Genomic DNA, 144,179 nt, shown 5'->3' on the forward strand with positions numbered 1-144,179 from the left:
TCACTTAAGCCCATAATTCCAGCCATTGCGCAGAACTTGTTGTAACTTTGGAATCCATTAAATATATGACGATAAGACTAATAAACTAAAAACTAACTCTAGGACTAGGCCTGACCATCCCCAACTAGAACTGGGATTTTGTCAAACACTTGGAATCAATGCAATCTACAAGTCTAGGCTGTAATACAGAGCATGAACGACTGAAAACTATTATGAAACATGACAAGAAGGATCACTACCTTCTCCCTTGAACGTTTATAACATCAGTTAGTTCTTGCATCCATCATATTAACAATTAAAAGAAAATACACTAAGTAACCCTTAAATGAACCACTCAATTAACCATGCTTATAACCAACATAAAACCATGGAAATAACAACGGGATAACAACCACTAAATCCATATACAAACAAGTACAGAAGAAAGAGGAATTAACTTTCATTAATCATAGGAAAATATAAATAGGTTCGAGACTTCCATGCACCACCCAACTATAGACATGGCCAGACCAATTCCTTTAGCCAGGCACCACTGTGCCATATTCGAAGCATGAATGTGGGATATCATGGATAAACCAATCTAAAAATATAAATGCAATTGACCCAAAAAGTCACAAAGGTGTTTATTTGATTCCCTGTTCGTGCGGTAAAGTTTATATAGGGGAAACAGGGAGATCCTTTGGAGTAAGATTAAAAGAGCACATTAGTGATATTACTAGAAATAGGTCTGATAAATCAGGTCTTGCAGAGCATGCTTGTTCCTCCTCTCACTATATATGCATGGAACAAGCTAAATTAATCCACAAGGAAGACCACTATTTAAAAAGAAGAATTAAAGAGGCAATAGAAATTGAAAAATCTTCTAATAATATGAATAGGGATGATGGTCTTAAACTAAGTAATACCTAGAAACCCTTGCTAAACAAAATAAAGTAACTTTAATTTATACAAATTCTCCCTTAAGACAACATTTACAGCTCAAAAATTAAATAAATTAAAATTAACATATATATATATATATATAGATATATATGCATAAATTAATAACTAAATTCTATTAATTAATTAATTAAAATTTAAACTAAATTTAAAATTAATTTAATTAATTAATTGATTTTATTTTTAGTTTAAATTAATTTTATTTTTAATTTAGGCCAAATTAATTTAGATGAATTAATTTTATTTTTAAAATAGTTTTAAATTTATTAATTAAACTAAATTTAAAAATTAATTAATTAATTAATATAGTTTTAAATTTATTAATTAAACTAAATTTAAGATTAATTTAATTAATTAATTAATTAAATTGATTTTATTTTAAATTTAGTTTAAATTAATTTTAATTTAGGTCAAATTAATTTAGGTAAAAAAAATTATTTTTAATATAGTTTTAAATTTATTAATTAAATTAAAATAAAAAAAAAAAATTAAATTTATTTAATCCATTTATTAATAAATTGATGAAAATCAAGCCGACCTCTCCAAACCAAATTTATCTATCCATCCTTCTATTAATAGGTTCTCATTTTCTTGACTCTCTCTTCTCAAAACGCAGATCTCATTACCATGATGATGGACTCACCTAGCTAGTCCGAAACGTCGGTTTCAAAATTTCTCACAGGTCTTTCCATTAATTAAATACAATCCAAAAATAACCAAGGGAATCCATATGTTAAACTACCTCCACCCTCACCGAATCATTATCACACCAAAACTAGTGCTTTTATCACAAAACTGAACCAAACTTGGAATTCCATCTAGAATCCATCACTATCTTTGAGGAATTTTCCATCTCCCTATTTCTCAAGCTTTACTACAATCCAATCCTATATCACTAGGACCTCAATCAAGACACTAGTCTCAAGCTTTACTACAATCCAATCCTAGATCACTAGGCCCTCAACCGAGACACGAGTGTCAACCTTTACCGCCATCCACACCAGATCACTAGTGTGAGGCATTACCATTTATCCCACCAAAATTGGTCAAGGGATTCCTAGGCCTTTGGGAATGAACCTTCACACCACCTCCACCCCAGATTCTGAAATCCATCCCGCAATTCCAAATTTTATAACTGAGATCAACAACCCAACATGCCATGGCATCCAAAAAAATTTGAGGCTAGGTTGAAAACAATTGCCATAACCCGACAAAACCATGCCACCCATAGCAAGAGGACTATACAAAAACATGCAAAGCCATGCATGTCAAAACCAATTAGGAAATCACACATGAAATATGTTACCTGCAATATTCCCATTGAAGTTGCTTGATCTTTCTCTTCCTTCCTTAATCCTTGTTTTCCTTCCTTTACTTGATTTTCCTTTCCTTCCTCCGAAGTAAAATCTGAGGAAAAACTTGAGCCAAGAGGTTGCTAACTGATCCTTAGAAGCCTTTTCTATCAATGAGGCCTATATGTCCTTCATTTTCCATTATTTTGCTTCATTTTACTCCTCACATGCAACTTGTGATCTTTCACCTAGCTTTTCTCCTAATTTGCTTTGTTTTCATAAATAAATGTGGCAAAAATGATTTTTTCCTTTTAATGCCATTCTTTTTTCCTTTTCCAATTTCCTATAGCCATAAAAATAGCTAGTTATGTCCACTAGGATATATTTTCCCAACATTCAACCTGGAATCCATGTCTCTTACCCGTGGTACTATTTTTCCGTTATTAACTTTAATTAGATGAACTTTTAACCAGGGGTTGTTACAGAACCCTCCCACCTTCTTTGGTGTTAAACCACACCATGACCTCAAAAAAATAGCTGAAAAGCGAACATTCTATCCACGAAGCTTTATATCATAGCTCATTGTTGTATTTATAATGAAAGGCCTTCTTAAGAGAAAAACATCATGACAACATGACAAGATAACAACCATACCACTTATTAGATATTTATAACATAACTCATTACGGTGTTTACAATAAGCACATATAGACATATGCACATTTGTTGAGCTAGAAAATAAAAGGATATGATTCTTGTATCAATAAACAAGGGAATATAGAGGCTCACACCTCCACCCTCAAAGTAATACCAAGATTCACCTCCTTTCTAGGAAATACATAATCCACTATCACAGACAAAGTTGCATCCAATGTCCATTACTAAAATCCTACACAACTTGTCCTCTAAGTGAATAGTTACCAAGTCATTATTCAACAACGCACTCCTGATGTCTATCTAATTCCATCTGGAAATGTATTGACAATGCTAGGCCGATCTCCCCGATGTGATGTCCCAACTAGACCTCCCACCTTTTGATGTAGGGGTCCCATCCGGTATGAAGGCACAGTTTCCATATACATAGAGATTTTCCTTGGCTCTAGTTGTGAGCACATGAGTGTGTTACATTGGTATATTCAAACAACAGGGTATGTGCTCCTGATTAGTGCATAATATAACTATGTCCAGGTAATCTTACTACAAAGGGGGGTAGTAAAATGAGCCTCGAAATGAGAGGTAGTAGTACCACCCAGGAAGAGACACATGTGGACTAATAAGGGTTTGTCTTGCATTTAGAGGAATAGTCCACAACAGATGCAACAGTCATTAAAATTGATGTGAAGGGGACAACACATACACCACCCATCAGAGTAGTCCACATGGATGTGACAGTCATCATAACTAGAAAATAAAGACTTATATGTCGAGTATCCCATGGACTAGTCCACGTGGATCATACAATGGTGATAAACAATACAACACATTTTCAACAATGTAATTACTAAAATAACAAAAGTAGTTCAACTATCTTAGGATAGGTTAAGCAAGCATGCATTACAAATTTTTAAACATTAGTCTTGCAAACATCTACAAAACATGTGTGAAAACGTGGTGGCCTTAATAGGCTTGTGAATTAAGATAAATTATTAAGACACATATGTACACCATATATCACTAGTCCTAGTAGTGGGACATTGGAGACACTCCTCGCCCCTCAAATAATAGACTGTAAACTCTCAAGGCTATGTGGAAGGAGCCAAAGTGAAAATTTTCTTGATCATACAATGGCAGTGGTATATATAGTGAATGATGATGCTTGACAATTGTGACCCTAGGACTACCATCTTGAATATTCATCTTCCAATGACATTTTAACTAACATTACTCTTTGACTTCTATGTGCATCCATTGGACTTCACCTTAAATTACATTTATTTACAACAGACATGGCCTATAATGGTGATGTGGCCAAGACAACTCATGAAACAAATTGACATGATAATGTCGACATGTATTGTGTGACTATGGTGTCCTTTCCAATATGCGACAAGACTGAGTGATGAATGTACTCTTGGTGTGCTTTGTCTTCTCCTCCTCATGGCATAGTGATCGAGGGTCTTTGATGGTCTTGGTCTTGCATGATGGCTCAACGAATGTGTTCCTTTCACTTGTTTCTTGATATGTTTGGCATATCCATCTAACTGCAAGCATGTCTTATAGCATGTGCACTCCTTATTCATCTTGTTCGTCGTCTCACCATGATCTATCAATGTACATGTTCTTCCAATCCACTCACGATGGGATAATATCAAATCCAAAAAATCCTAGTCTATCATGATGCATTGTTCTCGTGTTCTGGGTAACATGGAGGGAGGAAAGCTCACTGAGATAGTGGACAGCGTGGATCAGGATTAAATGATGAACTCAGAGAGCATAGCCTTCATTGTTTAGAAAAAATGCATAGTGACCAGTGGGAGGAAGAATTGCTCATTGAAGGTCACCAGTGGAAGTTACATGGTGGGACCTTGAGGGGGGCACTTCTACATAGTTATTATAGGGAAGAAAAGAGAGGGCTACATAGAGCCTATTGAGAATTTCTATGAAATTTCTAAGAGAAAAGAATGATTGGGCTGTAAGGGACCTGCTAGGTAGTTCTATGCAATTTCTAAGAACAATGCTGATCCGAATCTTAGTAGGAGAGACCCCCAAGATCTAAAAGACTGAAATGGATCTTGGGGGGAGAGACCCTCAAGATCTAAAAGATTGAAATGGATCTTGGGGTAGAGACCCCCAAGATATGAAAACTTGCATTGCTAGAAGAAAAATAAGGAGAATGCCCAATAACCAATAACCACAAAGAAACTTTTATTTAAAATAGTAATGGAAATAAACCAGCTAGGGCGATGGTAGCTTATCTCTGAGAAGAGATGTGGTGGCCACATGCCTCTGAACTGTAAAGGCTACATTGTGGTGGACAATCTGTCCTTTTACAAAATGTGACTTGTTACTTATAACTTTTTTCAGTTACAATACCATAGGTCAATTCCATGGGTGAATGAATACCATGGGTGGATTTTACAATACCACGGGCAGATGACATTTACAATGCCATGGGTAAATTCCATGGGTTAATGAATAATATGGGTGGATGAATACCATGGGTTTATGCCATTTTAAATGCGAGACAAACATCAAACGGTCAGCTAGGCATGTCTTCATAGTCTTGGAGAACACTATAGAGGAGCGAAGAAAAAGGACAGTTGGGCATGTCTATGATGTTTTGGAGAACATTACAGAGTAAGGCAGTAGAGGACTAGCTAGGCATGTCTATGTAGTTTTGGAGGAAAGTGTAGACAAAAGTCTTAGAGCAGTTCAGGCTTCTAGCAGTCAAGAAGGAGGCCCAATGACTGTGTTTGAGAAAATCATAGTTCAGTTTGCACATGGAAGGAGTCTTCTCCGTAGTTCTAAGAGACAGACAAGCTACTCACCTTTGGGATTGAAAACTGTAGCTGACCTAGAGGAAAACCTCAAGCATTACGTAATTTCAGGTAGCAGAGTAGGGTCACTAAGTTTTGAGTCTATGCAACATAGCTCATTCGGGGTCCAATGGAAGAGGGTTGTCCGGTTGGACAGATTTTCAGGAAAATGTTAAAGTGTTGAAATGAAGTGAAATTCTTCATACTTGACATTGTGATCATACACTTAGCATACTTTGATGACGATATAACACATACCACCAGTAAAACAAGAAGAAACATGCCCTTGGTGAGACTCTCTCAGATTTGAAAGTGACAAGCGCGACACTTGAGTTAGACCTTTAGACGACCGCGATGACACTTGCGCGATAATGCTTACAACTTTGTGTGTTAGTACAATAGATGCTTACAAAGAGAAGACAACTCAAAAACACAAACAAAAACCTTCAAACTCACCAAAACAAGATTGCAAGCATGACTAAGCAATCAATATGTTAAAAGATGATTGTTGGTCAAACTAGAAAAAGGGTGAAAAGACTTCAAAAGAGCTCATCAGGTGAGCTCAAGTGTTTACAACCATCAAAGAAAAAACCAAGGAAGGCTCTGGAATTTCGATGTAAGACAAAACTTTGGAGCTTGTTGCAGCCACTACAACACAATGATAATAACAAAAATAAATATATCCCCATCCTTCTCTTCTCTACTGCCAAGTCCCTTGGGAGATCCAGTCACCCCCTTCCATGCAACCAGTCACCTTCCAATTTCCACATTATCCCTTATCCAGGGTGATCCATCCCTTGGGAAGGCTTTGTCGCATCAGAAGATACAAAAAACAAGGCATATACTTGCCTCAAAACCATCATACTAGTCATAGCATGCTCATGGAAATCAATAGACACTATTGGGTACCAGTATCCCACAATGGCCCTACTCCTGAAGTGCTTTACCAACATATTACTACATCTTCCAATTTATTTCACTGTTACTGCTAATTCTTGTAGTTAGTTTCAACTACCCAACTAATAATCTCATGCTTTCTTGTCCCAAGCACATAACTTCCATTAGATTAAAAAAAAAAAAGAATAAATTCAAATCATATCTGCCTTGTTAATAAGGTACACTTGCAGTTTTGTTCACTTTCTGTCACAACAAGTCAACCTAGCATATTTCACCAAATATTTATGCATCAACATATCACATTACGTTAGCTCAAAACACAACTATCATAGATCAAAATCATAAATCACATGTAACCATCATAAACTAGAATCATAAATCACATGTAATCATCATAGACTAGAATCTTAAATCACATCCATAGTAAAACTAAAATAAAATATTGAGAGTTATCCTTTAATCAATCCTTAGCTTCTACCTTTGTCCTTATTCCATATGCACTCTCGATAGTTTGTGTTGGCTTAGTGGGCCCTGACACAGGTTCAAGATTAATTTAGTAAAACAAACTCCTACACTGTTGGACCTTTCGACACCAATCCGTGGAGCCTTGTCATAAGTTCCATGAAATTTCTGAGAGAAAATAATGGTTCGGCTGCAAGGAGCCTACTAGGCAGCTGTATGCAATTTCTAAGAAAAGTGTGAGAGGGACATGAAAGGGTCAGGTGGCCATGTCTGCATAGTTTTGGAGAACAGTGTAGAGGACAGAATTAAAGGGCGAGCTGGGCATGTTTGTGCAGTTTCAGAGAGAATTGCAGGGCAAGGCAGCAAAGGACTAGCCCGACATGTCTGCATAGTTCTGGAGGAGATTCTAGACCCATGTCTCAGAGAAATCTAGGCTTCTACCAGTCAAGAAGGAGGATTGATGACTGTGTTCAAGAAATGCATAGTTTAGTTTGGACAGGGAAGGCGTTTTATGTGTAGTTCTAGGAGACAGACATGCTACTCACCTCTTGGATTACACAATGTGGCTGACATGGAGGACAAACTCAAGCACTACACAGTTTTATGCAACAGAGTAAGGTCACTGAGGTTTGAGACTATGCAGTGTAGCTCAGTCGAGGTCAAATGGAAGGGGGTTGTTTGGTCAGACAAATTTTTAGGAAAATGGCTAAGTGTTTGAAGCAAGTGAACTTCTTCAGACTTGACATTGTGATTATACACTTAGCATACTTTGATGATGAGAAAAAATAGACCACCATTACAAAAATACAAAACATGCCCTTGGGGAGACTATCTTACATTTGAAAGAGAGAAATGTGACACTTGATTTTGACTTTCAGACAACTGTGAGGACACTTGTGTGACAATGTTTACAACTTTGTGCGTGAGTACGTTGTATATTTACAAAGATAAGACAAGTCAACACACACAGATACAAACCTTCCAATTCACCAAAAGAAGATCACAAGCATGACAAAGAAATTAATATGCCAAAATATGTTCGTTGTTCAAACAGGAAAAAGGGTGAAATGACTTCACAAGAACTCATCGGGTGAGCTCGAGTGTTTGCAAACATCAAAGGAAAAACCATGGAAGGCTCTGAAATTTGGATGTAAGAAAAAATCTTGGAGGGTGTTATAATCGCTACAACACCATGATAATGACCAAAACAAATATATCCCTAGCCTTCTCTTCTCTACTACGTAGTCCCTTGGCAAATATCGTCACCCCCTTCCATGTAGCCACTCACATTCCAATTTGCTCGTCATCCCCTATCCAGATTGATCCATCACTTGGCAAAGGCTTCGTCACATCAGAAGATAAAAAAACCAATGTGTATGCTTGCCTCAAAATCATCACACTAGTCATAGCATGCTCATGGAAATGAATGGACACTATTAGGTATCAGTATCCCACAATGGTGCTACTCCTCAAGTGGTTTACCAACATATTACTACATCTTCCAATTTATTTTACTATTACTACTAATTCTTGCAGTTGGTTTCAACCACCCAACGAGGCATTTCATGCTTTCTTGTATCAATCACATAACTTCGATTAGATTCAAAATAAGTTGAAATAAATTCAAACCATACCTCATTGGTGCCTCATCAATAAAGTAAACTTGTAATTTTGTTCACTTTTTGTCACAACAAGTCAAGATATAATATTTGACCAAATAATTATGGATAAACATATCACATTAGGTTAGCTCAACAAGCAACCATCATAGATAAAAATCATAAATCACATGTAACCATCATAAACTAGAATCATAAATCACATGTAATCATCATAGACCAGAATCATAAGTCACATGCATAATAAAACTAAAATAAAATACAGATAGTAATCCTTTAATCAATCCTTAGCTTCTACTTTTGTCCTTATTTTGTATGCACTCTAGATATTTTGTGTTGGCTTAGTGGGCACTGACCAGGGTTCAACGTTAATTTATCCAAACCAATCCCTACACTATTGGCCCTTTCGACATCAATCCACGTAGCCTGTTGGGCAATTCTGCGCAATTTCTAAGACAAAAGAATGGTTGGGCTACAAGGGACCTACTAAGCAGTTCTGCCCAATTTCTAAGAATAGTTGAGAAATACATAAAAGGGTCAACTAGGCATGTTGGTGTAGTCTTGGAGAATAGTACAAAGTAAGCAAGCAAAGGGTCGGTTGGGCATGTATGTGCGGTTTTGGAGAACGTTATAGAGAAAGGCAGCAAAGGATCAGCTGGGCATGTCTGCGTAGTTTTGGAGGAGAGTGTTGACCCAGGTCTAAGAGAAATATGGGCTTCTAGCAGTCAAGAAGGAGGCTTGATGACTGTGTTTGAGAAAGTCATAGTTCAGTTTGGACATGGAAGGATTCTTCTATGTAGTTCTAGGAGACAGACAAGCTACTCACCTCCGGGATTGCATAGTGTAGCTAACCTGGAGGACAAACTAAAGTATTCCACATTTTTAGGTAGCAAAGTAGGGTCAGTAAGATCTGAGATTATGTAGTGTTGCTTAGTTGGGGCCCAGTGGAAGAGGGTTGTCAAGTAGGACAGAATTTCAGGAAAATCGCTCTGTTGAAAGCAAGTGAACTTCGTGAGACTTGACATTGTGTTCATACACTTAGAATACTTTGAGGATGAGACAACATAGACCACCATTACAAGAAGAGAATACATGCCCTTGGTGAGATTATCTTGCATTATAAAGAAACAATCGTGATACTTGAGTTTTACCTTTGGACGATTGTGACAACACTTGCACAACAATTCTTACAACTTTGTGTTTGAGTACGATGGATGTTTACAAAGAGAGGACAACCCAAACACACAAATAAAAACCTTAAAACTAACCAAAACAAGATTGCAAGCATGAAAAAGAAGCCAGTATGCCAAAATACGATCATTGGTTAAACAAGAAAAAGGGTGAAAAGACTTCACAAGAGCTCATTGGGTGAGATTGAGTGCTAACAACCATCAAAGGAGAAACCAAGGAAGGCTCTGAAATTTGGATGTAAGCCAAAATTTTACAGGGTGTTACAGCCGCTACAATACAATGATAATGACCAAAACAAATATATCCCTAGCCTTCTCTTCTTTGCTATGCAGTCCCTCAAGAAATATGGTCACCCCGTTCCATGCAGCCACTCACCTTCCAATTTCCTCGTCATCCCCTATCGAGGGTTCTCCATCCCTTGGCAAGGCTTCGTCACATTAGAAGATACAAAAACTAAGGTGTATACTTGCTTCAAAACCATAATACTGGTCATAGCATGCTCATGGAATTCAATGGGCATTGTTGGGTACCAGTATCCCACAATGGCCCGACTCTACCAGCATATTACTACATCTGCCAATTTATTTCAATCTTACTGCTAATTCTTGCAGTTAGTTTCAACCACCCAACCAGGCATTTCATTATTGCTTGTACGAAGCACATAACTTCCATTAGATTCAAAATAAATTGAAATAACTTCAAACCATAACTCATTTGTGCCTCGTCAATAAGGTACACTTGCAATTTTGTTCACTTTTTGTCACAACAAGTCAACCTAACAGGTTAGCTCAAAACACAGCCATCATATATGAAAATCATAAATCATATGTAACCATATTAAACTAGAATAATAAATCACATGTAATTATCATAGACCAGAATTATAAATCACATGTATAATAAAATTAAAATTAAATACTGATGGTTATCCTTTAATCAATCCTTAGCTTCTACTTTTGTCCTTATTTTGTAGTCACTCTCAATATTTTGTGTTGGCTTAGTGGGCCATAACCCAGGTTCAACATTAATTTAGCCAAACAAACCCCTACACTACTCGCCCTTTTGACATGAATCCATGGAGTGTAGATTAAAGTCTCACGCAAAACAGTATGGGGAGATACTGGAACCAAGTTTCCACACTTACAGATGGTAGTGATGTCATTTTATGCCCTAACTTTTCCTTCACACAGATCATAAAGCCTTTTAGGGCTTACCGATGTACTTCTCTTAATTTTTCTATAGACCTTAGTGAAGCTCTACGACTATCGTTTGTGGAACCCAACCAAGTGAATCAACCACTTACATGCTTCTATGATTACTCTTACTTCCGTATTTACCTAGATCAACTTAAGTATTTGATAACTTCAATAAACATTAATAGGTTCGCCCCGTAAATAGATATTATCACTTGATTTGAGATAAAAATGTAAAACATATATATTCGTGCAACAATATAGCATTAAATCATGAAAGCATTATTCAACATAACATAACTGCATTTATCCATAACAGAAGTAAATAGATCAAACACAAATATTTCCCGAGTCATATTCTTTATTAGTACTTTAGATCTCCTTACAGACTCTAACTACCCTGCACACTCAGCTGTAAGGGTCTACACACTGAACTGCAGACTTCTACCCTAGGCTTTTGTGCACACAGCTCGAGAACCTTTCATCTATTTGAGGACTCTTCGCTCTTTTTACTGATGGCCAATAACATTCGTGAGTGTCCAACTTAAAATTTCCTTAGACTCTTCTAAGACTCTCCTTTTTATACAATCCCATGGTCTGCGGACCATGGGTGGATCTTCTGAAGCCGACACAACTTACGTAAAAGAATGGCAGAAACCCTTTATGAAACTTTACATCTATGCACTTTGTGACCACAAATTGCTAAGACTTTACACTTTACATAAAAAATCTTGGGCTTCTTGCCCCAAAACTTGGGCTTTTAAGTCCAAAATTGACCTTAGGGGACCCTGTCCCAATAGGCCCCCAACACAAATATGGTGAGTTTCCCCTAAGTCACTCTGCTGGCATGGAGATCTTGCTACAAAGACCTGCCAACTCCACTTGTACCACTACAACTTCAGTTGTACAATGCGTAGCCACCTACTTTACCTATTCTAACAGCTCCTCAATTGCTAGACCTGCGATATCTGCCTATATCTTCTAGTGTGTTGTTTGTAGGCTGGCCAACTTCTCGCCAATGGTGGCGGGGAGTACATAGTCCTCATCCAACCATGGCTCCAATCTAGCCTTGAGGACTTCCTATTTTTGCTGAGCTGCTTCTGCATGTTCTTTCAGTTCCTTTGCCTTCTACATCTTCAACAATCTCTGGGTGATGGGTATGGTGCATGTCATTGTTCTAGCTTCATCATACTACTCTTGTTCCCTTACCTCAATATTCAACCTCTGCAGGGAGGGATCTTCCTGTTGGCTTCTAAGTACCTCCATGGATTGCTCAAATACCGTAGTACATTCCCCCACCACGACATCTACTATAGTGACTACATTCTTGACCATATTCTAGCTTAGTGGGCCTTGACCTAGGTTCAACGTTAATTTAGCCAAACGAATCCATACACAACAAGCCCTTCTAACATCAGTCCGCGGAGCGAAAAACTGAAGTCTCACCTGAAGCAGCATGGGGGAATGTTGAAACCAAGTTTCTACACCCAGAGATGGTAGTGATGTTCTTTTATGCCCTAAATCTAGCTTTTGGATAGATCGAGAAGCCTTTTGGGGCTTCTTGATATACATTTCTTAATTGGCCTCTAGACCTTCAAGAAGGTCTACGTATATCATTCACGAATGCTAACTAGGTGAATCAACCACTTACGCGCTTCTATAATTACTCTTACTTCCATATTTAACCAGATCATCTTAAGTATCTGATAACTTCAATTTGCATTAATATATTCTTTGTGTAAATATATATTATCACTTGTGCTTAGATAACAACGTGAAACATATAGATTCGCGCATGGATAGAGCATTAAATCATGAAACCATTATTCAGCATATCATAACCGCATTTATTCATAACATAAGTAAATAGATTAAACACATATATTTCCTAAGTAATCCTCTTTATTAGTACTTTAGATCTTCTTAGAGACGCTAACTAGCATGCACACTCAGCTGCAGGGTTCCATGCACTTAGTTGTGGACCTCTACCCTGGGCCTTTACACACACAGCTGCAGAGCCTTTTGTCTATTCTAGCAATCTTCTCTCCTTTCGCTAATGACCCATTACATTCATCATTGCCCAATTTAAAACTACCCTAGAATCTTATAGGACTCTCCTTTTTATATAATCCCATGGTCCATGCCCCATGGGTGGATCTTCTAAAGTTGAAACAACTTACATAAAATAAGGGTGGAAACTCTTTATGGAACTTTATATCTATGCACTTTGTGACCACAAATGGTGGAATATTTACACTCCACATACAAAAACTTGGGCTTTATACCCCAAAACTTATTCTTTTAACCCCAAAATTAACTCTAGGGGATCCTATCCCAATAATTTGCTACACCTGAAAAACACCAAATGCCTTCTCCTCAACCATGTACACACATACAACCATACACGACATATGCACTATGCAATGCATTCACCTACACATGACATACAACACATACACCTACACCCATTATTTAACACAGCACAATATATATGCCTACATTTAGTGTATACGACCACACAATATATATATACGTACACAACGTACATGACAACAAATACACATGTCATGATACCATGACTACCTCATGCACATACATAATACAACATGTACACAACGCGACATGTATGACATGCACATAAAACCACACGTACACTAGTACCATATCTACAACATGTACATAGTATCACCTGTATACTGCACCACCTGCACAACTTGTCCACATCATCACATGTACATGGCACCACCTACAGAAGATGTACACAATGCCACATATACACTGAACCACCTATACAACGTGTACACAATACCACATGTACACAGTACCACATACATCACATGTACACAACATGACTTGAATGACATGTACACAACACCACAAGAACGCAACACCACATGTATAACATGTACACAACACCACATGCTCACAAAACCACTTGTAAAATCATGCACACAACACCACATGTACATCATGCATACAATAGAATATGTACACAACACCGCATATGAAACATGTGCATAGAACCATGTATACCCAACATTGCATATGCAATATTTGCACAACATTATATGTACCACCCTTACATAACATTGCGTAAAGAATGTGTACACACACTATATATGAACAAAATTGCATGCGCACAACATCACAGATGAAAAATGTATAAACAATATAACATATGCACAATAGTAGTACCACACATCCAAAACCACACTGTCTCTACCACGCAACCTTACTTCTAGTGTCTCTCTACCATCCATTCTTATTCTAGCATGTCGTAAAGCATACTACTTTCATTCCATTGATGTATCCTTCAACATTACCTATCATAACATAAACATAGTCATAATAAAATCATATAATGTCAATTAATACCGAGATGATACTAACCTCATATATTCTTTATGACTACTCTCCCCACATGATTCCCCATAAGACCGAAAACCTCGTAATTCTGTTCACCTACATAAGAAATCATTCCTACACAATAATGTTCACTAACAACCCTCTCAGATAGTGACATCGATACATGGGTACATACATACATATATGTAAACATTAGCATAAAAAAATCATGATCTCGTCAGACAACATACATACACACATATATACATATAAACATTAGCATTAAACAACCATGATCCATAACAACCCTTTCAGACATGAGATACATACATACATACATACATGCATACTTGCATAAATATATAAACATTAACATGATCAAGATCATAACATAATTACCAGATATCACAAGGTCAAGGTTAAGAGAACTCCCTTTTTTAATACAACACATCCGCATCATTGAGAAAAAGAGGTCCCAACATAGCCATGCCATATGATACATCAAATCCATTCACCTTACTCTTATTGATTACCTTTCCCATGACTATCCCACCATTGTCCATTTACAACATTGGACCCAACTAATCCAACTTGTTGTTATACACTTGCCTTTAGCAACCCTTATAGATGCACTGAGCTTCCTCCAGGCCTTACATCACCTGTTGGGTACCACACAAATCTCCTCAAACTCCATTAACTTTCCTCTTTCCCAACCAATTCCCAAGGCTCAAATCATAAAAGGAAACACAATAAGTAAACGATAAGAGAACCATGAAAATCAATAACCATACGATGTTGCAAATTATGTGGAAATGCCTTACACCAGACATAAAAGTAAAACTTGAAATCAAGCATAACAAATCACCATGACTCAATCCCAAAAGCACAAGACTAACAAAAAATGGCATGACTCAATCCTTGTTGTTCCCAGGGAAAGCTCAATCTAACTCTTCTTCAATATTTAATGGAAACCTCTTTTCCATGCAATCCCTTGCATGATACTACCATCAACACATTACTCTCATGCATAAATAAACATAACAATACACTGATCACCTTAGCTTGTTGTTCCAAGCACGCTCCTTGCAAGTAAACATATCCATGACATCTCTCAAGGGACTCCAATTCCCTGAAAAATCCATCTATAACTCGAATGCAACTGTTATCCCTATCAAATACATGTTCATGAATCCATAACATATTCCACATAATGTCAGAAAAAATCAAGGTTAAGAAGAATTCTGGTATGCAAAGGACTCATTCATTCAGAATTAGGTTTCCAAACATAGCCAAAGGAATTATTTCCCAATTACTTATTTTACCTTTTTTACCTTGTTGCAATCGAGGCTTACTATGTATTGTCACATCACCCAATTGTTAGTTATATAAACACATCAATTGCTACCTTCTCACACTAATAACAAGCATACTTCCTCCAACTATTTATGCATGTCAACCACATGTTCAAATTATGAATACAATCATATCTATCAATTTGAAATCAACCTTTACCAAGACTAACAATCATGTTATAATCCATTGTCAACTCATAGTCATTAGACATAATGCTACAACTGTCACCAACTACACTCAAGTACATATCCACTGCCTCAACACATATGTGTTTGCACAATCATCTTAAAACAAGATCATTCTTGCATGCAATATTACATACACATACTCATATAATTCGATTAATCAAACATTCAACAACATATATATGACATAATAGACACCAACACTCAAATCCCAACTAAAATACATAATCATATAATTAAGCACCAAATATATGACATAAGAAAACTCATACCTTAATGTATCTCAGGCAAGGATATATTGTTAGAATAATCAAGCTAGATTAGCACAATATAACTTCACAACATATCATATCAAACATAAATAAGGTCATGATATCCATAATAGTCACTAGCTAAAAATTTCACATCATAAACTCATAAACAATTATCATTCACACATAATAATTAAATATGCATTGTGAGTCTAGATGAGTATGACATAATATCACATCATATTAACTCATACCCAAATTTCATGACCCTAACAATTTGCATACACCAATCCAACTTAGTATGATATGTATAACATTAAGGTCTTAATGTAATAACCCTAATCATCAAGTTACTTGCATATAACAACAACAAGTTATATATCATCATCATCAACAACATATAACCCAATGATAATTTTATCTAACATAAAACAACAATAACAATGCATAGAACCACATGTTACTGTCATTCATGACTATTGGACACATGTGCATATGACTATACTAATCAACTAACATCGATCATGTATTTAACCATAAAATAAATAGGCATGTACATATACCTAATGTTTATAACCCTAATGCATATATCAGCCCATTCACTTACATATATTCATGCAAAATATACAATACCTATATGACGTTCTACTCTTAACCCAAATTCTATTGATGCAACCCTCATTATGATGATATGCATCTCCTACTCTATCTCAACCAACACATTGAATCATAACATACCAATAGCATCATGATTACTTAATTGCATACAATGGCCTCATGCATGAAAACATTCACTATGAAAATGCATGCCTAACAACATATAGACATTGACATTCATAACAAATGGATAACCAACATGCATGGATGACAGTCACATCCAACAATAACAACATCAACTTCCACATGGCGACACAACTTCCAACACAACCACCACCAGGAATACAAAACAAGAACATAATCTACAAACATACATAACACATAGTCAATCGAAATGTATGCATGACAAACACATTTACCCAAGGAGAGTGCAACCGCTCTCCAATACAACTCTGTAACCTCCCTCCTCCCTCATCTACTAAAGTAACTTGCCAACTGGGGTAAACATGTGATGAGAGACTACTATGATATGATTCAACCTCATAGGTATCCTTAAGGAAGTGGAATTGATAGAAATCCATCAAACATAGCTTCCACATCAGCAAAAATACCCCCAAGATCCATCCCAACCACACAAGTATCGTGCCCCTGGGTACCACTGAGTTTTTAAGATATTAAACATTTGGACACTCCAACCTCCCATGCTATGGGCATGCCAACATCGAGAGAGCTTTGGACACTCCCACAAGCCTGCGTGCCTATGTCCATGGACTATTTCTAGCTGACCTGTGCTAGAGTCCACAAAATTTAAGGAACTCTACAAGTCAAGAATTCTGGCCACTGACCAAATCCTTGTTGTAACTTCTGAGGTCCATTACACACATGATGAAAATATTAATAAACTAATGATTGATTTAGTAGTTTTTATTCATTTCATTAAATTTCATTAATAATAATTATAAATGACTAATTTAGTCATATATTCATTTTATTTGTGTTCATCATTAATCAATATAAACTACTAATTTGGTAGTTTTATATTGATTTTGTGTTTATCATTAATCAATATAAGTTAATAAGTATAATTTTGTGACTAAATTAGAAAAAAATCATACAATGTGCATATTCATCTAATATGAAAACATAAAATTACATCTATTAATTACAATACTAAATAATATAAAGTGAAAATATAAATACTTTTAACCACATAAATCTTTAAGGAATTTAGACTTCTGTGATCCATAACATTGTTTAGAAAATCTTCGGCAAAATCACATAACCAATCTTGTGTCGACGCGTTTCGAACCAACCAGTGTGGTTCATCGTCAGGACAAGTTGAAGAACCAATCTGGCTTAGCTCGATTAAATATAGTGTGCAGAGACTCCAACGGCTAAAATTATAATGGCTAATTTGACCTAATGAACCTGGTCAAATCACTAAAAAAAAAAAAAAAAAAAAAAAAAAATATATATATATATATATATATATATATATATAATTAATTAATATTTTTCTAGAAATAGTTAAAATTGGTAAAAAGGAATTCATTTGTCAATTTAAAATAAATAGATATATTATTAATATTATTTCTATTAATAGAATCTGTAATATAAATGGTTATTATATGTTAAATGATTTATTATTATTTATTATTTAAATAATTAAATAATAATAAATTAATTTAAAATAGATATATTATTAATATTATTCCAAATCTCTAGTATAATATTAATACTTTAATTATAATGGTCATTATATAATGATATATTACTATTCAATTATATTATTAAATAATTAATATTTAATATTAATAATGGATATACTATTAAAATGTTAGTATAAAGATAAATAGATATATTATTAATATTGTTTCACATATTAAGAGAATCTATAGTATGATACTCATATTTTAATTATACTGGTCATTAAATAATATATATTAAATGATTTATTATTATTCTATTATTATTTAAATATACGTGAATGGTAATAAATCACTACTCTTTTTATAATTAAGTTACATTAGGTAATTATGTAATAAATTAATGGTCCAATGGTAAGTTAGATTTCCATTATTTATTTCTTTAAAATATATCATATTCATTATTTAAATATAATGGTCATTAAAATAAGTTATATAAAGTAATATATGTTTATCGAATCTTTTATAACTACTTAATGATTTTTAATCCCAAACAAATTGTTAAACCATTATTATTCCTACAGTCTTGTTATCCTAGGAAATGCCAATGTTAATTCATAATAGTATCAATAATATTGGTAAATCAAATTTTTTATCCTTTAGACTTAATGGTCAAATAATCAATGTTAGTTCAATAATAGAGGTAACTAAGACCTTAGGTAAATAAATTGTTACCTACAAGGTTGAAACTAACCTTATTGGTCTACAATTTATCCTTTAAACTTAAGGTCAAGTTACCATTAATAATCGATATTTATTCAATATTTATTTATTTATTCAATATTTATTTATTCAAAAATATATTAAAGTCAACTATGTCATAAGGTAAGTATTATATTCATTATAAGGATTAAGAAATGGGGTCTTAATAGACATTGATAAAGGGAAACTCAATGTATAATTAATAAATCTATGAAAAAATAATAATAAATGTCCAATGGTATCATAAACCGATTAAGGATAATACACTAATAAGCCGAGACTGATTCCTAACTTATTAAAATCACTCCAAAAAATCAGACAAATCTGTCAAAAGAAAATTCAAGGAGGGGAAGATAGAAACCCTAAGACCAAACAAAAACGGCAAAAGAGGAGGCTAGGAAGACAAAGCTGGGACCCAGCAACTGCTGATCTTCCAGCCATCATCCCTATTAAGATTGATTGGCCTTTTCTCAATCTCCAGGGCCTCTCTAAATTTACGATGGTGAAACTGCGCAACTTTGGCAATGACTTGAGCCTCCTCTATACATACATGATGCATAGTCTTCCCTGCATGCTCAGCCAGGGCCGAGGACTTGGTCCTACCATGTCTTAAATCCGCTGAATGTTCGCTAATCCTCTGATTGATAGAGCGACCAGTCTCACCAATATAAGGGGTGCCACAGGAACATGGAATGACATAGACGCCCTTCAAGTCCTTAGGGTCAATCGGGTCTTTCACAGACCTGAGGGAGCCACGGATCGTATTGAGAGGTCTGAAGGTTGCGGGAACATTATACTTCCTCAGAATCCTCGCAATCCTGTCCGTGGTTCCTTGGATGTAAGGAAGATTCACACCCATGATATGATCACTAGGAACCCTTCGGATAGAGGGCTCCTTCTTGGCCCTGAGGAAGGCTTTTAGACCGAGGTGCTTCCTGTAACCATTCTTCTCAAAGACTTCTAGGAGGTGAGCCTTCTCCGACTCCAGGCTTTCCTCATCCGAAATTCTAACAGCACGGGTGGCAAGTGTGCTAAGAACTCCTATCTTCTGAGCGGGAAAATGATGCGACGAAGCATGTAAGTATTGCTCAGTGTGCGTCTTCTTTCTATACACCTGATGAGAAAAGGAGCCATCCACCTTCTTTGAGATGAGAACATCCAAGAACGGGAGACAACCATTATCTTCTTTCTCCATCGTGAATTTAATGGCGGCGGATTGGCTATTGAGGTGACTGAAGAAACGATCCAGCTCTTCAGGTCCATGAGACCAGACCACACCAGTGTCATCAACGAATCTTTTCCAAAGCTTTGGTAAGAGGCGAGAGGAGGCCAAAGCCTTAGACTCAAACTCCTCCATGAAGAGATTAGCCACGACAGGGGACAAAGGGGAGCCCATGGCAACTCCGCAAGTCTGCTCATAGAATTCTCCCTCGAAGCTGAAAAAGGTAGAGGTAAGGCAAAGTTCAACTAACTTAGCCGTATCAGGGTCAGTTAGCTTATTAATTACCTTCATGGCCTCATTGATAGGAATGCAAGTATAAAGAGAGACCACGTCGAAACTTACCAAAATGTCATCGGGCTCAAGATTAATTTTCTTAAGATCCTCAATGAACGAAGCTGAGTCTTTGACAAAGGACTCAGTCTTCCCAACCAAGGGTCTCAACTTTGCAGCGAGGAACTTGGCCAGGAGGTAAGTCGGACCACCGATGGTATTGACAATTGGTCTCAGGGGGACCCCATCCTTATGGATTTTAGGAAGACCATAAATCCTGGGAGTGATGGGGTTACCCTCAATAAGTTTCTGAGCTAGAGGAATCGTGGAATTGCACGACCTGATCGCAAGAGCGACCGCTCTGGAAACCTTTTTGAGGGGATTCTTCGAAAGCTTCTTATAACTACCACTGTTACACAGATGGTCAAGCATCTTACTACTGTAATCATTCCTATCCATGATAACGGCAGCCCCACCTTTATCAGCTTTTAAGACCACGACTTCACGATTCTGGTTCAAGCTCTTCAGAGCCTCAAATTCAGCCTTGCTGATATTGCTACGGGGAGGCTTAGCCTTCCTCAGGGTCACGGCACAATCCTGCCTAATCGTGTCTTTAATTTTCTGCGGAAGGTTCTTAATGCCATATTCCACATCGCAAATGATGTCCTCAATCGGGATTTTCCTAGGAGCTAAGGCAAAATTAAGACCTTTCTCTAAGAGATTAAAAACCGCCGGTGGAAAGGAAAAACTTGACAAATTCACCACCTTATTGTCCATAGGCAGGGACCTCGACTTACCCACAGACATACCCTTAATATCATTCTTACAATAAAGATTATCAATCCCATTCAATACTTTATTACCATGATGCATATTATTATTATAAACTTTGATAAAATCACAATTATGCGAATCGACTTCATCCTTATTACTATTAATTATTACAGCTTTATTCCTCTCTCCAATATTGTTTAAAATAAAATTACGCTTGTCCATTTCACTATTCGAATTAATATTCATACCTTTATTCCTATTATTATTAAATACATTAATAAAATCATAAATAGGCTTATCATCCTTATTAGCTTTATTCCTCTCTCCAATATTGTTTAAACTAATATTACGCTTGTCCATTTCACTATTCGAATTAATATTCATACCTTTATTCCTATTATTATTAAATACACTAATAAAATCATAAATAAGCTTATCATCCTTATTAGCTTTATTCCTCTCTCCAATATTGTTTAAACTAATATTACGCTTGTTCATTTCACTATTCGAATTAACATTAATATTTATACCTTTATTCCATATAGCAGCTTTATTACTGTAATCGCAATTATTTATAATAATATTATGCCTATTCTTCTCTTTATCACATCGCCTACTATAGCTATTATTTACTTTACTAAACTCGCATTTATCGATTTCATTATTATTATCTATTACAGCATCATTACTTTTAGGCATAACGACTTCATTATTATTATATATTATAGCGTGATTATAATCGCAATTGTTCATAATACTATTATCGCTATTCGAAATAACCTTACCATCAATACCCTTGCCCGAAATTCGGTCTTCGATACTGAAAGAGTTACTCACGGTCTCAGTATCCACCGAAACGCTCACCTGGACAGACGCATCTTGACTCATCGATTTTAGCTCAGAGACGGCCGGATTACCTCGCGAGTAACGGCCAATCGAACTGTCTGATCTCTCCGCGCAAATCTGCTTACCAGAACCTCCGCGCAGATCTAGACACGCCATTCCAACCGAAACAGAACTTCCACGCAGCTCTTCATTCACTGCAACACCATCTGACTGCTGAGAACGGATTTGAGAGCGAACCCTCGAACCCGCTGCTAGGTCGATCAGACTTCCGGGCCTTCGGTTACCGCAGTCCTCTACAAAGCTCGAAATCTTGCCACAACTTACACCACCGCTTCCTCTCACCCAACTGGATTCAGAATGTGGCGGTTCAAGACCACCAGAAGGAGAGTCACTTAGAACCCAAGCCCTCAGGGAGGAGACCTGGTTGAAAGAGACCCGACTGTCTGAACCCTGAACATTGAACAGACCTGACTCCTGAATCGTACAGCCTGAAAGTTTATTATACTTCGCGGACTGTCTGATCTTCAGGGACTCTTCCAACCTCAGGGACTTCAATGCCGAACAGGCATCAATCCTGGACCAAAGAGAAGCAGGGAAAAAACTCGCCAACTCTAAATGAGCCGCCAGAAGAATTCTGGATCGAAGATCGAGATCCCTCCTTATCCTGCTAATCTCAGATCTGACCAACCCTAAGCTAGCCTTCAGAAACACGCCATGATTTTTTGGAACATTGAGATTATGCTTAATCCGGGCAAAGTTAGGAATAACCGAGGAATCTCTGCAACGTTTAAGAAATACCAGATCAGATTTCAACTTAGTAACCTGCATGCGTGACCGCTCGAATTGATGAACCTTCTTAGCAGCGGCTTCTCCGTGCAGGGAAATTATTAAGGAATTTAGACTTCTGTGATCCATAACATTGTTTAGAAAATCTTCGGCAAAATCACATAACCAATCTTGTGTCGACGCGTTTCGAACCAACCAGTGTGGTTCATCGTCAGGACAAGTTGAAGAAACAATCTGGCTTAGCTCGATTAAATATAGTGTGCAGAGACTCCAACGGCTAAAATTATAATGGCTAATTTGACCTAATGAACCTGGTCAAATCACTAAAAAAAAAAAAAAAAAAAAAAAAAAAAAAAAAAAATTAATTAATATTTTTCTAGAAATAGTTAAAATTGGTAAAAAGGAATTCATTTGTCAATTTAAAATAAATAGATATATTATTAATATTATTTCTATTAATAGAATCTGTAATATAAATGGTTATTATATGTTAAATGATTTATTATTATTTATTATTTAAATAATTAAATAATAATAAATTAATTTAAAATAGATATATTATTAATATTATTCCAAATCTCTAGTATAATATTAATACTTTAATTATAATGGTCATTATATAATGATATATTACTATTCAATTATATTATTAAATAATTAATATTTAATATTAATAATGGATATACTATTAAAATGTTAGTATAAAGATAAATAGATATATTATTAATATTGTTTCACATATTAAGAGAATCTATAGTATGATACTCATATTTTAATTATACTGGTCATTAAATAATATATATTAAATGATTTATTATTATTCTATTATTATTTAAATATACGTGAATGGTAATAAATCACTACTCTTTTTATAATTAAGTTACATTAGGTAATTATGTAATAAATTAATGGTCCAATGGTAAGTTAGATTTCCATTATTTATTTCTTTAAAATATATCATATTCATTATTTAAATATAATGGTCATTAAAATAAGTTATATAAAGTAATATATGTTTATCGAATCTTTTATAACTACTTAATGATTTTTAATCCCAAACAAATTGTTAAACCATTATTATTCCTACAGTCTTGTTATCCTAGGAAATGCCAATGTTAATTCATAATAGTATCAATAATATTGGTAAATCAAATTTTTTATCCTTTAGACTTAATGGTCAAATAATCAATGTTAGTTCAATAATAGAGGTAACTAAGACCTTAGGTAAATAAATTGTTACCTACAAGGTTGAAACTAACCTTATTGGTCTACAATTTATCCTTTAAACTTAAGGTCAAGTTACCATTAATAATCGATATTTATTCAATATTTATTTATTTATTCAATATTTATTTATTCAAAAATATATTAAAGTCAACTATGTCATAAGGTAAGTATTATATTCATTATAAGGATTAAGAAATGGGGTCTTAATAGACATTGATAAAGGGAAACTCAATGTATAATTAATAAATCTATGAAAAAATAATAATAAATGTCCAATGGTATCATAAACCGATTAAGGATAATACACTAATAAGCCGAGACTGATTCCTAACTTATTAAAATCACTCCAAAAAATCAGACAAATCTGTCAAAAGAAAATTCAAGGAGGGGAAGATAGAAACCCTAAGACCAAACAAAAACGGCGAAAGAGGAGGCTAGGAAGACAAAGCTGGGACCCAGCAACTGCTGATCTTCCAGCCATCATCCCTATTAAGATTGATTGGCCTTTTCTCAATCTCCAGGGCCTCTCTAAATTTACGATGGTGAAACTGCGCAACTTTGGCAATGACTTGAGCCTCCTCTATACATACATGATGCATAGTCTTCCCTGCATGCTCAGCCAGGGCCGAGGACTTGGTCCTACCATGTCTTAAATCCGCTGAATGTTCGCTAATCCTCTGATTGATAGAGCGACCAGTCTCACCAATATAAGGGGTGCCACAGGAACATGGAATGACATAGACGCCCTTCAAGTCCTTAGGGTCAATCGGGTCTTTCACAGACCTGAGGGAGCCACGGATCGTATTGAGAGGTCTGAAGGTTGCGGGAACATTATACTTCCTCAGAATCCTCGCAATCCTGTCCGTGGTTCCTTGGATGTAAGGAAGATTCACACCCATGATATGATCACTAGGAACCCTTCGGATAGAGGGCTCCTTCTTGGCCCTGAGGAAGGCTTTTAGACCGAGGTGCTTCCTGTAACCATTCTTCTCAAAGACTTCTAGGAGGTGAGCCTTCTCCGACTCCAGGCTTTCCTCATCCGAAATTCTAACAGCACGGGTGGCAAGTGTGCTAAGAACTCCTATCTTCTGAGCGGGAAAATGATGCGACGAAGCATGTAAGTATTGCTCAGTGTGCGTCTTCTTTCTATACACCTGATGAGAAAAGGAGCCATCCACCTTCTTTGAGATGAGAACATCCAAGAACGGGAGACAACCATTATCTTCTTTCTCCATCGTGAATTTAATGGCGGCGGATTGGCTATTGAGGTGACTGAAGAAACGATCCAGCTCTTCAGGTCCATGAGACCAGACCACACCAGTGTCATCAACGAATCTTTTCCAAAGCTTTGGTAAGAGGCGAGAGGAGGCCAAAGCCTTAGACTCAAACTCCTCCATGAAGAGATTAGCCACGACAGGGGACAAAGGGGAGCCCATGGCAACTCCGCAAGTCTGCTCATAGAATTCTCCCTCGAAGCTGAAAAAGGTAGAGGTAAGGCAAAGTTCAACTAACTTAGCCGTATCAGGGTCAGTTAGCTTATTAATTACCTTCATGGCCTCATTGATAGGAATGCAAGTATAAAGAGAGACCACGTCGAAACTTACCAAAATGTCATCGGGCTCAAGATTAATTTTCTTAAGATCCTCAATGAACGAAGCTGAGTCTTTGACAAAGGACTCAGTCTTCCCAACCAAGGGTCTCAACTTTGCAGCGAGGAACTTGGCCAGGAGGTAAGTCGGACCACCGATGGTATTGACAATTGGTCTCAGGGGGACCCCATCCTTATGGATTTTAGGAAGACCATAAATCCTGGGAGTGATGGGGTTACCCTCAATAAGTTTCTGAGCTAGAGGAATCGTGGAATTGCACGACCTGATCGCAAGAGCGACCGCTCTGGAAACCTTTTTGAGGGGATTCTTCGAAAGCTTCTTATAACTACCACTGTTACACAGATGGTCAAGCATCTTACTACTGTAATCATTCCTATCCATGATAACGGCAGCCCCACCTTTATCAGCTTTTAAGACCACGACTTCACGATTCTGGTTCAAGCTCTTCAGAGCCTCAAATTCAGCCTTGCTGATATTGCTACGGGGAGGCTTAGCCTTCCTCAGGGTCACGGCACAATCCTGCCTAATCGTGTCTTTAATTTTCTGCGGAAGGTTCTTAATGCCATATTCCACATCGCAAATGATGTCCTCAATCGGGATTTTCCTGGGAGCTAAGGCAAAATTAAGACCTTTCTCTAAGAGATTAAAAACCGCCGGTGGAAAGGAAAAACTTGACAAATTCACCACCTTATTGTCCATAGGCAGGGACCTCGACTTACCCACAGACATACCCTTAATATCATTCTTACAATAAAGATTATCAATCCCATTCAATACTTTATTACCATGATGCATATTATTATTATAAACTTTGATAAAATCACAATTATGCGAATCGACTTCATCCTTATTACTATTAATTATTACAGCTTTATTCCTCTCTCCAATATTGTTTAAAATAAAATTACGCTTGTCCATTTCACTATTCGAATTAATATTCATACCTTTATTCCTATTATTATTAAATACATTAATAAAATCATAAATAGGCTTATCATCCTTATTAGCTTTATTCCTCTCTCCAATATTGTTTAAACTAATATTACGCTTGTCCATTTCACTATTCGAATTAATATTCATACCTTTATTCCTATTATTATTAAATACACTAATAAAATCATAAATAAGCTTATCATCCTTATTAGCTTTGCCTTACCTCTACCTTTTTCAGCTTCGAGGGAGAATTCTATGAGCAGACTTGCGGAGTTGCCATGGGCTCCCCTTTGTCCCCTGTCGTGGCCAATCTCTTCATGGAGGAGTTTGAGTCTAAGGCTTTGGCCTCCTCTCGCCTCTTACCAAAGCTTTGGAAAAGATTCGTTGATGACACTGGTGTGGTCTGGTCTCATGGACCTGAAGAGCTGGATCGTTTCTTCAGTCACCTCAATAGCCAATCCGCCGCCATTAAATTCACGATGGAGAAAGAAGATAATGGTTGTCTCCCGTTCTTGGATGTTCTCATCTCAAAGAAGGTGGATGGCTCCTTTTCTCATCAGGTGTATAGAAAGAAGACGCACACTGAGCAATACTTACATGCTTCGTCGCATCATTTTCCCGCTCAGAAGATAGGAGTTCTTAGCACACTTGCCACCCGTGCTGTTAGAATTTCGGATGAGGAAAGCCTGGAGTCGGAGAAGGCTCACCTCCTAGAAGTCTTTGAGAAGAATGGTTACAGGAAGCACCTCGGTCTAAAAGCCTTCCTCAGGGCCAAGAAGGAGCCCTCTATCCGAAGGGTTCCTAGTGATCATATCATGGGTGTGAATCTTCCTTACATCCAAGGAACCACGGACAGGATTGCGAGGATTCTGAGGAAGTATAATGTTCCCGCAACCTTCAGACCTCTCAATACGATCCGTGGCTCCCTCAGGTCTGTGAAAGACCCGATTGACCCTAAGGACTTGAAGGGCGTCTATGTCATTCCATGTTCCTGTGGCACCCCTTATATTGGTGAGACTGGTCGCTCTATCAATCAGAGGATTAGCGAACATTCAGCGGATTTAAGACATGGTAGGACCAAGTCCTCAGCCCTGGCTGAGCATGCAGGGAAGACTATGCATCATGTATGTATAGAGGAGGCTCAAGTCATTGCCAAAGTTGCGCAGTTTCACCATCGTAAATTTAGAGAGGCCCTGGAGATTGAGAAAAGGCCAATCAATCTTAATAGGGATGATGGCTGGAAGATCAGCAGTTGCTGGGTCCCAGCTTTGTCTTCCTAGCCTCCTCTTTCGCCGTTTTTGTTTGGTCTTAGGGTTTCTATCTTCCCCTCCTTGAATTTTCTTTTGACAGATTTGTCTGATTTTTTGGAGTGATTTTAATTAGGAATCAGTCTCGGCTTATTAGTGTATTATCCTTAATCGGTTTATGATACCATTGGACATTTATTATTATTTTTTCATAGATTTATTAATTATACATTGAGTTTCCCTTTATCAATGTCTATTAAGACCCCATTTCTTAATCCTTATAATGAATATAATACTTACCTTATGACATAGTTGACTTTAATATATTTTTGAATAAATAAATATTGAATAAATAAATAAATATTGAATAAATATCGATTATTAATGGTAACTTGACCTTAAGTTTAAAGGATAAATTGTAGACCAATAAGGTTAGTTTCAACCTTGTAGGTAACAATTTATTTACCTAAGGTCTTAGTTACCTCTATTATTGAACTAACATTGATTATTTGACCATTAAGTCTAAAGGATAAAAAATTTGATTTACCAATATTATTGATACTATTATGAATTAACATTGGCATTTCCTAGGATAACAAGACTGTAGGAATAATAATGGTTTAACAATTTGTTTGGGATTAAAAATCATTAAGTAGTTATAAAAGATTCGATAAACATATATTACTTTATATAACTTATTTTAATGACCATTATATTTAAATAATGAATATGATATATTTTAAAGAAATAAATAATGGAAATCTAACTTACCATTGGACCATTAATTTATTACATAATTACCTAATGTAACTTAATTATAAAAAGAGTAGTGATTTATTACCATTCACGTATATTTAAATAATAATAGAATAATAATAAATCATTTAATATATATTATTTAATGACCAGTATAATTAAAATATGAGTATCATACTATAGATTCTCTTAATATGTGAAACAATATTAATAATATATCTATTTATCTTTATACTAACATTTTAATAGTATATCCATTATTAATATTAAATATTAATTATTTAATAATATAATTGAATAGTAATATATCATTATATAATGACCATTATAATTAAAGTATTAATATTATACTAGAGATTTGGAATAATATTAATAATATATCTATTTTAAATTAATTTATTATTATTTAATTATTTAAATAATAAATAATAATAAATCATTTAACATATAATAACCATTTATATTACAGATTCTATTAATAGAAATAATATTAATAATATATCTATTTATTTTAAATTGACAAATGAATTCCTTTTTACCAATTTTAACTATTCCTAGAAAAATATTAATTATTATTATTATTTTTTTTTTTTTAGTGATTTGACCAGGTTCATTAGGTCAAATTAGCCATTATAATTTTAGCCGTTGGAGTCTCTGCACACTATATTTAATCGAGCTAAGCCAGATTGGTTCTTCAACTTGTCCTGACGATGAACCACACTGGTTGGTTCGAAACGCGTCGACACAAGATTGGTTATGTGATTTTGCCGAAGATTTTCTAAACAATGTTATGGATCACAGAAGTCTAAATTCCTTAATAATTTCCCTGCACGGAGAAGCTGCTGCTAAGAAGGTTCATCAATTCGAGCGGTCACGCATGCAGGTTACTAAGTTGAAATCTGATCTGGTATTTCTTAAACGTTGCAGAGATTCCTCGGTTATTCCTAACTTTGCCCGGATTAAGCATAATCTCAATGTTCCAAAAAATCATGGCGTGTTTCTGAAGGCTAGCTTAGGGTTGGTCAGATCTGAGATTAGCAGGATAAGGAGGGATCTCGATCTTCGATCCAGAATTCTTCTGGCGGCTCATTTAGAGTTGGCGAGTTTTTTCCCTGCTTCTCTTTGGTCCAGGATTGATGCCTGTTCGGCATTGAAGTCCCTGAGGTTGGAAGAGTCCCTGAAGATCAGACAGTCCGCGAAGTATAATAAACTTTCAGGCTGTACGATTCAGGAGTCAGGTCTGTTCAATGTTCAGGGTTCAGACAGTCGGGTCTCTTTCAACCAGGTCTCCTCCCTGAGGGCTTGGGTTCTAAGTGACTCTCCTTCTGGTGGTCTTGAACCGCCACATTCTGAATCCAGTTGGGTGAGAGGAAGCGGTGGTGTAAGTTGTGGCAAGATTTCGAGCTTTGTAGAGGACTGCGGTAACCGAAGGCCCGGAAGTCTGATCGACCTAGCAGCGGGTTCGAGGGTTCGCTCTCAAATCCGTTCTCAGCAGTCAGATGGTGTTGCAGTGAATGAAGAGCTGCGTGGAAGTTCTGTTTCGGTTGGAATGGCGTGTCTAGATCTGCGCGGAGGTTCTGGTAAGCAGATTTGCGCGGAGAGATCAGACAGTTCGATTGGGCGTTACTCGCGAGGTAATCCGGCCGTCTCTGAGCTAAAATCGATGAGTCAAGATGCGTCTGTCCAGGTGAGCGTTTCGGTGGATACTGAGACCGTGAGTAACTCTTTCAGTATCGAAGACCGAATTTCGGGCAAGGGTATTGATGGTAAGGTTATTTCGAATAGCGATAATAGTATTATGAACAATTGCGATTATAATCACGCTATAATATATAATAATAATGAAGTCGTTATGCCTAAAAGTAATGATGCTGTAATAGATAATAATAATGAAATCGATAAATGCGAGTTTAGTAAAGTAAATAATAGTTATAGTAGGCGATGTGATAAAGAGAAGAATAGGCATAATATTATTATAAATAATTGCGATTACAGTAATAAAGCTGCTATATGGAATAAAGGTATAAATATTAATGTTAATTCGAATAGTGAAATGAACAAGCGTAATATTAGTTTAAACAATATTGGAGAGATGAATAAAGCTAATAAGGATGATAAGCTTATTTATGATTTTATTAGTGTATTTAATAATAATAGGAATAAAGGTATGAATATTAATTCGAATAGTGAAATGGACAAGCGTAATATTAGTTTAAACAATATTGGAGAGAGGAATAAAGCTAATAAGGATGATAAGCCTATTTATGATTTTATTAATGTATTTAATAATAATAGGAATAAAGGTATGAATATTAATTCGAATAGTGAAATGGACAAGCGTAATTTTATTTTAAACAATATTGGAGAGAGGAATAAAGCTGTAATAATTAATAGTAATAAGGATGAAGTCGATTCGCATAATTGTGATTTTATCAAAGTTTATAATAATAATATGCATCATGGTAATAAAGTATTGAATGGGATTGATAATCTTTATTGTAAGAATGATATTAAGGGTATGTCTGTGGGTAAGTCGAGGTCCCTGCCTATGGACAATAAGGTGGTGAATTTGTCAAGTTTTTCCTTTCCACCGGCGGTTTTTAATCTCTTAGAGAAAGGTCTTAATTTTGCCTTAGCTCCCAGGAAAATCCCGATTGAGGACATCATTTGCGATGTGGAATATGGCATTAAGAACCTTCCGCAGAAAATTAAAGACACGATTAGGCAGGATTGTGCCGTGACCCTGAGGAAGGCTAAGCCTCCCCGTAGCAATATCAGCAAGGCTGAATTTGAGGCTCTGAAGAGCTTGAACCAGAATCGTGAAGTCGTGGTCTTAAAAGCTGATAAAGGTGGGGCTGCCGTTATCATGGATAGGAATGATTACAGTAGTAAGATGCTTGACCATCTGTGTAACAGTGGTAGTTATAAGAAGCTTTCGAAGAATCCCCTCAAAAAGGTTTCCAGAGCGGTCGCTCTTGCGATCAGGTCGTGCAATTCCACGATTCCTCTAGCTCAGAAACTTATTGAGGGTAACCCCATCACTCCCAGGATTTATGGTCTTCCTAAAATCCATAAGGATGGGGTCCCCCTGAGACCAATTGTCAATACCATCGGTGGTCCGACTTACCTCCTGGCCAAGTTCCTCGCTGCAAAGTTGAGACCCTTGGTTGGGAAGACTGAGTCCTTTGTCAAAGACTCAGCTTCGTTCATTGAGGATCTTAAGAAAATTAATCTTGAGCCCGATGACATTTTGGTAAGTTTCGACGTGGTCTCTCTTTATACTTGCATTCCTATCAATGAGGCCATGAAGGTAATTAATAAGCTAACTGACCCTGATACGGCTAAGTTAGTTGAACTTTGCCTTACCTCTACCTTTTTCAGCTTCGAGGGAGAATTCTATGAGCAGACTTGCGGAGTTGCCATGGGCTCCCCTTTGTCCCCTGTCGTGGCCAATCTCTTCATGGAGGAGTTTGAGTCTAAGGCTTTGGCCTCCTCTCGCCTCTTACCAAAGCTTTGGAAAAGATTCGTTGATGACACTGGTGTGGTCTGGTCTCATGGACCTGAAGAGCTGGATCGTTTCTTCAGTCACCTCAATAGCCAATCCGCCGCCATTAAATTCACGATGGAGAAAGAAGATAATGGTTGTCTCCCGTTCTTGGATGTTCTCATCTCAAAGAAGGTGGATGGCTCCTTTTCTCATCAGGTGTATAGAAATAAGACGCACACTGAGCAATACTTACATGCTTCGTCGCATCATTTTCCCGCTCAGAAGATAGGAGTTCTTAGCACACTTGCCACCCGTGCTGTTAGAATTTCGGATGAGGAAAGCCTGGAGTCGGAGAAGGCTCACCTCCTAGAAGTCTTTGAGAAGAATGGTTACAGGAAGCACCTCGGTCTAAAAGCCTTCCTCAGGGCCAAGAAGGAGCCCTCTATCCGAAGGGTTCCTAGTGATCATATCATGGGTGTGAATCTTCCTTACATCCAAGGAACCACGGACAGGATTGCGAGGATTCTGAGGAAGTATAATGTTCCCGCAACCTTCAGACCTCTCAATACGATCCGTGGCTCCCTCAGGTCTGTGAAAGACCCGATTGACCCTAAGGACTTGAAGGGCGTCTATGTCATTCCATGTTCCTGTGGCACCCCTTATATTGGTGAGACTGGTCGCTCTATCAATCAGAGGATTAGCGAACATTCAGCGGATTTAAGACATGGTAGGACCAAGTCCTCGGCCCTGGCTGAGCATGCAGGGAAGACTATGCATCATGTATGTATAGAGGAGGCTCAAGTCATTGCCAAAGTTGCGCAGTTTCACCATCGTAAATTTAGAGAGGCCCTGGAGATTGAGAAAAGGCCAATCAATCTTAATAGGGATGATGGCTGGAAGATCAGCAGTTGCTGGGTCCCAGCTTTGTCTTCCTAGCCTCCTCTTTCGCCGTTTTTGTTTGGTCTTAGGGTTTCTATCTTCCCCTCCTTGAATTTTCTTTTGACAGATTTGTCTGATTTTTTGGAGTGATTTTAATAAGTTAGGAATCAGTCTCGGCTTATTAGTGTATTATCCTTAATCGGTTTATGATACCATTGGACATTTATTATTATTTTTTCATAGATTTATTAATTATACATTGAGTTTCCCTTTATCAATGTCTATTAAGACCCCATTTCTTAATCCTTATAATGAATATAATACTTACCTTATGACATAGTTGACTTTAATATATTTTTGAATAAATAAATATTGAATAAATAAATAAATATTGAATAAATATCGATTATTAATGGTAACTTGACCTTAAGTTTAAAGGATAAATTGTAGACCAATAAGGTTAGTTTCAACCTTGTAGGTAACAATTTATTTACCTAAGGTCTTAGTTACCTCTATTATTGAACTAACATTGATTATTTGACCATTAAGTCTAAAGGATAAAAAATTTGATTTACCAATATTATTGATACTATTATGAATTAACATTGGCATTTCCTAGGATAACAAGACTGTAGGAATAATAATGGTTTAACAATTTGTTTGGGATTAAAAATCATTAAGTAGTTATAAAAGATTCGATAAACATATATTACTTTATATAACTTATTTTAATGACCATTATATTTAAATAATGAATATGATATATTTTAAAGAAATAAATAATGGAAATCTAACTTACCATTGGACCATTAATTTATTACATAATTACCTAATGTAACTTAATTATAAAAAGAGTAGTGATTTATTACCATTCACGTATATTTAAATAATAATAGAATAATAATAAATCATTTAATATATATTATTTAATGACCAGTATAATTAAAATATGAGTATCATACTATAGATTCTCTTAATATGTGAAACAATATTAATAATATATCTATTTATCTTTATACTAACATTTTAATAGTATATCCATTATTAATATTAAATATTAATTATTTAATAATATAATTGAATAGTAATATATCATTATATAATGACCATTATAATTAAAGTATTAATATTATACTAGAGATTTGGAATAATATTAATAATATATCTATTTTAAATTAATTTATTATTATTTAATTATTTAAATAATAAATAATAATAAATCATTTAACATATAATAACCATTTATATTACAGATTCTATTAATAGAAATAATATTAATAATATATCTATTTATTTTAAATTGACAAATGAATTCCTTTTTACCAATTTTAACTATTTCTAGAAAAATATTAATTAATTATTATTATTATTTTTTTTTTTTTTTTTTTTTTTTTTTTTATTTTTTTTTAGTGATTTGACCAGGTTCATTAGGTCAAATTAGCCATTATAATTTTAGCCGTTGGAGTCTCTGCACACTATATTTAATCGAGCTAAGCCAGATTGGTTCTTCAACTTGTCCTGACGATGAACCACACTGGTTGGTTCGAAACGCGTCGACACAAGATTGGTTATGTGATTTTGCCGAAGATTTTCTAAACACATAAATCTTATTATGTAAAATTTCAATTATTACAATATGAGTTTCCAACTTAATATTGGTCGGACTACAATTTACACATGAAATACTATTTTATTACTTCAAAACATTATCATTGTCTTGCCACGACATTGCAAGTCAATTCACCAACTCTAAATACTTGACCATTAATCTTTATGTGTATGTTTTATGTAGGATATTGGCTCTAAGGGTATCACTAGACTGGCTCTTTTCTCTCTCCCCCTTTTTTCATTTGTCACTCTAGTGTGAATGTCATCCTCTTTCTTCAATTCCTGCTTCTTACCATCAATATTGAGTTCCTCACCTAGAAACAAAAGAAGATACAATGGAGAGTATAAGAAATCAAAGATGACAAATACTTGAATATAAACTAAACTAGACTATAAAATATTTATATGACATATACATCGACATCAACAATGCGAGTACCATTTTCCCCCATAAAGAAAGGAAATCGAACAAGTTTTCTTCAGTTGGGTAATAGTGGCCACCATGTGGCCCAAATGACCTATATAAAAAAACAAATAAAATTTCACCATAGAAAATAACATATTAGTAACTTAGTATTCAACCTTCAGAGAAAACTTAGGCACAATCATGCCAACCAAGTTACATGTTAAAAAGCTTAGGTTGTAGATAACTTGTTAAAACTAATAATCTTAAGTGTGGTGTCTAATCCTTCTCTTTTTATTCACAACATTTCATTCTCTAACACATGAACTTGGTAAAGTATATAGACAACCTATGCTCAAATAAAAACATGAAATTAAATAAAATTAATAGTCATTATTTTAACACAAAACAACTAAAAGGATTTCAATAAATATCATGTAATACAATATTTAACTTTCGAACGTTTTTTAAATCGACATGACACCAAGTATTTTCAATTTCATAGTTAAAAGACAAACCAAAATCAAAAGAAATGGTCAATATACAATCAAATAATAAAGAGAGGATATCATGGAATGAACATTGCAATGATAAAAAAATTGTTTACGTATCCACCAATGTTTTGTCTAGCATTCCTAAAACATTTTCTTGCTCAAAATAACCATGAGGTGAAAGAATCACAACATTGAAATCATAGGAATCTCTACTAGAAGAATTTCCAAAGTTGATGACTCAGGTAAATAAAGGATATCAAACAACAAATGAGTCATATCCAAAACATGCTTTGCATTCTCTCCCCATTCTTTTTCCAACCACATTTCTTGTTACCTTCCAACACTAGAGTCATGTAACAATCGAATGAAGGCATTTACATTTTTTTTGCATTTTATATCTATAAATGTTGAGTCTAATTTGTTCCAAGAACATATTAGTTCATATTTAAAGCCTTCATGCCATGAGAAGGTATCAATCAAGTAGGAGATAAAAAAAATAGACCTCAATGGGGTCCTCAAACAATTCCTACATTATCAATATTTTTCTTCTTGTCATATATTGGGTAGAAAAAATAACATATCTGCAAAAGAAAAATCCATATATTACTTGTGTTCAAACTCTCTATATGGTGTATTATTAGGTAGTTTCTGATATGTTCCTCTCCATTTACCAAAGCATATTATAACTTGGTTAAACTCTGTATCATTTCATTCAACGTCAATTTTTGCAAGATAATGGAATACATTATTCTCTCCTATTTTTCAACATGCTACAAATGATAAATTGAAATTCACAGAAAACCAAGAGAAAACCATTTTTCTAACTAAAACAAACAAATGAATAGTGCCTCTAATAGAACTTCACAACTTAAAAATTACTCTACCACATGCCTAGGCTAAGGTTGAGATCATTTGAACCATATTTAGGTCATACTTAATGGGATATTCATATTTTTATCATGATGTGAATTTGGTGTTAAAATAAATATATAAATCCAAATTATTATCATTTAAATTCAAGTATAATTCAGTAAAAAAAAAAGACGAAATGTCATTGCAAGGTAGTGGAGAGAAACCATCACATATCCTTGTTAAAGAAAATAGAAATAACAAAGAAATGATAATATGGATGCTTGCCTCATGCATATACTAGTCCAAGGATGCTAGAATAAGATTGGGAAAAAAATAGAAGTAGAGGGAAGATATCAGGATGGGTAGATGACACACACCCAAATGTCACATAAACTTTTGAAAAAATAGGGAAAAGAAGGTCGCGGGATGAGAGATATCACTAACATTAAAAGCCTAGAAAGCATGCCCAAAAATAAAAATAATGTATCAACTAACCACAAGACTGGTTAGTTGGTCACATTAAACTTTAGCTAACCACACAAATAAAATTTCAGTGAAAAATCCCACAAGGGGCCACATTCTAATAACATCCCCACCATATCATTATGATGAACTACATTTCCTTATTATAATATTAGTAAGTTGTGTAAAGCCAAATAATCCAAAACTATTATGGCAAACGCAATATCTTCTATAATGCCAAAAATCCCGTGTATCAACGTCACTCTAGCACTAGAGAAAGACACAATTATCATCATGACCCTCTCCAGTAATGTAATAATGGCTTAAATGTCGATTAGAGTTAAATTTAAAGAGTTATTGTGATAAATTAATGTAAAGTGGCCTAGTCATTAATAAAGCCTACTATTATAGTTAACAAATAAAAATCACTATGTTCATTACGTAAGGTCCACTAATCGTGGATTAGTGCAACAATAACTATAGTAGTTGTAACTAGGGATGGAGTACTCCTCATGTAATCAAGGAATGTTTATCTATCATGCTTTGGAACTCATATTGGAGGTCATCCCATTTAAGTGGTTGGGAGAGATTTCCCTCGCTTGATTAGTATGGAAAATAGAAATCCGTTGATTTCCAATTGTGTGTTCCTTATATTCTAGTTATTATTATGCACTATCGATCTTAATAACTAGTATCAAAGTAGAACTTTGGGTCATGTGAAATCATTTTGTTTTTTTCTCTCAAATTATCTTGTGGTGGAATTTATCCTTGCTTGGAAGCCATACTGCAGTCGCACCAAATGCCATCAGAAGTGTAGTTGTGTTACCATTTCCGAAATGGGTTATAATTGCAATAATGAGTCATACTAAGAAAGTTACAACCATTTTAATTTGTCACCTTGAAACCATAACCAAAAAAATGAGATCAATTGATTATTATATTGTGGCATGACTTTAGCCTTTATTTTTTCTTATGAGCCTGATTGTAATCATACCAGTGTCATCTAAAGAAAAGTTCTGATGTCATTTTTAGATTAGGGTCATAATATAAATTTTAAGTAATATTAAGGAAGATATACCCTTAAAAAGTCAACTTTCCCGCTCTACAAGTTCTGGCTGTCTAAACTACAAACTTTTCTCGTGGATTTATTTTCTCTCTACTTGTGAACCAAATTGAGGTCATGTCAATGCCACGTGTAGAAAAGCGTTTATGCGATTTATAATTTGGGTCCATGAAAATTATTCTAAGAAATATTAAAAGAGTTGCAACCATTTTATGTTGTTCCATTCAACCACAAAATCCTAGTGGACAAAGGAGATCCATTAAATATCAATATATTATTCCCCTCATTGATGAATGTTTGGATTTATGGGAAACCTACCTAGAAAGAGCCCCTAGAAAAAGCTTCTATAGCCTATGAAGATTGTAATCAACAATGTTTAATAAATATTGAATAAATGGTGAAGGAGAACTATGATAACTCAAGCATTGAAGTCATTCAAAGTGACAAACTACTTGTCATTTTCCCCATTACACAAAGTACATAAAGCATGTATTCTAAATTTTACTGATTGTGAGGCAACAAATTTGAACTTTTGAAGTTAAGTTCAACAAAGGAATGTTATGATAAAACACTACCTCCAATTCCACTTGTTATCATTTGAAGCTTTTGAAAAATATAATTGGAGAACATCCTTGTTGACATGAGCTTGAAAACCACTTGACATGGAAAAAACCCTATTCACCAGCATTATGGTTAAAATGGAAGCAATAAATGAACTGTTATCGATGATCACTCAAGCTAAGAGGCCAAATGTACTTTGAAAAATTAAGTTGTGTGTTTTACTTACTGACTAAGTAATAGGACACCTCCAAACATGCATTATATCATGTATCCTAGTGTTGAACACCAATACATGAGGATACATGTCTAACATGTTTCGCACATGTTCTATTCATTGGACACCTACCAAACACATGTTCGACACATGCCCCTACAATTAAAGAACATACTAAAAAAAGATAAGTTAGACAATCATGGGAAAGAAGGAAATCACTTCATATCATTTGGTGAGATTCCATAGAAAAACTCACAGAGGTAGCAAGGTCAATAGAAACATCCTCAAATATTAACAACCTCAATAATATCTTGGAGTCTCCCAAGTGCCCTAGAATGAGCAACAACTGCCCCAATTTCTCATCTAAAGATAAAGAAGTTGGGTGGGTGCAATCTGACATCTCATAATGCAAATAGAAGGCTGGAAAATTGGAGGAAACTAATACAATATTATATAGGTCAATGGGGTAACTGAAGGAGAACCTGAGGGTAGTAGAAATCCTACAAAACATCAACCTCCATTTGCAAGGTGAGTACTAGAAAAATAGGATAGTTGCAATAAAGGAGAAATTGAGTTATTGAGGAGTTGAACTAATCCTTGATAGACAAAATTAGCAAGATCAAAGAGGGTTGTGATAACCCCCCACATAATAGAGATAGAAGAGTGAGAAGCATATGGAAAATTCACCAACCAACAAATCATGGTTCCTAATCATCAGACAAAGAAATAAGCCAGTAATTTTTGACATCTAATTTCTTTTCTATCTTAGCAAATGTTGAGATTTTGTATAAGGTTCTACCTTCAGTTTACCTATATCTTCATCTACATGAATGATAGTCAAGTACAAATGGGTTATGATTCACATCTTGTAGTTCACTGTAAGAACTATAATAAGAACCATAGTAAGTTGCAAGCATGAGGAATATTTATTACAAACAGAGATAGCAGAAAAATTCATTTTGGAATTCAAGAAAGGGGTTTCCTATATAGAATTATTACCCTAGTATAATGAGAGCATAACTCACAAATTGTTGGTGCTAATATCATAGAGAAAAAGGTAATGAAAGGGATTAGCTAAATCTCATAAACAATGCAAGTCAGTTGAAATATACGTGCACATGAAATGGGCACAAGAGCCTAAAGCAAAGAATTAATGTGGAAAAGGGAATGATTTCATAGCTAAGAGTTATGAGATAAAATAATATCATATAGAAAGAAAAAACCTCTATATTAGAAGGCTGGTAGGAAAACCTTCGAAGGATGCCTAGTGTTCCAATTAGACATATGAGTATTGGAAATGTGAGATGAACTCAGAGAGGAAAGTTGATTTGTGATCTTTGTGATAAACTTGTAATTATAGAAGTTGAACATCATGACATATAATATCCCTATGAGTTGTGTTGAATAAGATGTGGTTGGAGAATTGAATATGTTTTGCTTCTAATGTTTGTTGATCATAGAAATGGATATGAAAAAGTGATCATCCAATAGATGTGCGTCAGAGGGAAAGTCAGCTTGTATATAATTTAATGTCAGGAAAGAAATTGATGTTGAAAATCCATTGAATGGGTTGAGAACCATTGCAAAATATGTATATGAATGCGTTTGAATTTTTCAATTCTAGTATTAAATTGGTTTTCGTGAAAGTGTGGCATCTTTTCCTCTCATTGGAAATTTTTGTTGATGGTTTTCATAACTCCAATTGTTGTTGGAATTTTGAAATAAGAAAATATGCAAAGACTTAGAACCTCTTTATTTTGGAATTGTGCAAGGGTTGCATTGAGTTCCTATGGATTTGATCAATGAAATTTTGGCTTCCTTTGAATTGTAGATAAATCTACCCACACCACTCTTCCTGTGGATTTGGTGAACTATATGATGGAAATATTTTCATCCTTTGATCATTTTAATATACTCTTGAGGTTTTTTATTATTTATGAAACTTTGATTTGAGTAGAAAAAAGTTTACATACTCTAGCAACATTGGATACCCTGATATTATTCTATGTTTATCAAAGTCAGAGAGAGTCATTTTTAAAAAATGTCTTAAAACCATAAAAAATATAAGCAATCCTAGACCCAATATTAGAAATGATAAAAAGAAAAATGAATATGTACATGAAAGACCAATAATAGCCTTTAAATAAATAACTCATCAACATTCTTGAATTATGTCTGAGAAATAGAAAACAGAACCAGAGTTGAATGGGATGTAGGGGTCTTCTTGTGACTGCCAATAGTACACTAACATGTTCTTCCAGTATCTCCCATATATATTATACATTTAGAACCTTTTTTGATAAAGTGTCTGCTTCCATATCGTTCGCCCTCCAGATATGGGAGTAAGAAATGTCATTGAAGGTATGTTCTGTCAGTTTGACTTGATCAAACAAAGGTCTCAAATCTAAATTTTTTTCTGCCAGTCAATCCATTAACCCAGTCTACAGCCAATTTGATTTTTATCTAAGATCTAAATTTTAGAGATGTCTTTGTCCATTCCCAGCTTTAGTGAAATTTCCAAAGCCTTCCACTTCGCCACATTTTCTGTACCTAGCCCAATGCCTTCACTATCACATCATTTGTACCTAACCCAAGAGATTTTTTGAATGTGATGTTATGAATTTCATTTATGTATATATCCATTCCATCCCTATAGTTGCTAGGAGTTCCTCGACAGGTTCCAACCAAAAAGGCCCATGGGTGACATTTATCAATCTCCAGATTCCATACTTGCCTTTGGGTTTGTCTTAGCCTTGCACTTGTTTCCATGATAAAGGAATTTGATTTGTTCTTGGACATGAACTGGAGGTATTTCCTTCTCAGAAAAAGTTTACATACTATAGAGGAATTGGATACCTTTATATTATTCCCTATTTATCAAAATCAGAGAGAGGAATTTAAAAAACTATCTTAAACCCTTGAAGAAAAATAAGCTAGCCTAGACCCAATATTACAAATGATAACTAGGAAAACAAATTTGTATTGGAAAGAAGAATAATAGTCTTTACGAAGAATTCCATCTTCTCAAATAAATAACTCATCAGCATGCTTGAATTTTGTCCGAGAAATAAAAAATAGAATGAGAGTTTAATGGGACGCAAGGGTCTTCTTATGGCTAAGAATAGTACACTAACATGTTCTTCCTGATATTCCATATCCCTTCTACATTTAGAACTTGTTTTGATAAAGTGTATTCTCGCATATTGTTCTACCTCAAGATAGGGATTAAGAAATTTCATTGAAGATATGTTTTGTCAACTTGACTTGATCAAATAATGGTCTCAAACCTAAACTTTTTTATGTCAATCAATCCATTCACCCAATATATAACAAATTTTGTTTTATCTAGGACCTAAATTTCAAACATGTCTTTCTCCATTGCTAGCTTTAGTAAAATTTCCAAAGCCTTCCACTCTGCCACATTGTTTGTACCTAACATAATTCGTTCACTACCACATCGTTTGTACCTAACCCAAGGCCTTATTTGAATGTGATGCTATGAATTTCATTTATGTATATATCTCTTATAGCCCCATAGTTTCCAGGAGTTCCTTGGAAACTTCCACCAAAAAAGGCCCATGGATGAGATTTATCAATCTCTAGATTCTATACTTGCCTTTGAGTTTGTCTTGGCCTTACACATGTTTCCATGTTATAGGAATTTGATTTTTTCATGGACATTAAATGGAGGTATTTCCTTCTGAAAATAATTACATACTGTACAGGCATTGGATACCCTGATATTATTCTCTTTTTATCAAAATTAGAGAGAGGAATTTAAAAAACTATCTTAAAACCTTCAAAAAATATAAGAAAGCCAGAACCTTATATTACAAATGATAAAAATAAAAGGAAATCTATATAAGAAAGGAAAATAAGAGTCTTTACAAAGAATTTTGGCTTCTTAGATAGAGAACTCATCAGGATTCTTGAATTATGTCTCATAAATAGAAAATAGAACTAGAGTGGAATGGGATGCAAGGGTACTCTTGTGACTGACAATAGTAGACTAGCCTATTCTTCCAGTATCTCCCATATCCCTTCTGAATTTAGAACTTTTTTTAGTGTCTGATTCCATATTTTTCTCCCTCAAGATATGGGAGTAAGAGTGTCTTTGAAGATATGTTATGTCAGCCTAACTTGATCAAACAAAGGTATAAATCCTAAATTGTTGTATTCTAGTAAATACATTAACTTATTATATAACCACTTTCATTTTATCTAGGATCTAAATTTTAGAGATTTCTTTCTCTATTGCTAGCTTCAGTAAAATTTCCAAACTCTTCCACTCTTCCACATTGTTTGTACCTTGCCCGAAGCCTCCTTTGTCGTATCATTTGTACCTAACCCAAGGCCTTCATTAAATGCAATATTATGAATTTCATTTATGTATATATCCATTCCAACCCCACAGTTGCTAGGAATTCCTCAACAAGTTCCACTAAAAAAGGCCCATAGGGGAGATTTATCAATCTCCACATTTCATACTTGTCTTTGGGTTTCTCTTTACCTTACACGTGTTTCCATGAAAGAGGAATTTGATTTTTTCTTGGACATGAATTGGATGTATTTCCTTATCCAATATTCTAGCATTTCTCGCTAACCAAATGGATCTTGGGGCATTTACACACAATGATCTATGTGATTTGAGAGATGGTTATTTGATTCTAGACCTCACACAATCCAGCAAGGATTATCCTTACCAAAATAACCCTATCCACCTATTAATGGAAGAAAAATCTTCCAAACCAATTTTGAGAAAGTAAATTGTACCAGAAGACGGTCAATTATTCCACTTCACACATACAAATAGTATAGTTATTTGGTCCTTATTGGGCCTTTTTTCAAAAGGCCTGTGAGGTAAAGGATTTATTTAACAAGCTAACCACATGAATATTATAGAATTCATTGGGCTTTTACCTTTTATACCCTCCAATTATATCATGTTGCTTCTCGTACATCTACTTATTACATGAATTGTATACCATTCTTGTTGTGAATTTACTTGAATATGTTGTTTTGTTCCATGCCAAGGTATTTTCTCGATTCTAAGATTGACAAAGCCCCACTCCAACCTGACAAAGTCCATGCCATTTCTTTTCATCTCAAGCTTCCAATCCCATAGCCTCTCCACTCAACCAACCTTACTACCAAAGATTGATCACCGTTAGGTATACTACATGAGAATATGACATGTAGTTGTTGGTTTCAATTTGGGATATGCTGAGAGCTTCAACCTCTAATGAAAGAAGAGAATGTGGAAATTCCTATGAATAATGTCCTTGGAATTTTTTAATCTTTCCAAATAAGGACAACACAAAAGAGTTATACTAGTGAATCATAATTAAGACATGTGCAATTTCATCGAGCAGATTGTTAGATTGAAGAACTAATATCAGTGGCTACCTTATGAAAGAACCCAGTTTCATTTTTTTGGTCCTTTGGCTAATTAGGATCCACATCCCATGTCTAACAACTTTGGTCAATAACAAAGGTGAAAAAAACGTTAAGTACAAGCCATGTCATACTATTTTCTACTTGTCAGGTGAACTAATGATAGGTTATACTTTGACGTATAAATTTAGGCTACGTCTTTGGAAGCTCATGTTTTCATGTTCCAACTGAATTTTATAGTTTAAATTTTTCATCTATATGTCAGCATATTTTGTTTAGTAGGCTCCTATATTATAATTGTGTGGTGAATTTGTATACGTGCATTAGTGGTACACTTCCAACATTATATGAGGCAGGTGATACAACTAACCTATCTTAAAGTACAAATATTATGTAAATCATTATATGCTATTTGATTTAGATTTTCTTGTCACTTTCTTTTATTAAAAATGAAGCCTAGTGCTCACAAGCTACAAATTTTTCTAAAACTAAGGAATCATGTTTTTCCATGAACTATATATTAAAATAGTTGAGCTCCTATGATTTACTAATATCTAAGATCATAGAAGCTTGAAAATGAATGCCAGGGGAGTCATGTTCTAGCATAGTGATGTTTTCTCTCGAGGAATTAATTTTTATACATTTTCCTCTAGTCCTTAAAAGGTAACAATTCTTATGTGACAGTGATGTATTAAGTAATGCAATAGAATGTACTAATTAAATTTGTGATAATATGACTTTTACAAACTTACCCTCCCAGTTACAAGTAACATTGGTATACGACCCTACAAAAACTTAATGGAATTTTATTTATCACAACTAGTGCATGGTTATATTATCTTAATTATTTTAAAAAGAGTTCCATCGTAGTATAACATATATGAAGAATCATGTGGACCAATTGCCTATGATGAATAGTGAGAATACATAATTATGAGATAAAAAGTTGAAATTAGATTTCTAACTTTTATGTGCAAGATCGAGTATCTTTGATTTTGGGCCTTGGCTTCACCTTCCCATTCCCCCAATATTGATAACACAAGTAGTTTTTATTTTGAAATTCACATTGATAGTTAAAATTTATATACATGGAGTTGTTGATGTAGAGCATTGGAAAGGTATGTTTTAATGAATAACTTAGTGGTGTTTCAAGCAATGTTTGCAACCTTTTCTTTGTTATAAACTAGGGAAAATGTAATGAGAATGAGCACGAATGACCCAATCACTAATAGTTATCTTCTCTATGCAGAAAAAGACAAAAGTAGGAAGGCGCGGTGCAAAAATGGAGTTCCATGAGGAGATAACGGCTGTCCCTCCAAAACCAACTAAAATCCAGACCAGGGCGAGCAGATCACGGCAGATCAATCTGGGACGAGATAAAGGACTGTCAGTTCGGAAGACTAGGCAAAGAAAAGAGAGGAGTTAACAGTTTAATAGATCCCTCAGGATCTTTGATCCTGAGGGATCGTTACTTTCAATTATTTTGTTTTCTGGTTAACTCCGCCATTACTTGTATAAAAAGGGGCAGCATTGGAGACTTCGGGGACTTTTTATTTTATCTTGTATCTTTACTTTCTGTTTACAGACTTCACAGTCCGTTAAATTCAGACTATCGAGTCTCTTTGAGACTTAGTTTTGCTGTACTATCATTGATGCGTTAATATAATATATTTGGTGTTACTTTCTCCCTGTGTCTGAAGTAAGTTACGGCGGTGTGTCATTGGAAGCTAAGGGCCCGGCTCCAACGGACACTGACTGATTGTATCATTATAGTTTGGCTTTGTGTGGTTTGTTTATTATTCTTAATAATCTGATATACTTATATGCCATTCCATACTCGTTCATCAGTAGTTTTTCCTTTTGTAAATCTTTGTAACAAGTTCACATCATATTTCCAGAATTGGTCACATAACATTGTTCTGAGTTGTTCACTTCTGTTACAGAATTTATGAGTGGAATGTTTTAGCTACATATGGTTGGAGTGACAATCATAAGAAGATGGAATTAACGTTGTAGGTGGACTACTGGTGATCATTTTAGATTATGTGTACATATGATTGACGTTTCCTGTTTATTTGATTCAGCTGTCTACTTTTATATATGATTGACGTTTCCTGTTTATGGTGGTTTGTTGTTCCATTTGGTTAAGCTGTTTACTTGTACAAAAGATCTCCTGATAAATGTCTCCTTTCCCCATTAATTAGAGGTATGAAAGAACAATGGATTGAAACGTTAAATATTATGGGGAAAGGAGACATTTATCAGGAAAATTTTGTTGATATCATTGATCTGTGTATCAGGAGCTCAAGAGGCAGCATGAGGATAAAACCAACAGAATATGATCGCTTCACCAGAGATAACAGAACATCAATAGAGGGAGTAACACGGGTGGAACTTGGAAATTTGCTAGAAAATTTTAAAACTGATATCCTGGGGACATTAACTACACAGCTTGATATTGTGCAGGCTAAACAGAAGCAAGCAGAGGCGGAACAGAATCTAGCAGTTTTCTGCCCTCGATGCAGGAAGAAACATAGCCACAAGGAATGCCCGCTGGATACAGTCCAAATATGTGCTATCTGTACCAAGGACCACCTGACCGAAAGCTGCCCCTCACTTCCTGGTTTGAAGGCAGTATACAAAGAAGCAGAAGAGGAGCCAGAATCAGCATATTTTATTAACCAGCGTCGTCAATGGCAGCCTAGGCAATCAGGTATGTTTTCAGACCCCTCCTCTTCTTTTCAACCCCCGCAGTTCAATGCTCAGCAACAGAATATGTGGCAAAACCAGTCTCAACCCCCATTTTCGAATTGGTCACCTCAAATGTTTCCTACTCCGAATCCTTGGATGTCCCAATTTGGTTGGCCAAACTTCCCTTATCCCCCACCATATTGGCAGAATAATTCATATCCTCCGCAGTGGACCCCTTCTACTTCGCAAGGTTCACCCTGGCAGACAAGCTGGCCAAGATTGACATATCAGCCAGCAGGATCAATTCCGTTCCCTCAACCAACTCTGCCAGCCTTACAACAAAACCCCCAGCCTAATCTGAGACCACAGCTCCCAGCCCAACCCAACCCTAATCCAAATAATAGACCAGTTCAATCTCTTCAAATTATAGAATCCTCAGAGATTGAATCTGATCTGCAGGAGTGCAACGATTTTCAGTTAAGATCTGGGCGAAGAATAGAAACTGAGGGACATAGAACAACTCACATTGAAGATCAGTTACCTATAGAACAGCCGTCACAACAGGAAGATGTAAATAAAGACCAGGCTCATCAACAAGTAATTACATCTTCTCCACCTTTCCCAGAACGATTGGCCATTCCACGACCAACACAATATCCAGACTTTGATATTCTGGGAGAAATACAAAACTTGTATATAAGAATTCCATTCCTTCAAGCTATACAGGATATCCCCATATATGCAAAAACCATAAAAGACCTGTGTAGCAGAAAACCAAAAAGAAATGTAACTTCTAACCCAAGAGTCCAGGTAGTCGGCACCTTATCCGACCTCCTATCAGGAAAAGAAACACCAGTTAAATACGAGGACCCTGGAAACCCAATTGTCACTATTCAAATCTATGGGCAGACCTTGACCAACGTCTTAGTTGATCTAGGGGCTGCAATTAACATCCTGACAACATCGACTTGCCAGAAGCTCGGAATTACATCGGTAGAACCTACTTCCACTCTGTTAGAACTAGCTGACCGATCAGTAATTAGACCAGAAGGCACCTTGTATGATGTCATGGTTTCAGTAGATTCCTGGGAATACCCGACCGATTTCCTGATAATTAATCCGAAAACCCGACTAGATGGACATCCGCTAATTCTAGGTAGACCGTGGCTCACTACTGCTGACGCCTACATTGGTTGCAGGCAGGGAAACATGACCATAACCAGAGGGCCGGATATCAAAAATTTAATTTTGTACCCCCCAGCTCAGCCAAGCATCACAATGATGAGATCCAACCTGCGGCCTGCCTCATATATCACTGACAATATTAGACCCCCATTAACAGTCCAAGAAGCGCTAGATTTCAAAGATCAAACCGAAGACGATGCCATCAATAAATTCATTAATCAAACAGAATCCACATCGTATACACAATGTTTTATGATAAAAGCGGCATTTCACAACGAATTAGAGGAGGATCCTCTGAAAGACGAACATGACCAAAATATACCGGTGACTTCTGTCGCTAATAGCAAAGTAGTGCAAATTGAACCGGGGAAAACTTTAAATATTAACGCTAATCTGACACCAGATCAAGAGACAAAACTCATCCAGATGTTACGAAAGTATCAGGAGGCATTTGCATGGGACTATCCCGATATGAAAGGGATTGATCCCCAGCTTGCACACATCATATTTATATCAAAAAAGATGCAAGACATGTTCGACAACCGCAAAGAAGACTCAACCCCCATTTTAAAGATGTTGTAAAAGCTGAGCTTCAGAAAATTTTAGATGTTGATTTCATTTATCCTATTTCTGACAGCAAATGGGTCTCTCCACTTGTGGTAGTACCTAAAAAGAACGGGAAATGGAGGATCTGTGTGGATTATAGAGAATTAAACAAAGCCACACAAAAAGATCACTTCCCTCTTCCATTCATAGATCAGGTACTGGACACCTTAGCAGGCAAGAAATTCTTTTCTTTCTTGGATGGCTTCAGCGGATACAATCAGATTCAGATTTCCCCTGAAGACTAGGATAAGACTACCTTTACTTGTCCCTGGGGAACATTCGCTTATCGAGTCTTACCTTTTGGTTTATGTAATGCTTCAGCCACATTCCAAAGGGCTGTTCTTAGCATCTTTGCAGATTTAATTAATGATGGATTGGAAGTCTACATGGATGATTTCACACCATATGGAGATGACTTTGATCCAGCCCTAGATACTCTCGAAAAAGTCCTACAGCGCTGTATCGCTACCAGACTTTGCTTGAGTCACGAAAAGTGTTATATGATGATGACCGAAGGACTCATTTTGGGATACTATATTTCAGCAGCTGGTATTCAGGTAGACCCGGCTAAAATTCAAATACTTTTGCTTATTCCAACCCCCACTAATCAAACGGAGGTACGTAGTTTTCTTGGTTTTTCTGGCTATTATAGACGATTCATACAACATTATTCACATATTGCCACACATTTACATGCTTTAACTGGAAATGTTGACTTCTTATGGACAGAGAAATGTGATCGAGCCTTCAAAGAATTAAAAAAACTGGTATCTACAGCTCCAGTTCTCCGAGGACCTAATTGGAATTTACCATTCCAAATTTCAACCGACGCCTCAGAAACAGCAATCGGTGCAGTTCTAGGCCAAGAAGAGGATAAAAGACCATACACCATCTATTATATCAGCAAAAATTTGGCTCCGGCTGAATTAAATTACACTGTCACCGAAAAAGAATTTTTAGTTGTGATACACGCTGTTAATAAATTTAGACACTACATTACAGGCTATCCCGTTATTTTGTATACAGACCATTCTGCTATTAAGTATTTAGCAAATAAGCCTGTTACAAATGGAAGAATAACCAGGTGGTTGATCTTGTTGCAGGAGTTTGATATTACGATCAGAGATCGACCGGGAAAGGAGAATCTTGTAGCTGATTTCCTCTCACGAATACCAAAATCAGTTGAAGCAGCAGCAGTCGAGGACCAATTTCCAGACGAACACTTATTTGTTGTCGCTGTTCAGACTCCCTGGTACGCTGATGTTGCTAACTATCTTGTAGTAGGTAAGCTTCCAAAACATTTAACCCCCAATGAACGAAAGCAGATTGTTCAGAGAAGCAATCGATTTTCGTGGGTTGGGGGCTATTTGTTTCACACAGGAGCAGATATGGAAATCAGAAGATGTATTCGAGAGGACGAAATCTTTGATATCTTGAAAGCCTCCCATGACGGGCCATGTGGAGGACATTTTTCTGATCGAAGAGCAGCACATAAAGTATTACAAACGGGATACTACTGGCCTACAATTTTCAAGGATGCGAAAAAATTTGTCCAGGCCTGTGATAGCTGTCAGCGTGCGGGACGACCTGGTCCAGCCGATGAAATGCCTTTGCAGCCTCAATTAGTGATCGAACCTTTTGAACGCTGGGCTCTGGACTTCGTCGGACCCATCAGCCCGCCATCAAACCAAAGAACCTACATTTTGGTGGCAACTGAATATGTTACCAAATGGGTTGAAGCGGAGGCATTGACTAGAGCCACGGAAGATTCGGTAATACAGTTCTTGTTCCATTTGTTTGTACGATATGGTCTTCCGAGGGAAGTAATTACAGACGGAGGACCACAATTTTTGGGGCATCAATTAGCTGCAACACTTAATAACTATCGTGTCCAGCATAAAATTACTACCCCATACCATCCTCAGGCAAATGGGCAAGTGGAGAGCAGCAATAAGGTAATAGAGTCTATTTTGACAAAAACAGTCGCCTCACATCGGCGTGATTGGGCCGCCCGACTACCCGAGGGACTGTGGGCTTATCGAACCACATGGAGAAGCACCACCGGCTATTCACCATATCATTTAGTGTTTGGAAAGCAGCCCATTTTTCCTATAGAATTCGAGATCCAAACGCTGCGAACGGCCCAAGAAGTCGGATTGGACTTAAGTGAAGCACAGAAAAATCGATTACAACAAATTAATGAATTAGATGAAATAAGGCTCTCTGCATTACAGAATACAACACGCATTCAACAGCAGCGAGCCAAATGGCATGATGCGCTTATCAAAAACAAGATATTTCATGAAGGAGACTGGGCTCTGTTATATGATTCTAGATTTCAAGATTTCCCGGGGAAGCTTCAGACTCGTTGGTTGGGACCATACGAGATTCAAAAAGTCCATGACAATGGGACCCTTACTCTGATCACAATCGATGGGTCTGGATATACATTTAAGGTAAACGTCCATCGAGTTCGTCTGTATCGCAAACCGCTCACTCGGGAATCTTTTTGTCAGCAGCTATGCCAAGATACTAACATTGAGATTATGGGCGAGGAAGCAAAAACTTCCTCACCTATAGATCAGTAAGAAATTCATCTTTTATTACCACATCTTGTATATAAGATTGTAAATTTTGTATATGTGTTTTTAGTATTTGTGTGTGCTGTTCCTTTTCAAAAGGAACAACACTTGAGTGTTTTTGTTGTTCCTTTTCAAAAGGAGCAGCACTTGTGTGTTTTGTTGTTCCTTTTCAAAAAGGAACAACACTTTTTGGTTTTTGTTGTTCCTTTTCAAAAGGAACAACACTTGCATGTTTTGCTGTTCCTTTTCAAAAAGGAACAACATTTGTGTGTTTTTGATGTTCCTTTTCAAAAAGGAACAGCACTTGTGTGTTTTTGCTGTTCCTTTTCAAAAGGAACAACACTTTTTGGTTTTTGTTGTTCCTTTTCAAAAGGAACAGCACTTGCGTGTTTTGTTGTTCCTTTTCAAAAGGAACAACACTTGCGTGTTTTTGTTGTTCCTTTTCAAAAAGGAATAGCATTTGCGTGTTTTTGCTGTTCCTTTTCAAAAAGGAACAGCACTTGTGTGTTTTTGCTATTCCTTTTCAAAAGGAACAACACTTTTTGGTTTTTGTTGTTCCTTTTCAAAAGGAACAACACTTGCGTGTTTTGCTGTTCCTTTTCAAAAGGAACAACACTTGTGTGTTTTTGTTGTTCCTTTTCAGAAAGGAACAACATTTGTGTGTTTTTGTTGTTCCTTTTCAAAAAGGAACAGCACTTGTGTGTTTTCGCTGTTCCTTTTCAAAAGGAACAACACTTTTGTGTTTTTGCTGTTCCTTTTGAAAAGGAACAGAACTTGTGTGTTTTTGCTGTTCCTTTTCAAAAGGAATAGCACTTTGTGTTTCTGCTGTTCCTTTTCAAAAGGAACAACACTTGAGTGGTTTTCTTGTTCCTTTTCAAAAGGAACAGCACTTGCGTGTTTTTGCTGTTCCTTTTCAAAAGGAACAACACTTTTGTGTTTTTTCTGTTCCTTTTCAAAAGGAACAGCACTTGAGTGGTTTTGTTGTTCCTTTTCAAAAGGAACAACACTTGCGTGTTTTTGTTGTTCCTTTTCAAAAGGAACAACACTTGTGTGTTCTTGTTGTTCCTTTTTAAAAGGAACAACACTTGAGTATTTCTGGCTGTTCCTTTTTTCAAAGGAAGCAATATTTGAGTACTTTCGCTGTTTTTTTAAGGCAATGCATCAGATGAACTCCTCCTCACCCTCCCTTTCAAAAAGGAGTAGCATGCTCTTGTCCCTTTCATATAAAGGATGTGTTGTCCATCCTCTTTCCAAGGCCATAAGTAGCAGCTATACATTTATGCAATGAATATAAAAGTCAGAATATATCGAGATCAGCATATCATAAATCGCTATCTTTAACAGCCCTAGTATTGGTGCAACAACAAAGGAAGGATCTACACACTCATCATTTTTGCTGTCATGGTCTCACCTCCTCTGCCTTGTTGGAAAATTTTATCATGTTAAGTTCCTACAATTTTCTCTATTATTACTTGGAAATACGAACAGAAGATTTATACCTTCCTATTGGGATGACAAGACTTCTTCCGCCATTCCCACTCTTAAGGAGGGCTGAACCACCCTTATGTGTTATTACACAAGAGCAAAGTCTGTGTTAAAAAAAAAAAAAAAAAAAAAAAGAAAGTATTTGTCAAATGCAGGATAGGGGGTTTCATTAAAGAACCAGCCTACTATGATCATAAGATTGGAAGCGAAGTGGCATTCCCATCATGGCCACCACACCAGGGATATGGTCCAATGGGTTCACTACATAAACAAACCTTGGAACAGGGGGTCTCATCACGAGCCGGCCTGCCCACGTTTCACGCCTCTCTGGTGAATAGCATCATGGTTATCTGGTTACCAAGCCAGCATGATGACCTGCATTTCGACAAGAATTGCTCTTCAAAAATACACAAAGGACCATGGTTCCAGGGTGAAATAAACAACTCTGCCAAGGTTATGAACACCTGTCGGTAGCAGAGCTCTGTTAATGGTATCGGAGTCGTAATATATACACCAATTTGGATCATATTAAATACTTCTTTCTATCCTTGTAATAATGATATCTTACTTTTTGATGGATACGTCGCATGAATATCTATCACTACCAATCATGGTAGAGATATTGACTATGACTACCTTAGACCTTATATGAGTGCCAGACGTCCTATCCTCCTGTTTTGCATCACATCACGCAGGCTTATGCAAAACGCGATCTACCTGTTGCCTCGATCTCGGTATTTCTTTGTCTAATCTGAAACATGGAAAAACTCTATATGCTGTTCCTTTATGACTTGGTGACGGGATGGCAGCTCCTCCTTCATTTGACGGCTGGGACAGCCTATCATATTGCGAGGGGGGAGGTGACCTCATTACTCCGCCGGCCACGTGGTAGCACACCATTCGGAAATGATATGGTACGAAGGTATGATATGGGTTAACAGCATGATAATACTATTTTTGCAATAAGTTGTTATTTACAACCAATTTTCATGCATGCTCTGTGTTTTTTCTTGCTGCGATTACGTTCTTTGCGACAGGTAATTGCTATTCCATCTAGGAGCCCGAAACAGAACCATGGGAGGCAAGGCTATCAGAAGCGAGCCTAGTGAGCTAGTAGTCTCCGAAGCTGCTCGGGAAATCCTAGAAAGGGCAGGGTGGCTAACTTATTTTAGTTGCCTGCATGAATCAAATGAAACTGTGGCCATGGAATTCCTGCAGAATTTGCAGGAAGAGCACTCCGTAGTGGGTGGGAAGCAGATAATGGTCACGAAAGAAATAATCGCAGAAGTAACAGGATTACCAGCCTCAGGACCAATATGGACGACAAAGAAAGAGAGGTTGCAGAAGATCATAGATACTTTCCAAGATGAAGGACAAAATCTAACAGTGAAGGGAAAAGGAGTGCTTCCGGCAACATTAGGAGAACCCTGGAGCGAATTGGCAAAAGTGGTGCAGAGCTACATCACCTGCGAGGGCCGAAAAGATGTGGTAAGACCGCGTCACCTTAAACTCCTGGCTGTGTTAAAAGGAAAATGTTCTGTGCATCTCACTGCATTGTTAAATTCATTACTGCATGATGCCTCTCGGAGCCTGAAAAAGGCACACCATGAAGACGCAGTAGTTAGCCACCATGGGTTGATCTGCCTGATAGTGAGCTACAGTCTTACTCAGCAGCAGAGTAGCTGGGGGGAGCTTATTACAGCAATTGGAGGGGGAGTGGCATCACCATCCCCAAAGGCTAAGCATCCTACTAGTACCTCTGAAGCACCCAAGGAGCCCAGAGCATCGCCATCCCTAAAGGCTAAGCACCCTGCTAGTACCTCTGAAGCACCCAAGGAGCCCAGAGAATCACCAAAACCCAAGCATCCCTCGGATACACCCGAGCAATCCAAGAAACGCACGGAGTCAGTAAAACAAAAACGTTCCTCTAGAGCATCTGGACATGCAGAAAAACATAAGGAACTGGCCACAGAAGAGCATGCTGCCTCGAAACGGAGGCATTCCTCTGGCACGCCAGAACAATCTGAGAAACGCAGAAAGGTGGTGGTGGAAGAACAGGTGGCCAGCACACCTGAACGGCCCGAGAGGCCTAGGAAGTCAGCTCGGTTGGCAAGAATAAAAGGCAGGCTGGAGAAAATCCAGCCAAGCATTGACCAGCCGATCGAAATAACAGATGAGCCACCAGTGCCAGAACAGGAACCTTTGAGGGAAAATGTGGAACAAATTGAGGACGAAGCAGAAGCCGAGGAAGGAAATGAACCTTCTGACTCTGAGGCCGAGGCCGACTATCCGAAGGCAGCCACTGAGCAGCCAATTCAGGAGGAGGAGATGGAACAATTGGGGGGCAGCCCTCCACAGGTCGCCGTGGAAGAAGAAGAGATGGCCACTATCTTGGCCATCCTGGGAGATTATGCTTCACCTACCAGTCCAGCAAACCCTCATGAAGGACCCTCTAGGGAAGAGACGCATGAAGAATTGCATGAAGAAATGGTAGGAGGAGAAAACCTCCCTGCTGTTGACAAAGAAAATGTAAATACCAACCGGGAACAATATGTTCCCAAGACACCAGAAGAAAACCCACCTGCTGATGACGTGGGGAATGAAAACGCTTATCGGGAACAGTCTGTTCCCAGAACGCCAGAAGAAACCCTCGATGAAAGAGGAGCAGAACTGAGGGCCACTCATGCGCCCACTGCCGAGGCAAGAGAAATTAAGAAATTGAAAAAGAAACAACAGAGACTGCTGATTATTATAGCCCGGCTTCGGCAGAAAATTCGAATTTTGAAAGCCAGTCTGAGAATAAGAAGGACCGTAAGGAGAAAAAGAAGAACAAATGCAGCAGGGTCCTATCAGAAGAGAAGGCAAGGGGCTTATAGGCGTCTCGTAGGTCAATACTCTGCTGATAGACCTACGACTGTTCCAACCAGCACTGAGGAACAAAATGCTGTTCCATCTAATATGGAACAGCAGAATGCCATTCCGGAACAGACTACTGTCCCAAATAGCCCATTGGGACCAACTACCGTTCCAATCAAAACCGAGCCGCAAGACGACATTCCATTTACAGAGGGGCCATCGTACCCCTTTATTCATGTGAAGAAAGAAAGGGAAAACAAAGAAGTCCAAACTGAGGCATCACCTTTAGGGATAATTCGGGATACGAATTCCAGGCAGCGAAACGTGAAGGTACAGGTAAGACTCCCTGCCTCTGAGAAATCATGGAAAAAGGATCCAAAAACCAAGGCCTTGCACCACGAGATGAAGCAAGCCCGACAGGAGGCTGACCAGCTAAGGGAACAAATGATCCCTCGAGAAAGATACGAAGAGTTACAGCAGGAAGCTGAGCAGTTAAAAGAACAAATGATCCCTCGGGAAAAATATGAAGAACTGCAGCAGCAACTGCGGAACATGAGTCAATCAGAGAGTCAGGCCTTTGAAGGATGGCAGAAGGAACAGGAAAAGGCTGCCAAGGTAACACGTCGACTGGATGTTGTTATTAAACAATTGGACACTGTATGTTCGCTGTATAATGATGTTTTGACTTGCAGGGCCCCTGCAAAGAATTATGCTTTATTTCTCCTTGAAAGATACTTAAAATTGAAAATAAAAGTTGTCAGGGCAGGTGCCCCTATTCAGATTAATACTGTTAATGATTTTATTGATTTTTGCAAACATTACGGGGTTAAGGTCCAACGGTTGCTATGTGAATTCTATTTGCACAATATGGTGCTTGAGCAGGAAACTGATTTAAACCCTGGGCCCTTTGTGGGAGATATACAGCTCCAAGCCCTTGTTTCATTTGGGGTCAATCAGTTAAAGTGGCTCAGGGCTTATAATGCCTTTCAGAGGCAGGAGCACAGCCTAGATCTATGGGTCAGGGCCGAGCCTAGAGACCCAGTCATGGAAAATTTTAGGGGCTAATGTTCGCCCAGTGGGCTAATTTTCCATGTTTTTTCCAAAAAATGATTCGCCAATTTCCAATTTTTATAAAAGATGATTTGCCCAAATTTTAGAATATAAAATTGTTTTATCTTAGAAATCGCCAACATTATATAGAGGCTATATATAAAATCATTATAAATTTGAATAATTTTGCAAATATATCATTAAAAAGTTTATAGTTTGCATATTAGGGATTAGTGAGATTCGCCAATGTTTTTAAACTTCAAGAAAATTTTCCATCCTTAAAATTTTGCTTGGACCCAGTTCACCTATGGCAATCACACAAAAGCCTTATGAGAATCTCAGGCGTCATGGAATTACTAGGACGCATGCATGAGGATTTGATCCGAAATAGCGTGGAATATTTTCTGGCTATTAAGGATTCTGCCCTGGGTGCTGCCAAATTCCGCTATCGGATTTCTACCCCAAGCATCCAGCTCAGGGAGCCATTCAAATACGAGAATTTTGAGTTGGTTGCTGAGCGGTTGAGCCTTTATGGCCAGCGCATTTTGCAAGCTAGGCCGTCTTGGTTAAGATACCGGTTCCGTAGCCCAATTATTTGGCATCTTGCACCTGGGTACCAGGCCTTGTATGATATGCCTACAGATCAATTGAATCACTTCTTTGATAATCTGGTTGCTCACCATGGTTGCAGACCTCCTCACGAGATACCCTCTCCTGCCTATTCTCTTACCGCTCTCCATGTTAATTATAACGTTTTCATGAGGCCATGAAACAGAGTAAGCCGGGGGGTGTGTAGAGCATTGGAAAGGTATGTTTTAATGAATAACTTAGTGGTGTTTCAAGCAATGTTTGCAACCTTTTCTTTGTTATAAACTAGGGAAAATGTAATGAGAATGAGGACGAATGACCCAATCACTAATAGTTATCTTCTCTATGCAGAAAAAGACAAAAGTAGGAAGGCGCGGTGCAAAACTGGAGTTCCATGAGGAGATAACGGCTGTCCCTCCAAAACCAACTAAAATCCCAACCAGGGCGAGCAGATCACGACAGATCAATCTGGGACGAGATAAAGGACTGTCAGTTCGAAAGACTAGGCAAAGAAAAGAGAGGAGTTAACAGTTTAACAGATCCCTTAGGATCTTTGATCTTGAGGGATCGTTACTTTCAATTATTTTGTTGTCTGGTTAACTCCGCCATTACTTGTATAAAAAGGGGCAGCATTGGAGACTTCGGGGACTTTTTATTTTATCTTGTATCTTTACTTTCTGTTTACAGACTTCACAGTCCGTTAAATTCAGACTATCGAGTCTCTTTGAGACTTAGTTTTGTTGTACTATCATTGATGTGTTAATATAATATATTTGGTGTTACTTTCTCCTTGCGTCTGAAGTAAGTTACGGCGGTGTGCCATTGGAAGCTAAGGGCCCGGCTCCAACGGACACTGGCTGATTGTATCATTACAGTTTGGCTTTGTGTGGTTTGTTTATTGTTCTTAATAATCTGATATACTTATATGCTGTTCCATACTCGTTCATCAGTAGTTTTTCCTTTTGTAAATCTTTGTAACAAGTTCACATCATATTTCCAGAATTGGTCACATAACATTGTTCTGAGTTGTTCACTTCTGTTACAGAATATATGAGTGGAATGTTTTAGCTATATATGGTTGGAGTGACGATCATAAGAAGATGGAATTAACGTTGTAGGTGGACTGCTGGTGATCATTTCAGATTATGTGTACATATGATTGACGTTTCCTGTTTATTTGATTCAGATGTCTACTTTTATATATGATTGACGTTTCCTGTTTATGGTGGTTTGCTGTTCCATTTGGTTAAGCTGTTTACTTGTACAAAAGATTGCTCTTTCTTTGTATATAAGTTGATGCCAAGGATTGAGAGTGTTGAACTCGCGAGACTTAGTTTCTTTATTGCTGTTCCTTTTACTGCTGTTCCATTTCTGAATTGCCGTTCCATTTTTCTTTCCTGTTGTTCCTTTTTACTTGCATTCATTGGTTTAGTGTGGGAGGAGGATCAAGGCTGTCGAGAGACATAGCAGACGCTATTATGCTCCCAGATCCATGATCCATACTCTAATTCCTTTTCCTTCATCAGTTTCTAGAGGGATGGGTTACTATTTCCGTACCCTTGACTGGTAAAGTTGCTGCGTGTGATTTCTTTCTGCAAAAGTAATTTAGCCATAGCTTAGCATCCGTTTACTCTTGTATTTCTTAGACCTATACTACTAAGCATTACTCTCACAAATAGCCTCAAATTGAGATACCCTTTATAATAACAAAACGCTCCCGGATTGACTTGTAATGTGAGATAACTAGAGGTGAAAAAGGCCCTTGTTATAGCTCTACAGTTGAAGCCCTGAAAATTGGGTCTACACTAAGGGGGATACCCACCAGGTCCAGACCCTGGTTAGCAACTCCTTTTCCATTTGGTGTAGTGGGTCCATCTGGGGATATGGGACCAATTTCCTAGTTTATGTGTGTGTGTGTTTAGAATTAATATTTCCTTCCTAACGATCTCGAAGTAAAATGCTTTTATTCTAAATCTAATGTAACTGTATTCTAATGAACAAAAATATCTAATTCTAAAACTAACTCGGTATTTAATTTTTCAGTTATGCGATCTAAAATAATTTCAAATAACAATTGGTAATAAAGATCATTCAACTACTATGAGAAAAGAATTCAATAAAGAAATGGTGGGATCTTGCCAAAGGATGTCTAATTGAATTCATGTCTTTTGCCAAAGGATGTCTAATTGCTCTGCATCATGAGAGAGCATGCTTTCCAATTTCCTCTTCTTTCTTTTTCTTCTCACCACTGCCTTCTGCTGCAGACTATAAAATACATCAAGAGGAGGAATTTCCTCTATTTTGAGCATAAGTTCAGAAGATGGGGTAGTGGGAATATGTTCCATTTCTAGGAAATTGCTGATTGTTTTTGTAAGTATAACATCCAGTGCATGTACATTACTTTCAGGTGTCTTTGTACTCTGTCCTTTATTATTGATTAAGTCATTGAATGTCTCCATTCTTTATCCAGCTCAGTTCTGAATGGTGGCGGTTGGACGATGAGAGGGGAAGGATTTACCTGTAGAGAGGTCAAAACCTGTTGTTTTGGGTGCTCCTTAGACTGGGCAGTATCTCTTACTGACCCTTCACTTTTATTATGGTCATTTTCAGACCTCTTGGAGTGTTCTGACATTTGCTTCCTAGACTTAGATTTAGACCTATCTGTGCTTGAACTTCGAATAAGACTGATACTGGGAGTTGGTTCCCTCATGGGTTCTAAGTGTAATTTATCCAAAGGGATATTAGCTAACCTTCTTTCTCTGTACATTTTGAACTCTCGAAATTATACTGGAGGAAATCGCATTTGGGCCTAGTTCAGAACTTCTTCAAGTGTAATTTTCTGTTGAAATATGTAATCAAAATTATCATCTTCTTTAGAAAACACTTTTATTTTGACCGCAGTAGTAAAATTCTTAACGATATTAGTAGGGTCGAATGGTCTTCCTGGAAATTTGAAAAATTGTAGACATTACATATTGCTTATGTCTTTGGATGCATGGCCTACATCAAATAGTGAAAAGGCCCCACAGGCGAGAGGAAATTGTGGCCAAATGGCCTTCTTCTTATCCTTCAAATCTTTACTCATACCTCCTTTTCCGCAGGTCTCATAAGCAATCTATCATGCCAGTAGTTTATCAGGAACATATAAAGGTAGGACATGACGGGAAGCGAGAATTCCAAATACCCAGACATATGTGAAAAGTTCTTCTCTAAAACATCTCGCGACAGGGAGCATATCGACCTCCGCTTCGGGAGAAAATATTGGAGGGTGTTTATCATACAACATTTTATACAGAGGTAGCATGACTCCATGACAAATTGCGTAGAAATATGGAATGAATTTGGAATCTCATAATTCTTTGTGACAAATATGAATGGGTAAGGGGTCCTGAGTAGTCCGTTTTCAAACCATTAAAGGAAACTTGGAAATATAATAGATTTCATCCATCACATATGCAAATAAGTAGAAAGGGGAATAAATCCTCTAAGAAATAGTTTTTTTAGACTGGTAATTCAAAATGGTTGTGGCTAAATTGTCAGACAACATCTTAGCCCAATCCACAATAGTTGCATTAGTGGTGGCATCAAATAATGGTAACCATTCAGAGGAAAATTTGTTAACGTTTGGCTTTCCAAAAGGTCTACAGAACATCGCAGCAACAAAGGAATACAAGGAGGTGAGAGAACCAATACTATACATTTAACGCTTATTCTTTTTAAGTGGTTCATCCCTTCCTGACCAGTCCTTAGTGCATTCTTCCAAATCTTCATTTTCTTTAGCGAACTTCTCCATGAACTGTTTGTTACAAGTCGCTTGTGGCTTTGGTAGATGATTACATGACCTTCAAATCTTGTGGAGTGAGCGAGCCAATGAGTCCTTGACCCTGACCATGTCTGTGTGTGGAAGAATTTTGAGCCTTGCTGCTATCTGGTGCAAGAACAAACATGCTAGTTCTGTAATTGACACCTCAGAAGACTCATGTGAGCCTACAGTAGCTGTAACCTCCATTATTCTCGGGTTTTCTTCCTCGACTAGACAATACATGCCCTCACAAGTAGTAATTCCAACATCTTTGTTATAGGTGGTGTCTATGTACAAGGGCGCCATTTCTTTATCTTCAAAACTCGAAGCTTTACCCTTCTTCCCCATAATGTTCTGAACACTGCTTTGTATATTTCTCTGACCTTTGCTCCTACAGTTTACAAATGAGGCAAGAGAAATGGTAAGGAAAAAATGTGACGGGAAAGATTTAAATGCCGAAAACATATAAAATATATCACCCTATGTGAGATGGCTCTTTGATCAGATCAAAACCATATTTCATTAATGATTGCCAACTAACTCATTAATTAACACTAACGTGCATAGCTGGGCATCAGTTTATGGAAAAATCTTTTTCGAACAACGAGCCCTGTAAATATGCAATAAGGCGATTTTGTGATTTTATTTGCAATATTGCAGATCGCAATATTGCTAATCCGTTGCATGTGGCAATCGTCCATTATTTTGTTTTATGCGAAATGTGATTTGCGAGACGCGCCATCACATATCGACGGTTTGGGGCATTTAAGCCTAAGTGATATTTGAGGCATGCAATGAGATGATGGTCTTTTGATTATTGATTTCGCGTCGCGATTTCACAACTTTAAGATTCCGCTAGTAGGAAAGCATCCATTACCTTTTTGCGATACGACACTCTTTATCAAGAGAGCGATTTTATTCAAACTTTATCATAAACTTAACTTTTTTTGGGTTTTTTCGGAATTTTCCTAAGTTTATGATAGTAAGTTTTATCCAAAAAGGGAATACAAGTGCTAAAAAAAAAATTTAATAAGGGTCCCCACTTATTTAGTATTAATGATAAAACTAAATAAGAAGGGGGGTTGTTGCTGGCCATAACAATTGGCGATTCACTTGGAAGAACCAGTTATCTCTACTTTTCTTTTGAATTTTCTAAACTTCCAAAATAGAAAATTTTCCAGAAAATCAAACTTTATTATAGAAAGATAAAGTACATTATGCTTTTGGCTATCAATGATAGTTTGTTTCTTCTATGTTAATTTTGGTTATTTACTTCCTAAATCTACTCATTGTATCTCCATCGGTCACTACTTAGTTTATAAAGATAAAAAAAAGGTTTCTCTATAAACTAGTTTTAAATATGCTCATTTGTCGTAGGTAGAGCCTCTGCTGCCAGCAGGCATTTATAGCCTCTACAGGATTACCTATTACCCAACAATGATACTGTTTACTACTTGGAGAAATGTACGATTTTCAAAGGGAAATCCATATCCACACTTATTTCTTTTATTTTCTTTTAATCATTAAAGAAAAATTCCTTGGTTTGGTAGCAAGATTATGATAGTGCCATTCACTTGATTTATAACTTTACTGAACAAGCTGGCTCGTGATGAGACCCCTTGTCTTTTGATTGTGATAATCTCGATTCATTGCCCTATTGTGGTATGCAGTTTTGGCAAAGTCAGCAAGCTTTAATATCTAAGATCATGATAAGTCGGCTCGTGATGAGACCACTTATTCTTTAAGTCAAAGTGTATTGCTCGATTATTCTTTGAAGCTCGTAATTCCCTAGGTGGGGAGGAAGTAATTGTTTCCTTAAGAATAGCTATGGACGACAATGGTAGAGTTTTTGGAAAGAGATTTTTTATAGAGAATCTTTGTTTTGTTATTGATACTTTTCATTTCACTGATATAAAACAAATTCCAACTAAAGGTCACTTTTTATCAAAATTTACAAGGTTGAAATTAGTATCATTTTCAGGCTTATAGCTTTTGACTATATCTTTGAATAATAATGACCAATTTTCTGAATCAGTTCTATTTATACAAGAAAAAAAACAAAATCTTAAAAGAAATACTTGTCTTTTTCGTGAATTCCAAATGTAACCATTCACAACTGGTTTTATTATCAAATTAAAAAAAAAAAACTAATTTACAAAAATAGAAGAATGATCTCCCGTGGAAAGTATTTTTTGAAGATCTGCCTGTTAACAGGTAAATATTCTCTTTTTCCTATTAAATATTGTAACGTAAAAGTAGATGGACCTATGATTTCTACAATTTGAAAAGGGCCAAGCCACATTCATTGAAATTTTGTATGTTTGCCCTTTTCCTCATGAGCCTTATCCCATTTTAAAATGAGATCTCCAATATGAATGTCCTTTCTAGTTATCATATTTGAATCAAAAGAAGCTTTTACTAATGCTTGGTGATGAGCACGAATTATTTTAGCTTGTTCTCGTTGCTCTTCTAGCTTAAGAATTTGCAACTGCCTTAGTTGTAAGGAAGAAGTTGGTGTTTCGTCAATATATTGAACTAAGGCCAAAGAAGGAATCGCTAGATGAGTTGGGAGGACCACTTCTTTCCCATAAACTAAATTAAATGGAGAAGTGCCAATGGAGGCTTTCTGCGTTATTTGGTCCGCCCACAAAGCATATATTAAGGATTTGTGACAATTCTTATGAGTTTGATCAATGGTTCACTTAATGATTCTGATTAAGTTTTTATTCGTTGATTCAGCTAATCCATTCCCCAGTGGATAATAATTGGTAGAGTACTTAAGCTTAAAACCTCTTTTGAGCACAAATTCAGTCATAGCATTACCAGAAAAATACGATGCGTTATCAAACATTAAAGTAGAGGGTAAACCAAACCTAGTGATTATGAGCTGATCTATGAAATCAATGATGTGTCCGGCATTAGCTGTTCTGAGAGGTACTGCTTCTACCCATTTAGTAAAATAATATGTAGCTGTAAGGATATACCTATGCTATTTAGAAGAGTGAGGAACAATCTCACCTATTATATCCAATCCCCATTGATCAAAAGGTTGCTCAATATTGATTGGTTGCAAACGCAATGATGGTTTCTTTTGTCTCCCAGTAGTGGTTTGACAAACTTGACATTTCCTTACATAGCTATGTGCATCTTTAAATAGTGTAGGCCAATAGTACCCCGCACACAACATTTTATGTGCGGTAGCATCTCTAGCATAATTTCCACCTGGTGGTCCATTGTGCAGTTCCTGCAACACTTTTTCGGCTTCAAATTTCTCAAGACATCTAAGGAGAACATAATCATAATTCATCCTAAAAAGTACATCGTTTACGAGCTGATATTTCTTGGCCTTCAACCTTAGGGCTATTTTCTTTGTATAATTAAGGTTTGAAGGAGCGTATCCATTCTTTAAATAAAATATGATATCAGTGTATAATGATTCAACATCGTTTAGGCTTACCTCATACGTTTGTATTTCTAAAGATGGTATTTTGGAAATGAGCGATGCTCTAGCCAGCATTTTACAAAAACCTTGGCCTTTTACAATATTTTTTGGTTTAATTTCTGTGTTGTATTCTTGTAAGGCAGTAACCCAATTGGCTCTTTTCTCACCCACGTCTTTCTGTACTAAGAGATTTCTTACCACTGGAAAAGGTACTATGATTTTTGTATAGGTTTTAATCAGAAAAGGTCTGAAATGTTTGATCACTTTGAAAATAGCATAAGCTTGTTTCTTGACATCTAAATAATTTAATTCAGCCCCTTGTAGATTTGAACTGAAAAATGCAATTGGGGCTTCTGCCTTGTCTTGATTTTCTTGAGCGAGCATCGCAGCATATGATCTATGAGAGGAAAATGTATATAGAATGAAAGGATCAAAAAAATTTGGAGTTGCTAAAGATGGAGTGTTTACAATCACTTGTTTAATTAGGTTGAATGCATCATAATCGTCTTGGCCCCATTTGAAGATTGAATTCTTTTTAATCATTTCTTGTAAGGGAGATACGATTCTTGAAAAGTCGGGAACAAATCTCTTTACAAAATTAATCTAGCCAAGGAAAGATTGCATAGCTTTCTTGTCGTGAGGTAAGGGTATTTTGGAAATCTCTTTGATTCTGTCGGGATCAATATGGATTCTAGATTTTGACACTATAAAACCAAGAATTTTTCCTTCACTTAATGCGAAAAAGGACTTCTTCGGGTTAGGTGAAATTCCATACCTTTGGAAACATTAGAAGATCTATTTTAAATCTCTGAGATGATTACCTCATTTCTTGAAATATACACGATATCATCCAATTATATTACTACTGATTTGTTTACTAATCCCTTAAATGTGATGTCCATGGCCCTTTGAAATGTGGCGCTAGCATTCATCAGACCGAAAGGCGTCTTTTGATATGCATAAGTACCCCATTTGTTTCTAAATGTGGTCTTTAATTCATCATCAGGATGGACAAAAACTTGGTTGTAGCCTAAGAAACCATCCAAGAAAGCCATTAATTCTAACCTTGCAACTGCCTATAATATTTGCTCCATAGGAGGCAAAGGAAAATTATCCTTTTGGCAGGATTTGTTAACATTTCGTAAGTCAATGGTAACTGTAATGTCTCCATTTTCTTTCTAATGGGAACCATATTGGAAACCTATTTAGAATGTCACATGGGAAAAATTATTTTGGCTTTCAATAATTCATTGAGTTCAAATTTAATTTGGTTTTCCAGATTAGGATGGATTTTTCTCAGCTTTTTCTGGACAGGTTTTTCATTGTTTATCATTGGGATAGTATGTTGGATGATAGAAGTGTTGTAGGTCTTACGTTCATCATATTTCTAGGCAAAGACACTTTTGTACTGTTTCAAAAGATGAACACATGCTACTTTCTCTTCAGAGGCTAGGCCAAGACCTAGATTGATATTCTATTGCTTGGTATCAGTTCCTAGATTTACTAATTCATAGTTCAGAGTTGAACTTTGAAGTTTTGAATTGGTAGATCTTTTGAGTCAATCTTTCAGATCATATAGGTCTTCCAATTTAACTACTAATTTTGGCATAGCATTATTAGTGCTATCTTGTTGCAATTGTTTGTTGTGTTGGTCCTGATAAATTATCTTATTAGTGTAAAATCCCTATGATGTGAGAAAGTTTACAATATCAAGATCATCGTTGAAAATTCTCCAATTTGTAATGTTATCAGGAATCGATGGTATAAAAATCAATTTGATTGAAAATCTATTAGGGCTATAGTCTTCTGAAGGAATGATCTTGGAAGCTACATTTGCCAAGAGGTGAGCACTAGCATTTTGGAGTCTGGGAATTGATGAAATATTCAATGCTATAAAATGTTCAGTCAGATCTTGTATGAAAGATTTATAATGCTTTAAATGAGCTTATAGACAATGTATAGTATTTCGTACCTGTTTGATTACAATTTCAAAATCTCTGAAGTCTTGTAGATGTTTGATATCTAATTCGATTGTTTTGTATAATCCTTGGATTAAAGCCTCGTATTCTGCAGTGTTATTGGTGCAATCGAATTCGAGTCTACAAGTTAGCATAGTTTTTTTCCCTCTAGATTGATTAATACGCAACCTGCTCTTGCTCCCTCATTAGACTTAGAACCATCAAAAAATAACTTCCAAAATAAATATTTATTTATAGGACTATCTATAAAATTAAGACATTTAGAACTATCTATTTGAGAAAAAATTTCTACTTGAGATAAAACAGAATGTTCTAAGTAAGGCAAAGTATGAGCATTAAAATTTCCTAAGAAAGAATCAACAGAATAGTTGCTAATTATATTGTTGTTGTATGCTACATGTTCATTTTCTCCTTCCAATTTTGTTACTATGTATTTTTTATGTCTTTCTTGCTCAACCTTTATCTGATTTGGTTTACCATTGTAAGGGAGCCACATATGCGACCAATCAATTGCAAAATATCCCTGAAGCTTTTCAGACCAGTCTCTCCTAAGAATTAGGCCATAAAATTCTGGAATGTTTGCAACTAAAATATCGATAACTTGACATAGCTTTGGGTTAGATGACAACCTTATGGTAACTTTATTTAGTTCACCGATCACTTCAACCTATGACCGGTCCAACTAAACTATTCACACTGCAGCTTTTTGAGGTTGAACATTCAACTTTGCACATATTGATCTAGGTAAAATATTAGATGAAGCTCCTGAATCCACCAAACAATGATGCAAATTTTTGTTGAAAGCATCATACGTAAGAAGAAATGAGGGAGTATGATATCTTGACCTTCCTGCAATTAGAGCGATATCATTTGGATCAACTTTATTAATCACATTAGTTGGAGGTCTTCCCATCTCATGGGAAGCTTGCGAGATTACATCGGTGGGCAGAGGTGCAACTGGTACTACATGTAATTCTTTCAAAAGTATCTTTTGTTGATGTTTTAACTTGCTCAATTCATAAAAGGTGATGTTAGCCCTAGTCTTCTTCATGTCTTCTATGATATTATACTCCATCTCATCAGAAACAATCAATGTTTTAGATGGAGTTGGTGAATCTGTTTGGACTGGGTTTGTTTGAGTCGCTTTGGGTGACATTTTCTTATTTGTGACTTTATCCTTAGGCGTTGAGCTTGTGCTCTTTGGCTTAGGAGTAGTTTGAGGAGGATCGAGTTGATTTCTACTTCTAGTACTAGTCAGCAATGCCTCTTGATGCTCTTCATCTAGGAGGATGAAATCCCACATACCTTGTACTTCTACAACTTCTTATTCATTGATAGGCTCTTCGTTAGTAATTTCCTCTTCTTCTTCTTCTGAGTCAGCACCTGTGATAGCATTGGGAGGCTTTGAATCAGTCGAAGGATTTCTTCTATAAGGTTTGTAGGGCTTTTTAGAAGAGGTCTCTCCTACCTATTTCTTAATGTCAACCATTTTGTTAGACATGGTTTTCAACACTTTCTACAATCCTTCTAAATCGAATGGGTCTTTCAATTGTTTCTTCTTTAGATCTTCTTTAAAAGTAACCTTCTTAGATTTTCGTTCTTCAACGACGTTTTCCTTTTCTAAGGCTATGATACGTTTCTCTACTGCTATTTCTTCCTTCATATTATCGACTAATGTTGTTTTGTTAGCCCTATTAATAAAGATTGCTACGTTTGATGGTAAAGCATAGATGTACCATTCACTTCGAACTTCTTCGCTAGGCTTGGAAGTAGTAGGAATTTTGTTCAAAAGTTTATTGAAACGTGAATTAAAATCTTTGATAAGTTCCTTTGACTCAACCCTAAGGTTAGACAGGTTATTGATCAGCGTCGCAGTAGACCTGTCATCACCTAACTTAGACAATAATTGTTCTTGGAATATATCCCAACTAGTGATGGATCCAGATGGTAATGAGAAATACCATGATCCGGTTGCTCCTTGCAAATGTAAGGAAAGAGTCAAACAATAATGTCTTCATTAGTAACCCCATTGAGAATTAAAGATAACATAAAGTTGTTTATATGCTCTTATGCTGGCATGTCTGCTTTAGGATTGAATTTAGGCAGACATTTTTCAGGATGGGCCAGTATTTGACTCAAGGGTGCAGGCATTAAGACTGCCCCTGGGTTATTCCATGGAGTTTGGGCCATCATTGAACTACTAATAGAGGAAAGTGAAAAAGATGATCCTTGTGGTTCAGAAGATGAGGATATTACAGTTCCAGATGATTGAGAAGGAGATGTGGAAGTTCCAGTGAGCTGGTGGACAACAATCTGAAGCGGAGGGGTGGATGGTTGACTTCATGGAGGAGAGGTTGAGATGGATGATGATGATGAAATATTCTCACTATTAGACCCTTTACATGATTTCCTTGCTCGCTTCCTTCTAGGTAGAGGTAATTCAGTTGGTTCAATACCAAACTTTTCGCTCTTCAATCTGGTAAGAGGATGAGCAAGGTTATATTATGAAGTCACACTACCTTGAGATTTTTTAGATCTTTGGGGTGATATAGAAAATCGTTGAAGTTTATGGATCAAAGATTCAACTACAAGAGATTCAATAGTAGATTTCTCTAAGATGTTTGGGTTTGTGGCAGTGGTTGGTGTTTTATCGACTTCTGGCTCAAGATTTACAGATTCTAAATACGATGGATAAGTCAGGGGAGATGGTCAGGGTGATTAACTCTTAGAATGGTATTTATATTTAGACTTACTTGCCATTCATAGTTCGAGGCCCTCTTTCTAGCACCAAATATATTGAAGCCCTGAAAATCCGGTCTACAATAAGGGGGATACCCACCTAGTCGAGACCTTGGTTAGCAACACCTTTTCCATTTGGTGTAGTGGGTCCGACTGGGGAAATGGGACCAGTTTCCAAATTTATGTGTGTGTGTGTTGAGAATTGATATTTCCTTCCTAATGATATCTAAGTAAAATTATTGTATTCTAAATCTAATGTAACTGTATTCTAATGAATAGATATATCTAATTCTAAAACTAACCCGAGATTTAATATTTTAGTTATGCAATATAAAATAATTTCAAATAACAATCGGTAATAAATATGATTCAACTACTATGAGAAAAATATTCAATAAAGATAAACCATTTCGTAGAAAATGTTAGACGAAACAATTGTGAAAACACACTGCATAATAAGTTACTGATATATTAAACATAAATAGATAGCTATCACCGTATAGAAGTGCCAAATGATAACTCAAACATTCACGCATTCATATATAAATAACTGAACATGAACATCACCTTAACACATAATCATAAATAGTTAAGAGATAAAAGTACCATTTATAACTATTTCTACTCATGAGCTTCAAGCAACAATGATTTATCTCTTCTTAATCCAACATCTACTAAGAGTACAAAAGTACAACATCAGTAGTAGATATTAAACATAGAAATCAATAAATCACATTCCATTCATTCATCAAAACCTCCTCGTAGGGTGCAAAAGTGCATGTTCTGAGGACACGTTCTTGACAAATTTCAGGACCCTTCTCTAAATGCATGAGAAGGGTTTAAATACTACTAGCTAAATATAAAAATAATTTATTATAAAAGTGCAGGAAATGGTTTAAATGACCAACCTCATTTTAGGAAAAGAAAAATTAAAACTAAAACTGAATCTAAAACTAAAACTAACAACTAACTATCTATGTATCTCTTCCTTGTAGTCACAAACATTCAACATTTTCTTGAGGAGAGTTGGCTAGCCGACCTATGACTTTAACCGTCCTGCGAAAACAGAATCGGCAAGAGCTAGCACCATCTTCTCAGCAAAATTAATGATAAATTTGAGAGTCATGTACTGGCTATGTGGTTTTACCTAATAGGTTTAGAAAGAATCCCAATTCAACTTGGTTAACCTTTTGATGGACTTTGCTCTCTCTTGAGCCGTCTCTCTCCAGCTTGTCTATAGATGCTGTAATTTTTGTAGATATCCTGGAGTGATATCTGATATTAGATTTATCTGATATCATTGATGCAATCAATGATATTATTTGTTGTTGTGGCTGCTTCTTCTGCCGATTGTTCTGCTTTCCTGATCTGTGCATCCCACTTGTTAATGAACATTTCTTTGTGGGTCTCATTGATTATGGGTGCGTTTTCCTTTTTCCCTTCCTCTGATTCCTACCAAAAAAAATATTCAATAACCCTTATATCAATTAAATCATAATCATGTCACAAGTCCATGATTTGATTACTATTTTTATCGCTTATCTCACAATAAGAGCTCCACTATGGTATTCTTTGGCATAATGTTTGTTGTTGCTGCAGGAGTTGACCATTTAAGGAAATGGATTCTGTTATGAATTTTCTAAGCTTAGGATCATCCTTGTAAATTTCTTACATAACCTGTAACAATTTTTCTCTTTTGGTCAAATTGTTCTTGTATCCTAGCTGCATTTGTTGAAAGTTCTGTTATAATCTTTCAAGCTATTTTTGTGCTTCAGTTTTGCCGATGGCTTGTTGTAGCTATTGCTGCAAAACCTGTATTTGATCTTCTTTTTCTTTCAGCAATTCTTGTACCTCAAATGCTTTATCAATGGTCGCAAAAGCATATGCTCCTGCGATCTAAGATAATTTAGTGAGATTTTCAGTAGGATCAGTGGTGGGATCTTGCTAAAGGATGCTTAATTGCTCTGCATCATGAGAGAGCATGCTTTCCAATTTCCTCCTTTCTTTGTCTTCTCACCACCACCTTATGTTGCAGACTATAAAATACATAAAGAGGAGGAATTTCCTCTATTTTGAGCATAATTTCAGAAGATGGGGTAACGGGAATATGTTCCATTTCTGGTACATTGCTGATTGTTTCTGTAACTATAACATCCACCCTCTGTACATTAATTTCAGGTGTCTTTGTGCTCTATCCTTCAGTATTGATTAAGTCATTAAATATCTCCCATTCTTTATCCAGCTCAGTTCTAACTAGTGGTTGCTGGATGATGAGAGGGGGAGGATTTACCTGTAGAGAGGTCAAAACCTATTGTTCTAGGCACTCCTTAGACTGAGTAGTATCTCTTACTGACCCTTCGCTTTTATTATGGCCACTTTTAGACATCTTGGAGTGTTCTAACTTTTTTTTCCCAGACTTAGATTTAGACCTGTCCGTGCTTGAACTTCGACTGAGACAGATACTAGGAGTTGGTTTCCTCATGGGTTCCAAGCGTAATTTATCCAAGGGGATATTAGCTAACCTCCTTTCTCTATACATTTTGAACTCTTAAAATTCTGCTAGAGGAAATCACATTTGGGTTGAATGCAGAACTTCTTTAAGTGTACTTTTCTGTTGAAACATATCATCAAAAATATCATCTTCTTTAGAAAAAACTTTTATTTTGACCGTAGTAGTAAAATTCTTAACGGTATCAGAAGGGTCGAATGGTCTTCCTGGAAATTTGAAAAATCATAGACACAACATGTTGTTTAATTCTATGAATGCATGGCCTACATCAAATAGTGAAAATGCCCCACAGGCCACAAGAAATTGTGGCCAAATGGCCTTCTTCTTGTCTTTCAAATCTTTACTCATACCTCCTCCACAGGTCTGATAAGAAATCTCTCGTGCCAGTAGTTTATGAGGAACATATAAAGGTAGGATATAAGGGGAAGCGAGACTTCCGAATACCCTAACATATGTGAAAATTTCTTTTCTGAACCATCTCGTGATAGGGAGCATATCGACCTCCTCTTCGGGAGAAAATCTTGGAGGGTCTTTATCATACAACATTTTTTATAGAGGTAGCATGACTCCATGACAAATCTTGTAGAAATACGGAATGAATTTGGAATCCCTTAATTCTTTGTGTCAAATATGAATGGGTAAGGGTTCTTCAGTGGTCCATTTCCAACCCATTAAAGGAAACTTAGAAATATAGTAGATTGCATCCATCACATATACAGATAAGTAGAAAGGGGGATAAATCCTCTGAGAAATAGTTCATTTAGACCGGTAATTTGAAATGGCTATGGCTAAATTGTCAGACAATATCTTAGCTTAATCGATAATAGTAGCATTAGTGGTGACATCCAATAATGGTAATCATTCAGATGAAAAATTTTTAACGTCCGTCTTTCCAACAAGTCTATAGAGCATCGCAGCAGCAAATCAATACAGGGAGGTGAGAGAACCAGTACTATACATACCATGCTTATCCTTTTCTACTGGTTCATCGCTTCTTGACCAGTCCTTGGTGCATTATGCCAAATCTTCATTTTCATTAGAGAAATTCTCCATTAATTGTTTGTTATAGGTAGCCTGTGGCTCTGGCAGATGATACATGAGCCTCAAATCTTATGGAGTGAACGAGCCAACGAGTCCTTGACCCTGAGTCTTACATTGTCTGTTTGTGATATCAGCACTATCCAGTACCCATTTTACCATGTCCGTGTATGGAAGAATTTTGGGCCTTGCCGCTATCCGGTGCAAGAACGAACATGCTAGTTCTGTAATTGATGCCTCAAAAGACGCATGTGAGCCTGCAATAGTTGTAACCTCCATTATTCCGGGATTTTCTTCCTCGAGGAGACTGTACATGCCCTCCCAAGTAGTAATGCTAGCATCTTTGTTACAAGTGGTGTCTGTGTACAAGGGCGTCATTTCTTTATCTTTAGAACTTAGAGCTTTACCCTTCTTCCCCATAATGTTCTGAACACTGCATTGTATATTTCTCTGACCTTCACTCGTGCAGTTTAAAAATGAGGCAAGAGTAATGATAAGAAAAAAAGGTGACGGGAAAGCTTTAAATGTTGAAAACATATAAAATATATCACCCTACGTGAAATGGCTCTTCGATTAGATCAAAACCATATTTCATTAATGATTGCTAACTAACTCATTAATTAACATTAACACACATAACTAGGCATCAGTTTATCGAAAAATATTTTTCGAACAACGAGCCCTCTAAATTTGGGATAAGGTGATTTGGCGATTTGCTTCACAATATCGCAAATCACAATATCGCTAACCTGATGTGTGTGGCAATTGTCCATTAATGTGTTTTATGCAAATTGTGATTTGCGAGACACGCCATTGCATATAAAAAATTTGGGGCATTTCAGCTGAAGTGATATTTGAGGTATGCGATGCAATGAGGGTCTTTTGATGCATGCTTTCGCATCGTGATATCATAACTTTAAGATTCTGCTTGTAAGAAAGCATCCATTACCTTTTTGTGATGCGACGCTCTTTATTGAGAGAGTGGTTTTATTTGAAATTTATTATAAACTTAAGTGTTTCTTGGTTTTTTGGGAATTTTTGTAAGTTTATTATAATATGTTTTATCCAAAAAGGGAATACAAGCACTAATTTTTTTTTTAAGAAGGGTCCCCACTTATTTAGTAGTCATGATAAAACTAAATAAGAAGGGGTGTTGTTTCTAGCCACAACAGAAGTCAAAGCGAACGCACATAGGAGAATTTGTTTAAAAACAAGGTCAATACTGCCCTTTCTAACATGGACATCCAGGGCATTCTGGGAAACAAATTGTAGGCAAATTGACACAAGGTATGATGGGGTTTGAACAAGTGTACATCTTTTGGAAAGACAAATTTAGCACAATCATTAGATTAGAGGATTCACCTGATGTACGCACTTCTCTTAGTTTTGAAGATATATTAACTTTCTCTCTTAAAAAATATTTAGAGTTAAAATCATATGGACATCCTTCTAGCCAACTACAAAGACCAATTGAATTAGTAGATCCTAAATCTGGACAAACAAAATTTTGTCCAACTATCTAAGATTGTTGTTATGCACTGTAGGAGGGATCATGAAAAAGTTGTTCAAACCATGCATAATATATCAGTTACATTACTTACCAGTATTTGTTTATACAATTTAAGCCTGACCTTGATATTCAAAAGTACTTTTGTATAGAGTACAACTCTTAACATATACAAAGAAGTCAATCCGACAATGCACACCAAACACTGTTGGTGTCACTTGGTCAGTGGAAAGCCTCACACTCCACTCAAATTTGTTCAAATATGGGGATGGATGTTCACTAAGAACATCTTTTTTCATAATCATCTCAATAGCCTAGTTAAAAACATTACAACTAGTTTAGTTTGTAGCATTGATCACTGGAATTAACTCTAGTTGCAACTCTCTTGCTGGGATAGTCTAAGGAAATATTCATGTCTTAAGAAATCTACAAGATGATCATTAGTCAGGCCTGCATCTTGCATGAAGGAGTATATGGTTGTTGGGCCAACAAAGTGAAAATTTCGCTTCACTAGACCCTTGCTGAAATTTTTGTTTCGGATGACTTCATAGGAATGGTCCTTGCATACCTTTATTTTTCCACAACGGGCTTGAAGGTCATGAAGTTCCATATGTATCTAATAAATGAGCTAAATTCTCATTCAACCTAAATAGAGATAAAATAAATCATGTCAAACTGTAGACCTCATAGAAGGTTGAAACTTAGGAAAGATTGTTTAAGAAACAATACAAAATCAAGAAGAAGAAAACATATTTTTAAGTGCAAACTCTGTAAGGAGAGAAAGAGATGAAAGTTTATATGGAAAAAATACAAGCAACATACCTAAATTCCAGTGCCAAAAATATGTAAATATGTAAGAATCCATGGTATGCTAATGGAGATGGGAGTTTATAGGGAAAAAAAGGCAAATAATGCAAAGAGGATGTCTAATCCCAGTCCCCAAAATATTCATGAAACTATTTTTTAATTAATTATTGAATTTATAATGAGTTTAAATCTCATCAAATTTTCTAAACTTATAATCCAGAGTCATGTGTCCTCTAATATTCACTCTAGGTCATTAACATGGTGATGCCCTATCTGAACCTCAAAACCACAGCTAAATAAACAAAATAATGCCAAATGTTATGATCATTACCATGGTAAACCAAATGACTACTAAATAATTTATTCTTTACTGAATAAACAAATTTATTACCCACATCGATTGTCATTCCCATGAATCCATTTTTATTCCCATGAATATGTATATATCACTTCCAGACCCATATTTTCTTGAATTCCTCTACATGTTCCACCAAGAAAGGCCCATGGGTGAGATTTATCAATCCCCAGATTCCATACTTGTCTTTGGGTTTGTCACAACCTTACACCTATTTCCGTGATAGAGGAATTTGATTTGTTCTTAGAAATGAAATGGAGGTATTTTCTTCTCAATTCTTTTTACATACTATAGGGACATTGGATACCCTGATATTGTTCATCATTTATCAAAATTAGAGAGAGGCATTTAAAAAACTATCTTAAAACCTTGAAAAAATATAAGCAATCCCACACCCAATATTACAAATGATAAAAAGAAAAACAACTATGTACATGAAATAACAATAACAGTATTTACGAAGCATTCATGCTTCTTAAATAAATAACTCATCAACATTCCTGAATTATGTCGCAGAAATATAAAACAGAACCAAAGTTGAATGGGACACACGGGTCTTCTATTCACAAACAATAGTACACTAAATTTTTCTTCGAGTATCTCATATATCCCTCATACATTTAGAAGTTGTTTTAATAAAGTTTCTGCTGCCATATTGTTCTCATTCAAGATACGAGAGTAAGAAATACCAATTAAGATATGTTGTCTCAGCTTGACATGATCAAACTAAGGTATCAACCATAAATTTTTGTATGTGAGTCAATCCATTTAGCCAGTCTATAACCAATTTGGTTCTATCTAGGATCTAAGTTTTAGAGATGTATTTCTCCATTGCCAGCTTCAATATAATTTCCAAAGACTTCCACTCTCCCACATTGTTTGTACGTTTCCTGAAGCCTTCACTACTGCATCATTTGTACGTAACCCAAGCCCTTCTTTGAATGCAATTTTATGAAATTAATTTATGTATATATCCCTTCCACACCCATAGTTTCTAGGAGTTCCTCGATAGGTTGCACTAGAAAAGGCCCATGGGTAAGATTTAACAATCTCTAGATTCCATACCTGTCTTTGGGTTTGTCTTTGCCTTACACCTATTTCCATGATAGTGGAATTTGATTTATTCTTAGACATGAAATGGAGGTATTTCCTTCTCAAATATGTTAGCATTTCTTGCTAACCAAATGGATCTTGGCACATTTAGAGGTAATGATAATTGTGCTTCGAGAGATCTTTCTTTGATTTGAGACCTCATACAATCTAGCAAGGATTCTCCTTGCCAAAATAACCCTATCTACCCATTAGTGGAAGAATAAGCTTCCAAACCTCTTTTGAGAAAGTAGATTGTAACAAAATATGGTCAATTGTTCTACTTCATAGATACAAATAGTACACTTATTTGGTCATTGTTGGGCCCTTTTTCAAAAGACCTTCAAGGCTAAGGACTTATTTAACAATGTTAACCACATGAATATTCTAGAATTTGTTTTGGATTTTACTTTTTAGACCCTCTAGTGACACTAGGTTGCTTACGTTGCATCTAATTCTTACATGCATTGTATACCAGAGTTGTTGTGAAGTTACTTGAAGATGGGTTTTTTTCCATGCCAAGGTGTTTTCCCAATTTCAATTCTGACAAAGCCCTACTCTAACCTTACAAAGGCTTTTCCATTAATTTTCATAACAATCTTCCAATCCCACAGCCTCTGCACTCAACGAACCTTACTGCCAAAGAGTGATCACTATTATGTTTACTACATTACCCGTATTATTAAGTGTTAACATTTGTTAATAGCTCAAATTAGGTATAAGGTAGAGTTGTGGTCACCAACAACCCCCCTCTTTGTCTGGTATTAGCAAATAACACCAAGCAAATGGGCACCCTTAGTAAAAAATCCAAAAAAAAAAACCATTTTATCAAAATTTTGGTATTTTAACTCCATAAAGTTGTATCGCATCGCGAGAAGAAAGTGAGGCATCTTTTTTATGTGCATGATAAGCTGCGAAGAAGTGACGCGAAATTCATCACATCACTTATATTGTGAAGCGCTCTTAAAATGAAAAACTTAAGGAATCGCCGACGGCCGATATGCGACATCGCATATCGCAACATCGCATATCGCAACATCACATAAGCAGCACACAATGATTGGATGATTAAGTGCGAACTGCGATATTGCAATCTACGATTTGCGATCTGTGATGTTGCGATCTGCGATGAATGCGATCATCAATTCCTGTGATGACACATCTTGACGACGCAATCCTCGATACTGTGATGCGAGTCGCAGAAATCACTCATCGCAAAATTTCCTCGACACAGTGTTCAAGGAAAGTTGTCTGTAGACCGAAATTGGGCATGCGCCTTAAAAGAAATTAATGATTGTACGCCAAAATATCCGAGAAGGATTGTGTTGTGTCTTTCGAAGAGTCAGTTCACTATGAGTGTTATGATTATGCATTCATTAGAGCTTAAATCTTTCATGTCAATATTTTTCGTCATTACGCTTTTCCTTTGCGTAAACTGTAAGACAACAACTAACATAAAGAAATGTGCAGGAAACATCTAAGGAAAAGGGTAAAGCGTCAATACTCGGAGAACAGAGAAGAGATGCCTTCCCAAACGAATGCTGCATGTAGCATGACCGTGGATTCCACAGTATCACTCAACAGATACTGATGGCAATAGACTACCCAAGACTCAGAGTCAAAGGCGAACAAAAGCAGCATGTTTACAAAAGATCCTGAAGCTTAGACTCGGTAAAGCAAAAAAGAAAAATGCTAAAGAGGGAAAACGCACCAAAAAAGCCTGGAACAAAGAACGGAAGCAGTTTTCAATGCAGAAAATTGTTCAGAGAGCAAAGTCCCTAACTTATTCAGTCATTCGCAAGGCCGGAAACCGAAATAGCAACAACACAATAAGTTTGAGAGAAATTTGGGTTATTACCAAGTATACACACAGTGAATACACCAAGCCAGAGGAAAATATCTTCTAGTTTGTCAGAAAGCGATACGAGCTCTTATTATTTCTATTTTCGTAGCTCAAATGAAAGGAGAAGACAACCAGCCGACTCTTCCCAGGCGAATGTTGTATTTCTTACAACACTAAGGAGCAAATACAGAAACGGTTAGAAATTAGATTCAATTTTTAGAAATAAATTTGCTTTAGTAGGAGGGCGGTCATTTGAAACCGTGTCCTAAATTTATGTAATTAAGATTAATTAGTTAGCAGTATTTAAACCCTTCTCAGGCATTTGGAGAAGGGTCCGGAAATTTGTCAAAAAAACTTGTCCTCAGAACATGCACTTTTGCACCCTCGGAGGGGGTTTTTAATGAATGGATGGATCAAGATTTATCAATGTTTGCATTTAATGTCTGCTACTGATGTTGCACTTTTGTACTCTTAGTAGATGTTAGAACAAGTAGAGATAAATCGTTATTGCTTAAAGCTTATGAGTGGAACCAGTCATAAATGGTACTTTTATCTCTTGACCAGTTTCTGCTTATATTCTTAAAGTGATATGCAGTTTTCAGTTGTTTATATGTTAATGCATGAATGTGTGGGTTACCATTTCGCACTTCTATACGGTGGAGTCATTTATTTGTGCTTGATATATGAATAACTTATTATGCGATATGTTGTTCACAATTTTTTTGCTTAACTTTAAATGCAGAATGGTGTATCTTAATTGATTTCTATTCTTATGATAGCTAAATGATATTTATTACCAGTTATTGTTTGAAATCTCTTTAGATTGCATAATAGAAGAAATACACCCCGAGTTAGCATAGATTAGATGTGTTGTTTTTTATTAGATTACAATAGCATAGAGTTAGTCTAGAAGTTTGAATTAAATTAGATTAAAATACTCCTAGATCAACATCATCCAACTCTACACACACACACACCCCTTAGATTGGGAAACTGGTCCCATTATCCCCAGTCGGACCCGCTATACCAAATGGATAAGGAGTTTCCAACCAAGGTCTCGACCGGGTGGGTATCCCCCTTGTTGTCGACCCGATTTTCGGGGCTTCAACAGGTAGTTACAAGGGTAACTTGTTACATGGCATATAAAAAGTACCACACTAAAATAGTTGATGAATAATTTATTATCGAAATAATATTTTCATATATTTCACATCTATTTCATATATCTCTTGTCTTGCCTGTTGAGCATGGCATTAGAAAGTTCTAATGAAATTTCCAGCCATTCAAGGAATTACTGTCACATATTGAAGTTTGTCTTCCATATATCCTTTGGCTTCTTTTAAATATGATGATAGACATACTTTATGTTATAGCACTTACCACCCTTGGTATTTGTGATGCTTGGTTTATGGCCTAGGGCAACCCCTCCTTCCAGACTTGGTCCAGATATTTTAAAAATAATGTTTTATTCCTTGTACACTACTTTTCCCTGAGATAAAAGGATGTGCACGTGGGTTAGTCAATACCCAACTTGCGTATGTGTGTTAGAACACTTAAAAAAAAAAAAATTTCCTTAATTGAGGGTGGAGTTCACGAGTTTTACCTGTTGATTAGCTCCTAGTACTCGTGGCCCAACTATTTCCCAACTAAAAAACTAATTGGGAGAAGGATAAACAGACTTCAGTGGGAAGGCCTTAAGGAGGAGAAGAGAGAATTATTATATTGAGGTTATCCCTGACTGAGTCTAAAATATCCCTGTGCTTCATGCACTTCACCAAGTTTCAAGAAACCCTTGTTTCCATAATGATAGATATTCTCCCTCTTGCTTGAGATATCATGGTATTGGTTATCGAAGGAGGTTGTTGAAGACTGGGACTGGATGGATCCAGAGAACGGTTCGTCTTGGAGCTAGAAAAAAAAGACTCGGGTGAATTCTCTATGTGTTATTTATAGCTTACTGCAATAAATGAAATGTTTTCTTGTTTCCGAAAATAACTTTGTTTATGCATCAAATCATGTTGTAATTCATGTATGAATCTTATTTATATGTATAACTGATCATTATTTTATATGATATAAAGATAAAATTTTGTAAATATGATTTACCTCTATACTACTATGTATGTTCGAATTGAATTATTTTCAGGTTTGAAGAAAATTGGGAGTTGCAGAGGGTTTGAAACCTGCAGGACCTACTTGAATGAAGGACATCTGGGTATGGTCGCTCTCGCATAGTTTGTTTATATAAGCATTTGTATGAGTGTTTCTTATTGTATTTTTCTCTTGCTCTATTGGGGTTCCAACCCAAAGCCCTAGGGTACTTATTCCCGTAATAGAATTGGTGACTCCGCTGGGGATAACAATCTTGATATTCCTAGTTTGGGTTGTTCAGTGTTAATCAAGGCCCAATATTTTGTTTTCTTTCTATTAGAGTCTTATTTGGTCCAATAGAGTCTCAGACCTTAAGTATAATCTTTTTGATCTGGATTTGTTTCTTATTTTTCTTCCAAAGATTTGTATACACACTTTACTATGTTTACAATAGCATACACGCTTGTTTCTGTGAAGTGAACCCATGTATACAAGATCAGAAGCACTTGTACATGCCTCTATGCTTGAACAAAGTTGCATATTGCATTCTTTGCATTGGTTTTTCAAATCCCTCTGCCCAGAAATATTTTTTGCATGGCCTGTTTAGCCTCTAAGTGGTCAATTTCTATCTAAACAATTTCATTATTATCCAAGCTTATTGTTTTGAAGTCTCTTCTACATTGAAAATATTTGGCCTAGGTTTGATTTTGAGTGAGTTTGTGATTTATGTTTTGGCACATAAGACTTCGTACAGAGGTTCTTGATTGTTCTAGCCCTCTAGAACAAGAGATACTTTTTAATCTCAGTGTCAAGCTTGGTTTTTGGTATACTTAGTTTTCTTTCCATCATTTTGTGGCGTTATAGATTATCTTGCTTTTTTGGAAGTCTTTTTTATGAATTTGAAGGTATTCCTTTCTTGACTTCTTGCTTAGTTTGTCAAGCTCTTTGCTATTGTTTGCGTCGGTTAATACAAGTTGAAGCCTTTTTGTTCAAGTTTTCATTTGTTGTCGAATTTGTAACTTGCAAAGACTCTTGGTGCATTTTTTCGGTTTTTTAGTTATAGTGGGATTTAGAGTGCTTTCAAAAGGTTGCTTTGATTATTTCTTGAAAAAGGAAAGATCTTAAAAGACACTGTTTTTGTTTTCTTTTTCCAAGTTTGATTTTGGTTTCTTTTGATTTGTGAAAGTGAATTGTGATATTTTGGGGATTTTTCCTTCTTATTTGGAGAGAATTTTCTATTCAAAATGTGTATTCTTTTCAATAGTTAAGTTGGCTTATCAATAGTTATAAACAATTGCTTTCATTCCTTTTTAGAGTAATTTAGGATCTTGCATCTTCATTACACCTTGAATTAGGGTAGTTTTTCATTATTAAAGCATCAATAGTCTTTTTAGTTTTGTATGTGTGATGTGCGTTTTAAGAAAAGAAAAGAAAAAAAAAAATCGCTTTATAGAAGTTCCATAGAACCTAGGTAGAGATCTCTTTTCATCGAAGAACAAATGATTGCATTCATATAGTTAGTTTTTCATTGATTTATTTTGCGTCATGCAAAAACCATTGGCTTCATTTCCATCTATACCCTTGATTTAAAGATCTAATCCTCCATCTGCATTCTTCCATCTGAGGCTAGGTTGCGGCTCGGTTGTTGGCTCATTTACGGGGCAAGGAATATTGTAATAGCATAGTATACTTAATCTATCTGGCTATGGGTTCTTCTGTCTATGGGTTCTTCCTTATACTTATGCTCTACAGCTACGTTCTTCCATCTGCAGGTTCTTACGTCTGCTGCTAAGTTATTTTCTCTTTGCTGTTGCTGGGTTCTTCCATCTTTGCATGAGCAGACCTACGACTTTAGATCTACTTCTATGTGGTGATCTTCATAAGTGTTATTCTTTTGGCATTCTTCATAACGGCTTGATCCTAGGTTCACTGATCTCATATCTGTGAAAACAGGTGAGCAAGTCCTCTTTTATGTAGGCATCTGCAGATCGAGTGGTTCATGAAGAGAAAGTTGATGATTTATTTTTATCTGGAGCAGGATTTGATTCTCGGTACTAAAAGCAGGATTTTTCCTACTATGGTTTCTTACATATTAAAAGACTTACTAAGACTCTGCTGCTAGGTTCTAGATCTAATCTTCTGCGGCTAGATCTAGATCTAGATCTAATCTCCTGCCTTATTTATTTTTATTTGGGTTCCAGATCTAATCTTTTGAGGCTAGATCTAGATCTATTCTTCTGCCTTATTTCTTTTCCACTGCGTCTCAGCTTTCTACTGGCAAATATGGCTCCTAGCTCCACGAAAATAGCTGCTGGCTCAGTTCTGTCCGCTTTTAGAGGGCAAGCTCCTTCCCATATCGTTAGTGAAGCCCCAGCTCCCACTATCCAAGTGGTCCAGGACTCAATCGATGAGGCTTTGAAGTTTTCCAAAACTGCCCTAATGTACCATTTCAATGGTTTTCGTCCGCGCTTGACAACTCTCCACAATTGGATCTCGGAGGTATGGAAGCTTGTCATTTCTGATGAAATTAATATCTACCCCTGTGCTAGGGGTTTCTTTATAGTAGATTTTGAAAATCATGAAAGAAGACAATGTATTCTAGATTCTGGCCCTTGGTTTTGGGAAAACTCAGGTCTATTCATGAAGCCATGGAACCCATCATTCGATCCCTCAACAGCAGTCATAACGTCAGCACCAGTTTGGGTGAGATTTCCAAGCCTACCCTTGCACCTATGGAATCTCTCCTTGCTAAAATCCATTGGAAATGTAATTGGGAAATTTTACTGTAGGTGCCTAGAAACAGAGGAATATGCCAGAACCAACTATGCATGCATCTGTGTGGAAATGGACTTTAGTGTCGGATTCCCGGTGGAAATAAACCTAACAGGTAAAGACTATGTGCGGAACCAAAAATTTGATTATGGAAGTGTCCTCTTCAGATGTAAATCCTACTTTGAGATGGGCCATCTAGCCAAAAATTTCCCAAAAGCCTCCTAGAAAAATTCTACTAGAGAAAACCACCACAAATCTACATGGTGGGAAGGAGCACAAAAAGGACACTACATTATCATCAAAGAAGAATACTCTAGAGAAAACTTTGAATCACAAGAAAGAAACAATTTTCAAGACAAGCAGGGAGAAAGCCCCACCCAACAACAAAAAGGTGAACTCGACAACCCCTCAAGCATCAATAGTTATGAGGATTCGAATTCCACACAAAATAAATCTTCATTTAACAGCAAAGTAGATCTCCTAGACCAAATTTATTCTTCGTCTATCTTCAAGAGGACGAACACAAAATATCACGAAGCTAAGACACCAATGTCCCAAGAACCAGAATACATGAAGGAGATGCAAGATATAGGAAGTTGGAAGACCATAGAGAAAAAAAAGAAAGCAACAAAATCAATCTCGCCAAGAAAGACAAAGAGCCAAACAATTAAAAAATAAGAAAATTATAGGTCCGATAGACCAATTTTGTCTCAGTGGATATTAACCACTATCATCATCACCATCATCATCAAAATAACAACCATTAAAAATCAAGAGCTTAATTAAAATAAACTAGAAATTTTGTATTATCATCAGAATACACCAACAAGTTTAGGTTTATTAGGGCCTTGGATTAGGCGAGAGGAGAGTTGACTCTCCAATGCCGCTCTAAATTGTAAAACATAGAAGTTTGATTAATGAGCGAAATCCAATAACATTAGGGAGACCGATAAAACTCTCTGACTGGGAGTGAAGCACGAGGGTTAGTGAAGATAAGGATGAGAGATATCCCCTCTCTTACTTGTCAGATCCTACGTTACAACTATTTCATCTGGCTTCTGATACGAATTAGTGACCATAGTTGCTTATCCTAGGAATCACACAGGTGGCGGTGGAGTAGAATCCCATGGCACCTGAGGTTGACATTGCATCATGTTCAGTAGTACTTCTAGAGGGCAACCTTGTGAATCTTGGGGGCTTGCACTGGCAAAGGATATTGTCTTGAGGTCAGCATAACTACCTTTAATACCGTTTCTAGTAGGTGAGGGCTTTAATCACCCTAGTCTATTTTCGAAAGGCCCTTATTATTAACTTTCTTGTATTTTGGTGTTTGGTCCTAATCACTCGAAGCAAAAATACTTGTGAGTTGTTTGATTGTTGATTATTTTACGGACACTTTAGTGAGTGTTTTTTGCTCCTAGTCAGCCTAGCTTTATAATTTTACTGAATCTGTAAATATTTTAAATAATTCAAACTAGTTGACTGACCATCTTGATGGTCTCAGAGACTTCATGGGATTTCACCTACGAGTCTGAATCCTTCTCCTAGAAGGCATAGGAATGATTTTTCCAGTGGTTTCCAACCACTGGCAGCAGGGGCATTGGAGATTGATCCTCTGCTTGTGTCATTAGTTCACAAGATAGACCTGGTGCCAGTACAAAGTTAGACAGTAACACACTAGTTCTTTCTTGAGTAATCTTCCAGTTGGAAGAGAGTATTGAAGTAGAAGAGATTTCAGAGTCGGTTGTGGCTTTGAATTATCCTCTACCTCCTGATCATCTAGACGTTTTGTTATACATTAGAATTCTGACTCACAGGCCTTTGAGCCCACATTTACACACATGTATCCATCGATGACCACTGCTGGAAGCACGACATCCATGATGAGTGTTGTGAGCATGCAGACCCCCATATATTTACAAGGAGGAGGAAATATTTCCATCCCTTCAAACACTCCTAGCACTACTATATTTGGATCTACTCCCATTCCATCGACGAGTGGAATTTCTCAAGCTACTACATCCATTTTTGCATTTTTCGCTTTTGGAATGCCATCTCAAGGTATTGATTCAGTTCCTTCAAATATAATATCAACCACCTCTACATCCATGATGAGTGGATTGGCTTCTTTTCAGGGTTTTCCATTTGGAACTGGTCATATACCACATTCCAATCTGACAGTAGGGTCAATGCCTTTTCCTTTTACAAGTCAAGGTAATAACCCTTTCCGGAGTTGGACAAACCTTGCGATAGTGGGATAGGAGCTGGGAATCAATTTTTTGGCGAACAAGGGAATGTGTCATATTCTTCAGTTAATTCATTTCAATGTTTTTCAGCCTTTGCTAATGCATGGAACACTTATCAAGGACCGTTAGCTCCTTTTAGTACTTCGTTAGGGGGTAACTTCACTGGTTATGGAGGATTTTTAGTAGGAGTTGGTCAAACTCCAAATTTTGCTGGACCACAAGGGTCATCTTTTGCTTTAGTAGGCTCTACAAGTTTCTTCGGGCAACCTGGTGCCTTTCAAAATCTAGGTCATTATTTTCAGACCTTTGGGAACCTTGCCCATTCTAGATGGAAATCCTAAGGTCCTCCACGACTTCCTTTCCTAGCCATGCTTAATTTTCTAGACTTAACTAAATTGACGAATGATCCAATTAGGTACCATCTGCTTTGCCTTCTGGTCCCAACTAAACTTCCATCGGATATTCCAAAGTTTGAAGGGAACCGTGGTGAAGGCCAGGAGACCATGTGACCACATTTCACTTATGGTGCTCATCGAACTCCTTGATAGATGATTTGATCAGGTTGAGGCCATTTCAGCGCACACTAACCAAAAATGTGGCCAAATGGTATATAGAGTATCCAGGGGGCACCTATACTTCTTTCACTAATTTGGATAATGTTTTCTTGAACCCTTTTCAGTTGCTTGTCCGCTATGAAGCCAGAACTGAGCTTCTAGCCAACTTTCACCAAAACATGACAGCTCACATTTTGGATCATATCCAGGAATGGAGAAGGAGAAAAGGCTTATTAAGGCCAAAATTCCACTAGAGTTCCATCTCAAATTGTTTCTCAAATAATTACAACGTGATATCTCAAAGGATGTTTCTCTTTTCGGTGTTTACTTAGAAGAGCAGGCCATTTTTCGAGCCCAAGAATTAGAACTGATATATTTTCAATATGGGAATCTTCAAAAAATCCTACCTGATGCTCCTAGATCCAAGAACAGATGAATTCATATTTAAAGCCTTCATGTCATGAAGGTATCAATCAAGTAGGACATCAGAAAAATATACCTTAATGTGGTCCTCAAATAATTCCTACATTATCAATATTTTTCTTCTTGTCATATATTGGGTAGAAAGAATAACATATCTACAAAAGAAAAATCCATATATTACTTGTGTTCAAACTCAATATGGTGTATTATTAGGTAGTTTTTAAGATGTTCCTCTCCCTTTACCAAAGCAGATAATAGCTTGGTTAAACTATGTATCATTTCATTCAACATCAATTTTTGCAAGATAAATGACATACATTATTCTCTCCCACTTTTCAACATGCTACAAATGATAAATTAAAATTCACAGAAAACCAAGAGAAAACCATTTTTATAACTAAAACAAACAAATGAATAGTGCATCTAAGAGAACTTCACAACTTAAAAATTACTCTACCGCATGCCTAGGCTAAGGTTGAGATTATTTGAACCATATTTAGGTCATAGTTAATGGGATATTCATATTTTTACCATGATGTGAATTTGGTGTTAAAATAAATATTTAAATCCAAATTATTATCATTGAAATTCAAGTATAATCCAGTAAAAAAAAAAATATCATTGCAAGGTAGTGGAAAGAAATCATCACATATCCTTGTTAAAAGAAATAAGAAATAACAAAGAAATGATAATATGGATGCTTGCCTCATGCATATACTAGTCCAGGGATGCTAGAATAAGATTGGGAAAGAAATAGAAGCAAAGGGAAGATATCAGGATGGATGGATGACACACACCCAAATGTGATATCAACTTTTGAAAAAATAGGGAAAATAAGGTCGCAGGATGAGAGATATCACTAACATAAAGAGCCTAGAAAGCATGCCCAAAGACTAAAAGTAATGTATCAAGTAACCACAAGACTGGTTAGTTGGTCACATTAAACATTAGCTAACCACACAAATTAAATTTTGGTGAAAAAGCCCACAGGGAGCCACATTCTAATAGCATCCTTACCATATCATTATGATGAAGTACATTTCCTTACTATAATATTAGTATGTTCTGTAAAGCTAAATAATCCACAACTATTATGCCAGACACAATATCTTCTATAATGCCAAAAATTCCATGTATCAACGTCACTTTAGCACTAGAGAAAGACGCAATTATCATCATGACCCTCTCCAGTAATGAAATAATGGCCTAAATGTCCATTAGAGTTAAATTTAAAGAGTAACTATTGTGGTTAATTAATGTAAAGTGGCCTAGTCATTAATAAAATCCTACTATGATAGTTAACAAATAAAAATCACTATGTTAATTATGTAAAGTCCACTAATCATGGATTAGTGCAGCGATATCTAGAGTGGCTGTAACTAGGGATGGAGTACTCCTCATGTAATCAAGGAATCTTTACCTATCATGTTTTGGAACTCATGTTGGAGGTCATCCCATTTAATTTGTTGGGAGATATTTCCCTCACTTGATTAGTATGGAAAACAGAAATCTGTTGATTTCAAATTGTGTGTTCCTTATATTATAGTTATTATTATGCACTATCGATCTTGACAAGTAGTATCAAAGTAGAAATTTGGGTCATGTGAAATCACTTTGTTTTGTTTCTTCCAAATTATGTTGTGGTGGAATTTATCCTTGCTTGGAAGCCATACTGCAGTCTCAAAAAATGCCATCAGAAGTGCAGTTGTGTTACCATTTCCAAAATGGGTTATAATTGCAATTATGAGTGATACTAAGAAAGTTACAACCATTTTAATTTGTTGCCTCGAAACAATAGCCAAAAAAATGAGATCAATTGATTATTATATTGTGGCATGAATTTAGCCTTTACTTTTTCTTATGACCCTAATTGCAATCACACCAGTGTCATCTAGAGAAAACTTTTGATGCCATTTTTAGATTTGGGTCATAATAGCATTTTTAAGTAATATTAAGGAAGATATACCCTTAAAAAGTCAACTTTCCAGCTCTATAAGTTCTGACTGTCTAAACTAGAAACTTTTCTTGTGGCTTCATTTTTCTCTTCTTGTGAACCAAATTGAGGTCACGTTAATGCCACCTGTAGCAAAGCATTAATGCCATTTCTAATTTGGGTCCATCACAATTATTCTAACAAATATTATAAGAGCTGCAACCATTTTATGTTGTTCCATTCAACCACAAAATCCTAGTGGAAAAAGGAGATCCATTGAATATCAATATATTATTCCCCTCGTTGATGAATATTTGGATTTATGGGAAAGCTACATGGAAGGAGCCCCTAAAGAAAGCTTCTATAGCCTACGAAGATGGTATTCAACAGTGTTTAATAAAACTTGAATAAATGGTGAAGGAGAACTATGATAACTCAAGTGTTGAAGTCATTCAAAGTGACAAAATACTTGTCATTCTCCCCATTACACAAAGTACATAAAGCATGTATTCTAAATTTCACTGGTTTTGAGACAAAAAATCTGAAATTTTGAAGTTAAGTTCAACAAGGGAATATTATGATAAAACACTACCTCCAATTCCACCTGTTATCATTTGAAGCTTTTGAAAAATAGAATTGGAGAACATCCTTGTTAACATGAGCCTGGAAACCACTTGACATGGTCAAAACCCTATTCACTGGCATTATGGTTACAATGGAAGCAATAAATGACCTTTTATCGAGGAGCACTCAAGCTAAGAGGCCAAATGTACTTTGAAAAATTAAGTTGAGTTTTACTTACTGACTAAGTAATAGGACACCTCCAAACAGGCATTATACCATGTATCCTAGTGTTGAACACCAATATGTGAGGATACATGCCTAACATGTTTGGCACATGTTTTATTCATAGGACACCTACCAAACACATGTTCGACACATGCCCTAAAAAATAAGGAACATACTGAAAAAAAGAGAAGTTAGACAATCATGGGAAAGAAGGAAATCAATTCATATCCTTTGGTAAGATTCCTGAGATTCCAAAGAAAAAAACACACAGAGGTAGCAAGGTCAATAGAAACATCCTCAAATATTACTAGCCTTGGTAATATCTTGGAGTCTCCCAAGTGCCCTAGAATGAGCAAGAACTACCCCAATTTCTGATCTACAGACAAAGAAGTTGGGTGGGTGCAATCTGATATCTCATAATGCAAATAGAAGGATGCAAAATTGGAGGAAACTAATACAATGTTATCTAGGTCAATGGGGTAACTAAAGGAGAAGCTGAGAGTAGTAGAAATCCTGCAAAACATCAACCTCCATTGACAAGGTGAGTACCAGAAAAATAGGATAGTTGTAATAAAGGAGAAATTGAGCTATTGAGGAGTTGAACTAATCCTTGATAGAAAAAATTAGCGTGATCAAAGAGAGGTGTGATAACCCCCCACATAATAGAGAGAGAAGAGTGAGTATCATATGGAAAATCCACCAAACAACAAATCACAATTGCTAATCATCAGACAAAACAATAAGCCAGTAATTTCTGACATCTAATTTATTTTCTACCTTAGAAAATGTTGGGATTTTGTATAAGGTTTTGCCTTTAGTTTACCTATATCTTCATCTACATGAGTGATAGTAAAGTAGAAATGGATTAGGATTGAAATCTTTTAGTTCACTGTAAGAAATTTAATAAGAACCAAAGTAAGCTGCAGGCATGAGGAATATTTATTACAAACAGAGATAGGAGACGAATTCATTTTGGAGTTCAATAAGGGGGTTTCCTATATATAATTATTACCCCAGTATAATGAGAGTAGAACTCACAAATTTTTGGTGCTGGTATCACAAAGAAAAAGGTAATGAAAGGGATTTGGTGAATCTCATAAACATTGTGAATTTGTTGGAATATTCATGTACATGAAATCGGCACAAGGGCCTAAAGCAATCGTTTCTCCTTATTTTGGTTCATAATCGTTGTATCACTCTAAACTTGTATTCATTGATGACCTTCAATCAAACAATTGGGAGGCATCGTTATTATAAATATCAAAGCTATGTACTGTAGAATATAATAGAATAGATTGGAATTTGAGATCATATTTTTAGAAATAGGAATCGATTTTGTTATGCAAGGAATGAAGGAGCCTGCATTCCCAGAGGGAAGATCCTTGGAGGGCACCAATAGAGCCCATGCTTGCGTCGCTTTAATGGATATGTAACAAGATTTTGTATGAATATAATATGACATTCGATTTTTTATTTGCAGTTATTCTAAGTCTTCTAAGATTATGATTTAACTATTGCAAGGGCAACGGGCAGGGTGGTTTGAGCCCACTAGCTAGTCTCTTGCATCATACTTCTTAGGATTTTATGCATTTTGTTTTGATAATTGCATAATGTTTAAGAGTGCTAATTACCCTCATCTTATTCACTACATAACAAGATTTACTTTTAGAATGCATTTCTTATCAAGGTTTTGGTTGATTTAATTTATCATGCATTATTTCCAACATTCATGTATTCACAGAACACTTTAAAATCCTTCTAATCAAACATCACTTTAGGAATACATACATAATGTAGAATATCATTGTGATTAGAAAGAAATCATCCCATAAGATCAGGGGTAGGATTTGAATTAGCAGAGAATGAATTTATTTTTTTGGTTCTATTACATGCTTTACTTCTTTGTAAATCCTTTTAGAAGTTTTGGAAATTGAATCACATTCTTTATTTCCTGAATGGTTTGTGAGTTTGAGTGGAATATAAATTCCCTCATCCCCTAGGCAGCCAAGGTAGACTCGCTACAGGAGTTAGTCAACCCAGAAGACGAGCCAAAAGTAGATTCACAGTGTGTTTACTTTACATTGATGCCCTTTTGAATTGTTTGCAAGAGCTTGGTTTTTATTTTATACATCCCTAAGATCATATTCTAGCATATATTTTTCTATGCCTCTAATTTTCCAAATCCAGATTGAAAATTTAAATGTTGTTATAAGTCTCACATTTATATCGCCCCACATTTTGCCACCGATGCCAAGTAGGCGTTGTAGGACAAAGCCTTAATCATTTATCATGTCTTTCCATTCTCCTTCACAAGTGAGTCTTTTAGTGTGATTCCTCTTTCTTACTGAAGCATAATGGACGATATTTCCAGAGATCTCACAAGCCTAGTTTACTTTCATTCACAAATGAATTATTTTAGTGTGATTCCTCTTGCTTGCTAAAGCATACTGGACAGTATTGCCAAAGAGCTCACAATCTTGGTTTGCTTTCCTTTACTTCAATTGTGATTTCTAGTTAGTGTGTTTCTATTTTTTTGATGCTAAAGGAACCCCTCGCTCTAAATTGAGGTGCTGACAAGACTTTCCAACTAGCAGGAAAATGCTAGAAAGTGCAATGTTATTCCAAGAATTATCTGAAATTCTAGCAGAATATGGGGTCTCTCCTTCATAGAAATAACATATTTTGGCATCAATTATAAATAAGTTTATTCCTCGGGAAGGAAAGGTCATGAATATCCAAAATATTTTCCTAGGGAAACTGAGAAGCTACAGATCATGCTTGATGAGGAGGAGCCATCAGAAGCAGAGACTAAAGAACATCCATTTGATCTAACTTGCACTTCAGGAGATTAACAAGCAAATTTAGAGGATTTGCATGATGAACAAGAGTATATGGCTCCCATTGAATCTTGGTTTGAGATGACAGTCAGTATCCACTCCTCCTTTATCATTTGACAATTTGTAGCATCACATCAATTAGTGTAGGTGCTCCCTCATGTTTTGGTATTTTCTAAAATATAATTTTTAATTTTGAACATGAGTAGAATTATCCTATTGTTATGCACATCGTTGCATTGGAAGTACTCCTATACTTGAAAGGAATTCTTCCTCTTCTTACAGTAGAATACAGTAGATGAATAAATCAATGCCATAAATAAAGATGTTTCAACAATGTTATTAGGGATTTGAATTCCAAATGATAGGCACCAAAACAATTGTTGATCCACATTGGTTGTTAACACACACATTTATGGTAAGTCTTGTTGAGTATGATTCACTCTAATACCTCATGATTTTTCAAAGGTGACCATGATTAATTACTCTAATGAGTTGTCATCTAAGATATATGTTTTCAGCTTCTCTTAAAAGGTATAATTAGAAATCCTCATATGTTGGACCACTCTTGTAAAGATCATAATGAGCCATTCATGAGAACACTATCATTATTAACTAAAAGAGACTTCAGTCATTATATGATACATCTTATTTAAATGAATCTTTAGGGTAGAGGAACTAGCAAGTAATTATTAGTCATTTAAAACAATTTCACACCATCCCATGGTTTTGAGGAATAGATTTGCCTCCCCACTTATTAAGTAAGCTTTGAAGTTAATTATAATAATATTTTACAAATCATTTATGGAGGATAGGAGGTCTCATGATGAGTCGACCTACCATGATCCTGAGATTTAACATGTATGGAATTATTGTTTTTGGTCACCAAGCTGGAGTATTGGCTTTCAGCTAAGAAGCTTGATGATAGGAGGGCTCATCACAAGCTGGCCTATTCATCCATGTAACTTCTTGTGAGTGGCACTGCCATCATCTAGTCACCAAGCTAATGAAAAAAACTTCATCTACATCTTAAAATAAATAAGATAACTATGAATCAATATCTAGTGAGTGGGACACCACATTTCATTGGGTTAAAGACATCCATGTCGATTCTATATATGCTTGCAGGAGGTAGGGCCATGTATGTGGTATCAATGTTTATTTCACACTATGATTTACTCGGTTATCTTTCTCTTCCCTAAAAACTCATCATTTCAATGCTTGGACAATGGTTTTAATATGATTTGAGCATGATGCTTTGGGTTCTATTTTTTAAAAATTAGGAATATTTAATGATGTGGTACCCTTAGTGAAGGTAATTCATTGTACTGGATTAAGAAGAAATTTAGTTTTTCATCTAGATGACAACAAAATTTAGAGTGTTCAATGAAGAATTTGTTTATTGGTAATGGAAGATATCATCTATATCTATTTTTCTTTCCCTTCCCCCGTATCATAACTCACTTCAATTATTATGGTGATGTATTTCTCAGTGATTGTTAATCACAATATGTTGATGGAAAATGTTGTGTGTTGATGGTGGAAGCCTCTAAAAGCACTACATGGCCTAGGTACAATATTGTTATAATAAGTGTAGGGATCTTGTGGTAGTATTCTTGGAATTGCACCTTCTCAACAAATATTTGAATTTTTTTTTAGCATTAATGTTCATAACACTTTAAGAAAATAAAAGAATTTTGAAAATAAATCCATGGAAAACAGGGAGCTTATTTGAGACAAGAAAATAGGTATATATTTTCAATCATAATGGTGCAAAGGGGACTCGTCTGCAAGATTTTTCTAATTTTTTGTATCATTAGTGCTTTCCTGCACCTGATTTTGGATGAATTGAATTGATCCTGCTAAGTGATGATTTTATGGTCACATCAAATATTCCATTGATAATTTCATCATTCTTGCACTTGATGCTTTCATAGAATTATAACATGGTCCAGTTGACTATAATTATAACATTGTATAATTGATGTAAACTTTATAATGATGTATCAATGTCTTAATGTTTTCTTGCTAATCATTAATATTTAAGTATGTCCCCTGCCATCCTCCATTTTCATTTCATGACAAGTTTCACTGTTGGAGGTGCCCTGTTCCTATAATTATGTTTCTTTCTCTCCAAATATCTGTCGAATTCTTGTATAACACTTATGGATTAAGATAATTATTCTATGAAGACAAGGACGTTGTTCGAAATTGTTTTTATAATGGAACATGTTCTTGACTGTATCATTTTTATTCTCTACAACCATCACATTATTCCTTCAAGTATTGACTTAATTATACCAACTTCAGGACCTTATCCAATGCTCATCATAAGTAGATATGTTGCTTGAGTTATTTGATTTTGATCTCATGTTATATTTAAATTCATCATTGGGCATGTTGGGTGTGCTTTTCCTCTGTTTAAAATTGGATGCATATTGCATTTTAAAGTTTCAAAGCCATGATGAAAATTAAATATGAGCCACATCAGAGGTCATCCATAGAGGAACTTGAGAAAACTGTTGAATACAAACATGCAAGAAGAAGTTGATAAAGGATGGATGGCATGAATTCATGGCTAATTTTTAGGGGTCTGAATATGAAGTTGCATTGAAGCTTGCTCAAGGGCTCGATAGGAAGATAACTCAAATTGGGGATTTGACTATGAATGTGAACGAGAATACCATTTCCCAAGCAAATGGATTACCCTTGGAATGAATTAAATGGTTCAAGAATAAGAGTGTGGATAAGCAACAAAGTTTGTAATTTCTCCAATAAGGACACCATGACGTTAACTAGGCAAAAGGGATATGGTGTTATAAGATTAAAGATGAATGGTGCACTCGTCTATTCATCCTCCAAAAATATTTGACCTACGAAGGCAGGTATACAATGAATTTTCTATATCATATTGGTTTTTTTCTACATTTCACAGGAGAGAAAAATATAAATGTCACCTATTTCTTGTTACAAATCCTATAGTGTTATGAAACCAGCTCAAGAAAAGATAGAAAAGATAGATGAACGCGTTAGAATTCATCCTCTTCGAGGGGCAACCTCCTTTACATTACATAAATGAACAATTCTTCGATGATACCAATGACAAAACCTCCTTTCTATATATAGGAGTCTAGGGAGTCACAATATAATCCAGCTGACCTAACAATAATAATATAAAGCCACAAAAATAACAATAGAGGGATCCTATGGGGCACAGAAATAACAATATGGGGGTAATAGGGACACAACAATATAAATAAGGGGTATAACTACAATAGTAATGGGGTAATCACTAGTATTATAGGGACCCAACATGCCCCTCTCCTTCAAAAAAGTGTTGTCCTCAACGCTTGAGTAGTTCTGGATACTTCTGCATAAAATTCTCATCCTCCCATGTGGAATCTTCAGCGGATAAGTTCTTCCACTTGATAAGATACTCTGAAATTGATCGATTTCGTAGTTGTCGAGTTCTTGTTTCTGTGACTCCTTCTGGTTCCAATATAATTTTTCCTTCCTCATCAAGTTTTGGAAATATTGTTTGAATTGGGAGCTTGTCACCTATAACCTTCTTTAAACATGAAACATGGAAAACTGGGTGCAATCGAGAAGCTGCAGGAAGCTCCAATTTGTATGCCATAGTACCAATCTTTTGCAACACCTTGTACGAACCATAATACTTTGGTGATAATTTATTATCCTTCTTAGCTTGCTTTAGAAACATTTGCTTATATGGTTGTAGCTGTAGGAATACCCGATCACCTACATCAAAACTTCTTTCACTGCGATGTTGATCTGCCTGTTGTTTCATTCTATTTTGTGCCAACACGAGGTTATCCTTTAAGAGTTGGAGGACTTGTTGTTGATGTTCGATGTGATGTTCCACTGCCTGAACCTTAGAATTTTCTCTTAAATATGATGTGATGGATGGTGGTTGATACCCATAAAGTGCCATAAATGGGGTCATTTTTGTTGTTGTATGGAAGGAAGTGTTATACCACCATTCAGCCAGAGGCAACCATTTGACCCATTGTGTATGCTTATCAGATTCAAAGAAACAAAGATATCCTTCCAAACATTTGTTTACTATCTCAGTTTGCCCATTAGATTGAGGATCATAAGATGAGCTATGAGCTAACTGAGTACCAAGAGAAGAAAATAATTCTGTCCAAAAATTTCCAGTGAAAATGGGATCTCTGTCACTTACAATAATCTTTGGGTTTCCATGTAGTTTTTGAATTGTTTCCATAAATGCAGTAGAAACTGTACTGGCTTTAATTGGATGTGATAATGCACAAAAGTGTGCATACTTGGTAAGTCTGTCAACTACCACCATGATGAAACTTTTTCCCTCAGACTTGGGTAAACCTGTGATAAAATCCATTGTGACCTCCTCCCAACATTGGCTTGGAATGGATAAAGGTTGTAATAGACCCGGTGTCTTAATTGTTTCAACTTTATTTTGCTGGCAAACCAAACATTCCGCCACAAACTTTTGAATATCTTATTTAAGGCCATCACAAAAAAATTCCTTCTTAACCGTGTGGTAATTTTTTAAAAATCTTGAGTGCCCTCCTAAGGGAGAAGTGTGCAGTTCCATAAGAATATTTTGTTTTAGATGGGAATTCTTACAGAGGTATAAGCGATCTTTGTACCATAACGAATCATTTTGCAAGCTAAATGTATCAGAAGTACTGGAATCTTGTTGTAGCTTTCGAATAAGTGCCCACACTTCTTCGTCATTCTTCCATTCCTCCCTTGCTTCATTTATCCAATCTGGTTGGATAATAGAAATGGCACACAACAATGCTTCCACATCCTCATCCTTTCTTGAGAGTGTATCTGCCACCACATTTTGCTTCCCTTTTTTGTAGATGATTTCAAAGTCATAACCCAACATCTTTGTGACCCACTTTTGTTGCTCTTCAGAGGATAATCTTTGTTCTAAAAAGTATTTAAGGCTATCATGATCCGTTTTTACCTTGAAGTGTCTTTCCATTAGGGAGGGTCGCCATTTCTTAAGTGCATGGAGTATTGCCAACATTTCCTTCTCACAAATAGATTTCCTTAAAAACTTTCCCTTGATTGGACGACTTTCAAAAGCAATGGGTCTTTCATCTTGCATTAGAACAACACCAATTCCATTTCCTGAAGCATCACATTCCACAATAAAGGTTTTTGTGAAGTACGGTGTAGCTAAGACCGGTGCTTGGCACATTGCCTCTTTAAGATGTTCAAAGGCCTTTGTTGCTTCTGGAGTCCACGAAAATGAATCTTTCTTTAATAATGTTGTTAGAGGTGTTGTTATTCTCCCATAATTCTTAACAAACTTGCGATAATACCTTGTCAACCCAAGAAATCCTCGTAGATGCTTTATGTATGTGGGGATTTTCCATTCCTTAATGACTTTAATTTTGCTAGGGTCTACCTTAACTCCTTCATGAGATACAATATGACCCAAATATTCCACCTCTTGGACTCCAAAGAAACATTTGGATCTTTTTGCATATAATTGTTTCTCCTCCAATAGTTGTAGCACCTTGTCAACATGTTCAACATGATCCTTCCAAGACTTTCTGTAGATTAGTATATCATCAAAAAATACTAACACAAATTTTCTAAGGAATGGTTTGAAAATTGAATTCATCAAACCTTGAAATGTTGAAGGTGCATTGATAAGGCCAAAAGGCATGACCAAAAATTCATAATGACCCTCATGAGTTCTAAATGTCATTTTCGGAATGTCTTCAACCTTCATTCTGATTTGATGATATCCCAAACGAAGATCCAACTTGGTGAAGTAAATTGATCCATGCAATTCATCCAGTAATTCATCAATAACAGGAATGGGGAACTTATCTTTAATAGTGAGCTTGTTGAGCTCCCTATAATCCGGACACATGCGCCATGATCCATCCTTCTTGTGCACCAATACTACTGGAGCTGAGAAAGAACTTTGACTCAGTTGAATTATACCAGCCTCTAGCATTTCTGCAACCATACGTTCAATTTCACTTTTTTGGACATAGGGATATCTGTACGGCCTGATATTTGGAGGAACACTTCCTGGAATTAGATGAATAGCATGATCATGACCACGCATAGGTGGGAGACCCTTGGGAGTCTCAAATACCTTGGAATGATTGTCCAGGACTTTTTGGAGATCTGGAGAAATAGATGATTCCACTGTGGAAACATCTAGCGAGCATAATTGTGCAATTACACCTCTTTGCTCCTTTTTTAGAAGCTTTGTCATACCATGAGAGCTGATTATCTTTCTTGGTTTCCCGGCAATACCCCTCAATTCAACTTCCTTTCCTTCCGTAGAAAATTTGATGAAAAGTTCTTGAAAATTAAAAGCTGTTGTACCCAAGGATTGTTGCCATTGGACTCCTAGTACAACATCCGCACCTCCCATTGGAATGGAAAGCATTGGGCTAGTCAATACATATTCTCCCATGGATAGCTTGATATTATGGCACTTTCGAGAGCAACTTATTGTTCCTCCATTTGCAATCATCACTTAACACTCTGGTGCTAGATATAGGAAGCAATTCAATTCTTTTGCTACCCTACAATGAATAAAATTGTGGGTGCTTCCTGAATCAATCAACACTATTACCTTCTTCTTCTTGATTTGTCCTTCTATCTTGATGGTTTGAGGAGTGGTAATTCCTGCCAATGCATTACAAGGTATGGTCGGATTTATTTTTTCTTCATCTAGGCTTTGTTCCTGAAGTATATCTTCTTCTTTTGACCTTTCTTGCTCCTTTTCTTCTTCCTCTTGACAATCTATGTAGAATAATTTCTTCTCAGCACACTTATGACCTTTTGTGTATTTGTTATCACAACCCTAACAAAGCCCTTTTGCTCTTTTTTCTTCCAATTGTTTTGGTGTCAACTTTATAGGTTGTGGAAGACTAGGGGAAACAACAATTCCGTCTTTATAGTTGTGAGTGGTATGCTTCCTGGTTGCCATAATTTTGCTTCCCATTTTTCTTGCTAACCTAAATGCCTTCTCTAATGAATCAGGTTCCCAAAGGCGAACATCATGTTGGATATTGTCCTTTAAAGACCCTATGAACACATCAATCCTATGCTCCTCTGGAATATCTTTTACCCTTATGTTCAATTTTTGGAACTCCTCAATGTGCTCCATTACTGAACCCTTTTGTTTGAGACTTATCAATTGGCTAAAAAAAGTGTTGCTTTTTGTATCTTCATAATGTGCTATCAATTCTTCCATAAAAATTGCCCAAGTGATAAATTGTTTATGAGAGCAAAGCCATTGATACCATACAAACTGATTTGGTTCCAAATATACAGTTGCCATACATACCTTTTGTGCGTTTTGCACATTATTGAGATCGAAGAATTGCTCCATCTGTAATATCCATGTGGCGGGATCCTTGCCATCAAACTTCCTCATATCGATTTTTGGAATATGGTGATTCTTTGATCCAACATTAGCGTCTATGGAATCATGATTAACATTTCTTTTGCTCTCATCATGAGTTTCCTTTACTACCTTTTCACCATTAGTGACCCTTTCTTGTAGCAACTTCAATTCTTCCATGTCTGTCTTCATATCTATCTTCAAATCTGCCATGTCTCTCTTCAAATCTGTCTTTGAATCATCCATCTTAGCTTCCATGCCATTTATCTTAGATTCCACGCCATTTATCTTAGATTCCACGCCACTTATCTTAGCTTCTGTTAGCTTTTGTGAGCGTGACATTTGTTGCACTTGTTCTTGTAATTTTGATAGATCATGTAGCATTTCTTCCTCTTCTTCATGGGTCATGCTAGAGATTTCAGGTTCCTTGCTAGGTGTTTGCATTTTCTTTCCTCGGGGCATCAATTACCAATAATAATGCTTTATTATTCCCTTTGAATTCCATTAAACCAAGCTTACACAAAAATTTAAAAAAAACTACACACTTTTTTTCACTTTATAGAAGCCTGATATTGAATCTGATGTATCTCTGTAATTTTGAATCATCCAATTCTGAAATTGCTACCTGTAGTAGCCTTCTATGTCCTCTTTCCAATTCCACAAGTCTGAGCCAAATTGGATTCTCCAAGGAAGAGTTATGTGAAATCTCCCACAATGACTTGTTTTTAAACGGCTTCAGTAGAGTGAACTTGTATGACGTGCCACGAGTCACTGTTTCAACTTTTGAATCTGAAACAACCATACAAGAAACTACAGTCCGTCCTATTTTTTCACCTTCTTATGCAATTTCAATCCGATCCACAGAGAGAAAGTTATGACGATTTTCCCCAGGTCACCTGTTTTGAATGTAATTCAGGAGTCTGCAAAAAGGCCAACTTCCTTAGATCATATCTCCCCAAATATCGTGCGAAAAGCTCTAAAATTCGAACCCACGGTTCAGCATGATTTCTTCTCAAATGGGTTTTTTTTTAGACTTCTGAAACATCACAGAAAAAAGTTATAGTGAAAATCCCATGATGACCTGTTTGGATCAGCGAAACCCTAGAATCCAAAGCTCTAATACCAAATGTTGTGAAACCAGCTCAAGAAAAGATAGAAAAGATAGATCAACGCCTTAGAATTCAGCCACTTCGAGGGGGAAACCTCCTTTACATTACATAAGTGAACAGTTCTTCGATGATACAAATGACAAAACCTCCTTTCTATATATAGGAGTCTAGGGAGTCACAATATAATCCAACCGACCTAACAATAATAATATAAAGCCACAAAAATAACAATAGAGGGATTCTATGGGGCACAGAAATAAAAATATGGGGGTAATAGGGGCACAACAATATAAATAAGGGGTACAACTAAAATAGTAATGGGGTAATCACTAGTATTATAGGGACCCAACATATAGAAAATGTCATTGAGAATTTGTAGAGTTGTTAACTCTAAGGCAAGCCTATATGATTATGGGCTTATCAAAATATTGATTTTTGATGAGCTAGATATAAGGAATGATAGATGGGATGACTTTCCCCTACAGAATGGGTTTATAAGAGTCATAAAAAACCCTAGCACCCAACCTCTTGTTGAATTGCGCGAGGAAGATAATACTCCAGAGTAAAATCGAATGAACAACATATTGTCCTCGCATCCCAAGAAATCGAGAAGAAGAAAGGTAGACACCCTTGTGAGGCCTGCAAGATTATCATGTAAACCTCCAACCCACGTTGTTGGATGAAGGATTACTCATAGCATGATGAATTCCACTGGACTTCCTTCCCGAACCAAGGAATCTCAAACAATATATTTGGATCTAGAGGATGAGGAAATCATGAAAGAAAATACAGGTTCCATTGATGGGGATAATCTCTGTAGCTTTGAAGAATTTACTAAGAAATTCATGTCCCAGCTTAAGAATCTGGTAATGGATCGAGTCAATGAACCAATTATAGGGATTGATCAAATGGAATTCCTTGTAAAAGAAACAAATCAGTTCAAAACTCCTATGATAGAGGTAAATTCAAGGTTTGAGTTTTCAGTTGATCATCCTATAGCAAAGGTTTCTAATATTTATTCCACCACTCAACAGATATCAAATTATTCCATTGATGACTATATTCTAAGGAGAAAAGATAAGGCACTAAAGAGATTGAAAAAGAATATATAGGAGCTTAATGTGAGTGAAGAAACTATGAAAATGGAAAACAAAGACATGTGGAACTTTGTATTAAGATACACAATACAAATAATATACTGAGTGTTAAGAATGATAAGTTGTGGAAAATGGCTAATGATTGGATCGAGAAAGCCAAGTATTATGCTACCCATAACAAGATTTTAAAAAGGGAAATTAAAATGATCATCAGCACGAAGGGAAAGAACCGAAAATTTTCAATTAATACAGTAGGGCTTTAGGCCACGAACTTGCATTTTTGAAATTTTGAAATCCATCTTATGCAAGAAGATCAGCTTGGCGGAATGTTGAGCCTCCATTATGCCTATATTTTCATACTTTTTGCTGAATAACTCCTATGCTTTCATTGGGTGTCTATAGTCATTATTATCCTTCTTATGTATTATTGGCTATTATCTAGAGGCATTTAGAGGTCATGTGTTATTATTACATGAATTATCTTTGTTTCAATGACTTGAAGGGATTTGATGTGAAATTGTCACTAATAATAAGTTATCCTTGTGGAAAGTGCATAATTCATGTTTTATCCATTTACTTCCTACTCCAGCAACACAATTCATGTTCCAATGGTGGAAAACATGTTCTCACCTCCATGATTTTCATACATTGAGCTATCGTAATGGAAAACGAGCATATGGGTTTTGAATATCAAGTGTTCGATATGTTGATGTGTTCCATTGATCACACCCATGTCTTTTGGATAGTGCATAAAGAGATGGTCAAAGTATTAGGTTAAACTTCCTTTTATAAGCCATGAAGTTGTTGACAATGTTATGGAAAATACTTCATCAATTGATACCTATTTTTGCATTAATGGGAAATTGTATATCAGTTCAATTCTACACAGTAATTGTATCTCCTTATTTTGGTTCATAAACGTTGTATCACTCTAAACTTGTATTCTTTAATGACCTTCGATCCAACAATTGCGAGGCATCACTATTATAAATATGAAATCTTTGTATTGTAGAATATAATAGAATAGATTTGACTTTGAAATCTTATTTTGTGAAACAAGAATTGATTTTTTTAGGCAAGGAAGGGAGGAGCATGCATGCGCAATGGGCTGATTCTTGGAAGGGACCACTAGAGCCCATCTTTGCATCGTTTCAATTCCTATGCTACAAGATTTTGTATGAATATAATTTGGCATTCGAATTTGTGTTTGCAGTTCTTCTATACATTCTAATATTTTGATTTAATTGTTGGAGATTGTGATTTAACTACTACAAGTGAAACAAGCTAGGTGGTTTGAGCCCACCAGCCAGTCCATTTCCTCATACTTCTTAGGATTTTATGCATTCTGTTTTGATAAATGCACAATGTTTAAGAGTCTTGCTTACCTTGATCTTATTCACTTTGTAACAAGATTTACTTTTACAATTCATTTCTTATTAAGGTTCTGGTTGATTAATTTATCATGCATTATTTCCATCATTCATATGTTCATAGAACTGTTCAATATTATTCTAATCAAAAATCACTTTATCAATACATACAGAATGTATAATATCATTGTTATTAGAGAGAAAGTATCCCGCAAGATCAAGGTAATCTTTGAATTAGTAGAGAATGAATTTCTTTTGTTTGGTTATATTGCATGCTTTACTTCTTTGTAAATCCTTTGAGGTGTTTTCGAAACTGAATCACATTCTTTCTTTCCCAAATGGTTTGTCAGTTTTAGTGGAAAACTAAGATAGACTTTCTACAAGAGTCACTCAACCTAGAAGAGGAGCCAAAAGTAGATTCACAGTGTGTTTACTTTATATTTATGCTATTTTGAATTCTTTTCAAGAGCTTTATTTTTATTGTATAGATCCCTGAGGTCATCTTCTAGGATATATTTTTCTATGCTTCTATGTTTACCAATATGAATTGACAATTTAAATGTTGGTATAAATCTCACATTTATATTGCCCCACATTTTGGCACCATTTCTGAGGAGACACAATAGGATACAACCTCAATGATTTGACATGATTTTCACTTTTCCTTCGCAAATGAGTTTTTTAGTGTGATTCCTCTTACTTGCTGAATCATACTAGACAATATTTCCAAAGAGATCAGAAGCTTGGTTTGTTTTCCTTCTCAAATGTGTTTTTTAGTGTTATTCCTCTTGCTTGCTAAAGCATACTAAATGATATTCCTAGAGAGATCACAAGCTTGGTTATTTTTCGTTTACTACAATTGAGTTTTTGAGTTAGTGTGTTTCTATTTTAATCATGCTAACATAACCCTCTACTCTAAATCCAGGTGCTAACAAGAATTTCCAGCTAGCATGAAAATTCCAGAAAGTGTGATGCTATTCTAATAATTATCTCAAGCTCTAGTAGAAGCTAGGGTCTCTGTGTCATAGTAAGAACACATTTTCACATCAATTAGAAATAGGTATATTCCTAGGGAAGAAAAGACTCATGAAGATCTAGAATATTTTCCAGAGAAACTGAGAAGCTATGGATCATGCATGATGAAGAGAAGCCATCAGAAGCAGAGATTAAAGAACATCCATCTGGCCCAACCTACACTTCAGGATATAAACAAATAAATTTGGACCAAGATTATATGGCTCCCATTCAATCTTGGTTTCAAATCACTATCAGTATCCACTCCTCCTTTATCATTCTACAATTTCTAGCATCACATCAGTTAGTGTAGTTGATCCCTCATGTTCTAGTATTTCCTCAAATATACCTTTTAAGTTTGAACATGAGTAGAATTATCGTCTTGTTATGCACATGGTTGCATTGTAATTACTACTACACTTGAAAGGAAGTCCTCTGCTTCTTAAGGTAGAATAGGGTAGGAGAATAAATCAATTTCATAAATAAATATGTTACAACAATGCTATTAGGGATTTGTGATGAGCACTACTATTGCAGCAAGAATGTTGCAACTCTTGGATTTACTAGCTTTACTTTATCAACTTGGGGTTCATATAGACTTGGAGGTGATAGTGTTGTATATAAGAGTAAATGTGAGGGTTTGGCCTTTTGTTATTGTTCAGTTGGCAAGAGACCACTAGGGATTACAATGCAAACTTCTATGGATTTAGAAGAAGCTTGATTGCTGGTGAAAGAAACAAAAATCTACTCTAGAAGAAAGCTTGTCTACTGCAAAAAGGAAAATTACAGAAATTCTATGGTAAAAAAAAACCATTCTCTGACTAACTGCTAAGAAACTATGATTTACAAGAATGTCAACCTAACATGTTTGAAATTCTACTGTCAAAAGCATGGAAGTTCAAGACATCAAAAATCGCTACTTTTCATGTAAAGGACTGAAATAAATATGTTTTGTTCCTTTTATTATTTTTATGGAAAATAAAGTGTAAACCGTAATCTCTTGCTGAAATGTGGCAACAAGAATACTCAAATTTAATTTGTCCTTGAATTAAATTGTGAATTAAAATTGAATTTAGTCTTAACAGCTACTAAAAAATAATTTATTAATTCATTTTGAATTAATTAGTTGAAGAAATTCAAGTTAGAAGTCTTTCTGAAGTCATGCAAGAGTTATCCCTTAAATGAAGGAGATAATACTTAAATTAAGGAGATAATTGAGTTATATTTGAGATGTAATTATTTAACTCAATTTACTGTGTTAAGTCCAGTTAAATTAGTTCCAAACTATTTGAGGAACTAATGGTGAGTTAAGAGTTAGTTGATGCATGCATGCACTCAACTAGTGTACTCCAGTTAACTAAAGATTCCCTCATCAGAAACTCATGCATGTCTATTATGAGAAAGACCCAGTTGAGATTAAAGTCAAGGACAATGTACTATCAGTTTCATGTGTTTTCTTATAAAGAAAACTCATGCATGTAGTCAAGGAATCATTCCTTGAGGATTGCGCAGTTTAGATAGTGTATGAGATCATGTGATCATCCACTTGGTAGATGATTTTTCCACTTGGTTGAAGGAGAATCATCCCAAAGGAACAACACAAGGAAATAGGAGCTTGGAGGGTAGAGAGAAGCCAAGATTTCATGTGAGCATATGTGAGGATTGTACTGAGATCTGGCTAGCTGTGAGAGCTAAGGCTTTGTATAATTCCTATGTATTTCCATCTTGTATGATAATATAGATAGTAGGGTTTTTAGCTGAGGCTTTCCCCAAAAGTATTTTCATGTGTATTGTGCGATTGATTCTTGTTCTTCTAGTTATATTGTTCAATTTGATCTTTAAGCTTCCAAAAAATGATAGTAGAAGTAGGTTACAGTATTCTGCTTTGATTTTTATTTCATTATTGAGTTAACTAACCATCATATTTTCTACATGGTATGAGAGCTAGATTTGTAGAAATTTTTCTACACAGTAATAGAGCTGTGAACAATATATTGAGAATATAATTCGAAGTTTTAATTTCAGGGTTGCGGGTGTAAATCAAATTCGTATCATACTTCAAGTTTGGCCAATGGAATTCTATGGCTTGAGATTCGAGTATGGCTTGGAAGGTAGCTCAAATTACATATCATGGAAAGATAGAATGGAGGTTGTATTACAAGACAATGGCTTGAAGGAAATAATTGATCAAGAAATCCCAAAGCCAGCTTCAACTAATGCACAATAGTTGGCTGAGTGAAAGAAGTGTGTGGTGAAGGCGATGATAGAAAATTATATATTATAGAGCAATGGAACACATAAAATATTGCAAAGATATAAAAACAGAAAACGCATAAAACAAGAGAGACACAAATATATGTCGTTCACCCAGTTTGGGCTACATCCATGGAGAAACAACTAGTCCTTCTTTTATTATATTATCTAGCAAACTGAAGAGATGCAACCTATAGCAGATTCACTGTAACACCCTCTTTTCTCTCAATCTCCTCTCTTTTCCTCACTTAGAATATAGATATACATAGACGCAATACAATTCCCTGATATATAGTGAGGGGTTTCCTTCTAGGGAAAAAAACCCTAAATTAAACATAACTTCTACCGTCAGAGCATCCGCCTAATGAATGGCCCAGATTGCTAGAAATTACTAGACTTTTACAAGGCAATTTTACATCTATTTTTAGCTTTTGGGGCGTTGCCCGTGAAGCCTCGCCGAGGGACCGCTGGACCCAGACCCCCCAGCCGAGGTGGATTAGCCCCCCCACGTGGAGGGGTGTACAATATTCCTGGGGTATACATCTAGCTGAAACCTTTGAATACGGAAGATAATCAGGCTCCACACCCAACAATCTCACACTTGGAGACTTATTATAACAACTCCACCGCTGCTTCATTTGCTAGACAATGAGTCCACTTTGGACCTGGCTATTTCTCATCTTCTTCATCATACTTGAAGACCAATTGAAACTGATTAGATTCTCTGTTTCTCCTTGGTTACAACTTTTGTTAACATATCTGCAGGATTCTGGCTAGTGTGTATATTTTCCAGCTTCAACTGTCCATCTTCCAATGCTGACTATATGAAATGGTACTTCAGTTGTATATGCTTAGTCTTGGAATGAAATACAGAGTTCTTTGCAAGATGGATGGCACTTTGGTTGTCACAATATAACCTGCCCAACTCCTGCTTCTTACCCAATTCATCCAAAAACCTTTGTAACCAATTCATTTTTTCACTAGCCTCTGTAGCAGCAACATACTCTACTTCTGTTGTTGAAATTGGAACAACACTTTGGATTTTTGAAACCCAACTGACAGTTGTTCCACCTACAGTAAATACATATCTCGTAGTGCTCCGCTTGTTATCTCTGTCACATGCCATATTTGCATCAACATATCCCTATAGATAAATGTTTGAACCACCAAAGCATAATGCTTGATGTGTGGTACCTCTCAAATACTTGAGAATCCACTTCACTGCCATCCAATGTTCTTTTCTTCGATTGTTCATGTATCTACTTACAACTTCGACTGCATGTGCAATATCAAGCCTTGTGCAAACCATTGCATACAATAAGCTTCCAACTACGGATGCGTATGGAACTTTAGACATATGAGCCATTTCTTCCTGAGTCTTGGGACATGACTCCTTACTTAATTTGAAATTACTAGCCAAAGGTATACTAACTAGTTTTGCATCTTGCATATTAAACCTTTTCAACACCTTTTCTATGTACTCACTTTGAGACAATGTTAATTTCTGATTCTTCCTGTCTCGTTATTTTCATACCAAGGATTTGTTTTGCAGAACCCAAATCCTTCATTGCAAATGAGTTTGCTAGTTTCCTTTTGATCACATCTATTTCCTGCATGTTAGAACCTGCATTAAGAATGTCATCTACATACAATAACAATATCATATGGATGTCAGATTCTAAGCTTCTGTGGTTGTTTCTCTCACAGAACTATCAATCATATTCTAAAAATTGTACTGAGGATGGATCCCCTTTGGGGTTTGAAACATCGACAGAATGAACTTGATACTGTGGATAATCCGGATCATGCTACTCCAATATAGATGTCATCATTTTGCCTTTTGAAATGAACACAACGGTTAGAGTGACATCTAGTATAACCTTGTTTAGACATAAACTTGTCAAATCTTAGAGACCACTGCCTTGGAGCCTATTTTAAGCCATACAAGCTCTTCTTTAACCTGCACACTAGTCTCCCCTTCCCTTTTATCTCATATCCTTGTACCTGCTGTGTATATATCTCTTCCTCCAAATCCCCATGGAGAAAGGTTGTCTTTACATCTAACTGCTCAAGATGTAAATCTTCAGAAGCTACTAGACTTAGAATAGTTATGATTGAAGTCATTTTCACAACAAGAGAAAATATCTCATCAAAGTCTATACCCTTTTTCCGTGCAAACCCTTTCACCACAAGTCTAGCTTTATACCTTTTCTACCTCCATATTCTTCCTTCAACTTGTAAACCCATTTATTCTGCAATGTTGTTTTACCTGTAGGAAACTTGACTAAGTCACAAGTATGGTTATGTGCTAAGGACTCCATCACTTATTTCATGGTTTTCTCCCACTTCTTCCTGGTTTCTAAGTACACTGCTTCTTCATAACATTGTGGTTCACTAGAATCAATCAACAATACATAATATAATGAAGGAGAGTATTGTTCACGGGGTCTACTTATCCTGGTAGATATTCTAACACCAATTTCAGGTGATTGAGGTGCTTGTTGCAGTTGTGGTTGTTGTTCTGGCTGTTGATCATTATGATTTTTAGGCATCATCACTTTTCCTGTGATATCATCAATCACTGTGTATTGAACTCTATTTTCTTTTCCCTGTTTCTTTTCCTGCAACTGATTCTTATACAATACCTTTTCATTGAATATTACATCTTTGCTCCTAATGATTTTGTGATTTTCATAATCATATAAGCGATAACCAAAACCATTAACACCATATCCAATAAAGGTATATTTCTTTGATTTTGCCTCAAGCTTTGTTCTATTTTCTTTATTAATGTGGAAAAAGGCTTCACAACCAAAAGTCTTTAAAAATGAGTAGTTTACCATTTTACTTGTCCATGCCTCCTCTGGAATACCACCATCCAAGGAACTTGAAGGAACTCTATTTATTAGATAAACAACAATTTCTACAGCATCTGCCCAAAATTGTAAAGGCAATCCTACACGTAATCTCATGCACCTTGCACGCTCCATGATTATAATGTTCATCCTTTCTGAGACACCATTTTCTTGTGGTGTTCCTGGAACTATCTTCTGTCTGCGAATTCCATTCTCTGAATAGTACCTATCAAACTCTTTGCTACAATATTCACCTCCATTATCCGATCTTAGACACTTCAACCTTTTTCCTATCTCATTTTCAACCAAAGCTTTCAATTTCTTTAAAATCAAATACATCAGATTTATTTCGAATACAATAAATACAGGTTTTTCTGGTTGCATCATCAATAAAAGTAACATAATAGTGGGAGCCACCAAGAGATGATACTTGATCAAGTCCCCATACATCTGTATGCACAAGCTCTAATTTTCCGCTCTTTTTTTCTTTCCCGACTCTAAGGAATCTGACTCTCTTTTGTTTTCCATAAACATAATTCTCATAGAATTTTAAATCAACATGCTTCAAATCTGGAAACAAATTTCTTAAGTGAAGAATCTGCATCCCATTCTCACTCATGTGCCCAAGCCTATGATGCCACAATTCCATATCTTCTCCTGTAGAGGTTAAAGCATTAACAGAATTATAAATACCATTGCATAAATACAATGTACCAACCTTTTCTCCTTTCGCTATTACCAAGGATCCTTTTGTGACCTTGCAGGTTTTATCTATGAAAGTAGTCACACAACCTTCACCTCCCAACTGCCCTGTTGAAATCAGATATTTCTTCAGATCTAGAACATGCCTTACCTCCTTTAATAGCCACTGATTTCCAATTTGTTGTTTTATGAAAATTGCACCCATTCCAACGATCTTACAGTGTTTATCATCATCCATTCGAACCTGTCCAAAATCTCCTTGAACATAATCATGAAAATGTTTCTTATCAGGTGTGGTGTGGAATGAGGCCCCTAAATCTACCACCCAGGCATCAATAATATTTTGTAAAGAAAGAATCAAAGAATCTTGTAACACATCAGTTGTTACATTCACTTCATAATTAGTTTCTTGTTGTGCGTCTCCTTCTTTTCCCTTCCGAGACTTGCAGTCTTTCTTCATGTGTCCTTTCTTCCCGCATTTCTAGCACACTATCCCTGCTCTAGACTTCGATCTGCCTTTTCTTGACTTACTGCAATATCCTGGGCTCTTTCCTCTTTCCATTTTCCTTCCCCTAGTCTCTGCAGTCAAAGCATTACCTAATGTCTCACTAGAGCTTTTCCGTCGCATTTCCTCGCTAAGGATTGCACTGACAACATCATCAAACTTTAAAGTACTAGATCCAGAGACAGAGTTACTAATGGTCATAACTAAGCCATTCCAACTTTCTGGCAATGAGCACAGAAATAATAGAGCCCTAACTTCATCATCAAAATTTACACCTACAGAACTTAGCTGACTTGTAACGATATTAAAATCACTTAAATGCTCTGCAATAGATCCACCTTCTGACATCTTCATATTAAATAAACGCTTCATATGAAATACCTTATTTGATGCCGAGGGCTTTTCATATAGTTTGGGCAATGCTGACATTAAACACTCTATTGTCATTTCCTTTGAAATATTAAATGCTACCCACGCCACTAGGCACAGCCGTATTGTTCCAAGTGCATTTCTGTCGAGAATGTTCCATTCTGTGTCTGTCATACTCATCAACTTCTTTGCCTTTCCGCTCCATGGTAGGTACAGATCCCTCTAATACAGATAATCTTCCATCTTCATCTTCCACAACTATTAGTTTTGGCCATTGAATTTTTCGACCCTAAAACTACCATCTTCTTCCATTGCTCCCACTCGAACCAAGAACCGTTCTCTCCTGCGAGTTTATTAGCCAAATAGACCTTCGGCTTTGATACCAGTTGTTAGAAAATTATATATTACAGAGGAATGGAACACATAAAATATAGCAGAAATATAAACACAGAAAACACATAAAACAAGACAGACACACATATATGTAGTTCACCCAGTTTGGGCTACATCCACGGAGAAATAGCCAGTCCTTCTTTTATTATATTATCCAGCAAAACTAAGAGATACAACCTACAACAAATCTGATGTAACACCCTCTTTGCTTTCAATCCCATCTCTCTTCCTGACTAAGAATACATATATACATAAACGCAATAAAATTCCCTCATATATAGTGAGGGGTTTCCTTCTAGGGAAAAAACCCTAAATTAAACATAACTTCTACCATCATATCATCCACCTAATGAACAGCCTAGATTGACTAGAAATTACTAGACTTTTACGGGGAAATTTTACATCTATTTTTAGCTTCATTGATGCTACACCCAAACCCTCATTGGGGAACCGCTGACCCCTGGACCCCCCATTTAGGGGGGATTATCTCCCTTGGACCCCCGCGGGGGGGACAAGTCCCACCTGCACCCCCCCGCATGGAGGGGAGTATAGTCTTCCTGGGGTATGCATTCAACTGAAATCTTTGAACACAGAAGATAATCAGGCTCCACACCCAACAGGCGGGACGAATCATCCTTGAGGGAGTTCGAGACAATATTTTCTCTAGTATCCATGGGAAGGATACTCCGTTTTCACTGTGGAAGAAATTTAAGGACCTCTACCAGAACAGTGCGGCCATAGGAAATTGGTGCTCAAGGATAAGCTTTGAAGAATCAAGATGGAGAAGGGCAATGTTGTTGGGAAAAGTATCCAATTCGGAATGCCCCTATCCCACTCTAAGAGGTGATAGTGCCTTAGCAACAAACAAGGAAAGCTATCTGAGTATTCTTCTTTATGAGATGCAAATAGAGAAAGAAGGATGTAACTAACCGGTGTCTTCTGCTAGTTTGTCGATCCAATCACTCTCTCTTTCGTTCGCTTCCCACTGCCTACTCTTTCACTGGTCCAGCTTCGCCCAGTTCTCGCAAGATCACAAGAGAGGAAAACTACACAAAAGATATAGATTCACATTCATAACTAGTTTAGGATCAGATATAAACTAAATATGCAAATATAAGAAAACATCATTGAAATACAAGCATATAGGAGAACCTCAAGTAGCTTTATTGATATGATAACAAGGTTCAAGAGCAGATACAACCAAATGAGTCCCGATCCAGCATCTACCTCCCAGCAAAAGAATCCCTTCCTCTCCTCCAACAAAGCATAAATCACCCAATGTACTAATCTCAATCTCAAACCAACAGCAATTCTCTGCAAAGTACAAAATTCCAGCATCCTGAACCTCTGGGTGAGAGATCCATATATAGATGTGAGCAGAGAGGATGAGTCAGCTCATGTTTTGACTTGTGGCTTCTCTCTGTCAGTTCTTGCTTCCACTTGAAGGTTGAGAACCTCTTACTCATCACTAGTCGAATTCATTGAGGCAAGTGTCATTGAGGAAGATTCTGGAAGCTTCCAGGGTCTTTCCACCTCGTTGAATGAACATGTCATTTGTCATTTCCCGCTCAGCACACCCTGGTAGTGCTTCTACCTGTGTTGCAGTGCACCTAGCCAGTGTAATCTCTGCATTTCAGCATAGACAGCTAGTGGAGCCTCTGAATTGATCCTAAATTGACTGTTTCTGAGTGGTTTTTGGTGGAGAACTTCTGGGAGAAGCTGTCATTGGTTGACCTTGTTCCTTTAGGGGTAGGAACAACTCATTTAGGGACTTTGGATCCCTTGGATTATTGACATTTTATGCTCAATGCTGTAAGGCACAAAAATGTCTATAACAGGCGATACTATTTCCACATATCTAAACAAGCTCACCACCTGCAGAGATGAGCTTGGCAGTGTGGGAATAACGATTGGCATTGAATATATGGTGAGCCTAGCTCTTCTCGGTCTTCCAAAGAGTTGGAATAGCTACTAGGACTCTATGAATTGAAGGGAAAAACTGCCGAATTGGGAACGACTATGGTCAGATCTCATGCAGGAGGAGATCAGGAGGATCATAGGAGATGGTTCTTCACCCAAGGATGATGATGAAGAAAATTTGGCCTTAGCAAGTAAGGAAAGGAAAGGGAAGGGGAAGGCTTCCCATTCCAAATTGAATTCTTCTCAAAGAGGGAAGAAGGGTGACATGTATAAAGTAAGATACTTTAATTGTCATGAGATGGCACGTTATGCGACTAATTTCCCATCGAAGAACTCCATGAAGGCATCCTCGAAAGGATTGGAAGCTGAGGCATTAGCCTCTCAGTTCGAAATCAAATTTACCCTCACCACATGCATGGTGTCATTGATGATGGGTTGTGTCTGGTATCTTGACAGGGGAGCCTCATTCCACATGACAGGTGATAAAAGTTTATTCAATGACTTGGAGGAGAAAGGCCTCAAGATGTGCATAGAGATGGGTGATGACGAAAGGTATGGTTTTTCAGGATTGGGCACGGTTGGTTTTCAGAGGGAGCATGGAGCTCCTATCACCTTGACAAATGTGAAGTAAGTGCCTAGACTGAAGAAGAACTTGGTATCGGTCGCGATGTTGGAGGACAAAGGCTTCGATGTTGTGTTCAGTAAAGGAAAGGTGTTCCAAAGACACATGGCCACTAGTCAGACCAAGAGGATAGGGATTTGGGGAAGAATCTCTATAAACTAGAGGTAGATGATTGTGCAGGATTGAGTATGAAAGCAGAATTGGTGCAAAGCCAAGACATCAGCGAGTTGTGGCACAGGGGGTTGGGCCATTTGCATCACAAGGCTTTGAAGATAATGCAAAAGATATCTACAGGACTTCCCAAAGGTAAGCTTGAGATGATTGACACATGCAAAGTTTTTACCTTGGGAAAGTACACCAAGTCTTCTTTTCATGATCAAGACATTTGAGCAAAGGCTATCTTAGAGTGAGTTCATACTAATGTGTGTGGACCGTTCTCAATGGAATCCACAATGAAGCAAACATATTATGTGATTTTCATTGATGACTATTCTCGTAAATGATGGATTTATTTTATGAAGAAGAAGGACCAAACTTTCACAAAGCTTTGTGAGTTCAAATATTTGGTCAAGAAAGAGTAAGGGAAGAAGATCCAGGCCTTGAGAAGCGAAAACAGTGGAGAATGTTGTGAAACCAGCTCAAGAAAAGATATAAAAGATAGATCAATGCCTTATAATTCAGCCTCTTTGAGGGGGCAACCTCCTTTACATTACATAAATGAACAATTCTTGCATGATACAAATGAAAAGACCTCCTTTCTATATATAGGAGTCTAAGGGGTCATGACATAATTAGAGCCGACATAACAATAATAATGTAAGGGCACAATAATAACAATAGTGGGCTTCTATGGGGCACAATTGTAACAATATGGGCACTACCTGCGTACATCAATATAATAAGGGGGTTGTACTAATAACAATAAGGGGTTACACTAGTAGTATAGGGACCTAACATGCCCCTCTCCCTCAAAAAGTGTTTTCCTCAATGCTTGAGTAGTTCTTGATGCTTTTGTATAAAATTATTGTCCTCCCATGTGGAATCTTTAGTAGGTAAGTTCTTCCACTTGATGAGATACTCTGAAATTGATCGATTTCGTAGCTGTCGGGTTCTTGTTTCTGTGACTACTCTAGGTTCCAATATTATTTTTCCTTTCCTCTTCATTTTCTGGCAATATTGTTTGAATTAGGATATTTTACAACTTTTGAATAAGTGGCCATACTTCTTTGTCCTTCTTCCATTCACCCCTTGCTTTGTTTATTCGATCTGGTTGGATAATAGAAGTAGCCCAAAACAATGCTTCCACATCCTCATCCTTGAAGAGTCTTCCCATTCGGTAAGGTCGCTATTTTTTAAGTGCATGTAGTATTGCCAACATTTCCTTCTCATAAATAGCTTGCTTTAGATGTAGTAGTAAAAATACCCAATCACCTACATCAAAACATTTTTCACTATGATGTTGATCTACCTGTTGTTGCTTTTGATGTTGCACCAAAGTGATGTTATCCTTTAAAAGCTGGAGAAATTGTTGTTGATGCTCAATGTGATCTTTCACTACTTGAACCTTATTCTTCTTGATATGTCCTTCTATCTTTATATTTTCAGGAGTGGTAATTTCTTCCAATCCTTTGCAAGATATGGTCAGATTCATTTCTTGACGCTCGTTGTGATCTTTCACTTCTTGAACATTTTTCTTCTTGATATGTCCTTCTATCTTGATAGTTTGAGGAGTGGTAATTCCGACCAATGAATTACAAGATATGGTTGGATTCATTTATTCTTTCTTGATGTGATCTTTCACTTCTTGCACCTTTTTCTTCTTGATATGTCCTTCTATCTTGAGAGTTTGAGATGTGGTCATTCTTGCCAATAGTTTACAAGATATGGTCTGATTCATTTCTTCTTTCTCTGGGGTTGGTTCCTGGCATATATCCTCTTCTTTTGAGGTTTCTTGATCCTTTTCTTCCTCCTCTTCATACTCTATGTAAAATAATTTCCTCTCAGCACACTTATGACCTTTAGTGCATTTGCTATCACAATTGTAACAAAGCCCTTTTTCTCTTTTTCCTTCCAATTGTTGTGGTGTAACCCTTATATGTTGTGGAAGGCTAGGAGAAACAACACTTCCATCTTTATAGTTGTGAGGGGTATACTTCCTCGTTGCCATAATTTTACTTTCCAATATGTCACAAAGCCCTTTTACTCTTTCCAATTGTTGTGGTGTTGCTGTAAAGAAGGTGTTTCTCTTTGTATCCTCATAACGTGCTATCATTTCCTCCGTGAGTATTGACCACGTAACAAGTTGTTTACGAGAACAAAGCCCTTTATACAATAAAAATAAATCTAGTTCTAAATAAGAAGATGCAATACATACCTTTTGTAACAGTGGTACACCATGTAGATCAGAATATTGCTCCATCTGAAGTATCCAATTTACCGGATCCTTGCCATCAAACTTCCTCGTCTTGCTTTCTCTTGATTTTAGGACCTCGATCTTGAAATGCCTGTAACATTGTACCTTCGGATATTTAAGTTCTAAAATTGCTACCTGTAGTAGCCCTCTATTTCCTCTTTCCAATGCCACCAGTCTAATCCAAATTGGATTCTCCAAGAAAGATTTATGCACTCCCAAGGTGACCTGATTATAGACATTTCCCGAAGAACGAACTTGTATGAAGTGCCACGTGTCAATTTTTCGACCTTTGGCTCTGAAAAAGATATACAAGAAATTAAAGTCCGTCCTCTTTATGTACCTTCTTATGAAATTTCAATCCAATGCTCAGAGAGAAAGTTATGATGATTTTCCCCAGGTCACCTGTTTGGAATGTAATTGAGGATTCTATAAAAAGACCAACTTCCTCAGATAATATCTCCACAAATATAGCACAAAAAGCTCTGAAATTTGGATCAGAGATTCAGCACGATTTCCTCTCAAATGGGTTTTTTTTCAACTTCTGAAACATCGCAGAAAAAAAGTTATAGCGAAAATGCCACAATGACCTGTTTGTAGTAGCGAAACCCTAGAATCCAAAGCTCTGATACCAAATGTTATGAAACCAGCCCAAGAAAAGATAGAAAAGATAGATCAACGCCTTAGAATTCAGCCTCTTTGAGGGGGCAACCTCCTTTACATTACATAAATTAACAATTCTTGCATGATACAAATGAAAAGACCTCCTTTCTATATATGGGAGTCTAAGGGGTCATAACATAATTAGAGCCGACATAACAATAATAATGTAAGGGCACAATAATAACAATAGTGCGCTTATATGGGGCACAATAGTAACAATATGGGCACTACATGGGTACATCAATATAATAAGGGAGTTGTACTAATAAAAATAAGGGGTTACACTAGTAGTATAGGGACCTAGCAGAGAATATGTCTCTCAAGAGTTTAAGGAGTTCTATGCAGCGAAGGGAATTAGATGGGAGTTGATGGCACCTCATAACCCACAACAGAATGGGGTGGCTAAGAGGAAGAATAAAACCATTGTAGGGGAAACACGGGAAATGATGCATGACCAAGGCCTACCACTTCACTTGAGGGCTGAGGCATGAAACACAACGATCTATTTGCAGAAGAAAAGCCCGCATCGTATGCTTGGGATGAAGACACCAGAGGAAGCTTTCTTCGGTAAGAGACCAGATGTGGGTCACTTCAGGATCATTGGCTCATCAGTATATTGTTGTGGGACAAGGGATGCATGGAAGAAGCTTGAGCTAACAACAGAGTTGGGGATATTTGTGGGGTACACTGATACACCTCATAACTATCGGGTATATTTTCCTACAAGTCGAAGGATAGTGGCTCACTCAGATCTCAAGTATGATGAGCAGAAGGCCATTCAAGTTCCCTTGAGAGGGAGCTCCAACTATAGGTTGTGGAGGAACTATTGGTTCCTAAGGAGGAGTAGCCTAAAACTGATGCGGAGTAACTGCATGAAGAGGTCACATGAGTAGAGACATCCACTCAAGTAGAGTCTTCCACAGATGGACAAAAGCACACAAGAGAAGCCGAAAAATTGTTGAAGGATGTGAGAGAGAATGTGGGAGCACCATTTTCTCAATGCAAGAAGAGGAAGTCACCTAAGAGGTACACCGGATACATGGCCCTTGCTGGGGAATCTATTAAGACTGAGCCATATTCCTTTGAGGAAGCAGTGCAGCAGCTGATTTGGGTTAATGTTATGGTCGAGGAGTATGACTCCATAGTTCGTAACACTGATTTGGATGTGGTTCCGAGACCGGAGAACAAGTAAGTTGTGAGTTCCAGTTGGCTTTACAAGGTAAAGAAAGCTACTGATGATGGGACGATCATGTTGTTGTAGTATATTTCAATCGAGGAGCAAGATGCTGACATTTTGACAAAGCCATTGTCAAAGTGTAAATTCGAGTTCCATAGACACAGGATCGGGGTGGAAGATAATCCCTTTCTTGTTCAGAAGGAGTGTTGAAATGTGGTAACAAGAATATTTCAATTTAATTTGTCCCTGAATTAAGTTGTGAATTAAAATCGAATTTAGTCTTAACAACTACTTCGAAATAATTGATTAATTCATTTTGAATTAATTAGTTGGATAAATTCAAGTTAGAAGTCTTTCTGAAGTCATGCAAGATTTATCCCTTAAATTAAGGAGATAAGCCTTAAATTAAGGAGATAAGAGTCAGTTATATCTGAGTTGTAATTAGTTAACTCATTTTACTGAGCTAAGTCTAGTTAAATTAGTTCCAAACTATTTGAGTAACTAATGGTGAGTTAAGAGTTGGTTGATGCATGCATGCACTCAACTAGTGTACTCGAGTTAAGTCAAGATTCCCTCATCAGAAATTCATGCATATCTATTCTGAGAAAGACCTAGTTGAGATTAAAGTCTAGGACAATGTACTATTAGTTTCATGTGTTTTCCTATAAATAAAAATCATGCATGTAGTCAAGGAATCATTCCTTAAGGATTTCGTAGTTCAAACAGTGTGTTAGATCACGTGATCATCCACTTGGTAGATACGTTTTCCACTTGGTTGAAGGAGAATAATCCGAGAGGAAAAACGAAAGGAAATAGGAGCTTGGAGGGTAGAGAGGAAGGCTAGAGAGCAGCCAAGATTTCCTGTGAGCATCTATGACGATTGTACTGAGAGTTGGCTAGTTGTGAGAGCTAAGGCTTTCTATAGTTCCTATATATTTCCACCTTGTATGACAATACAGATAGTGGGGTTTTTAGCTGAGGCTTTCTCCAAAAGTATTTTCATGTGTAATGTGTAATTGATTCTTCTTCTTCTATTTATATTTTTCAGTTTGATTTTAAAGCTTCTGAAAATTGATAGTAGAAGTAGGTTATAGTATTATTCTTTCATTTATATTGCATTATTGGGTTAACCTACCATCAGATTTTCTACATCTCTTTTGGAGAGGTGGCAGGTGGCTTAGTGATGCTAGTGGATGATTGGGAGGTTTAGGATATGGTTGGAAGGTTTGGGAGACCCTTGGATGACCTAGAGTGGCTTCATAGAGGTTTTCCCTAAATTTTGCCTCAAAACTGGCCACTACAGGAAAACCTACAGGATGTAATAGAAACATACAGGATTCCCTGTATTTCTACAAGATACAGCCGAGAGAAAAATGATGGTTGTTGGAGGTGATGTAAGGCTTAGGGAAGGTGGTGGATGGGTTGAATGGAGTGAGAAAATTCATAGGATCACTCAGAACTCAAAACCAAGGATAAGAGATGGTTGGATTCGTTCAACATGCTTGGAGGAATTTCAATGTAAAATGATGAGATTCGTGAAGGTCTTGGTGAAAAGAGGGAATGATTATGGATGGATGAATTTGGAAGGTGGTTTCCTGCTATGGGATCATTTTATATTTTTGAAGCACCTGCTCTGCATCAAACTTTCATAATTTCCAAAAAGTCATGTAAACGTGAAGAATTCTAACAAGCTAGAAAAGTAGAATTTAATGAACTAGCTCTCTACGTCATGCATGAGGAAAATTGCTGAATAAAATGGAATCATGGATGATATCTACTGTAAGACCGAAGATGGAAGAAATGGTACTTAAATCATACACTTAAAAAACTGGTCAAATGCTGGTTCAAGTACAATAAACTCTAAATATTTTAAGAAAATGAAAATCTGTCTTTTGGGGGCTGCATAGCTGTGTTTTCCTCAAATCATGATCCCTAAGGGAAGAGGTGAGGACAAGACACCTACTGACATATTTTTGGTGCTCCTTTTATCCCTTCTAACCTACTACTAAAATAAAGCATAAATGGAAGCAAACTAATAAACAACTAACCAAATCTACATTACTTGCAATGAAATACTTCTAAAGACATTTTAACCATGAATCTATGAAACTAATCCAAGCATATAACAAGAAGAGGATCCTTTGCTGGTAGGATTGGGCCCTAACCCCATAGATTCATCCCTCTAATGTAACTTAGTGCGAGATCAAGAAAAATCTCATTTTCATTATCAAAACAAAAAATTACATCAATGTCTTCCACAAGTCTGGAGCTCGAAAAAAACTAGTATTTTTACAACAAAAATTTGAATCCTAATGAGGCTCTTGGCCTCTCTACCTATATAACTGAAGTCCTCAACGACTTCTTGAAATATAGGGGGTTTGGCTCCCAAACTTAAGATGAACTAACTCTTTGTCTATCACTTGCTCGGTTGCCTTTTAATATTCATGAATTGGCTAATTGCACTCTGAACTGGTGTGATTAATGAAGGAATATTCGAGTGTGGGAGGAGTAAATGAGGAGGATTTACCTCCCACAATATCTCTCCCTTGTCCCATTGGAGTTTCAAACCTTAGTCTTCCCAAAATTCCTTGATTTTCTCTTCCAAACCTGCATTCAGTGCATATTAGTCCACTAGGCATAATATCTCACTTTAACTCATCTCATTAAACAAAATATAATCAAAACCTCTAATAAATTGTGAGAAGAGTTGACTTGACTAGCTAGGAGGTGAATTAAGATCCATATAATTACCAATGATGAGGCTCATCATCACCCCCCTATGGAAAATATTGCTCATGCTCTAAGAAAATCAATCAATATCCATATTTTTCATAGCTCTAGTGGCCTCCCTAACATCCCATGCTTCTGATGTGGTTTCCTCTTCTTGTGCATAGAATCTTGCCTTTTTTCATACCTCCTGCCACTACTTTCTTTATTATTCATCTTTCCTTCCTTCTAACATCCCCAAGTGCAGTGGTGGACTAAGTCTTGAGCCAATCGAATTGACTTTGAGCCTTCGCATGGATTTCTTGTACATGGGTGTCTTGTTCAATTCTTCTCTCATCCTTGAGGAGAGTGGTACTCTGTGATATTCAAACTGTATGGAAAAGTATTCCATGTCCTTAAGCAATATTTCATTCTGTCATCCCCTAAAAATCTGAACATGTCCTCAAAATGTGTAATGGCTTGCTCTTGGGAACAGGATACTTGGGTGCAAGTTCGAGATCATTTGCAATTAAATTATGTGTGCTAATTACAACCATTGGATTGGACTGCTTAGCTCTAATCATAAGAGGCTATGTTTGTTCCCTTGCCAATATCCTCTTCATTTCTGCAGCGCTTGCTTCCTCATGGTTCATCCATAATGCCAAAGCCATCATCTGTATATCCCCTAACTTTGCATTAGGGTCCCATATATTCATATCTTTCAAAGCCATATTATGTAAGTAGAACTCAAACATCATAGCGCTATCTTCAAATGTGCTTTGATCATAAAGATCAATGAACTCTCTATAATCCTACAATGGCATTGTACCTCTCTATTCTAGGGTCTTGATTTGGAACTACAACCACTGTTCCTTAAGGTATAGTGCATAGGACTTATGTAGCATCCTACACTGGATTTCTTCCAAAGATAGACTGGCCATGGATTCCAATTGATTATCTCTTTCTTGCATATATTCTTTCAACCATGCATTTTCGATCTCCAACTAAGTCTTCTTGATGACCTCTCTATCCCTCCAGACAGTTAGTTCCCTTTCGATCTCTTTGAGCTTTACCTCCATGTGACCAATGTCGTCCACTCCCTTGGACTTGGAAATCTGCATCCATATATGAGTTCCGGCTCTTTCTTTCTCAAGCTCAAAGAATAATGGAGTGGAAAATTTTTGTAGAATGACCCTACCCCCGTCAATAAATCTATAGTAGGAGTCAAGGTTAGGTTGAGGACTAGGTTCCCTTAGCTCTGGGTCTTATTTCCCTTTTTGTGGCTGCTTACTTCCTTCTTCATCCAATTTTTGAGTTTCATCTACGCTTAAGAGAGTTTCTTGTAGGGTTGCCTCTACTTCTTGTAGGTCCTGCTATATATCCTCTAAGATGTATTTTCCTTTGGATGAGGTAGATCTGGTTACAGGCCTTCTCACATAGGTGATAGGATACTTAGGGGAGCCTTGTGCTGAGGATCCTTCTTGTTGATTTTTTATAACAGGAGCATTTTTATCGTACTATTTTGGTGAGTCCTCAATAACAATGGGAACCCTGGTTGTAGTTTGAGGTTTTCCCTGCCCTATCCTTGTATATTTCATTACTCTGAAGTATAAGGGGGTTTGCCTCTATCTTTTTCCTTTTTTTTTTGATAAGGTTGCTAAGGGAAGTGAGGGCAGTTTCTGCACCTCTCTCAATGGGTTTTGGAGATACCCTAGGCGACTCCTCCTTTTATTTTGCCTCCTATTTTCCACTTCCATTTTTACCTATGCCTTTCCCCTCTTCTCCCCCCTTTATATCCTCATCTTGTTTATCAGCGTCCTCCTTGAGATCTTCGTCTATTTCTTCATTACCATCTTTCTCTTTCTCTTCCTCTTCATCCTCATCTATTTCATCTTCATCCTTCTCTCCTTCTTCCCCATCTGTTTTGGTCTATTATTTATCCTTTTCACTGATAGTAGGGCTAATATCATATGTGAGGGCTTTTATGTCCTCATATGTATGCATGTCTCTAAACATTTCCCATTGGATAGGAGTTCTGAGGTTTTGGAGGGCATCTTATATGATGATTCTAATTAACCCATGGTGGTCTAACTATTGGTAGTTTCATTTGTGCACCTTTATGCTTGTATCTATCAGTGATTGCAGAGGGAAGTATGGTATGTTGAGCCTGAGGTGAGGAGGTGTTTCTACTCCAACCCTCAAGTCCTCAAGGAGCCTAAAGTGATAACCATAAACCACACTATACCTACCTTCACATGATATGTATTTTATAAGGTGGTAGCTTACCTCATTCCATGGGTATGGTAGGCTTGCTCTCATTACTCTGTTCTTGTCCTCAATCAACTCCTCTCCCTCTAGAAAGAATTTATTCTTAGCAGTGTAGCTATCTCCCTTATCTTCCTTTCTCCAAGGCGCTCCTAGGGGAAGTTTGGTAATTCTTCTTATGAGTTCAGGGGTGAGCTCTATTGTTAGGCCCCTATACCAGTAGTGTAACCCCATATTGCTTTTTTTCACTTTTGGTTCACGGATACCATGGTCAGTGGTCTGCTACGTCCAGGATCAGAAGTCTTTAGGGTGGACCCCACCCGAAGGGGGCCACACCCCTCGGCCATCACAGACCTAACACCAAGAGCTTTCGGGTTTCAACCCTGTGACCTCCCATTGGCGAGGCCCCGGCTTGACCGATTGAGCTAACCCTTGGGGCTATAACCCCTTATTGTTATTAGTATAACGCACTTATTATATTGATGTACCCATGTAGTGCCCATATTGTTACTCTTGTGCCCCATAGAAGCCCACTATTGTTATTATTGCGGCTTTATATTATTATTGTTAGGTCGGCTAGGTTATATTGTGACTCCTTAGACTCCTATATATAGAAAGGAGGTATTTCATTTGTATCATCAAATAATTGTTCATTTATGTAATGTAAAGGAGGTTGCCCCCTCGAAGAGGCTGAATTCTAAGGCGTTGATCTATCTTTTCTATCTTTTCTTGAGCTGGTTTCATAACATTTGGTATCAGAGCTTTGGATTCTAGGGTTTCGCTGCTCCAAACAAGTCATCGTGGAATTTTCGTTATAACTTTTTTTCTGTGACATTTCAAAAGTCGCAGAAAAAACCTATTTGAGAATAAATCGCGTTGAACCTTGGGTCTGAATTTCAGAGCGTTTCGCGCGATATTTGCGGAGATATGATATGAGGAAGTTGGTCTTTTTGCAGACTCCTGAATTACATTCAAAACAGGTGACCTGGGGAAAATCGTCATAACTTTCTCTCTGGGGATCGGATTGAAATTTCGTAAGAAGGTACCGAAAGAGGACAGACTGTAGTTTCTTGTATGTGTGTTTTAGATTCAAAGGTTGCAACAGGGACTCGCGGCACGTCGTACAAGTTTGCTCTACTGAACCAGTCTAAAAGCAAGTCACTGTGGGAGATTTCATATAACTCTTCCTTGGAGAATCCAATTTGGCTCAGACTTGTGGCATTCGCAAGAGGACGCAGAAGGCTACTACAGGTAGCAATTTCAGAATTGCATGATCTGAAATTACAGAGATACATCAGATTCAATATCAGGCTTCTATAAAGTGAAAAAAGGTGTGTAGTTTTTTTTAAATTTTTGTGTAAGCTTGGTTTAACGGAATTCAAGGGGCATAGTAAAGCATTATTATCGGTAATTGATGCCCCGAGGAAATAAAATGCAAACACCTAGTAAGGAACCTGATAGCTCTAGCATGACTCATGAAGAAGAGGAAGAAATGCTACATGATATATCAAAATTACAAGAACAAGTGCAACAAATGTCACGCTCACAAAAGCTAATAGAAGCTAAGGTAAATGGCGTGGAATCTAAGATAAAGGGCATGGAAGCTAAGATGGAGGATTCGATGGAAAATTTGAAGATAGATTTTAAGACAGACATGGAAGAATTGAAGAAGTTGCTACAAGAAAGGGTCACTAATGGTGAAAAGGTAGTAAAGGAAACTCATGACGAGAACAAAAGAAATGTTAAACATGATTCCCTAGACTCTAATGTTGGATCGAAGACTCACCATGTTACAAAAATCGATATGAGGAAGTTTGATGGCAAGGATCCCACCACATTGATATTACAGATGGAGCAATTCTTCGATCTCAATAATGTGCAAAACACACAAAAGGTACGTATGGCAACTTTATATTTGGAACCAAATCAGTTTGTATGGTATCAATGGCTTTGTTCTCGTAAACAATTTATCACTTGGGCAATTTTTACAAAAGAATTGATAGCACATTATGAGGATACAAAAAGAAACACTTTTTTTAGCCAATTGATAAGTCTCAAACAAAAGGGTTCAATAATGGAGCACATTGAGGAGTTCCAAAGATTGAACATAAGGGTAAAAGATATTCCAGAGGAGCATAGGATTGATGTGTTCATAGGGTCGTTAAAGGGTAATATCCAACATGATGTGCGCCTTTGGGAACCTGATTCATTAGAGAAGGCATTCAGGTTAGCAAGAAAAATGGAAAGCAAAATTATGGCAAGTAGGAAGCATACCATTCACAACTATAAAGACGGAAGTGTTGTTGCCCATAGTCTTCCACAACCTACAAAGTTGACACCACAACAATTGGAAGAAAAAAGAGCAAAAGGTCTTTGTTACAATTGTGATAGCAAATACACAAAAGATCATAAGTGTGCTGAGAAGAAATTATTCTACATAGATTGTGAAGAGGAAGAAGAAAAGGAGCAAGAAAGGTCAAAAGAAGAGGATATATTCCAGGAACAAAGCCTAGATGAAGAACAAATAAATCCGACCATATCTTGTAATACATTGGCGGGAATTACCACTCCTCAAACCATCAAGATAGAAGGACAAATCAAGAAGAGAAAGGTAATAGTGTTGATTGATTCAGGAAGCACGCACAATTTTATTCATTGTAGGGTAGCAAAAGAATTGAATTGATTCCTATATCCAGCACCAGAGTGTCAAGTGATGATTGCAAATGGAGGAACAATAAATTGTTCTCGAAAGTGCCATAATATCAAGCTATCCATGGGAGAATATGTATTGACTAGCCCAATGCTTTCCATTCCAATGGGAGGTGTTGATGTTGTACTAGGAGTCCAATGGCTACAATCCTTGGGTACAATAGCTTTTAATTTTCAAGAACTTTTCATGAAATTTTCTATGGAAGGAAAGGAAGTTGAATTAAGGGGTATTGTAGGCAAACCAGGAAAGATAATCAGCTCTAATGGCATGACAAAGCTTCTAAAAAAGGAGAAAGGAGGTGTAATTTCATAATTATGTTCGCTAGATGTTTCCACATTGGAATCATCTATTTCTCCAGATCTCCAAAAAGTCTTGGACAATCATTCCAAGGTATTTGAGACTCCCAAAGGTCTCCCACCTATGCGTTATCATGATCATGCTATTCATCTGATTCCAAGAAGTGTTCCTCCAAACATCAGACTGTACAGATATCCATATGTCCAAAAAAGCGAAATTGAACGTATGGTTGCAGAAATGCTAGAGGTTGGTATAATTCAACCGAGTCAAAGTTCTTTCTCAGCTCCAGTAGTATTGGTGCACAAGAAGGATGGATCATGGAGCATGTGTCCAGATTATAGGGAGCTCAACAAGCTCACTATTAAAGATAAGTTTCCCATTCCTGTTATTGATGAATTACTCGATGAATTACATGGATCAATTTACCTCACCAAGTTGGATCTTCATTCGGGATATCATCAAATTAGAATGAAGATTGAAGACATTCCAAAAATGCCATTTAGAACTCATCAGGGTCATTATGAATTTTTGGTCATGCCTTTTGGCCTTACCAATGCACCTTCAACATTTCAAGGTTTGATGAATTCAATTTTCAAACCATTCCTTAGAAAATTTGTGTTAATATTTTTTGATGATATACTAATCTATAGTGTTAACACCCTGGTTGTTCCCTTTGACTCCCAAGGGAATACGGCTGGGGTAACCACTAACCAATCTTTGGATTACAGCTTCTAGCCAAACTGTAATCAGAGAGGGCTCTCTCTTTAAGTTTTGCCTCTGTTGTGTGAAGATTTTAGGCTAGTTATGAGTTCAGGGTTTGGTTTATGTTTTGGTTGAGGGATATCTTTCTGTACCTAAGGTGGAAATCTTCAGATAGTTCTAATCCATTGGGCTATGGAGTCTGTGGCTACAGGTTGTCTGAAATATTGAGTTGAGTTGCTGAAATTACAAGGACTTTTAAATACTTCATGAGACAAACTTGAAATTGTGATGGTGAAGTGTGTTTAACCAGTGAAAAGCAATTAAGAATTTTCCACTAAGCTGGGAGTGTGAGAAAGAGATATACTGCACAGGAGCAGATTTGAATTCCTGAAACAATAATCACTGTGAAAGATATAGTGTGGAGGTGCAGCAATTAAGAATTACACCTTTATTACTATAACTGAAGAAAACATTTATAATAGCATAGATTGAGTTCAGGGTAATCTATGATTAAATCCTGGAACCATTCTTTTTCCTTGCCATTAACTGTGAAACACAGAACATGAATGAGTTATGAAAAGATAATAAAAACACATAACGAAGAGCTTTAAGAAAACTTATTGAGCCATGAAATACGCACGAATCCTGTAACAGTCGGCCAAACACCACAATGCCTCAAATAACGCAGAGCTTTGCAAATTCCATCAGCTTTGTATTAATTCTCTGAAAATTTACAGCATAAGAACTCTGGAAGAGAAATCAACAACAACCCCTGCAAGCTTATGCGAGGGGGGAATATATACAAACGGTGATACAAAATATCTGAAGCGTTGAGTCATCTGAGAAATAAATATGTTCACCAACTATTACAGAACAGCAGATAAGAAAGTTATTACAGCTTTGAATACAAAATAAATGCTCTTTAATTCTGTCAGAAGACTTTTTGACCTTTGGAGGCCACTGAGTCGGTTTGAACGTTCTGTTTTTAATGCTGGATGATGTGTCTTTATGGCTGTCGTGCTGTAGCTTTCTCGGCCCTGTCACCTGTGACTGTCAGTGCTGCCTTGGTGGCCGAATAGTTTTGCTGAGTTGGCTCAGCCCATTTTTCTCCATACATGCTGAATTTATCAAATTTTTCCTGTGCATGATAACTTATATTTTTTGATGAAAACTTGGTGAATGGCTTCTTGTCTATAATATCATCTGTATGGTCTTAGTCCACCATTCCTGTGTGGGCAATTGATGTCTCAGAATTGCCTCTAAGGTCTCATCTGCCTCTGTGTATTTATAGAAATTTGGAGGCACTTCAAACAAATGTTTGATCTCATTCATTATAAAGAATAAGTTCTCTACCCTGTTGTAGAGACTTTGTCCTGTTGCTGGTCCTGGTTCTTCTGAAGTACTGGGTCTTTCAGTGATCTGATTAGTAGCAAATGTATTGACCCTTTTGGCATAATGCTCATGTGAAAGTAGCCTCCCTGCGCTGTTCAGTAAGCCAGGAAGACCTCTGTTTTGCAATGCTGCAAATTTGTCCATAAACTTATTAACCTTTGTCTGCATGTCCTGGCTTCTTCTTTCCAATGTCTGTACCAGGATTTTTAATTTCAGGACCCTCTTTATCAGCTGGATGGTCTCGGTTCTGCTTGTAATTCCCATTGTCGCCAGCTGAGCACTTGTTCTGTTATTAAGCACATTAATCATTCTATTGGCAACCTCAGGCATATTGCCTAGAGATGCCTTTGCTCTCTGGATTTCTCTATGTGCTTTCCCTATGAGCTCTATTTGCTCATGAATGGTCTCAATGTATTGCCATTGATCAGTGATAGATTGGCCAATGTTGGCCCACAAAACTATTTTGAGCTCAGCTGTCACTTTGTCAAGGGTGAGCTCCTTCTCCAGCTCCTTTATCTTCTCTTTCAGCGCCTTTATCTCTCTTCCTTTCTCAGCTACATTTTGTTTTGATTTATCATATTTTTCATTCAACTTGACTAAATTCTCCCTGGCCTCATTAAGTTCTGACATTTGGGCTTCCAGGGCTTGGATTTCACTCCTTAGCTTCTGCATATCCAGGCTTGGAGCCTGCTCTGTTGTTGGTGCTGGTGCTGATGTAGATGGTGCTGTCTGTTCAGTAGGAGGAGCAGTAGTTTGAGGAGGTTCCTCCAGGTTAATTATCTCTGGAGGAGGCTGAGATGTTTGACCTCCTTCCTTTTGTTGCAATGCTGCCTGCAGTGCAGCCTGTGCAGCCTCTGATTCTCCCAATTTCTCCTGTGTCAGGATCAGCTGTTTGTATAATGAGACCAGCATAGCTGATGCATCTTGGTCATGTCTCAGCTGGGCAACCTCTTCTGTTTGAGGATGAAGAGTTGCTGGGATTTTGATCATCTTCCTCAACGCTGCCATATCTGCATCTCTTAATTTCAATAATGCTTGTATGGCCTTGATGTCCTTGGGATCATGCCCAATTTCTATGATTATCTCTTCTAAGGCTTTGATTCTGTTGTCCTTTGCTTGGGAGGATGCTCTCTCCAACTCAAGTTGGGCAGTTGTGTTGTTTAGGCTATTTTCTAGCCTGTAGTTCACCAATGTCTTATCTGCCAAGGAGGCATACACCATCTCACCCGTTTGCTTATGTAGTTCAATCTGATCCATCGGGTGGATGTCCTTGGCAAGGACCTCAAGATTGGTCCTCAAGTAGTCTGCAGGGGACTGTGGCTGCAACGCGGTTGGCATGAAGTGGCTCATGATCATTTTGCCTTCATGTACATCGTATGCAGACATTAGCCTTTGTTGGTTTGTAGGGGCCATCTTCAACAAGTGATTGTAGAGCTGTATCTTGAGTGGCTCATTCCTCCTTTTGATATCAATGAATTGTTGTTTGATGCCTGCTTCAGCTTCTCTTTGCTGGCTGGAGGAGCTGACTTCTCCTCCCACTATCCTCTCCTGTTCCTGCTGGAAGGAACTTGCAGATGCTTCCATGCTAGGTGGGCCCATGCCCAAAGATTGCCCTATAGGCATTTCCTCCTCAGAGAGGGGATTCATCCTGTGTCTTTTCTCCCCTTGAGTTGTTGATGTTGTGAGGGGAGTCTCTCTGTCCCTCTTTCTACTTATGTCTTCTTTCTGTGGGGTTTGGAGGACTGAGGCCTCCACTGTTGTCTCCTGCCTAGGAGGCACAATTTGTTGTGGCTGCTGCTCAGTGGAAATTGGGGCCTGTGATGTATTTTCTTGCTGCCCTGATTTCTCTTTTTCTTGCTGCCCCTCTTGTTGCTGTTGTACCTGTTGCTGTTGCTGCATTTCCTGCTGCTGTACCTCTTCATGCTGCACCTCTTCATGAGGTGGCTGCTCTGGCTCCATCTCTTTCTCTTTGCCTTTGCCAGAGGTTTGATCAGTAGCTTTGGCTGCTTACTGATGTGCTGTGGAGGATGAGGCAGTTGCTCCCACTTGAGTGCTTGGAAGAGCAAATACCTGTGAACAAAGCTCCAAGTCAGCCATCTTTTCGAGATCTTAACTGCTCTTTGATTTAATTCTTCTTGTGTGGCAACCTCCTCTAAGGTTCCTCTCCTCCACTTTATTTGATTTGCATACTTTTCTATGTGAGGCAACCTTACGTGGTCATAACCGGACAGCCTATATTTTACCCTTCTTAAAGTTATAAAGTGATTGGGGTCATAAGATTTCCAAAGGAAACTGGTCTGTAGGCCAAGGGATTCTAGCATTCTGTCTGCTTCTTGCCAACCTTCCTCCCTTTTGTTGTAAATGAAGTGGCCTAGTTGGTTTCTTACTTTGAGTTGTGCTTTCTTTCCTTTGCCTGAAAAATGTAGCACATCAGCATTCCCAAATTGCCTGAAGTATTCAAGGGCAAGCAATCTCATGGGCACATATTTGGGAAATCTGTATGGGGGCAACTCACACCCATATATCCTGATAACTGTGTGGTTTTGGTAATAGTACCAATCCCCAATGTTGTATACCTTAGATAACTGAAGGACTCTCTGCATCTCATCAGTTAGTCTTGGAGGAGGTGAGCTCATAAGCAAAGACATGGCTGGGTGGATGAAGAGGTCTATAAACTCACAATAAGTGTATGGAGAACAAGATCTGTAGTGAAAGGCAGAGGACCAATAAACCACTGACCTTGGATTTCCTTGTGCATCCACTCTCTTCATAGCAAAGTGAAATTTCTCATGTTGATAATACAAAATTAAGTGGTAGATGTAGGAGGTGTATCTGAACACCCTTTCTCTTGCCAAGTTCATCAACTGCTCATGTATTTTATCAGATATGTAGGTGGCATAGTCATAACAGACTGGGGACTTGCCAGGGGCAAACATGAGCATCATCACCAGCACAGTTTCATCAACAAACTCAATCGAATTATAGCCCAGAATGGGACTGATCATGTCTACAAGGTCCCTGCCCAATTGGCTGAGGTAAACATGAGAAATGGGAGGGTACTTCACGGTGTTAGAGCCAATGTACAATTGATTTAGTTTTGCGATCTGAGCATCTGTCAATTTAGCTCCTTGCTTTATCAAATCAATCAGTGATAGAGGAACTAATTTCTTCTCAGTTTTGAAGTGCATCATCTCTCTGATGGCTTCAGGGGTGACATAGAAAACAACTGAGCCTGAAGGGTCAATCACAGCCCTTTGAGTGGAGTCATAGCAGTCAGCACATAGGTGGATTAGGTCAGGAAACTGGATGACTTGAGGGAGCTTGAAGATAGGGAGGAAAGAATCCCAAATGCACAATACATCTGTTCCAGCCTCGTGTTTAATTTTCAATTCGTTTAACAAGTGGATGTGGTACTTGTTGTGCATTAGCATTTCTTCTGATATTTGATAATCCAGGTCTGCTAATGGTTGCCATTCCAATTCTCTCTGAGGGGCATTTAATGGGGCAATATTCAAGGCTACAGGAGCTACTGGTGCATCCATGGTTACTTTAGGGCTCTGTTTGTATGTGAACTGGTGTTAATGAACAGAGCCACACAGAGGAGTATTTTTGCAATGTAGAGGTGAATTGCAAGGAAGAGAGGGTAAATTGTAACAGCAGCAATTGAAATACTGCACAGAGGACTACTAGAGCCAATGCTCGGCCTAAAAAGACTCTCTTCACGGTAAATTGATGCAGCTTGGGTTCTCAGTTCACGAATGCGCGAACTAACCGTATGTCTTATGAGAATTTGGCTAAACAAGGCTCTGCAGGTGAATTTCGACTTTATAATTGAAAATGGAGGCTAGCCACAGGGGATTTGCTGGTAGACTGTGTTTTTTACCTCTTTAAGCTATTCTTGGAGATTTATAGACAAAACCAGGCGCAGGAGGATTTGACTGGGATAAATACCTGGTAAACTGTCGGCAATAGTCACAAATGTAGGTGGATTTGGCGCGCCAACGGTCCTCGGGTCGAATTCAGCAGGTTGGCGACAGTTTGGACGTAAAATGCATGCAGGGGGAGCAACAGTCGTTTTTGCAAAAAGTGAAAAAAACACGGTTTTTGGGCCAAAATATGGATTTTTTGGAACATTGGCGCTTTTTTTGGATGACGTCATCAGGTGGGGTCAGGGTCGGATGACGTCAGCATGACGTCATCGAGCGACGTGGCGGCTTAAGAGTGGTCCACGGGGATGGTGAGGTGGCGGGTAGGTCAAAGCAGTGGCAGATGGGGGCGCTGACGCGGCGGTGATGTAGCAACGACGCGGTAATGACGTGGTAGTGACGTTGGCATAGCGGGTTAACGGAAACTGGAAACGGTAAGCGGTTTGATATCGCACCGCCTTATATACGGAAGTGGGATTGTCAGAGGGCGCTCCGATACGATTTGGGGGTGACGCGTGGCAGAGGCCTGACGTCATCCTCTGACAAATTTCGGAAGTTAACCTACGGACGTCGGGGCCGCTCCGATATTCATGTGGGCCGTCGGATGAAAAGGGCCAAATCCGACGGTCGACGGATCGTTAAGGTGCCAGGTTGATACGGACGAGGGCGGGGTTTAAAATAATATATTTTTTGGAAGATGCGCCCGGTGAGAACGTTTGGAGTTTGGCAAATTTATATGGTTTTCAATGTATTTTTCTATAAAAATGCGCATAGCGCCCAAACTTTGGGTAAAATGAAAAATATGGGTTTTTCATGTGTTTTTGCAAATGAAGCGGGTTAGGGGTGAAAATGGGGTTTTTTACAAGTTTCTTTAGCAAATGAAGGGGTTAATGGTTTAGATAACTTCTGAAGGGGAAAGAGGGGTTGGGTTTGGGTTCTTAAACTGACCGGATGTCAATTTAATCCCTGATAGTGAACATATGGCTATAATACCAAGGGGAAGGGATATTTATAGAATGCTTGGGGTTTATACACCATAGTGTTTATAATAATAGGGAAAGGGTAACATAGGGGATTTAGATAATAAGAAGTTAGGGGTTAATATGAATGGAAGAAGTGAATGAGGGGTGATATCACTAAGTTTATGTGAAAACAACTTAGCTTAGGGAGTAGATCAAAATGAAAAGAATTTTAGACAAGAAATGTGGCTTTTAAAGGAATAAGAACCAACATAAAACCTTAAACTCTTTCATGAACACAACTGATGAAGGGATGTTAGTAATGAATGTGAAAGGGGGAAAAGGAAGTTAGTGATGCTCCTTTGCTTTGCTGCAACATGATGGAGAAGAGGAGCTTCTCTATGCACTGATGTTTGCTTTGTGTTAGACCAGCAAGATTCATTTGAAAGAAATGACATTTCTGCAACCCCATCTGCCTACCCATCTACTTGCCTAGCATTTTTTGTTTCTTCATGGAGGGTGCACTTAGACTTGCAGACCCTTATTTGCCTTTTCTTTTCTCTTGGCTTTTTCTTTTGATTTTCTATCTAAGGCTACCCTTATTACTTCCAAGGTCCCAGATTAAGCAGTTGGGAACCTTACTTCTCTACCTAAGCTACTGGTCTGCCAAGATTAAATAGTTTGGACAGACTTCTTTCTCTATTCTACAACAAAAAAATTGAAACATGGCATGATCCATATTAGGCTGTTGGACCATCCATCAAAATTGGGACAACATCAAGCTATATACACACATTGTCTTCTCTTGGAAATATGGGATGTTTGCATCATCGAAGCAGAGCATATTTGGAACTTTCTTCGCCAATCATGAAATATGAAACCTATTGGTATAGGTAGCTAACATACAGCAAGTCTTGGAAGGATCATGTTGAACATGTTGACAGGGTGTTACAACTATTGGAGGAGAAACAATTATATGCAAAAACATCCAAATGTTTCTTTGGAGTCCAGGAGGTGGAATATTTGGTTCATATTGTATCTCATGAAGGCGTTAAGGTAGACCCTAGAAAAATCAAAGCCATTAAGGAATGGAAAATCCCCACATCCATAAAGCATCTGCGAGGATTTCTTGGGTTGACAGGGTATTATCGCAAGTTTGTTAAGAATTATGGGAGAATAGCAGCACCTCTAACAACATTATTGAAGAAAGATTCATTTTCATGGACTTCGGGAGCAACAAAGGCCTTTGAAAATATTAAAGAGGCAATGTGCCAAGCACCGGTCTTAGCTACGCCAGACTTCACAAAAACCTTTATTATGGAATGTGATGCTTCAGGAAATGGAATTGGTGCTGTTCTAATGTAAGATGAAAGACCCATTGCTTTTGAAAGTGTCCAATCAAGGGAAAGTTTTTAAGCAAAGCTATTTATGAGAAGGAAATGTTGGCAATACTCCATGAACTTAAGAAATGGCGACCCTACCTAATGGGAAGACACTTCAAGGTAAAAACGGATCATGATAGCCTTAAATACTTTTTAGAACAAAGATTATCCTCTGAAGAGCAACACAAGTGGGTCACAAAGATGTTGGGTCATGACTTTGAAATCATCTACAAAAAAGGGAAGCAAAATGTGGTGGCAGATGCACTCTCAAGAAAGGATGAGGATGTGGAAGCATTGTTTTGTGCTATTTATATTATCCAACCAGATTGGATAAACAAAGCAAGGGATGAATGGAAGAAGGATGAAGAAGTATGGCCACTTATTCAAAAGTTGCAAAAGATACCAATTCAAACAATATTTCCAGAAATTGAAGAGGAAGGAAAAATCATATTGGAACCTGGAGCACTAACAGAAACAAGAACCCGACATCTACGAAATTGATCAATTTCAAACTATCTCATCAAGTGGAAGAACTTACCCGCTAAATATCCCACATGGGAGGACAAGAATTTTATACAGAAGCATCAAGAACTACTCAAGCGTTGAGGACAACTCTTTTTGAAGGAGAGGGGCATGTTAGGCCCCTATACCACTAGTGTAACCCCTTATTGTTATTAGTATAACCCACTTATTATATTGATGTACCCATGTAGTGCCCATATTGTTACTCTTGTGCCCCATAGAAGCCCACTATTGTTATTATTGTGGCTTTATATTATTATTGTTAGGTCGGCTAGGTTATATTGTGACTCCTTAGACTCCTATATATAGAAAGGAGGTATTTCATTTGTATCATCAAAGAATTGTTCATTTATGTAATGTAAAGGAGGTTGCCCCCTCGAAGAGGCTGAATTCTAAGGCGTTGATCTATCTTTTCTATCTTTTCTTGAGCTGGTTTCATAACATCTATGTTGAGTCCTCTCACCATAACAGTGGCATGGGTTCTAGTTAGTGGAATGAGGGAGAATGAAAAATCTTGCGCCACTTCATCATTATACCCCCTCAATTTCGCAAAATACCCCATCCAATTATGTCTCATGAAGATTTCTAACACAAGAGTGTTTTGGTGAATCCTCACAGTGTTAATGGGTTCCCTTCTATTAAACCCCCGTGTCATTTTGTTTGGACAATTTTGAGGAGCAGAGATGGTTGATACAAATTTTAATGTAGGATGAAATGGGATTGAAATACTTGAGGAGACAATTCCCTTACACTGCTATCAAATTCACTCAAAGTAGGAGATTTTTATGTTCTATTCACTTGGACAAATGGAAGGAAATGTAGAACCTTCCTCCTCATGGTGTTTGTTGTAGGAAATCCCTATGTTTCCTTCTCTAAAATTGCTCTCTGCCAATCCTGTAGATTGCCTCACTATATCTTATAGGATTCCTGTGTCATCTTGTAGGGTTACCTATGTGATCTTGTAGGAAGTCATGCATAGGATAAAGATGGAATTTTTATCTTTTGTATGTTGCTTGGGTATGAGAACGATTTTGCTAGAGTGAGCCTTGAGGAGATGAATGCATGAGTGCATGGGGATCAACGTTTATTTCCTCTTATGGTCGAGTTGAGTGAGGTGGTGTGCTGGAAACTAAGGTACAATTTTTTCTATTTTTTTACTGTTGATCCCCACTACCATCTCATCATTCCCCTCTGTTTGTAGTCAAATCACACTTTGGTATATATAGTCTTAACTACTTCTGATCTCATTCTTGTTTTCTTTGACTTGACTGCTACCACGTGTATGGGGACTAACTTTTTTGTCCTTACTGACTGAATGAAGGTGGCCAAGTTAACTCACCAAGCTTCACTTATAAACCAGATCACTCAGAACCTTTACATATTTTTAATACATTATGAAAATGAGAGAGTGAAGTGACATACTTACCTGTGGTGATAATACCTTGTTGTAGTTCGTTGAGGACATGAGGTGCTTGTTGTGTGTTGGCTGCATGTTATTTTTCCTTCCCTTTTTATTTCCCTCTGATGATTCCCTTGATGTGAAGGTACCTAGTCTTGAAGATGATGGTGTTTTTACTGCTCTGAAGCTTCTTCTAGCCTTGGATGTTCATGCTGGAAGCTTGTTGCAACTCATGATTTTTATTCTGTGGGAGGGGCTCCTATAGGATTTCCTACTGGATATCTTGTCACTACTTCTCCCTCAGAATTTTTAGTCATTTCCATTTTTGGGAATTTGAGGATGATGACATGGATAGAGAGGATGTTATGAAACCAACTCATGAAAAGATAGAAAAGATAGATCAACGCCTTAGAATTTAGCCTCTTCGTGGGGGAAACCTCCTTTACATTACATAAATGAGCAATTCTTGGATGATACAAATGAAAAAAACTCCTTTCTATATATAGGAGTCTAAGGAGTCACAATATAACCCAACCGACCTAACAATAATAATATAAAGCGACAAAAATAACAATAGGGGCACAAAAATATTAATAAGGGATACAACTACAATAGTAATGGGGTAATCACTAGTATTATAGGGACCCAGCATGCCCCTCTCCTTCAAAAAACTGTTGTCCTTAACACTTCAATAGTTCTGGATGCTTTTGTATAAAATTCTCATCCTCCCATGTGGAATCTTCAGCGGGATAAGTTCTTCCACTTGATAAGATACTCCGAAATTGATCGATTTCGTAACTGTCGAGTTCTTCTTTCTGTGACTGCTTCTAGTTCCAATATAATTTTTCCTTCCTCGTCAAGTTCTATCAATATTGTTTGAACTGGCATATTTTTGCCTATAACCTTCTTTAAACATGAAACATGGAAAACTGGGTGCAATTGAGAAGCTGCAGGAAGCTCCAATTTGTATGTCATAGTACCAATCTTTTGCAACACCATGTACAGACCATAATACTTTGGTGATAATTTATTATCCTTATTAGCTTGCTTGAGGGACATTTTCTTATATGGTTTTAACCATAGGAATACCCAATCACCTACATCAAAACTTCTTTCGCTGTGATGTTGATCTGCCTATTGTTTCATTCTATTTTGTGCCAACACGAGGTTATCCTTTAAGAGATACAATATGACCCAGATATTCCACCCCTTGTACTCCAAAGAAACATTTGGATCTTTTTGCATATAATTGTTTCTCCTCCAATAGTTGTAACACCCTGTCAACATGTTCAACATGATCCTTCCAAGACTTGTTGTAGATTAGTATATCATCAAAAAATACTAACAAAAAGTTTCTAAGCAATGGTTTGAAAATGGAATTCATCAAACCTTGAAATGTTGAAGGTGCAGTGGTAAGGCTGGTGGACTCCAATATTGTAGCAATAATGCTATAACTCCTGGGGCTCCCTATCTCTAATTTTATCAACCCGGTAGTTCGTACAAACTTGGAAGCGATGGTGTTGTATGCACAAGTACTAGCTCTTGTCGCAGATGTCACTTGGTCAACTGGCACAAGTCCACTAGGGCTCAAGCCAACTTCTATATGCTCTCAGAAGAAGCTTTCTAAATGATGGACGAAGGCTATCTCAAAGGAAATTAAGCTACTTTGCAAAAATGAACTGAAAGCCAACCAAAACATGGAAACCCTAGTTAACCCTAATCTGACTAGCTTAACCTCTATGATGCAATGGTGGGAGTGAAAGTGTCTGGAAATGATGCCATTACTTCTAATGATGTGAAATGCATGAACTTAAACTACTTTTATTGAAAAGAACATTTTTTTGTATTTTTGCTTAAATGGTTGGAGTGATGATAATTTTGTTTCTTATTAGGGTTTGGTTGTGCAGAGGTGGTGCGAAAGGAAGGAAAGCTTGGGAAAGGACAGGGGGCTAGGAGAGGTTACAGAGGGTCCCTAGCATCAGTCCACAGAAGTCTACAACATTCGGATGCTCGGCAACCAAGTTTGCAGGCTTCTACAGGATGTCTGCAGGGGATCCTACAGGAAACTAAGGAATTCAACAGGAAATCTGCTAACTTCTACAGGATGTGCTGTGAGTGGAAGTTTTGGGTGATGGTGAAGTGATGGAATAGTATGGGTGGATAGGTAAGGTGGAGATGGAGCTTTTGATGACTCAGGGGCAGAGAAATAGGACAGAGAAAGAGTGCACGAAGTGGTTGGTGGATAGAAGGATGGGATCAACGAAAGGTCAAAAAGATGAAGCTACGTGGGCAATGGAAGAGTTGGAAGGTGAACGAGCTGAACAGAGGTCAAGTAGGTGGCTTAAGGAGAGGTTAAGAAGAAGAAGAAGAAAGTAGAAGGATATGGAGCAGTGTAAATAAAACAAATTACTTATGTCTTGCACCAAAAACGAGAATTCATTAACCAATGCTACCTGTGCTATTAAACCAATGAACAACGTTGTAAATCATGAAGAAAAGTAGTGCATGGAACTGTAGTGACGAAGTATGGCTCAAGAGAAAAATGCATGAAAGGATCCACGATTAAACCGACTGTGTTGCAGCTTGCATAAGAGTAGAAAAGACTGCGTTTTTTTTTGGTGGTTGGTATAGACTGCACCCCAATCCCTAGACAGAGATGGCAGTGGAGGCACTAACAACCTTTTTCTTGGAGCTCCAGTGGATTACAAACCTCCTATCCTAGTCTAAGCAACTGAAAGTAATTTGACCATAAGCTAATCCTACTCAATCTTTTTAAAGAAATCAAATCAGCAAACCGTATTCTTTGAAATGCATATCAAAACAAGGGAACACAATGTTGGAAAGAAAGGTAAATAACACTACAAGAAGAGGAGATCTATTGCTCTCAGGTTGGGCCCTAACCTGAGAGCTATAGCTCCCTTAAAAGCTCAGAATTAGATCAAAATCTGCTTTCCTTTATTCATAATCAAAAGTCTAATGTCATGCCAAAACTGGCTTACAAAACAAACAAAACACCGAGTTGTAACTCGTGCTCAGAGATTACAATAGTAATTCCAAAAGGTTCAAAAGCTTCTAACAAAGGCTACAACCTTCATATCTATACACAATGAAGATCAAGCTGGCTTCCTCCATTCGTGGAGCTTGGCTGTCCAACTGAAAGTCAAACTGCTGTAAAACTGCTGATCCTGTAGAACGTGTTGGCTGCCTTTAAGCTCAGTGGGAAGAGCTGTTGGAGCTCGGAGTTAAGGTGAAAATCACGAGGGAAGTCATTTAAAGCTGTAGACAACCTCCCTATAAACATGCAATGCTACCTTTGTTGTCTCCTTGTCTCCTTCTGCGTGGTCTTTTGCTCTCTTTAATGCCAAAAACCTGAAATCATCATGTATTAGCCACATAGATATAATGCCTGCCCTTCTTCCTACAAACAACACGAATATACTAAGAAATGAATGCATAAGCGATAAAAGATAAATGGTTGAGCAAGGTAAGTAGGCCAATATGAGCCCAAATTGTACCAAAAATTGGGGCTCATCATCACCCCCCAGCTAAAATATTTGCTCATCCTTGAGCAACTTAGTCCAAATCTTCATCCTTCATTGCTTTTACAGCTTCCCTTACATCCCAAGCCTCTGTGGTAGTGTCCTCTTTGCTGATATAAAACCCTGCTTTCCTGTTCACCTCTTCCCATTGTTCACTGTCATCCTCCTCTGTATTGCCTTCAGTCAACCCTAGTAGTAGTGTTGGGTTGAGTTTAAGGCCAATCCAGCTGGCCTGGAGGCTTTGCATGGATTTCTTGTAAAGGTCTACCCTTGCCAAAGCTTCCCTCATCTGAATTGGGGTGTGGTATTCTCGGATTTTCAAACTGTGCCAAGGTATTCCATCTGCGTGTACATGCTTGGGCAACACCTTCTCCTAACAATCTTTCCATGTCTTCAAAATGAGCGATGGCTTGGGCTTGTTGGTCCATAAATCTCAAGGAAGATGTGGGATCAGTAGACAACTGTTGGTGTGCTGAGATGAGTGCAACCGGATCCTCTGGTTCTGCTCGAATGAGCAGTGGCTCGCTCAATTCTCGGTTCATGACCGATTTTGCTTCAGCTACTCTTTGATCCTCATGGTTCAGCCATGAAGCGAATGCCATCAATTGCATATCAACCCAAGGCAGTATTGGGATCCCAGGAGACTTCATCAAGCAAAGCCAAATTGTGGAGGTAGAACTCTGCTAATTTGGCTTTGTCTTCTGACGAACTAGTACTGCACAATTCAAAAAATTGCTGGGGGTTTTGTATCTAAGAAATACCTCTTTGTGCCAAGGTGTTTATTTGGAACTGCAGCCATTGATCTTTCAAGTACAAAGAATAGGATTTTGCAGGTTGTCTGCACCTTATTGCCTCCATGGCCCAACTGGCGATGCAGGCCAATTGTGCTTCCTTTTGCTGTAGTTGTTCCTTTAGAGCTTGCACTTCAATTTGGCCTTGTTGTTCTGCTTCCTGTAGAAGTGTCATTGGCCCCTCAAGACTGGTGGTCAGCTCCTTTTTGCCCTGTTGTTCTTCTGTGGTGTCTTTGGAGGATGTACCTACCCCTGCCCTTAGCTCCTGTAGCTGCAATCTCAGCTTCTGGTTTTCTTCCTGTAGAAGCACACGTTGGCAATTAGCCACATGCTTAGCCATGGCGAATTCACTCCTGACCTCCTTGAGTTGCTCTTGTAAGGGACCTATGTCCGCCACACCCTTTGACTTGGCGATCTGCATCCATGTGTGGGTATGGACTCTTTCCTCCTCTAATGCGAAAAACAGAGGCACAATAAATTTCTGCGGTATGATTTTGCCCACCTATAAAAAGGTGTAGTATGAACTCAGACTAGGTGAAGGGCTAGGTTCTGGTATATGTTCTCTTTCTGTCTCTTCAGGTGGCTCTACCTCACCCCTACTTGGTGGTGATGAGGGTCGTTCTCCTTCCCTCTTTTCCGTTTCCTGTAGCCGGGCCAGAGTGTCCTGTAAAACATTTCAGCTTCCTGTAGCCGAGTTTTTTCAGTCAACATGTCTAATCTTTCTTGCCATGTATTTTTCTTTGGACTCCCCTTTTCGTAGGTGACTATTATCCTTGAGGGGGACTTTTCCTATGGAGAAGCAGGGGTATCTTCGATGACAATCGGGCTGTTGGATGGGGGTTGTGGCTTGCCCGTCTTTATCCTAACACTTCTTCGAGATTTAAAGTATAGAGGGGTCTCCCTCTTCCTCTTTTCTTTTGGCTTAGGTGGCGTGCTGAGGCCGGCTAATATAGCTGCTGCCTCCCGTGCCCGAATATCCACCTTCTTCTCTTTGGGTTTCACCTTTTCGGGGCTTCCTGTAGAAGCCCCTGTTCTGGTAATTTTCGGGCTTCCTGTAGAAGACCCTTTTGCCAATTTCGGGCTTCCTGTAGAAGCCTGTTTCTGCTTTCCTGTAGACACGGGTGTCACCACCTTTGCTTGCTTAGCTGCATGGGTTTTGCTTTTTGGTTTGGTTGCAGGTGCTCACGAGGTACTTGGGCTGATGTGGACCACCTCAGCTTTGTTTGTTATGCTCTTCAACCTCTTTTCTCTTGCTGATAAGATGGGTGTGCCACCTTTTTCTTTGTCATCCTTTTCCTCGTGCTTCTTCTTTTCTTCTTTCTTCTGCACTGTGGTCGGGGTCTTTTGGCTTGTTTCTCTCTTTCCCTCGGCCATTGCTTCTTGTTCCTCACTGCTGGAGGAACCCGTTTCTTTAATCAACATTTTTATGTCTCCATCTCTTGTCAAATTCCGGAATGATTCCCATGAGAGCGGAACCTTATATGAATGAAGTGCATCCTCCACAAGAATTTTGATCAACCCATGGTGGGCTACCTGATCTGGTATGCCTTCTTTTAGCTTTGTAGCACACTCAATCAAAGACTGTAACAGGAAATAAGGAATGCTCAGTTTCTTTTCTACAGGAAGATCAATTCGGTGCCTTAATTCAGTGAGCAACCGAAAGTGATACCCGTACACGATGCTATAACGGCCTTCACAGGTTATATATTTCATGATTTGTAGGCTAACTTCGTTCCATGGTGGCAACCGACTTGCTCTTCGCACCCCATTTTTGTCCTTCGAGAATTTCTCCTCAGGTGGAAAGAATTCTTTCTTGGCCTGCTGGCTCAACTTCCATTCTTCCTTATCCCATGGCAAACCCATCGGAAGTTCAATAATTCGACTGATATATTGCGGGGTTAGCTTGAGGCTTAGACCCCTGAAGTTCATTGTGGCCAGCGTCTTGGATTTCGGCTTCAGAGCCTGCAGAAATTCTTCTACCACTTCATCATCGTAACCCTGCAACTTGTCACAAAAAGATATCCATTGAACCCGTGTGAAGAGCTCTACCACTTCCTGGTTTTCCCTCAATTTGGTTGAATCAGTGGGTTCTCGTCTTATAAACCCACCCAGCATGATAACACAGTTTTCTTAACCAGAGGTGGTGGTTGTGGAAGAGGTTTTGGTTTACTGAGACAGAGCGTAGAATGTCATGCACATAACCCAAAAACTTATCCCTGAGGAACTTAACATAGTTTAATTACTCGACATCCTGTAGAATGACAGTATAGGCACAGCTGACAACAATTTCACCGTTTTTCTATGACCAGACTGTGGACGACAATTCTGCCACCTTTAATAACCAGTTGCATGAAGAGTTCAGGGTTACCTCTTTAATTGGCCACCTTTTTACGTGAGTCACCCGCTTTCCTGTAGAAAACTGCATTCCTGTAGGATGACAGCGTTCCTGTAGAATGACAGAATTCCTGTAGAATGCAGCACGCGATTTTCAGGAGAGACTGCAGTCGGTCTATGTTGGGCAATTTATTAGACTTAAATTGCTGCATAAATTATCGACCAGGGAAACTCGCAAGCTTGTGATGATGCCAGCACAATATATGCAGGAGTAGGCAACTAACCTATGTCTAACTAAATTATTTATGATTCAATATAATATGCAAGGGAAGAGGCTCCTAACTAAGGAGGTCCTGGTTGTCCTTCCCTACAGTATCATAGAGAAATCATTCATAAACCAAAAACTTGAAATAAAGACAAGAGAATGAGCTTAATTGTTGTTTGGATTCAAGTAGAGAGAGAGACTAACTTAGTCTCTTGATTGTCCTCTCATGTACTAGTCCAAACTAAACTAAGATTCATTCACAAGCATAAGAAATGAAATAACTTGAAACAAAAACACAAAAGAATGAATTTCAATTACCATATAAATCAATGGAGAGAGAGCCTAACTTAGACTCTTGGTATCTCCTCATATGATACTTGAAACATAAAAGCAAAAGAATGAATTTCAAGTAGCATGCAAATCAAATGGAGAGAGAGTCTAACTTAGACTCTTGGTTATCCTCCCATAAGTTGATAAGATTCTAATTTAAAACTCATTCATCAATCATAAACAAATCAAATCCTCAAACATATAAGAAATTAAATGAAATAAGATCTAATATGAAATAACATGTTTCTCTCATCCTTTTAGAGTGAGCTCAATTCTCCTAAGAACAAGACAAATTATTCCATATACTACATTAAGCAAACTTATATCTAAAAGCTACATAATGGAAATAAAACTACATAATAGAAATGTATGAAAAATGAAGCTTTATTCTATGCCATCATAAGTTGGATACAATGCTCTAAGAGTCCTCCCTTTGGAATGGAGGAGGTACTCCTATTTATACAATGAGAGGAGATAACAAACTCATAATAATGATCCATTAATCTCTCTTTTGGTTCCATACATTTCTCAACCATCTAGACACATAACCCTATCCTCCATGATCTCCTCCATGAAGCTTATCTTTTCAAATTCGAATTTGATCATTCATGGCCACATAAAGATGCCCTGGAAGCTTCCTTGGAACCTACACATGTCACCAAAACAACCCAATTTCCATATATAAAGTAAAATATATTATTTTCTAATATTTAATCA

This window comes from Pinus tabuliformis, chromosome 6 (assembly GCF_031772625.1).
Source record: "Pinus tabuliformis cultivar Carrire ecotype Pingquan chromosome 6, CPIR1, whole genome shotgun sequence".
In the NCBI taxonomy this organism is placed as follows: domain Eukaryota; kingdom Viridiplantae; phylum Streptophyta; class Pinopsida; order Pinales; family Pinaceae; genus Pinus; species Pinus tabuliformis.